The sequence below is a fragment of the Rhipicephalus sanguineus genome, chromosome 8, assembly GCF_013339695.2.
Source record: "Rhipicephalus sanguineus isolate Rsan-2018 chromosome 8, BIME_Rsan_1.4, whole genome shotgun sequence".
Classification (NCBI taxonomy): domain Eukaryota; kingdom Metazoa; phylum Arthropoda; class Arachnida; order Ixodida; family Ixodidae; genus Rhipicephalus; species Rhipicephalus sanguineus.
In genome coordinates, this window is record NC_051183.1 from 87099855 (window position 1) to 87244033 (window position 144179).

Sequence of the window (144179 nt, forward strand, 5' to 3'; positions counted from 1 at the left end):
TCCAAGGCGCGAGGTCTAACCTTGCATGCCCACCGAATTTCTTCCCAGCCCATGACTTTAGGAACAGAGATCAATCCGCCACATACTATGACGTTTCACAGCCATTTACCTATGAAGGAGGGTCTACCCCCTCCTCAGATAAAATTACACAGAGCCCAGGAAATGGCACTTAAGGCTGCTACAGACGGGTTCGTATCCAGATTTGTCATTATTTCACAAAATACACTCGGATAATTGCACTTGCAGCTTGTGCACCTTTTGCGAGGAGGTAGCTAGTTTAGAGCATACGCTCTGGTGATGCCGCTCGTCAACAGGCATGGATCAAGCCAACCAAGCGAAATGGTTCTCCGCAATCAGAAGCCCCAACAACCAGGATCAGCTTAGGGCCGTTGAAAGAGCCCACTATACGGCAGTGAGGTCTAGCCTGCCTGTCAAAAAGTGGGAGGAGCTCACCGCGCGCTACTCGCGACTCTGTGGACTATTATTAAATTTTGGCCAACCCATTAGACATCCTTTAGCATTATAGCGTCCGCTCTGTGACCCTTGTGTAGAGAAAAATTACATAACGCACAGACATATATGATGATAATTTTCTTTGCATTGCACTCTAATTTCCGTGCCAGAGTTACGAAATGACGTTTTCTAATTGGTAATTCATAAAATATTGTTAACGAACAACCTGTAGTTCCCATTACATAATGTTGAGCTGGCGCTTTTCTACGTCTATAACTATCAGATAATTACGCATATTGGCTATACGGCCGTATAACTGCAGGGTTATTTCATCAGAGTGTTACGCTGAAAGCGTCAACGAAAAGCCCATAACGGCATCAGGGTACTTCCATTTGTAGTTCTCCATTCATAAGACAAGTTTCCCGATAAAATGGCTTTATATATTAGCAGTCAAAAGCTAAACCATTTCTCTTTTATACAATATGACATGCAATCTAAAATGAAATATATATGTATACTTATTCACGTCCATAAACCATCACTATAGGTGCATTTGGATACAATCTCGAGGCCCCAGAGTGGACATTCATCTACTGCGATGTAGGTTGCGCTGTTGTACAAGTTATGTTTGAGTCCTCTCATAAAATTGGTGAGTACAAATCAGTGAGCTTTTTGTAGCCTTGTTCTTTGTTGTGGAACTATGCTAACAAATCAGACCACAAACAAAAAATGCAATCCCGGGAACTTTATGCCGCAAAGCGATATTAACGCTGTCTTGCTGCGGCAATGTGAAATTTATTACTTCTCAGCTCCAAACTCTTCTAGTGTCTGCATTCAGGTAGAGATGTAGAGAAACTGCCTCCTGAATTCGGCGAATAAAGCATATGTAGTTTTTGAGTATTTTGCGTCAACTGGAAGACGCAATTGTCTGTTTTCCGTCAATTTTGTGTTTTCCGCACTGCGGTTAAAAAACATGGAGGACGCTTACACTTTGTATTTAGGAATGGAGCGCGACAGTGTGATTGGGCCCCGTTCGCATCGCCTTCTCTTTCGCGTGTCATACTTTCCTTGTGGCGGTACACCTCAACCGTACTGCGAGAAGGAGAGAGATGAAACTTTATTGTTTATTGATGACGGCGCCAACAGTCGTGGGGGAGGGTAGAGATATTAGACCCACCGAAGGCACCCTTCCCTTGGTGAGGAAAGGAACCTCTATGCGCGTGGCATTGCCCGCTGTAAACTTTGTTAGGGTGCCTACTGAAAGCGCACTTGCGAAGTGCCCAATAGCTATAATTCATCATTTCGCGAAGTAGCGAAGTGCCCACTACCCGTCTTGATGCAATACGCGCTCCTTCGCAGCTGCACGCTATGTTGATGATGCGGCTGAAGATGGGAATGATGAATTGTAGCTCAGCTCTCTGTAATGAGCGAGTAGCTTGGAACCGCTGCGAAATTCACATGGTGTGACGCGGGGTGCGATTCAATATTTCTGTCATATTCTCGCCCTCTGTGACAATTTTATAGGGTTTTAAGTGCCAGGCACTTGAGCGACTTGAGCGGCTCGGGCTGCCGTATGCTCTCATCGTATGCTGTCGGCGTTGTCTCAAGTCGTTTAGTGTAATGCAGGCAAAATATATTTGCATAGCCATGTTGAGGAAAGAATTGACGTATTTGCACGACGCAAGATAAACCAGGAGAGATGACACAAAACCGGCGCTGGGTTCAGCTAAAGTTTATTAACGAATACGCTAGAAATATATACACATGCTAACAACGGCACACACCAGCGCAAACGCACAACCTTTTGTATCGCAGCGAAATAAGCAATTTCCTTTTTGGTAAAGGCAGCAGAGATTGTAGAGACTGCGGTTGTCAACCGCACATTGAAAAGTGTACCGCTGTAGGGCAACATCGTGAGCACCTCACTTCTGAAATCATAGAAGCTAATCAAGTGCAAGAGCTGGGTGACCTCTGTGTAAGCATGCCTCCTGTTGCGCTTACCAAAAAAGGAAATTGTTTATCTGGCTGCGACGCAATAGGCTCTGCGTTTGCACTGATGTGTGCTGTTGCTATCATATGTATATATTTTAAGCGACTTTGATAATAAAATTTCGTTGAAATGGGCACCGGTGTTGTGTCCTTTCGTCTGTCCTCGTTCATTTTGCGCTGTGCAAATATGTCGATTCCAAACCACCAACTAGCCCAAGCTACCGTTCTATCAATGTACGACTAAAGCACAACTAAAGGAAGGGAGGCTAATGAGGAGAAGGAGGGGCCGGGTAAAGTATAGCATATTCATCTATGTCATTACGCGGACAAAACTTTGTAAAGCATAGCCATGTAAAGCATGGCATAGTAAGAGTGCGGAATTCGAAGTCAGGGTGAAGAGGGGGAAGGGAGTGGGTAACGCATACCATAGCCATGTATGGCGTCATTCAGGCGAAACCATCTATAGGGCAGCCATCTACAGTATAACCATGTAGAGCAAGAGGTGGGAATGTAGTCAGGGTGAGGAGGAAAAGAAGGAAGTAAGAGGGTGTAGCGAAGCCTAGCCATGCATGGCGTCACGGAGGCGCAGCCATGTATACCATATTCATGTATTGGCCGCGAGATCGACCTATAGGTGGCAGCACCGTCGCCGCGTTAGCGTGGGGAGGCGGTCGGCGGCGCGTATACAAATGCACACAGCGGCGCTTCGTTGTGAACGGTTTGAGCATATTGTCGGCAAATAAAATGCGTTGATTGGAGCTGAATGATAATATATACGCTCTTCATTATTGAATCGACGCACGAAGACCATCCAATGTTAATATTGCTAGTGAGAGAAGCGCAATCTGCCGATGAAAGGGATGTCGCCCTGGTTAACAGTCTGCGCTTACGCGCTATGTGACGTTTTTTATTGCTTTCTCTGTACGTGTTTAGCTTGTGTTCTATGTACTACGCACTGCTGTAGCACGACTGAAATAAAGTATTTACTTTTTGTTCATTTGTATACCAGCCCATATTCCTGTGCAATGAGTTCAATAGCACTGTTCACGCGAATACGCATACGCAGGTAAGAGTTTAGCACAGATCTTTTATCGATTGATTTCGTGCACGACATTGATGCAACAAAGGTGCGGTTATTTTATGAAATAAGTGTCTTTTTTTTTTCCAAAGTAATAATGCCCGCTGCCTTCCATCAATCTATAACCATTCCACACAAATGCTCAAGATAATGTAAAAAAAAGGATGACGTTTTGCGTGAAATTATACGACATAAATATAAGGCAGGCCGTCAGAATTAATTCTAGCGTCTAGGTTCTTCAAAGCGTACCTAAATCTAAGCACACGGGTGGTTCTACTTAAATTTCGCCCAAGTTAAAATTGCGCGCGCCAACTCGGTCTTATCACTGCCGTGTCATTCCACTGTCTGTTTTTTTAGGGGACAGTTTGTGTACCGAAGTGTCAGACTTCACTTAATAGAAATATTTGGCTGTAGCGGGACCACGACCGTCGAATAAAATTACATTTTCAGCACAGGTACAGCTCATCATGAACTACAGTGCCGCCGTTATACACCTAACAACAACGCGAAAGTGCACGAGCCCCGTTTTTGTTTACCACCGAGTCGCTAAAACGCTGCATTCACACACTATTTAATGCTCCTCATCTTTGGGACTATACCAAGCGCACTTTAGGTTGTACTTGAACCAGAAAGAGGCACCAACACTGAAATGATTCTGGCGAACGAAGGGTACGACACCAATACACAGCCCTCTCGAAGGTCGCACTCACTGATGTTATTACAATGCGCATGCAGCTGAGCACGCCCGTTTGATTCGGTACAGCATGTTAGGTATACGTACGAGCAGTTAAACTGGCGCAAACAGAACAGAACATACCGCCCTTTGAGAACGTGCATGACGTACGCGCACATGCAAACACAACGTGGCTAGCAGACGACGCAGGGAGCAATTCACACTAGGCTCGCTACAGCCAGTAGCTGCCAGGCGGCGACTCCGCTCGATCTCGTGGCCAATAGCAAGGAGAGGTAGAGCAAGTGATGTTGAGGAGGAGAAAGGGAGATGGTATAGCATAGCATAGCTATTTAGGGTATCACGCAGGTATAACCATGTACAGCATAGCCATGTATGGTATGGCACAGTAAGGGTGCGGGAAAGGGAAATGAGGAGGAGGGGAGAGGGTAAAGTATAATCATGTATGGCGTTACGTAGGCAAAACTATAGCATAGCCATGTGTAGCAAGAGGGGAAAGGAAATGAGGTTGATCACTGACGTAAAGGAACGGAGGATGAGAATCATGATGCAAGGCGGTTAAGGATAGAATGCCTAGCATAGCATACCATATCCATGTGTTGTATAGTATTGCGAGGGGTGGGTAAAGAAATTGAAGGTGACGAGGCGTGATGTGAGGCTCAGGACGAAAGAAAGAAGGAGGGGAGGGTAAAGCACATTGTCACGTGGTCGTGACGTCGACGAAGACAGCAGGCGACGTGTCCAAGATGGCCGAACTTGTGGCCGAGAAACGGAAGGTAATTTACAGCAACACACACGGTATGCACTGATAGCGGCGAACAGAGCGTCGTCGGTCGATCAACTGAGAAGTGGCGAAGCGCGTCGGCATTTATACACGTGCCGTCGAATATTCCAGCGTTATCGCTGGTTGTCGCGCAAGCTCTAGAATAAGCTCGAGTGCTCGCGTCTTGCGCGCAAACTTAACAAAACGATCTACAATAATCGCGCAGCTTCTCGAACGATGAGGCGCGGTTTGGGCTGAGCGTTGCTGACAGTCATTGTGGGCGAAAACGGACTACAGCAAAAATGATAATAACAAACGCGCGTGGCAATGCTCCCATCTGAAAAAGCATTGTCGCAATGCTTAAAGCAGTACACGGGGGTGATGGCCAATGCATGCAACTATAAATAACAATAATAAAGCAAGAAAGTACAATAAGCAATAAGTACAAGCAAGATAGCACAAAAACAATAAGCACAAGCAAGAAAGTACAGTAATAAACCAAATGTACAGTCCTTAGATTCACTAACGCGCGTAATATGGCTTGAGGCGCACGACATGGACGACCTCAGGTCGCGCACGGCGCCGCTGAGAGTTCGTAATGCCGTCAGGGACAACCTCGTAGTCGAGTGCGCTGAGGCGTCGAAGTACCTTGTACGGTCCGCAGTACCGGTGAAGAAGCTTCTCACTAAGTCCCCGTCGGCTTATTGGCATCCATACCCATACTCGGTCACCGGGTTGGTATTCCACGTGGCGTCGTCGAAGGTTGTAGCGGCGGCTGTCATTTGTCTGCTGGTTCTTGATCCGTAGGCGGGCGACCTGTCGTGCTCCTTCGGCGCGCTGTAGATAGATGGTAACGTCGATGTTTTCCTCGACTGTCACGTTTGGTAACATGGCGTCGAGCGTCGTTGCCCTGCTCCGTCCGTAGACAAAGTTGTATGGCGTCATCAACGCCGTTTTTTGTACGGCCGTGTTGTACGCGAAGGTCACGTACGAAAGGATGGCGTCCCACGTCTTGTGTTTGACGTCGACGTACATGGCCAGCATGTCGGCGATGGTCTTATTTAGACGCTCGGTGAGGCCGTTGATCTGTGGGTGGTACGCGGTGGTCCGGCAGTGGCTTGTGTGGCTGTGTTCCAAGATCGCCTGAGTTAGGACAGCCGTAAACGCGGCACCTCTGTCGGTGATGAGAACCTCTGGGGCGCCGTGTCGAAGGACGATGCTCTCAACGAAGAACTTGGCTAGCTCAGCGACACTGCCTTTGGGCAGGGCTTTGAGGTAGTGGGTAGCCACGACGATCCATTTATTTCCGCAAGTCGACGTTGGGAACGATCCCATGAGGCCCATTCCGATCTGCTGGAATGGTCGCCGAGGAGGCTGCATCAGCTGAAGGAAGCCTGCTGGTCTTGTGGGTGGTGTCTTCCGTCGCTGACAGTCTCGGCACATCCTTACGTCGGCGGCAAGGTGCGGCCAGTAGTACTTTTCCTGTACTCCTGCGAGCGTGCGGGACAGCGCTGGCAGCGTACCTGTACTCCTGCGAGCGTGCGGAACAGCGCTGGCAGCTGTTTTCCGCGGGTCTGGGCGCACTCCAGTCTTGCTGATCACGTGACCCAAAAACAAGAGCTCAAGCGGCGCTTTTCTGGCTTCAGGGTGAGCCCGGAGTTCTTGATTGCTTGATGTACGGGTTCAAGGCGCTGGAGGTGTTCGTCGATATTCTAGGAAAACACAACGACGTCGTCCAAGTAAACAAGGCAAGTTTGCCACTTCAAGCCAGCTAATACTGTATCCATGACTCGTTGGAAAGTCGCAGGTGCCGAGCAAAGACCAAAGGGCATGACCTTGAACTCGAACAGGCCGTCCGGTGTTATGAAGGCAGCCTTTTCTCGGTCTTTCTTGTCGACTTGGATTTGCCAGTAGCCGGTCTTGAGGTCGATCGAAGAGAGGTACTTCGCGTTGTGGTGTCGATCGAGGGCATCCTCTATACGTTGAAGCCTTAACGTGTTTCGCGCCTAAAATGTCATGAGATCTAGGGTTATAACTTTCGTTGGTAAATATGACGAAGTTTCCGACAAAAAGACGGGAGGAAGAGTCGATATTTGCATTTAAAATTTTTAAAGCTTCATTCTGGTATCGCGAGAGTAGCGATTTATTATTGAGGTATTCTAGCGCTAGGGCCGCCTAAAGCGGCGGCTGTAGTTATAGAAAATAAAATACATATATTTTCGCTTAACTTCGACCAGCCGGCTTATTTTACATTGTTTGTAAAAGAACCAAACTACGCATGCGTAGTCGTGAACAGGGCAAATTAATGTTTTCACTAAAGTAGTTTACTAATGTGGGTGTTTTCTGTTAGGTGCACAGCAAATAATCCAATTTTTAGGTCATTCCTGTTTACATTTTCATTGTGGTCAATAACGGTGTTCTGATATAAGGGAGCCTAAATATTTTTATTGTGAATCTCTTTTCAAGTTTGTTGCCTTCTAGAAAATATTCAGAAGAGAAGGAGTTACGCTGTCTGGTAAATTATATCACTACACTTTTATGCAGCTAAAGTTCATTTCCCACGATTTACAGTTTTGATAAAAGATATTTTCACGTGGTCGCGACGTCGATGAAGACAGCAGTCAGCACGTCCGAGATGAAACTGTTTATTTGGCCGAATTTGTGACCGGGAAACTGAAAGTCAAACTACAGCAATACACTGATAGCGTCGAACAGAGCGTCGACCGTCGTTCAACTGACGAGCGGTCAAGTGCGTCGGCTTTTATACAGACGCTATCGAACTTTCCAGCTATATCGCTGGTGGCGGCGTTATCTCTCGATAAAGCTGGCACATACGCGTGCGGCGCGAAATCTTCACAAAACGATCTACTACAATCGAGAAGCTTCTCGAACACTGCTTCGCTGACAGCCTCGAGCGTTGATAACCGTCCTTGCTGGTAAAACCCAAAAAACATAAAATAAAACAAGAAGTGGGCGTGGCATTACCAATGTGTCATTACTAATGTGGGGGTTTTCTCTAAGGTCGCCTAAAGCGGCGGCTGTAGTTATAGAAAATAAAATACATATATTTTCGCTTAACTTCGACCAGCCGGCTTATTTTACATTGTTTGTAAAAGAACCAAACTACGCATGCGTAGTCGTGAACAGGGCAAATTCGTGTTTTCACTAAAGCACTTTACTAATGTGGGGGTTTTCTGTAAGGTGCACAGTAAATAATCCAATTTTTAGGTCATTCCTGCTTACATTTTCATTGTGGTCAAGAACGGTGTTCTGATATAAGGGAGCCTAAATATTTTTATTGTGAATCTCTTCAAGTTTGTTGCCTTCTAGAAAATATTCAGAAGAGAAGGAGTTACGCTGTCTAGTAAATTATATCACTATAGTTTTATGCAGCTAAAGTTCATTTCCCACGATTTACAGTGTTGATAAAAGATATTAAGAAGTGTGCAAGACGTTAATGATCATAACTGGAATATGAATTCATACACAGCGCACTCATCTCCGCGTAACGTATGATTTTACATGACAAGTATGAGGAACACCTGAGGAACACCGTACGTTACTCCGTCGACAAAATACCGGGAGTTGATTTTGTGGAGTTAAGAGAGATACTGCGAACGACAAAGAAAAAAAAAATGGCTGTGGAAGAAGCAGTGCAAGGTTTATTTAGCCAGATGTTTAGTTTTACCAGTAGCATAGAACAAATTACGCAGTCAGAACCTTTTAGAAATCAGTAAATGTAGCATGCGCTTGATTACCTAACCCTACACTATACACCACACAATGCAGATAATCAGTTAATTGTGCGACAGTTCTATAACCATGAATGAAAATATAACTGCGTCAGAAACTGCATAGCACTCGAGCTCCTGAAGTTGCATCGGATGACTGCCCATATGGTCCATGACGGGTGTGCTGTCAGAGCATTTCGTGTGAATCTGGACCTTGTGAAAGGGTAGACGAAGCCGTTGCGACCATTTTCCCTTTACACCCATGCACTACAAAGGTACTAGTTGAAATGCACACGAAAAATTATCTGACGAATCGTGACAGGAATATCTGCAATGGTGAGAATGTAGTGCAAGCATTGTAGCTATGCACCTCTAAGTAGACCAGAAAACGGATAGCTCGCGCACATTGCAACCTAATTGAGATAGTCGTCTGATAGCAATTTAACAATGTCGCAGTGCAATGTTGCGAAGGGCACACGTAGATTGGTATTGTGACCTTGCGCGCCTATCGTGCAAGCAATGGCGGTAGCATTAAAGAGGCGTCCATATATAATTACCTATCATTCGTATTGCATATAAAAATTGTTGTTAAGGTTACAGCCGAAAAAACAACCGTTGGTTTTGTACCTCAAAAGATATAAAAGTTGCCTGCACAAACACTGAAGCCTTGTGTAGTTCCTTGTAAGCCAATTCACACCTTTATCTAATATCTTGTTTTCTGGAGTGCAGCTGCAAATGCGCTCGACGAGCATCAACACAGACCTCACTGTGAAGTATGGGTAAGAGTAACAAACACTACAAGTGGACACGAAGTTGAGACTTCAGTGAACTGGACGAGCTGCTTGAAATTTTTCAAGGAGACTTGCGACATGGGCTGTCCATATTCGGTATATAGTGCTAAATCATGTGAGGTAAATAAAACCGATGTATAACAATTGAATGTGTATATAATAAGTCGATGTTGAAGGTAAACTACCAAAGCATAAAGTGAGCGAACTCGCCGAAAAAAAAGAAACTTACTCGAGAACAAAATGAACTTCGCTGCGCTAACAAAGCTAATGAACAAACAATTCATGGTTGATCCCTCCGTCATAAGAATCCGTATAACACGAAAATGAAACGTGTCCTTACAAAAGTAGTTCAGTGTTCATTGTACATTGATAAATAAGAATTTGAGGAATGTCTACTGGTATATGGCGATTATACGACCGTTTCATATAGACGCCCCTACGTTGACACCTGATGGCACATCTCCATCCCGACGACTAACGTGAATGGTCAAGATTGAACTTCAGTAGTACCTGAAGTAGTTAACATACACCCGGACACAGCGTACATTGAATTCCAGGCAAAGATGACATCAACAAGCACATAATCACTACTATTCGATACGTGCTCATGGAAAGCGTCGTCATTTGTGCAGAGAAACGGCTAGGTGTGCGCCCTCTAGCAAATGGGTAACCCACACTTCTTTTCAGGCATACACTACCCCAAAGTGCTTAGGGAACACGAGAGGCACAGCTTGTAGCTTGAGCCGTGAACACGCGAACGTGTTCCACTGCACGCTGGCGTGTCACGCTGCAACAAAGCAATCACTCAAACTGTATTGAAACGATATGGGGTGGAAATTGTGGAGCCAGCCTCCGCGGCGCTATGTTGGGCAACTCGTTGCAAGCGTTGAAAGTTGGAACGCTGGCATCGAGGCGCCCTAGCAGTGAGTACCGAAGCGCGTCTTGTCGGCGCTCGTTAGTGTCATGTTGCAGTATTTCACATACCCTCTCCAAGACAGCTACACTGCCCTACACAAACAAGGTCACTGTGAAAAAAGAAGATGTGAAAGCAATAAAAGCGCGTTTGTAAAGCTTCATGCATGAGCGTTGATGGCGCAGTGGGGCCATGCTGAGAATAATACACGCTCAGTTCGATAATGCATTTTTGACTCTATATATTCAATTGTGGAAACACAAAATGCCCAACAAGACGCACCTGAAAGGCTTCATCAAGTTGAAAGCCTTCTACAGATGAAGCAGTATTAAGGAGCCTGTAAACTCTGATACTTCTGTAGCATTTCTTTTCTTTTTGTGTTCCTTGTGTGGTACATTTTGATATGTCGTTGCTGTAAGCATGTACATAGGCAAAAAGGTAAATAAGGAAGTCAGTGGCGCAGTTGGTAAATCGCCCGACACCCATCACGACGGACCGAAAGTTCGTGGATTCGATTCCCAGATTATTCAAATCAACGTAATTGTGTTATTTTTGTCAGCGATTGGGGTACATTTTACTAACATCACAACGGGGACGGAAATGATGCCAGCGTAGTCTTAGTAGACCCTGGCATAAAACACTTTCCTGTTTAAAAATATTTGCCGCCACCCCGCCCTGCGAACGCGAATGTCCAGCGAAGCTGTGTCAACCACCACTCCTGCTGATAGGTGGAGGGGGGGGGGTGTTTAATTATTACTGTAGAGTAATGGTAGTCATAACCGCTTTGAGGTCGCTGTCGTAGAGCATGATTTGTACCGCGACCACTTTCGTTACATTCGTGGCCTAGGCCACATCCAAACACGATCTGTTCGGCCTCGTTGGTTGATTTTACCTCGTCCTCGTCGGTGAACTGATCAGACAGATTGCTAATCAGCGTTAGTCAAGGGCATCGTTGACTATCATCGCAGAAGTTGAAGGAATAGGTGGCAGAGAGCATACGGCTGCACGGCGTCATGCACAGAATGTTTCTTCAGCAGACAATGTTTCGCATAGCCTTTCACTCAAATCTGATTTTCATCCCACCTATTTTGCTCAAATCGGTATATAGTGTACAATTTTTCACTCACACGAGAAGGAACCCTCGATTCCAGATACAAAAGATTGTTAAAAACCGTTTTTGGAAGGACATGAAGAGACCAAATTCCATAATAGGGTGAACGCGCGTGCGATAGATCATTGCTAGCGTATATCTTCTCATACCTATGCGGTAGTTGCTTACCCTGCGCAACATGGCAACAGCAGGTCACACACCTTTTCTACTGTTGTCTCTAGCTTGTGCCTTTATCTTCATCGCACATTGTATTCTGTCAACTCGCGGCTCGTGGTGTCAATGATAATGATGGTGTTCCTTCAATACAGAATCATACCAACTCTTGGGTATTGGCCGAGAATCAGGAATCTGAATATTTAGGCAGTATTTGAAGAGCTCATCATGGTAAAAAAGAAAATGTGTAAAAGATAAACCGCAAGTAGTGTGCAATTTCGCAGTTTCATTCATTGTAATTTACCTTTTACGGTGACGTGTACTCACTGTGGTTTATAGACCATAGTAGGTACGTGCGTCAGTTCACACAATGCATCGCAGAAAAGTTGCAGAAAAGAATACATAATCACGCGATCCTTGCGTAACTATGCGAAATTGCAGGTGCGTTGATTGGGCATAGTTGCTAAAGTATTGATAGATACACATTTCTGGGAAATTATCCGACAGCACGTATATCATATTTATAATTGCACTACAAAACCACTATGTGAAAGCAATCGTTCGTTCGCCAACAGCACATGAAATTAGGCAATACTGGCCGAAACCGACATGACTCGTCCTTAAGACATTGCTAGCGTACATTGGCCATCGGTAGCCAAAGTCAAACGGCATTTGTTAATGTTAACAATAATTCAGACGTCGATGAGGAAGCATTAGCGATCATTTCTTTATAATTTACCACACCTTGCACTCAAGTACAAACCCAAGCCATCTACAACAATCATTTGCCAATACTATAATGCACAACCTCTGTCATCTCAATAGCGCTTCCTTACATTAGTCGGAAAGAGGCCTCCGTTATCAGTCATGAGCCTTCCTTTGCCGATCATTAGCCAATGCGAGCTGATGCAAGCGACCCGCATTAGCCGACAATAACCAGTGCTATACACGAAGCAAATTTGTATGTGTATTTCTGAATCATTAATTATTATGCCTAAGGGCAGATTTTAGAAAATAAAAAAAGAACTACTTTTGGTAGTATGAGAGTAAACAGGGTTGGCCAGGTGCTGCAGGTATCTTTGCGTAAAAGGTACGTGAAGATTTCATTAGCAGAGAATATCTACACTGGGCGGCACTAGGAGCGAGTGCCGCTCTTTTAAAATATTAGAATGAGTGACGGAGGATAGACGAGTATACGCTCTTGCTATTTGCATGCACCTAGGCTATCTGCATGACCTAGGCAAAACATGCACCTAGGCTATCCAGCCTAGGTGCATATTTTGACAATTCTATAGTTCTCGTTTGGCTCTTCCCAAATTATTTGTTGTGGGTACTTGTTTCGCTTAATGTAATAGTTTGTTTTAGCTTGGTTTATCCCCGGAAGTCTTTCGCAGAGTAGGGTAGCAAGTTTCATATTTCACTTACCGCTAATCCCTGCCTCTTCCGCCAATCGCTTCTTTCTCCTCTCTGTGTTGTGGATCCTCTCTGGCCACTTCCGAGCACGTTTTCTAGTGGAAGTCTGGGCCCATTTTAGGTTGCCTTATGGACGGATGAAGAACGCACAATTTTTCCACAGGATGCAGCAACGCGTTGCTTATTTAAATAGCTGGTAGATGCGCAGAGGTAAAACGAGGAGAAACGACCTCATGGCACTGGTGAAGCATGCTTTAGAATATTTCATGGCACTGGTGAAGCATGCTTTAGAATGGCAAGCGTGAACTATCTCCTTGTCATACATGCTGAGTACATAGATTACTGTGTTCTTTCACAAGCTTCAGCATAATAAACAAATAACATTAAAGGTTCGTGTCAGCGGATTGCGGAGGCGGTGTTGGTGTCGGCGGCATTGTCTAAAAAATGCCGCTGTCTGTGAGAGAAAATTTGCATGCGCAATTGAATCGAATCATTCCGCATTGTTTTCAAGCATTCTTCAACGTAGCCACGTGAGAGCTTGAAGCTACTTCGGCAAAATGCTAAACAGTTCCAAGCTCCGGCACTAGAGACATCATGTCGGGTGAAGGGTCACATTAGCAGAAGTATGATAGCGTGGCAAAATAGAATCCCACAGGGCGTCAAACCATGTGAACTGTCTGACGTGTGGGTGGTGTAAAGCTGCCTGCCCCATTTTAATGATCTATAAGGTCGACTATTCACGCTTAAGCATTCTGTCCAGGACACTTGTGGCAAGCCATGTTTTGAAATAAATGATGTCCTGTAGATTTTAGAACTCTTTAAAAAGGCCAGTCATGTTTATTTTAAAACATAATTATGCAAGCGTCATATAAAAAAGACGATCATATAACAAACCAAAGATAACCACTAAGACGCTTCTCATTTCCTATTCCTGGATCAGAGGTGATCAATAAGTGACTATTTAGTTAGCACGTTTATTTAGTTTGCTCATAAGCAGGGCACGCACCGCTGTTGCCAATGTAAGTGCGTTAAACTATACATTTTTTTTATTTTTCGCTTACACTGAGTCGTAATGCGTTTTATTTATTAGTTTCCCACAGGTTACACTTTCTTTATGCAAAATTTCTAGTTCGACAAAGCATTCACTGATCATTTCACAATGACATTTATGTCCTACTACCAAGGCCCAACTCGCTGCCTAGACGGTACTGTGACCACGTGCGAAATAAGTGTTTTTGCAATGTACCAGACCATCTGACACTGATTGCGTGGTTTAACTGAACATGTCTGTTCGTAAAAGCTGTAGTATGAGAGAAATGGAAGATCTTTTTAATAGCGGAGCTGGTGATGCCAGCCATTGGTTGTAATCCACGAACATATTACTATCATCACGATGAGCCGGTACGCGCTATATTCATCCTCTTCGTCCTCTTCTTCATCTCCTGCTTCGTTCCCGAAAAGCGTGAGACGATTTGTCTGGCAGTGATACTGAATAACTGCGAAAGGTGAGAAAAGAGTTCGGATAGACAGAAGGGAAGATAGAGAGAAAGAGACAAAAAGAACAAGAAAGAAATCCTTGGCGGAAAAAAATGTTCACGAGGCGGGATTTGTGCCCGCGGACCCACGGTCCGAAGGTGAGCATGGTAACTACTCGGCTATCCAGGCACGTTAGAAGAGCATAAGTCAGGGTGAGGAAGAACTTAGGAGAGGGTGAGCAGGACAGAAAAGAGCAGGGAAAGATTAAACTGTCGAAGGGAAGAGAAATATATAAATAAAAAAGGAAAGAAAAACAAACAATAAAACAGAAAAAGACAGGACGGAAAAAGAAGGATGAAGAATTGCGCCCAGCTCCGCACTTCCTTCAGCCTTGACATCACTAGTGCTAAGCTGACCTACATGTCGTTTTAGCATGGCAGCCTTGCGCAAGCAAAGTCATTATTAACGTCTTTACGTTTGTATTTATATTTGCTCGTTCAGGGCACAAAGTCCGGACACCACAAACACTTCCAAGTGAAAGGGCGCAGAGCGGTGAAAACTGTAGACGGAATAAGGCTATAGTAACGGAGCTTAGTTTACGTAATACGGGCTCATTCATGCATTAACTGTGTAAGAATGTCAAACATTAAAAAGGGACGTTCTCGCATTCGTGGAGTAGTAACCCAAACTGCGAAGTATTCCAACAGGGAAAGCGCTTTACTCCGTCTAAGATTACGCCCCCGTTTCGCGAAAATTTCACTATAAAATCGCTTATCTTACAACATTTATTACAAATAAAAGGAAGGGAGGTCTTTATTGCGTTTCGCATGAAGCGCATTGTAGTAGCCGGAGTTGCGCTACTGTTTAGGTTGGGATGTGGAGGCCGTAGCAGTCGCTTTGGTTGTTGAGGGCGCTGTAGAAGATGAGCGCCGCGGGGTTGCTGTTGGACCGGCAGCATCCCCAATACCCGCCACTGGGGCTGCTTCTTGCGCTTTGGCAAAGTTTAGGAAGATATCCTCCAGGGTATTCTCAGCGACCAGAGCGTACTCCAGTTGGAAGTCCTTCTGGAGGTCCACCACCTTGGTGAAGATCTCACTCCAGGGGACTCTCACCGCGAGGTGATAGCACAGCAGGTTCTGCGTTAAAATAAAACAGGAGATGACGCGCTCTGAATGTAGAACATGTAACGCTAAAATTTTACAAACACCATAGATGAAAAGTGGCACAGAGCTCTTTGAGCTAATTGATAAACGTTTTTCTGAACCCGTCATTACGGAGAACATGAAAGGATAAAAAAAACAGTACACGACCCACACCACCGCCTGACCTCAAGGATGTGTTGGCCAATGCGCAATTCAATGGGATGTCTGTATTCGTTGTGCATCTCTTTCGGTCCACCGTGATTTGGAATAAACGCTGCTAATTATGGTGTCATGTGAATCACAAAGTTTTGCGTAGAAAAAGAAATATGCTCATTTGTTGTATGATGTTACTACAGTTATCTTACGTATGAACGAAAGAAGGAGAACGGCTGGGGGAGCTGGCTTTGGTTTCACAGATTCCCGTGACGCCAACACGTAATGTAGCAAAAGGTAGCATAAGGTGGGGCTATTTGTAGCTTCTAATAGAAGCTCGATTAGGCACAAAAACTAGACAGGCAAAACAATCTTTTAGGCCACCCAAAATCGTACATATAGGCATAATAAATTTTCACATCAATGCAAATAATCTCAAATGAAGCCGTGCGCGACCTGTATCTAAGTAAGGAAAGCAAAAAATGATATAGACGGTTTCGCCAGCGCTTGCCGTTCTCTGGCAACATTGTGCGTTGATCGGAAACTGGCCCTAGAAAACTTCCTGTTTACCTTGTTTTAGCGTGGTTTTAGCCTGCGTTGCTGGCCGCGGCTGCTTGTGTTTCGATGTTTTCTGCTGATAGAATTATCCCGATGAAGCGCTCGCGACTCGGGCACTGTCCTGTAGTGCTAGGATGCAGTCTGCGATACGGAGCTAATTTGCTATCGCAAGTCAAAACATTCTGTTTCCCGAGAGGTGAAGGCAGAAAGAGCGCCTGGATTGCAGCGATCAGGCGAGAAAACTGTATTCCCATGAAAAGCGCGTAGATTTGTTCTGCCCACTTTATCAAAGACAAGTAAAGTTCAAAGCATACTCTAATGGCACAGAGGCGATGCTGAGATGTTAGTCGAAGGTCCCCAAGAAAAAAGAACACGCCGGACGCCGTCGTCTTCCACCCGTGGCCGGTAAGTATACGCTGACGCCTGAAGTGGATAGCAAGAGGTGAAAGCGGGCTAACGCAGAAAATTCACCGTAAAGGTGTTTCCTGTAGTTGGAACCTCATCTGTGGTGTGTACTGTTCGAAGCAACACGCGGAGCACCAAAGCAGCCGCATTCAACATGAATTCCCGCACAGTGTAAGTCGCGGTGCCCGTGTTTTGTTACCGTTGAGTTTGCATTTTATGAGAGCGACGCCTGCGAATGGGTTCGCATCAGTGAGAGCAAATGACTAATCACCTGTCTTGTTGCCGTCAATTGACATCGCCCCACTCTAGCTAAATCATCTTCCGGTGTGAGTGTGGGCAGTAGATGTAGGCGGCTTAACTTGAAAGTTGTATTCATGAATACTGTACTCGTGAGTAAACCATAGTAGTTCGCGTGACTCAGCCACACCTGACATCATCGCATGAGTACATTCATCTATATTATCTCAGTCACACCGAAAACGTCGCATTGCGTGCGATTCCGATCGGCGCCGATCTCTATCAAGAGTGCCCGGTGTGACACAGGCGCAGTAATAAGCGTTGGGAGCGGCCTGCTGCGCGCTAATCGCGCGTACCGAAGGACTAAAATAAAATTGTTCATCCATCCATCCATCGTGAGGCTGTGTGCCTAGACGAATATACATAAATGTGTCCGCGGCTGTGATAAAAGGCAGGTTTTTGGCTCCTGTCGAAAAGCCGATTTGCACGACTTCTCTATCCAGCGGATCAGGCAATTCTCCTCGCGGCTGCAGTTTCTGCTTGTACCTCTCCCGTGCGATGTCGTCGAGCCCCTTCATGCAGACGCTAGACATCGCTCTAAACACATCTGAAGGAATGCGCCAGAAATAATAGAGCAACAAACTCAAACACACCAGGAAATACGGCCGGGACCATTGAAAAAGTATTACCGGAAGTGGCGCACCGGAAGTCTTCTTGGGCAGGCCGTTCGGTGCACGCCAGTTTGTTTACAAACAGCGAAACCGTCTATTGTTTATGATGGCACAAGCGAGCCAACTGTTGAACATCGCCGTGCAATTGTCCTTTCCCACACGGTTCGCGGAATAGGGTATCTTCTTTTATTAATACGATAGCGTGAAATGTTCATTGCGAAGAAATTCCGGGTCGGCGTCGTTGGTTGTGAGCTAGAAATCGGCGCTGTCCGTGAGCGAAAAATTGAGATGGATGCAAATGAGAATCGAACCCAGGGCTCCTGCGCGGCAAGCAGGTGCTCTAGCACGGAGCGACGCCAGTGGTTGAAGGTGGTTTGTAAAAGAACGCTAAAAGAATGTGATGCAGTGGGTGGAGTCTGCTTGACGAATGCTATATCGCGTGGCCAGAATCGCAGAATCGCACCAGGTGTCAAAATAAGTCAATTGCTCAACGAGTCGGTGGTTTGAATTTGCCAACCCATTACAGTGTGTGCAGCTGCGCAGGCGCACGTGGCACCTCATGGACGTGTAGGGGGCAGTTCACCAAATGCAAAAAGAAGAATTATGGCGTAGTGGGCCCTTCGCGCGTGTACATACACTAGACATACTAGGGATATTTTGAAACGGAGATTGTTACGCGCACAAACATTCCTTTTCTTGCGGCACGGTTCCCGATTACGCTCTCGCTTTTTACACTTGCAGGCGATGCTCAACCGTCCCCCAAGTTTTTTCTGTAGCTATAGGTGAGTCAAGTGTCCACTGTCGAATCACCACACTCCTGCGTCTCTTTCTTCTCGGTATGGCTGAGAAGGGAAGCAAAGGAGCAAATAGCCAGACTTCTAAAACACCAGAAGGGAGGAATGCCTCGTATAGGCCTGGTATAATCCCGTGGAGTAAATTTCTCCGCTATAGCAACAATAATTGCTGAGGTTTAACATCCGAAAACCACTGTATGACTATGAGGGACGCCGTATAGTGGAGGGCTACGGGAATTTTGACCATCTGTGGTTCTTTAACGTGTCCCTAAATCTAAGTACATGGACCTGAAGCATTTTCGCCTCCATCGAAAATGAGGCCGCCGCGGCCGGAATTCGATCCCGCGTCCTGCGGGCCAGCAGTCGAGCACAATAACCACTCTACCACCGGGGTAGGTTGAAATTCCTCCCCTGTCGGTGAACACCGTAAGAAATAAATCACGGGAAAACAAAAGCCGCGTGCACAGTACAATTTTCTTCCTCTTGCTCTTCACTCTCTTTTCCCCTCCCGTCTTTCCACGGTTTCGCATTGGCCAACAGCTCGCCCCATGCCAGCGCGGCGGCGTATGGTGGCCGGTGCGTGCTACTTCACTGGTGCTAGCGGTTGTTTTACGGAAGTTGTTTTTGCTAGAGGGCTAGGTTGAACCACACAGAGTTCTTCCGAACAGTAAATGTTGCCCGCCAACATAAGGGTCTCAAACTGCCCACTAAAGCGAAATTATCATGTAGCTGCCGATTTTGACAATAGGCATTTATCGGTACTTATCCGCATTAGGCAAAAAGACCAAAAATGGGCATTTTTAGGCACCATAAAAACACTATAAAGCCTTTCTTAACCTCTAATTCATGCTCATTATCAAATAGGGGTGATATGACTGCAAGGATAGAAACAAGATTCTGCCTAAAATCCGGTGTGAAGCTATAAGAAAACAGATTCGTTAACCCGTTTATTGCAAAATATTTTGTTGCAATATCACTTCATTCATTTAATCATTTCATTGCAAAACGCTGTGCGGAGGTTTGACAAAAAGAACGCTCAGCATTCGCCGCGTATCTGTTGCTTTACACACACAAAAATATCGAAGAAATTTGATTGGCACAGACAACTCTCTCGTTGTTAGAGTACAGATTTACCGAAAAAACCGATTGAGTATCGTTCGTCGCTGAAGTGGGTTTGGTAGAACATTGTCGACATTATACGAAAGTCGTGAGTTCAGTTTCCATCGGCAGGCGATTTGTGTTTGAGTTTTTCTTTTTCTTGCATGGTTTGGAGCGTGTGGTTGCAGTTTAACGTTCACGGTAAGCACATTTGCATACCACCTTTCTTTAACTATCCCAATTATGAACCTTATGCGTTGATAATTGTTGTTTAACAGTGATAGATTTTGTCACAAATGTTTCATCAACATAACGGTTGCCTTGTGATGTATATTTCAACCATTACAGAGTGACAAGTGTTTGTGTTGATACGTAGACCGAACAGGAGAAAGTGCCTCCGACAGGGTGGCCAACGTTTTGGTAGGGGCACTTATCTTTCCGAAAAGGCGCTTTGTCATTCTTGGCGTGTTGGTATTGAGGGGGTTAGTGTTGACGTCATATTAAGTGGTGGCACATGTTGCTGTTGGGAATCACCGTCTGGCAAGAATAAAACAACTATAAACCAGATGTGTATAACCCTTGGCCCTTTTAAATAAGGTTGCAACAGGGCTCAGCAATCGCCTCGCGGAGATGAGAGGAGCTAGAAAGGGGGGAACAAAAAAAATTGGACGCGTATCTTCGTTCTTCGCTACAAATGTCGTCGAGAGACGATAGCCCTCTGCCGGCCGTACTACATGCGTCCTCCTCCTCCTTTGTGTTGAATCGCCGCATCTGGCTCATATCGTCACATTTTCAGCGCAGCCCAAGAAACACTAGCATTTTCAGCGAAGCCTATGAAACACTAGGGTATTTAAAGTACGTATCTATGTATTTTCTACTAAAGGAACACACCACCTAATACTTTCGTACTGATGTTGCGCCTGAGATATGCGCAATATTTGCTTTTTGATCGACAATGTTCACACGTATGAACGCCGCTACCAGTTCATGATGGCTGGGCGTTCAGCGAGTGGTTAAACTTTGGCCGGGTGGCTGAATCGGGTCACAGACAGACAAAGAGACAGACAGGCATACAAAAATTTCGGCGTTCGTGTTGATACATCGTGCCTCAGTTAGGCTGGCCGAGTTTTTAATAGGAGGACCTATCTTCCTTAAAGGGCGCCTTATGATTCTTGGCGTGGTAGTATTGAGGGGCTTAGTGTTGACGTGATATCCAGTGGTGGCGCGTGTCGCTGTTGGTAATCGCCGCCTGGCAAGACGAAAGCTGCAAAGGAGATGAGTATGACATTTGCCCTTTTTAAAAAGGTTGCAGGGGCTCAGTAATCATGTCGCAGATTAAGGGGAGCTAAAAAAGGACACAAGAAAGGAGGGGTGGTACAGCAAAACGAGAGCTACAAAAGGGACGACGAAAGAAAGAGCGGGTCACGAGACGAACTTTCGAGAAATTTTCAAGACCCGGGCAACAAGGTTACGCCGGATATACGTAGAAAACGAGGATTAGGTAAACAAACTTTCCACTCTAAAAGGAACACTATCAAAATTCACTAGTACTATTCTTTTTTATTTTTTTTATTTCGCGTATATAGGCTATGTATGTTATTTATGTATGTATGCATGCATGCATGCTATGTATGTATGTATGTATGTATGTATGTATGTATGTATGCATGTATGTATGTATGTATGTATGTATGTATGCATTACTATTCTTTTTATTTTTTAAATCTTACATACAAACAAAGGAGTGAGCATGTGTGTATGTATTCATTCGCACACTACTATTACGTAGTCTGTATCTCTTTTTACCTTCGAACAACTATTCGCTTTACTCTTCCCGCGCATCTAAGACAACTTCTACCAATACATTGTCAAAGCACGCGCCTCCCCAGGAATTTCTTCCCCACTTCTTATTCCGGGTGTTTCTTTTGCTTCTTTTTTTTCCTCAGTTGACATGCCACTTAAAGCCTGTTTCACATGCGATCGGCCGAGAGGCGGCACTCGAGGCGGTGAGCGGCACGAGGATGCGCGAACGTGGCTTCGTTTCACATGCACCGCTTTTGCTCGGCACGTGCCTCTGCGATGCTCAGTGATGGTTGTGGAAAGCGCCCATTATCGGCTGATGTCCTTTCTCAGAGTTTGCTTGTCATGGTGCACTCGAGTTTTGTGTTTCATCAGCCTTCTACTTCAGTGCTCAATTTTCATGCGTCTCAGCCTTACATGATGTAAATGTACAGTGTATCAGGGTACAATTAAACATCTTCAGTAGTCACGTTTATTTCTGTTCCAGCTTCCTTTTTACCACAAACGTCTTGCTGTGCGCTCAAGCACTTGGCCATGGAAAAGCAAAAGAAAGTTGTGGTTTTAAGCTCGCACGGGGCTTTCAGTGGTTTTTGTTCTCGAGTGCCGCAAGGCGTTAGTGCACCGTCTGGGCCGGCAAGCGGATGTAAGCATACCAGTCGACGATATTGTGGGTTCGTGAAGGAGCTCGTCGCTCTCTTTGCCAACGGGCATTCCAGTGAATAGGCAGGCGGCAATTGTCGTCGGGGTACGCGACTATTCATAAGAAGGAAAGAGCAAACTAGTCGAGAGCACTGGGTCATAGTAGTAAACAAGATAAAACAGCAGCATGGGCTGCGAACTACAAGGGCGGAAAGCCGTAGGGTGCCCCTGTCCGAACCCCCCTATGTTGGTGCCACAATTCGACAAAAATGCAAACTTTCAAAATAACACGCGCAACCGATTTGTTTGCTTTGATTAAAGCACCGTCGAGAACAAAGAAATGGAAAATAACGACACTTCTACGCCCAATCCTCGACTCTACCCCTGCAGTGACGTGCTCCCTACGTCACTGCTCCCCCATTGGTTCACCTTGGCACACGCTCTACCGCGAGCGAATTTTTCCAACTGTACCGATATTCATCGCCGCGGCGCGCGGACGCTCTAAAAACCGGTTTCGGGCTCGTGCGACGGCTGCCGCTCCGCTCATGGGGTAAAATTGCTGTCATGTGAAACAGGCTTAACTTTTGAGGCCATTCCCCTTGGCTACGGTGACCTACGGCGACGCTCCAGTGCATGTCTGCCAGTGACTTTACCCATTAAACACGTGTCCTTCAGACACCCTCCTAGTATCACTTAGTGTGCACATCTTGTTTTCAAAAGTGAGCCGCCCGTTTCCCCCGATTTTTAACCGCCTACATCTGGTCCTTCCTATTCAGAGGCTCAATTCAGAGACAAGCAACACCATTTTCTGTAGCCTTTACGGGAGCGGAGCTCTGCACCCCCATGCCGGTTTTTCAAGTCTGTTTCGTGCTCCGCTCTTTCCCTCGTCATGCCCTTCGCGACTCTCGTTTTGCTGTATCGCCTCTACCTTCTAACTTTCCTCTTTTTTTATTTTTAGCTCTCCTAATCTCCGCAATGTCATTCCTAAGCCCGTTGCAATCTTTTTTCAAAAGGGGCAAGGGCTGCATTCATCTGCTTTATTATGGATTTTTCTTTCCAGACGGCGATTACCAACAGCGACACGCGAACGCAGGGGACGTGAAGACATCAGTAGCCCCTTAACACACCATGAATGAGAAGGCGCCTTTAACAAAGATAGGTCCTCCTGTCGAAACGTCGGCCAGCCTGTCTGAGACACGTTCCCCGGCTCGTTCTACGTATCTTATCTTTGTGTTCCCATCTGTCGGCGTCCCATCTTGACATTTAAGTGTTTTGTTTGTAACAAGTGCTTGTGACAAGGCAATGAAGGCAATAGTCGTATTTTGAAATAACGCATCATAACCAATAGAGAAGCTACAAGTCTGGCTTAAAAATTGAACTGTAAAGTGCTCCAATAGCGAAACATGCAAGTGGTAGTCTGCAGTAGAACTACTAGGCATTAGTTTTTAAAATATCTGCGCTGCACTAGAAAATGTCAGCAATGGGCTAAACGAATCCTGAATTATTGGTCATTAGGGAGTTTATTGCTTTAAACTCCGCAGTGATGACAGCCCAGATACAACTTGGACTGCGCGCGTCAGTTCTCTTATTCTCTACTCGTAATGTGCGACGGACGCTGCACTTTCCACAGTGCTTCGTTTGCTGAGATTTTGAGGATAAGAGTGGACATTTCAAACTGCTGCAGCATGCTACCAAGCGGCAAAAATGCCGGTGCAGGATCCACTGTTATTTAACTAGGCAACTTCTATCACACAGAAAAATGTCGTACTAAACAATACTGTCATATTTGTTGTACCAAATGTTTACGAAGCGAATTCAAGCTTAGAGTCTGTAAATACATTTGCGTGTTGCATGTAATGTGAGAAACGGATAACTACCAGCTACGTAATCATTGGTAGTCGCAACACATGCGCAGTTAATAAGCTTTTGTGATGTGCCTTAATTGATAAATATTCAATCATAAGTACCTGGAGGCATTGCTTTAGTTCGATTCCTTTGAAGAGCCGTTGCACAGCTGCGTTCAGCTTGGGCGCGTCTGCTGCAGCAGTGTGCTTGAGCAGGAACTCCAGTCGGAAGCCCTTGCCAAATTTCTCCCGTAGATGCTGGAGCGTGCCCAGGCACATCATGTGGCCCGCGACCATGATCGTAATGCGGTCGCAGGAAAACTCGCATTCGTCCATGCTGTGGGCAGACAGTCATGCGGTGCGCACTGTTACACTAAACGATTTTTTTTGGAATTAGACAATGATCATTTCATGCCTGCTGATTACGGTACCCGCTATAGCCACCATATCAAGCTCATTTAGTGGCAGGGCCTGTATATCCGTTTATTCATCATGTGTAGTCGCGTTGCACCTTAGAAATCTGTAGACCATTATACTCTGAAGTTGGAAGCCCAGTAGTGCTGACGGGCGCACTGCCATCTATGCTCTCGTCGGCGGGCCTCATCAGCGGCTTCTCTCAATTTGCGTCCGGCCCTATATACGTGCTACGACCGTGCCAACGCAGCGCCTCGGCTCTGCTGACGTGGACAAAGCAGTTCTGTGTGTGTCGAAAGCGTGACGAGAACACTGCTGAGGCAGGGACGTATTTGTATTTTTGCACATACGTTGGGAAGTACCCTTGTCGAATTTGTACTAAGAAATAGCGTAGTAACTCTTGAGATATATGTTTAGGTACTCTTTTTGGTCATGAAACTATTAAGTGCGTTAACACCTACCGCCAAAACGCACGGGTTTTAGAGAACACTGTCGGGCAAGCCGTCATCGCGAAGGCTCACTGGCCCAATAGCCCAAAATAGCACTTACAGCGCACGAAAGGAACAACACACAGAGGTACGACGCGGACGGAGCGCTTTGTCTGCATCGTACCTCTGTGATTGTTCATTTTGTGCGTCATAGGTGTGAAGATAGAATCTCAGCATGCCCAAGCTCCCGCTCTATCAAGAACGGCCCAACTCATTAGACCAATATCGCTGTTTTAATAGTGTTGTATACCCTACGACTCAATGCCTTCTTCAATATATGGATGCGAGAGCACTCACTTGTGGGACGTGAGCACGAAAGTCGTCTTCGAGCGCTTCTTGATCTCGGCGATGGCTCGAAATATCTTGTTTCGAGACACGACGTCCACGCCAGCGTACGGCTCGTCGAGAAAGACGAACGGCGGAAGGCCCAACAGCGCAGCGCCTATGGACAACTTCCTCCGGTTGCCGCCACTGGGATGTAAAGGGCGGGAAAACAATCATTTATTAATTAGAATGGTTTCTTCGTGGCAGACTAGATCAGGCGACGCGTTATGCAGCGATACGATTACCCAAGGAGGTAGTAAGGTCATTTCCCGCGTAGTTTAAGTGCGTATCAACTTCAGGACCTGGCTTCTCAACGTCGGCTTGTTTGTTTCATGAGCACGCTCAAAACGAAGTTGCAAAAGAGGCCTAAAACAAGGCTCACGTTGCTCAGAACCAGTCAGAAATAAATTAAGGTTATATAGAATAGCTAAAAATACAGGAATACCGAAGGTTCTTCGAAATTATTAACAAAAAATAGTTAACAATGCTTCCTAAATTTCAAGTTGACACCTGAGCCGCGCAAGAGAGGGCGCCACCGCCTTATCTAGCGTGCGATTTATCCGCCCACCGCCTGCCCTATGGGCGCCTCTCCGGCATCCAATCATGCTGTCCTACGCGCTGTCTTAAGTTTCACGTTAGTGGAGATGCATTCAGCGCAGCTGGCTTAGAATACATCAAGATCAAAAGTAAGAATTTATTAGAAGTGTTCCGTCGGTGCAGCGAAAGACGTTCCAGCCTTCGCGCGTTCATGGCTCAAGCTACGAACTGTGGCTCTCACGTTCCTGAGGCGTCCCACGTTCCTGGAGCGCTGTGTGGTATATGGATCAGCACAGGCTGAGCTTTTTATACTATATCTCAAATTTTGTGGTAATTGACACCGACGTACGGATGCCGAAAGCAAACCATTGTCTTTCAGAAACGAAGGATTTACTCATATGTTTTACATTGCATACTGTTCATTCGATTTTCACGTCAAATAACTCTTAAACTCAAATCGCAAAAATTTTTTGTCACCATTCCACTAACACTAAGTTCATTGTTTTTTTAGAATACTTGCACTAGAGTATATTCACATCGTCCGCCGCGGTGGTACACTAGTGGCGGTTCTCGGCTGCTGACCCGCATGATGTGGGTGGCCACAAGTCAATGGTGGCGAAATGTTTGAGGCCGGTATAGAGTCAGACATCTATGCGCGCTAAGGAAGACTCGATGGTCACAATTTCCGGAGCTCTCCAATAAGGCGTGCCCCATAACTATATCGGAGTTTTCGCACGTAACACGCCAGGTATCCTTACAACACTATATTCAATTTCATTCCCTTGGAAATATTATTCAGCTTGGAAATATAGGTATAAAATAAAAAGTGCAGGTGCTAACAAAAAATTACACCATCTCCCGCTAAAGGGGACCGTGAGGCGATGTGAAGCCGGGGCACTTGCACGATCGCGTTCCGTTGGCGTTCGTTGGGCATGCTACCGACCTCGCGTCGTGGAACGCGAAGAGGAACACTACGCGCGTCGTGTCATCCCTCTAGCCTGGCCGTTAATTCTCACAGGGTGAGCGGAGAACGCGCTCGACAGGCGCGCGAGAGGGAAGCAACGTGGGAGAGGAGAGAGGGGGGGGGATGCGCATGCGCGGGCGCTCATCGTGGCGCTGCGCAGGAGAGAATTTCGGCATGTCGAGCCCGCATTTCAGAGGAGTCAACCGAAGCAAGCGCTGGACAAAGCGCGCAGCGCTCTACCGGCTTGAAGGAGAGGAGACTAGAGGAGGAGAGTAGCGCATGTGCCGCGAGAGCAGAAGCGAGAACGCGGGAGAAGCGTAAGCAGCTGCTGGGAGAGAAGTGGGGAGAGGAACGCGCAGCTGTTGGAGAGAGGGAAAGAGTTGCGCATGCGTAGTGTGAGCGCCGACAAGCAGGCCGCGCATGCATAGTGTGAGTGCGGACAAGCTGGCCGCGGGACACCCCCGAGCAAGAGATGCTTCGCATCTAAAACACGAAACATACATGTGAGAACAAAAGTATGGCAACAACATAATGTGACAACAAGGGCAGTAAGTTTAAAGAACTAGGAGCACAGCAAAAACGGCAGACATACAATCCATGACGGCCTGATTCAAGAAAATATACAACGCGAACGTTGTGTGTATATATCAAAATATAAAAAAAATATTCCTTCTAGAACAAAGCAGGATGAAGAAGTTGCTAAAAGTTACTTTATCAACAAGCTTGCCGAAAGTGTCTGTTCCTGCATTAAGGCAACAATAAGAACGGCAGGAACACCGTGCAGTTACAGTGCGGACACAGTACATAATTTCTATCGATGCCATAGGGTCTAACAAAAAGTTGTATTTATTACTGTAAAATAGAAAGACGAACGGTAAAAGTGATGAAAAAAGCGCTGAAGTAAGAAGGTGATTATGGCAGGCAGGTAAAAATATACACTATAAATGGTGAGCGGGTACAGGCTGTTAAGACTTTTCGAAGAGTATCATGCATATGGTTTCTATCGACGAACCTGTAAACTCCGCATTGTTTTGAAGCATGTTCCGTGAGGTCGACGACTGTTATGACGCTGTCGACCATGGGCTTCAAGTCGCTCTCGGCGATGCCTCGCAGCCGACCGACCAGGTATAGGTACTCGTACGCGTTTAGCCTGTCCAACAGGCCACCCAGTTGGAAGCAGTAACTGATCTGCGACTGCCACTGCAATGCACGAGACGTGGTTCGCCGTCACTGTGCCGATCGTTATCCGTCAATAAGGGCAGGTCTCGTTTTGATTTTGAAGTCGAAAGATGTTGGAGCTGCATAGCACTTTCTAAGAATGTGACGGCCAAAGCCAACTCGCCATGCAGCATTTGAGGCTCAGACAGGTTCGCCAAAGAATTCTTGAAGTTATCGCAAGACAGAAGCTAGGATAGCACTCAGTGGTACTTTGTGGAAAACATATTGATATGAACGAGTCCAAAATAACAGCCTGCGCAAGTTCATTGACAGACGTCCATGCCTTAATGCACCAGAGAAGGTGACGTAGGTGGTGTAAGGCAGTAGTTTTATGCCGATCCTCTATAAGGCGCCGTAAACCACCAAAGGCACCGTAAACCGAACCTCTATAAGGCGCCGTGTGAGAGCATACCGCTGTATACCCAATAGGTGTACGATGAAGATGGGTCTCACGGACAAGATAATGCATGAATGTTTCAGAAGATGCCCACGGACTGCAATAAACTGTTTTGTGTCATTTTATACAAACTTTTTGAAGCATCACGCAATATTCAGGTTTGGAGCAATTTACTGGAGTGGCCCATGACACCTGCATACATATGGTAGAACAAACACAACAAACAACATACACGAAGACACAAGCACAAAACACATACATATGGAACAACAGGTACAACAGTTGTACGCCATTTCGGGTGCACTACTCAACGCTGCGAGCGGCTGTGATATAGGATCCTATCACAATATATATGAAAGGCGAAATTCGAACGTGTTTTGATTTGAAATGCGCAACACGCAGAGAAATGTTATTCTGTCAGAAACGCCAGCTCACCCTTCGGGCGTTCGCGCTGAGCTTGGCCACCGCAGTGCTCGCGTCGCCGTACGACGCACTGATGAGCGCGGCCAACATCTGGAACGTAGTGGTCTTGCCCGCGCCGTTGACGCCGAGGAGGCCGAAGCACTCGGACGGCTGAAGTGTCATGCAGATTCCCCTGACAGCATGCAAGTCGCCGAAATGTTTGTGCAATCTCCATACTAGCATGGAGTTACTGACGTAGTCTCCTTTTTGAATCGCAGCTTCCACTTTCTTCCTCTCCTCGGCGACGTCCTCGTCGGCGGCCTCCTCCTGTCCCGGGGAGTTGTCTCCGGCACTCAAGTAGCCCGACGTCTTGAAGATCATAAAAGCCAGGAACAGCAGGCCTTCCGCGAGAAGGAACGCAAACTCGAAGCCTACTCCGTCCGTACTGAACTCCAGTAAACCTTCCTCGCAATTTGGCCCGATACCTGAAGTAGTAAAGAATGGCGCCGAACTTCATACAGGGGAGAAGTATCTTCTTGCAACGTACGTCTAGTACGAAACGTTATTAGCTCTTGGAGGCAATCTAAAACCCGGCTCAGGCGACGACGAATGCTTGGGCCGCGAGCTGCGCGTTTGGTGCTGTAAGGCCTCGCCACCGAAAGATCACACGCACGTTGTCATGTCTTGCCACAGATTGGCATTTGTCAACCGGTAGAAAGACGATTTCTAACGTGTTGGAACTAAGCCCCCAATGTTTCTAGAACAGTAAACATTTAAAATCAGCCATTTCGTTGGCTACTGACTTGTAATTCGGCCCACCCGTTTCCCGTCAGCATGTCCTGCGTTCGTGTAGTGGAACGGTCGCCCTAACTTAAGCTGTGATTTGAGTTTTGTTTGAAGGCCCCCCTCGCAAGGTCGTGGTATGACTGTTTTGCATGCGTTAGGATATATGCATAACCCCGACGAGCCACACAGGTTCCCTTCAAAAGTTTACACTGCACCTTGTGGTAACTTGATACCCTCCTTGTGCAGTTCCTGACACTGCAGGCTCTTGTCCTCGTTATTCCAGATCTTGTTAAGCAGGGACAGAAGAGCGTATGGAGGCACGGCGTACAGAAGCTCTTGCGTGTATACTGGCGTGTCAAAGATAGCCAAGAATGCGCTTGCTGCAGTGACGATGGCACCTGCAATGGAGAAAAGGCGCCACGGACATGCGATGAACTTAATCAAGAAAAAACAATTCACGTGAATTGAACTTCAGTGCAGCTTTCACGGTATCTCCAGATATAAAAGACGATGCAAGCCAAACTCCCAACTTGAATAAAATTTGAACAATGGAGTACCTCTGAGTGATTCGACCATCGTGATGATGAAAGAAAAAGTATGCACCAGAGACTACGCGAGGAGATTCAGCACACTAACGACGCGCTATACGTTTTGTGAATAACACCTTACATGGCTCAGTAGTAAAAAAAACTATACATTCACGAAAATGCATGCCCTAGTTGCATCATAGGTAGGCGCTTTAACAGGTCGGCTCGTTTTGATTGTGTTTGCTGTAAGCACTGCGGGGACCCAATTCCCCCCAATGGTAGCGCAGAGATGGTTGCACTTCTAAAACAATGCGTTCACAAAAGCTTAGGTTCATCACGCAACATGTAAAGAAGGTGAAGAGATCGATCTCCTGCAAGGTAAGACAGTCGGTGGTTCGAGCTGCGTTCTTTCTGTTTACTAGACCTGTTCTGGACTAGTCCAGCGTAAAATGTATTTCAGAACGGCGTGACTTGCGGAAGTGTAAAACAGAGCTCAGAATCAGGAATCTTTTTTTTTGACAGAGTTCACACTTTTTTTCAAGTGTGTCATAATGACGCTGATGGTTAGTTACACATAAACGAGGTGCAACTCAAGTTTTCTAAAATTTTTCACTTACACTGTATACGTTCTATGTGGTTGTTGCTTAGTTCTTTACACCGAAACAGCAAGGATGCCCACTGCGGCAGCTTCGCGGCTTCAGGTAGCACGCCAGGGCTTATTCAACTCCTTGTTCTTCAACTTCACGCCCACGGTGATACACATGATTTTGTCCTCGATGTTAATGAGCTCCCCGCTAGGCTTGATTTTTATTATTGGGCAGTCTCCACGAGTTTGTCATCTGGGGGCCTTTTTATCGATCCACTTCTTCATATCGGTTGATCATTGCGAATTGTGCGCAGCTATTTTCACATGCGACGGCAGTGTCAGAACGCACAGTGTAGCGAGCGGAAGAAAAATTCAGCCCTTTCGGTTCCTCCTGCACGTAACTTCACGAATTAAGCGGTCCCGTCACCGTCCATCCAGGATACAAGGTTCACTTCAGAGCATACACTCTCCCCTTTTTCTTCGCTTAGTATCCGCATATGGCGCAGATCCCATGCGTTACCTCGAGTGCAGGAAAAATTCATTCTCCAAACAAGGCGCGCGCAAGTGGAATAATGTGCTCCAGTTAGGACCATTTTCTCGTTAAGTAGGCGTTTAGTTACTTGTGGAGACGCTCCCTGCAAAGGGACCTTTGCGGTGCTATTTCGTTTCAATGTGAGCACTTTGGGAGGAGCCCTATAAGTGAAACTTGCCAGGATCCCTCGGGGACGGGGCACCAGTCATCACTGAATCACTGTTACAAGAATAGAGCACACGTAATGCCGGTTTTTTAACTTACATACAAGGCAAAGTTCCTGTCTGCTGGCCTCAAAAAGTTTTGAGTAAACTAATACGGATCCTCCGACTTGCCATATTAACACGGACGTGTTTTATGCCGGAGTCCACCAAGCTTTCACTGACGTATTTCCGTCACATATAAGACGTAAAATTTACACTAACAGGTGACACAGAAAAGAAACAAAAAAGAAAAGTTATTTGTCGGGAATCGAGCCCACCACCCCTCGCTCTGCAGCGCGCGGCGCGAAGCGTCTAGGCCACAAAGCATACGTTCTTCAGCGTATTAACGGCGACATATTAATATACACCAATTACCGCTGGTGGTGCGCGGAGCTCGGAGGCACTTGTTTTCGCTATCACCAACAAGATGGCGCGAAGGGCGCGATGGGTGTGCTTTAAAGGTCGTCGCACCGCTTCCTGCGATGCGCGCGCGCCCCCACCTGTACTTTGCCCTACAGGTTGTGGTCACCCGTGCGCGCACGCTTATCTCGTGATGGGGATTGTTTGTACGTCTTGTGCATTCGCCGCAGATTTTCGTTGAAGTTACAGAGTGCACGAAGGTCACTTCGCTTGTTGCAGCGGCCGCGTTTGCCAAATGAGTACACTGCTGAAATACAAAGAAGTAACCACTGTGACAGTATATCGCGCTCGTCCTGTGTGTGCGCTTTTTATGCATACTTTGCGCTTTAGCAGCACGCTAGAAGTTTCGAGCTGCGTGCCGTTCTTCGCGTGACATTCCAATTTGTTGCTATCACGTTCATTGCTTTGCCGTTGCGGCGAAACAATGCACAATGAACGCTCAACTACCTCTGTGAAGACACGTTTAACTTTCGTGTTATACCGATTCCGATGACGGATGGACCAGCCATGTCTTTTCTCATTCATATGTGACTTTGAATGCCCTAACTCATAGAATTGGCTCTAAGTATTTGCCATGAATAGGCGTACACTGGGTTCACCATTAAAGGGGGTTAGTTGCCCGTAAATCGCGTTTTGGTTTACCTCCAATGTAGAACAATAGGAAAACCGTAGCCACTGCAGAGCCTGACGCACTCGAGTACTCCGCCATCACGTAGCAAGCGCCAATAGCAACTGGCCCAAACGACAAAAGGGCACTGAAGAGCAAAGCTGTAAGAGAAAGAAGAAAGACATACATAACCTATGTTATTTCTGCAACACTGTCGCTGAATAACCGCCGCAGTAGTGTAGTGGCCATGGTGCCCGAGTTCTGGCCCAAAGGACGGGGGATTGAATTCCGTCAGCGGCGCCGCCATTTCGATAGTGACAACATGCTAGAGTACCGCTTAGATTTAGGTGCACGTTAAAAGGACCTGTCGTGGTCGAAAGTTCCAGAGCCCTCCACTGTGGCATATCCGATTACCATATTGTGTATTTGGGACGTAAAAGCCTAACATTATTATTATCTGCCGTAGAAATCGCCATCCTGTCTGACTGCGACCACTTTTTCTGACGAAGCGGTCAGTATAAATTAACACTGATAACATGAAATCAAACTGAATGAATAAAAGCTGCGATAGCAAGCGCAGCTAGCTTGTCGACAACTTTGCAGCATCAAATGCGTTGAAATTATGTTAATTTTCAAATTATCTATGCACACATGGCTTCCTCATTGATAGTGCGCATTCTGCCTATGTCTAATTGAACAGAAATATGCTTGCTCAAGTGCTCAACGGTTAAACGTAGCCCCTGCGCAGTTTGATCCATATTGTTGACCCCATTTTTAAGCACCTGTAGAGTAATACCCCTACGCAGGATTCACCGTGTGAATAATAATTACTTCTGCGCACTGTAGCGTTACAGTGCCTCAATATCACGCCGTTTGGTCCATATTTTCACTAGTGGTTAACCAGTAAATATTGAAGCACTCAACAACACTGCTACAACAGCAAATAATCATAGCGTACTTGCTTACCCAGTCTATACTTCAGCGCTTACGCATCATTCAGGTGCTCGTCCCAGCACTCGTATCCTGCCATGCATTCTAGGCTTTAATTTCGGAGTCTTAATAAGGTTTTTTATTGAAGCCATTTTTATACCAGCACACATTATACACCACGATGATGATTTCATTTCACTAATTTTCTTCTTGTTGATCATCATTAAAGCCTGCTAATCAGGTAAAAAAGCTCGGCGTAGCTTCACTAGTGGCTTAAGGCTAAAACACAGCGGAGCGTAGTTGGCATTATCGAGCGGGCGCGTGCAGTGTCGAGGCGAGGGGGGAGGGGGGAGGTTTGAGCTGAGTGGAGCGCGCGACGGCCGTGCGCATGCGCAGCAGTAATCAGCATGTGGCGGAGTAGTGGTGAAGCGGGCGCGGGCAGTGTACAGGTGGCAAGCGAGTCGGGCGCAGCTGCGTCATGACGACGTCACGGCGCACGCACAGTACCGCACCGCTGGTCGGAGACGTGTGTCTGTCGGGCGGAGCGACTGTGAAGCCACGCGCACCTGTGTGGTGGTTGCTAGGCAACGCGGGGTTAGGTCTTCAACTGACATAGAGTGTTAATGCATGCTTGTTTGTAGATCCTGAAGTACTGAAGAAAAAAGCGTTCAGACGGGACATAGAAAGAAACGACAAGACCAGGCGCTGTTTTTCAGAAGTCCACTTGCGTCATCAATTCGCGTAGTTTTTTGTCCGCGATGGAAAGCTTGCGGCAGGCTTAATTAGCTGCGCTGTTAATGAACGTCGTGGGTTACTGTTGTGCACATAGGCGTGCGCAGGGTTCCCCATCAGGGGGGGGGGGCAAAGGTTCATCGCAGCGCCCCCCACCCTACTAAGTCAATGTACGGGGCAGACTTTTGCGCCCCCCTCTGCCCCCTCTGCGCGCACGCCTATGGTTGTGTACCTGTTGTAATCTCTGTACTCCCTAAATGTGAAAAGGTCTGGTTACCGGCTGTGCCTAAAGAGTAGAAGCTGAAGATGTAGTGAATGAAGCACCATGCCACGCAGTAGATGAAGTGGCAAACGAAGTCGAAGACGAAGTGGGCAAAGATGAACTCGGTGCCCGAGATGCCCGTCATGAGTTGCACATCCCGAGCGCCGCTCAGTCGCTCGTCCACCGGAAACGAGGCGTACGCGGCGAACGACATCGTGTAGGTCAGGGCCGCCAAAATCACCCAGTACAACCAGCCCTGTACTCTGGACATGAAAACGAGTAATATGGGCTCGAACGGAATGGCGACCAGGTAAGTAACCGTGATGTTGTTCTGCAGCGTCGGCTGCGCCGCGAGTACTCGCAGCCAGGCGGTGTACACAAGGTTCATGACAATTGGAGATGTGGCAGCTACTCGTCGGGTTGGGCATCATGCGTATGCTGCGTGGAAGGGAGTTGATATCGCCATGTCAGAGTTCACGGTTGCAAGGAAATGCATCGCACAGTGAACTTGTAAGTAACATGAAAGTTCCAAATATTCAGGTCCCTTCGCAATTTCTAGCACTTCCAATATACCTCTTGCCTGCGTGGTCTGAACATGTAGCGTATAAAGTGACGCGAGCATTGATGGCCGAGAAGAAGCCACAACCGACTAAATTATATGGGCCAAGCAAGGCCGGAAGCACTAAAAAGCTCGTTTTAGGCGCAAAAATAGGCAGGCAAAACAAGTATATTTGGAATAAATTTTCACATAAAGAGATAATTTCAAAGATGACCTCTATCCACAGGAAAACCGTTATTGCTCATCATCATCATCATCATCATAGTCTGCAGGCAAAGGCCTCTCCCATCCGCCAATATTTGCTTTCTGTCCCGTTATACCTGCAAACTTCTTAATCTCATCTACCCACCTAAGTCTCCCCATCACGCTCAGGCTCATTACTAGAGGCCGGATTTGCCCGGCCCATTATTTCTTCTTCTTGCACTAAACTCCCGTTTGTTCCCTGAACTCTGCTCTCTTCCTGCTCGTTACACCTATCATTTTTTTATCGCTCGCTGCGGCAATTTAAGTTGCCTTTGTAAGTCTCCAGGTTTCTGCTCCGTAAATAGGAAGGTTATATACCTTCCTCTTGAGGGATAGTGGTAGAAACAATGTTTTAGGTTATTTCTTCCAATGGTTCGGCTCCGCGGTTAATCGTAAATATAGGCACAAGTGCTGTTCTCTAAATTTTCTTTAGTTTTACATATTAATAACTCTTCTATGCAGATAATTTCAAACGAATACGTGCGCGATACTCTCCATTAACTCTTACCTCTATAGGGCCCTACGACAGGAAAACAAAATCGTGTCTCCCTGCCGTACGCCCTTCTTTATTATTCTGTCGCTTTCTTTTGGAGGCTATAGTCTGTGGATCCGCTGTAGATGGGACAAAGGCGCCAACATTCGAACATAGCCTGCTTTGTCCCGCACGGTTAGCCCTCCCTGTTCTGCAGAGTGAGCGAAGTGTCCACTGTCGAGTCAACACACTCCTGAGTGTTTTTCCGGCATGACTGAAGAGTGCAGAGCAGGAGCAGACAGCCAGATTGCTAAAACACCATGAGGGAGGTATTCCTCCTATTGGCCGGGTCGAATTGCGTAGAGCCAACTTCTTCCCTGGCAGTGAACCACTGGCGTAATCAGGCGAGGGGGAGCGGTAATTTTTTCACTTTTGCGTGTGTGTACATACGCGCACACGTACAAATGCATGCATGAACATAAAAAAGTATGGTTGTCCGCCCACCCCCCTCCCTTGAAAACGATTTCTGGCTACGCTACTGCAGTGAAAACCTTAAAAAGTACATTACAAACAAAACAAAAGCTGCGTACACATCATATTTTTCTTTGTTTTTTTCGCTCTTCACTCTCCTTTCCGCTGACCTCTCTCCGCGGTTTTGCATTCGCCAACCGCTCGAGCCATGTCAGCGCGGCGGCGAATGCTCGCCAGCGTTCCCGCTTCACTGTTGTAGCGGTTTTTCGTTGGTTGAACTAGAAGACTAAGCTGAACCTTATATTTCCCAACAGTCAATCTTACGCGGTAACATGAATAACGGTCTCAAACAGCACCCGGGAGCGAAACTTGAGACTAAAAAGCGTTTATATAAGCGCCGATTTTGAAAATAGGCATTTATAGGCATTTGTAAGCATTTAGGCGCGAACGCCAAAAATAGGCATTTATAGGCACTACAAGAACACTATAAAAGCCCTTCTAAACCTCTAATTCATGCTCATATATGAAAATGGCTCGATAGTAGCGCAGTGAACAAAATAGGCATTTGCCTAAAATCCGGTCTCTACTCATTACATATGGCAGTGGTAAACGGCAAATGAGGTACATCAGTTAGACGAGTGTCTACCACACATGATACAGTAGTGTACTAATGTACCGCGTCTGAACTACCTGGCTATGCATTGTTTTCTAATGGTTAGCTCAAAAGACTGCAAGTGTGAATGTTAATAATCACGGTATTAGCGCGCTGCTTAAGCAAGGTACCAACTTGCTAGTAACCACGTTCTAACACACTCGGAAGTTTTCTCCAGTATTCATCCTGTTTTTTAAGAGGTCCAGGACGTTCACTGACAGTTCCATGCACGGAACAGCAGTTTTCACCATTCATTTTGTTTTCCTAAAAGGAATACTGGAAGTATTAGACTCTCTCAAACGGAGCTTGACTTTTCGTTTGAGAAACCGTCTCCAACTTCACACCCAGCAGAATTAGAAGCTCTTCGTAAAACTTCCTTGCTGAAAGCTACTCAGCAATGTGCATCAGCCGCGTCAGAGGCTGTTAGGGCTAACACACTACTAGTGTCGGCTCCTTCAAGGCAGACCACCGCTGTGGTCACAACATTTAGAAATGCTGCCCTCCCGGCTCGACGAATTTCGGCCTACACACTTACGTCTCGCCCTTGGACAGCATCTGTCTTACTTTTACAGCAGTAGACACAGCCGCGCACGTTTATTTGCTGCTCTATTAAGGCACCAAGGCCCCATTGAATTAGTTTCACGCTCAGCAAATCTTTGAACATTGACGTTCGCGGAAGACAGAAGCCCTGTCTTGCGAACGTATAGCGAGAGGCTATCTTGAATAAAACTCATACGTTCCTTCCTCTTTCAGTAACGTACTCTACTGCTGGGGCCCCTTGTAACGAGACATCGCACACACCACTTTTCTACGCTCTCCCCTGGAATCTCCGTGGTGAATTTCACCAGTACTTTGGCAGCCCCGCATATTTCTAGCAATTTACGACCACTTCCGCCCCCCTTTTTGCTCCATTAGCTGTGCCTGGCCGCAGTGCGATGCCACCGCCGCTAGTCAGCGGACCCGTTACTCATTGTAAACATACAAAGGCCAACACCCGGCCGTCAATCTGTAGGACACATTTTTCGAAACCTGCTGAAGCGAATTCACGACTGATCCTATTTACCAGCCCACACCAAGCAAAACCTTTGTGGGCGATGTCGGCATCGAATTTCAATGCCGCAGTTGTACCGGGCAATTTAGGTTAAACTCAAGGCAGGGTAAAGCGTGCATATCGCAATAGCTTCCAAATAAGGTAGCATTGCACTAAATGCGTCGTTTTCGGCACTTCTTACTTCACAAAAAAATACAGGCTATCATCTTCTAGGTATTCAATTGTAAACGAGTCCAGTCAATAGTGAGTGGCTCCACGGTTTCTCCTGCTGTAATGTGATCACGAATACTATCGTTCTAATCAGCTTTGTTTACCATCTCAAGTTTATAACCCAATTTTACGGTACTAGCATCACCATGGGATGAGTCGATTCACTCACGTGCTAGACTGAAATGCCACGGCCATTGGATAGGTCATGATGTACCCTGCGAAGTCATCTTCCATAATGTCGCTGAGCTCCTTCTTGACGTCTTTGGTGGTGCGCACGGTGCAGCCCTGGGACTCAATGAGTACCCTTAGTGCATTGCTCACATTGGTGGCCGGTGCCTCGCCGAGCACGACTGTTGAGTCCGGGAATTGGGTGCTCAGTCCGATCGGAACGTCCAGGGTCTCCTTCTGCTTCTCAAAAGTCTTCAATAGGCTCTGCTGTGGCGCAAGCCACGTACCCATCGCTAAAATTGCAAGTGGCCCCAGGAAGAAGAAGAGGTAGAGATCCCAGCTGCGCACGAGGCTTAGTAGTCGCTTGTAAAACAGGGCGCCAAACGATCGTGCCATTGTGCGGTGCTTGTTGATGGGCCTAGAAACAGCTTCGATGTCTTTTGCTGCAAGGCGGATAAGGGGCGTAGCCGTGTTACCACTTAGAGGCAGCTCACACTAAAATGCTAGGAAAAGTAACGTCTAAAAGGGAAGTTAATTTCTATGTTCACTTATTGCTACAAACTCCCCATACCGTACAAAACCACTGGGGCACGACTCAGTCAAAGGTCGCTTATCATGGTATGTCAGCCTCTTGAGATAAAAAAGAATGACTTTCGATGGAACTGCACAAGTACATCCTCGCGTTAGTACCACCAGAATATGTGGTTGTATCCTCTTAATGTCTAAAATGCCCCGATATCATTTGAACCTTGTTACCCGTGTATATATTCGCACCCCACCAGATCAGTTCAGATGATTTTCCGTATTTGACAGTCACAACTATGAAAGTTGTTGTCCAGGGAGGCGGACGCAAGCCACGTAGGGGCTATCCTTGAGGAATATTGATAATGTGTCCTAGTACCCACAATGGGACGGAAAAAAGCCACGGACCTCTCGAGCGTTGAATTTCAAGTGATACCAACGTTGTAAATAACGTGCCTCTTTAGTTGTTGCAGAGGTTGAACAAAATTACAGAACAAAGGCTTGAAGCAGCAGCTGTTTTTCATCGTGAGCTAACCACCACTACTTAATTTGGTGTAAGCCTAACGCTGTGCCATTTCACTTTACTTGTAGTATACTCATCAGGACCACCCATATGTAGCATGTGCGTGCATATATTCAATATGCGACTCAATATACTGTTGAGTAGATAGATTTATGCCATTCCTGAAATGCTGTTGCCACGGCTTAATTCAGCAGAAGATACACTGAATATTTTTTCAGCGCTTGAATGCTAACTCGTGGTACTATCCGTTATACGCTAATGGATCGCGGATTACGGTCAGGGTTGCCAGATTTCACTACGTCGCGAAAAAATTGCTAGAAAATTGCCTTGGCTACTTGGATACTTTTCTGACTGCTTTTGAAATAGCTTGGCTGTTATAAGAACGCGATAGAGATATGTGGATCTCATACAGTAGCGCACGCTTATAAAAGATTTACGCCTCCGCACGACTAGATCAGTTCAAATCTTATCATGGTCTCCCGTCATCATTGCCTATTGGATGCAATCAATGTCACAATAATTTCATCTAAAATATCCAAAACTTTGGATGTCTACAGCCCCTCCTGGAAAAGGGGCTGCGTTATATTCGAATGGAAGTTAAAGGCGCGTGAAAAGCAGTCGTCGATTTCTAGCCACGTTGTTTTTGTAAACGCTAGATTTCTGAGAGAAGAGTAAGTGTGCTCATGCATAATAACCTTGTCATCAAGATACTAGAGAAAAAAATGACAAACGGAAGATAATTTCATTACCTATATGTTGTGCTTTAAGAGGAATTGTTCGGAACATACCGTCCACAGGATCTTCTCGGCCCTTTCCTCCAGGTGCCCAGTCCATGTTGATCCTAGCAAAATACAAAAAATACGCGCAACGTCAATGGACTTAACGTTGTGAAAGCTTATACACTGCGGCTGTTGGCATCAGCGCACCTTTGTCCGCTTTCGCCAACGCTCAGCGCGCTCTTCCTTCTCTCTCGCCAGCGCCACCTGTGATCGAGCGCGCGCTACCACTGGTGGGCTCCTTTCACCGGCGCAGCCAATCGCGCTCCTGCTATTTCCTTTTCCCCACACGACCTGATTCCCTACCACCATAGCCTCGCTTTTGCTTTCCTCCTCTATACTCAGCTTCACCCTCTCCACGTCGCTAGCTTTCTCTTCCAGGCTCAACTAGCTACACTACTCCTCCCATTCACCCACGTTATCTTTACGCATGCTCTACCTCTCATCAGGCTTCAATCTCGCAGACGGGGTAAAGTGCGGGCGACGATCCCCAGGAATTTACCTAGACATTACACAGCCCCGCTCTTAAAACAGAACGCAACGATGTGCAAACACTCCTGGTTCGACAAATTTTCAAAATACAGTACATTGATATATGCACTTGCGGGAGAGTACTGGGCATTGCTTTAACTCATTTTGTTAAGGAAGCTACTCATGCACGCGCTCGAAAGCTTGCCTACATATCCATCGGCATTCATACACTGATGCGTTTTCATTCGCAGATGATTTAAGCTCTTTCAACATACTTCAAGTAGACGTCTTTCATTGAGGCGACGCTGACTCCTATGCTCGATATGCCAAGTCTTCCCATGGAACTTTCCAGAGTCTTGAACATCCCTGGGAACTGCTTGTTTTCCATGGTACCTAAGGCGATGCACACTTCTTCGTGCTTGTCGTCGTCCACTACTGCATGGGGTATGGTCTTCTGGACAACACCCATGACATCTTTAGGTTGAACGCTCGTGGCAATTTGGTAAACGTCACCTTATATCCAACACCTGCGTGGATGCATGACACAGATTATCAGCCTTCGTAACAATCAGTGACCTCAATGACACACTGCTGATCACGGGGTCAAAGACTCAACTCTCGGTTGACGAATACACAAAGTTTGTTTCACCGTCGTGATAGGGATCAGGTGGGCATTGTAGCGGCAATAAATGAAACTGATTAATCGACTACAGTCATGTGGCTCATTTCTGGGATGCGCAACGCATGTGATCACGTCGGGGGAGAGGATTTCATGTTGTATTTTCTTAGCACATTCCGACACATTCCCGATGATTTTTTTTAAAAAAGACGCAACAACACGTGCCTGCACCCTCCAGAGTCTAAGATGGGTCTTTGACAATTTAACCGGACACAGAAAAACGCAGAAAAACATCGGGATGCCTAGTACTCTACTGATCTCAACTGTGGAACAAAAATAACAAACTTTATTTAAACGTCAGTTTGCATAAGCTGTTATTGCGTAACTTTCGTGTACATGCAAGTCACATCACATGCTGCCTTGACTCATTCGATTGTTTATCTGAAGCGGTCGAACTGTCATGCTGAACTGTCGCTTTCCGTCATCAATGCTATGTTAGTCGTTGCTTCTCATTTGCCTTTGCCCGAAGAACTAGTGGGTAGGTTCAGGAACATGATCTAGGCAACTGAGCTTGCTCAAATTGTTATCGCATGTCTAAAGCGAATTTCGCGTCCTTCAGTGAGGCAACAGACAGTAGCGAAGGGCGAATGATAAATTTGGTAGGCCTTGCAACATGTTCGTTCCATAACCGATTGTCGAATGACGTAAAATGTTGCTTACTAGGGTAATGTCAAAAGCACATCAATAGAAGGTAGGATAGTGCACCCATGAGTACACATTCCGTCAAATATATCCACCCTAATCGGATGGCGTCAATTAATTTAGAACAGGTATACCAGAGTCACACGGCCACCATCGATCTCTGTTAGGCTCCATAGATGTAATACTCAACTAGGAAGTTCGATGGAGATGGAGTAGTGGCCGTGTCGCACGGCAATTTTACGACCTCGGTCGACCGAGGTCTCACTTACTGGTCGACCCCCGGAACCTCCAGAAATTACAAAGGTAAGAGAGGTTATGCCCGCATACCACGAAATCATCGCACAGTACAGACTAAATCGGCAAAGATACCCGGGAGCAGACAGATCACTCAGTAAGGAAGAGGAGCTTATGCGGCGAAAATTACAGACGGGGGGTTTTCCGGACCCCGTACACTACTGCAAGTGGTGCCCGGAAGTATTCAGGTCGCAGTGTAAATTTTGTGACGAGGCAGCAAATTCGGTCCACAGTGCGTGGACATGTTCGACACAATATGATAGTTCGCACACTCTAGAATCCTGGGAGGCCCTTCTCCGAAGCTCAGACCCCAACGTCCAGGAGGAAATCAGTCAAGCCCTTGCTGCTACCGTGCTTAAGGAATTCCGGCCTACGGCTAGGAGTGACGGTGGGAGTACACATTCTTCTGACGTGCATTGGCTGACTTTCTAATAAAGTCTTCTCTATCTCTCTGCAGAAGAAACCCCAAGGGGTCTAACAGAAGCTGCTACGCCTAAGTCCGCATGCTAACGCGTGTTGTCCCGCTGAAAACACTCTTCATTGTAAGCATGATTGTAAAAGCAATAATTTATTTAAATTGAAATGAATTCATTTGGTGCTTCTCACAGAAACGTGTTCCTGCAAGCATGTTGCCCGTAATGTTGGCAGCAGTACTGCCAACTGTGCACAATTTTTTTTGACATGCATTTTTTCTGCGCGCGCTGATTGTCAAACACGCTGGAAGCTGTCATTCATTTCTGCGAAGTTGCGCTACCACCTAGATGAGTCTGTCTTTTCCAATATAGGATGAGCACTGGTCTCACGTGAAGTCCATGAAACCCCCGCTGCGGATAGGTACTAACAGGCACTCAGGCCAAGGGAAGTTTGGGGGAAGTTACTTGTATTAATTGTGATGTAAATAGGAAGAAATTAAAGTGGACGTAATGATTACAAGCCGCCGGCAAGGACAATAGTATGCACGAAAAGAATGTTCCACACTCGCCGCCATGGCTACGAGTGGCGCTGATTAACACTCCCGAGTTTAAATGCACACATGTGCCCAAAAAAATCGATGGGAGGATGACCGCTGCCGTAGCTCAACTGGTAGAGTATCCGCCGCGTTATTCGAAGGTTGCACGTTCGGTCCTTGACGGCTGCAAGCTATCTTTTGTCCCACTTTAATTTCTTCACGTTTTTATCACAATACAAATACCATTCCCTCTACTTTCATTGGCTCGATTGTATGTGAGTACTCTCTAATTTCGTGTCCAATAAAGGAAAAAGGAGACCTCAAAATTATTCTTTCTTTCGTTGCTGCGCACGGGTCGCACGACAGTTCGCATGGGCTGCCGGCATGACTGCTGGCATCGACAAATGAGGAAGAATCCACGTCACTCACTGCTATGACGTTTGGTAATGTTGACGTAGAATAAGGACCAGCTCATTAAAAACAGAACTATATACAAGGACGTAAACGCAAAGCTGCGCACGGACTCGGAGACACTTATTCGAAATGGCGGCCCAACGGTTTTTCGCAAGGCGTGGTGCGGAGAATATGTGCGCTTATGCGCGTATATTTTTTTTCGTTAAACGCACATTAGGAATGGATTATCCAGTGAAAGAAGATTTATTATTGATAAAGTTTAATATTCCGTTGACTGCGGTTGTTTTCAAATTGCAGTTTTTTTCGGAACTACAGGACTGCCTTTACGAAACGCTCCGTTTAACTTCCTTGGCGTAAGAGAGACCGTGTGACACCGACCGCATCTCCCATGACGTAAAGACGAGGGAGTCAAACAAAGTTCGTGGATTGAGGTGTGACAAGGGTATTAGGTTTTCGTGTCTGCTTTGAAAGGCCATGTTTCAAGCTATGAAATATAGAGCAGTAGACACCAAATAGTTGGCAGTAATTAAATATACTCTCTTATATTTTGGATACAGGCGTTCGCGTAAAATAGGAGAATTCAAATCCCTGCTGCGAAGAACCCACTGCCGCTTTGGTATTTCGAAAGAAGGGGCCTCTTGTAATGACTGCGGTGTACTTAAATTTTACCTTATGCATCGGAAAAGCCGAAACCGAAGCGAAGATTAGCGCAACTAGTATACGACAAGAATGACGCCAATGGTTCCAACGATTTCATTGGTGTTGGGAATTCTGTTAACCTACGTATGCCTTCTATGCTATAATGGCAAGCACTGCCGGCATAGCCACGAAGTCGATTGTTTTTTATGTAGCTAATCTCCTCCATTCTAGACATCTCGGAAGAGTGTGTGAGTAGCGCCCTTCTGCGTTTCGGTTTTGGTTTCGCCGAGGAAATTGGTGAGACCTGGAAATCTCAAGCGATAATAGACCCTGCGCAGGAAGAGCTCCACACCGCTTGTCTGGAGCTCTTTCTGCGAAGGCAACGAGAAAATATTGCATTTCCCTTATTTCTGAGGATTTTCGGGTACAAGCTTTGAAACGCCATTTATTTTGCGGACAGTTCTTCCGACAATGTTGCACTTTACAATAGTTTTCCGCATATTATTTTCAGACCTACCGTTCTTTCCTCGTCCAATTCAGTAATGATGAGTTGCAAATCGTCTCCTGAGTTACTCATTAATGCAATGTCATCGCCCCGCTGTCGTGGTCTAGTGGTCATGGCGCTCGACTGCTAACCCGCAGGTCGCGGGATCGTATCCCGACCGCGGCGGCTGCATTTTCGATGGAGGTGAAAATGTTTAAGGACCGTATACTTAGATTTAGGCGCACGTTGAAGCACCTAAAATTGGTTGAAATTTCCGACACCCTCCACTAAGCGTCTCTCATAATCGTATCGTGGTTTTGGGACGGTAAACCCCAGATAATATTGTTAATGCAACGTCATCAGCGAATGGCAGGTTACTAAGTTATCCTCCACTTACTCGTCTCCTGAACTCTTTCCAATCTAGGGCCCTGAAAACGTCCTGTAAGCACGCGGTGAAGAGCATTGGGGAGATTGTGTCTCCCTGTCTTACACCCTTGTTTATTCGGACCAAGCATGAATTACTTGAGAAAGAAATAAACGATTGTTTATAAGCTTACCACATGCTTTCTTGAGGAACGTTGTCGATCCAGTGCACACGACACTGCCGGCAGCCATGATGACTATCTGGTCGGCAATGGCGTCAGCCTCCTCCATGTCGTGGGAGGAGAGAAGAAGTGTCCTCTGCTTTGCCACTTTCTGCAAGACGTCCCACACGATCCGCCTGGTTTCCGGATCCATGCCCGCCGTAGGCTCATCGAGAATCAGGAGCTGGAGATGAGATGATTGTGTTTGATTTCGTAGACTTGTTCGAATAACTAGCATGCAGTAGAAAAAGGAACCAAATGGTCTCTAGCAAAAAAAGCTGGGGGCCATGTGATTATTCATTTAAAATGATTCCAAGGACTGCGAACGACTGGAACGATTTCCAAGCGGCCACCACACCATCTGTGAGGCTGCTACGGTAGGAACTGTTGATATCACTTACACTTATACTTCTTTAATGGCTACATAGCTTTAGAACAGGAAAATACGTAAAAAATAAATGAGTCACGTTGGTAACCCCGAGCCTTTTACGTGCACGCTTTAATATACCTGTGCAATCATGCGCGCGCTGTATTGATATTGAAGATGGAGCCCGATGCGTTGTATAAACTTTATGAACATCACTGGGGTCGCGACAACGTGCCGCGTGCATAGACTCTTGAGAAGAAAATTGCCGCACAATAAATGTGTGGTAAGTACGAGTATGGTTAATTGATTACACGCTAGTGATGCATAACTATCGGTAAATTGGCTATCGATAGCATCGATAGTTTCTTTGAAACAATCGATAGTGTAAACAAACTATCGATAGTCGAATCGGTAGTACCATCGGTAACATTACTAGCGATATTACTGCCGGGCGTATTTATTACATTGTGTTGATGTATTCGGTTTTCACCCACAGACTGTTAGCAGCGTTTGACGCAGATCGCGCCGCAATGTTTGAGAAGCTTCGCGATTGTTTGAGGTCATTTTGTTAAGATTACGCGCCGGACTCGAATATTCAAGTTTATTCGATAGCTTGCGCGAGCCCCAGCGATAACCCTGGAAGGTTTGATGACTGATGTATAAAAGATGACGAGTTCCACCCATTATCAGATTACTCGACGGCCAGCGACTGTTCTCGCCGCAGTCAGTGCGCAGCGTGTATCGCTTGTATTCTGAGTTTTGATTTTCTGGGCACAAGTTCGACCAAATGAAGGTCTTCCTATTTCCCAGTCTTGCTGCAGCATTCTTAACCGTCACATCCACGTGACAAACTGTCCATAGTGGTGCGAATAACGCTGCTGTTGATGGCTGGCCAAACTGCCAAAATATTCGCGATAACCTACTATCAGCTTCGCTTAATTTATGAACAAAATTTTTGGCTGGAGGAATTATTTGCGCAGCTAAAATGGCGGCATATGTCCATCAATAAATTCATATTTAAAAGCAAGCAGTTACATCTAACAGTTAACAAACTTAGTTCTTGATAATGTTTTATTTTGAAATCATAAAATGCAATATAAACTTGAAGCCGCGCAGTTCCACCACATGTAACGGCTTCCTTTCCGCTACAGCTGAACAGTTTGACTTTATGATCCAGTGTCAGGAAGCACTCTGGTGAAGAACACAAGCATGTACTCTTTCTTGCCCTTCAGCCTGCTCCTCCGGCTCCACTATGTACCACGCACGCGGGGAGCCGAGTTTATTCTGCAATGAGTTCCCGCTGTTGATTTTGAACTATAGATAGCATCTTTCACCATCGATGGTTCGATAGCGACTCAGCTACCGATAGTATCGATAGTACCATCCATAGCTCTGCATCACTATTACGAGCACACATCTGTGTACTATGCAGTCAATCAGAAAAAAAAATTGAAAATTTGAGCCGTATCTGCGGGAAGTACATTCAGATAACATAGCAAAAAATACATTGAAATTGTGCTGTAAGAATTTTTTATTTTTTTATTTATCGAAAATACTTTACAGGCCCGAAGGCATTGAGTAAAGGGGTTACAGTGAAATCCGATAATGAACAAAATATCAAAATGAACAAAGCTACAGTGCAGGTTATTAACAATAACAAAAAAATACTTCGTAATAAAATTAACAATGCCATGAGTCATCGTAATTCAATAGTACACGAATAGCAGATTACAGCACGTTAATCAAAACAGAGCGCAACACTTGACAATTTAAAAGTTTGAATGAAATAATAAATAAGTGTTTGAGTACATATAGGATGCTTTACTCTGTATGTAAACTCTGGAAGGTTAGCAGTGTCTTCACAACACAAATTTGCCGGATTGTTTTTTTTTTCAGTGCTATACTTTTATTAGGCTAGAAAGAGCTGTACACACACTCACCTAACCGCTAAATGCGTAATGGGATTCAGTACAATAAATATAAGGTTAGAGATAATGGACATCGATTTAATTGGAGGGCAGAGACAGGTAATATTTTTTTGCACGGTTATGAGGAAGCAGAAGCTGGAGAGCACGAGGGTAATCAGTGCGACAGGTGCCCCTAAAAGTTAACTATCAAATAATTTACAAAGTATAGGCACAACTCCAGTGGTGGTAGTAAACGGTGAGATGCAATACAAACGAATATATAAATTCCAGGCATACAAGGCTCTCAACGTTCGCAAGGAAAGGGTAGTGAAAATGGGGTGATTATGATCGAAAATGTCCGAATTAGGAAACGGAAAGTCGCAGATGTGTTCAAAACAACGATTGCTCTCTTCTAAATATTCCAAGGACTTACATCTGGCTCTGAAACGAGGGTCATGGCCATGCTTAGCCTCCTCTTCATTCCGCCAGAGAGCTCTTTGGGCATGCTGTAAGCCTTGTCTCCAATACCGACTAAGCGCAGTGTGTCCGTGGCGGATTGGTAAAGACGGCTTCTTCGTGCTCCCTTGAGCTGCAAAGAAGGAATGTTTACACCTGTCTAGGCATTCAACCGGAATGGTGCTGAGAAGGGCGTGAAAATCGTTTACACTTCCAACAATCTTGACTCGCTGTGAAAGGTCGCTACAGTTGGCAACTTATCACGGAAAATGAAAATTGTGAGTGCATGGGCGTGATGTTCTTCGGACAGCACCTTAGACTCAATATTAGACTTGCATCTATTTATATTGTATAGTGCTCAAAGAAAGAGGACATTCATTCAATTTAGCCGTATATTCTTTCCAGCAAAGTCCCGCTCTATCGCGTCAAAACGCGCTGACACGAGAAACTGTATTGCAACCTGAAGCAAACATCATTGCTTACCAGCACACTTATTTTATCGTGAAATACAGCCTTCACAGATTAAAGAAACAGTCACTATTTCCTGTTACATGGAGCTTCCAAAATGGGTTTCTGCAGCGTATATGGTGCAATAAAAGTTACTTGTATTCTTTACTTTATCTGCTGTTCGGCCCTCTCTCGTGCAGGCGGGTAATTGATCTGACGTGATTAAAGATAGTTGGACATGTTTCCTTAACTACCTTTACTTTATCTGCTGTTCGGCCCTCTCTAGTGCAGGCGGGTAATTGATCTGACCTGATTAAAGATAGTTGGACATGTTCCGTTCACTACCGTTACTTTATCTGCTGTTCGGCCCTCTCTAGTGCAGGCGGGTAATTGATCTGACCTGATTAAAGATAGTTGGACATGTTCCGTTCACTACCTTTACTTTATCTGCTGTTCGGCCCTCTCTCGTGTGGGCGGGTAATTGATCTGACCTGATTAAATGTTCCAGCCTTTGAGAAGACAAGTGCACTTGTCACGTTGGCTCGTGCACCCACCCCCTGTTTACGGATTTTTTCATTGCAAGCTTCCACCTTTCACTTCCTGCTGTTTTTCCGATTAAATGTAGTTACACAAGTTCCTCTGTCTCGCACCTCGAGCCACACGGCTCCCCTTATGCCAAGCCGCCCGGACGCACTTGGGTTGCGCTCATGCTTGCGCGACACCATGCTTGCCAGGTAATGGGCGAGCAGGATTTACACACGTAGCTCTGCGGCAGTCGCTAATTCCACGCGCAGTGGGGGGGGGGGGGGGGGCGCAGTGGGAATGAGGAGGACCCTGCTATGGTAACCCAGATTTCCCACGCTCGCTCCTTACGAGAGAAGAAGGATTTCAGCTGCTCGCACACAGGTGGCCGACATGTATTGCTTAACGAGCTAAGCTCGTTAAGCAAAACATGTCAGAGCGAACGTGCCAGCAATAAGTGTTGGTGTTTAGCGTCCCAAAAGCACAATATCATTATGAGAGACACGGTAGTGGAGGGCCCCGGAAATTATGACCAGCTGGCATTGCTTAACGTGCACATAAATCACTTACACGGGATTCATGCATTGCGAAGGGTGTAGGATGCGAATGGTCCGGCAGTGAAGCTCAGCTGATTTTTTCTAGTTCTAGTTCTAGTGACGCTTTTCTTTATATTTTTGAAAACTAGACCCAGCTATATAAATCGTTACTTGAATGTTTATGACCATACTGCACACGCTTAATCTAATTTTGGACTCTCTTCACTAAGCCTGAGCAAGCTTAATCTACTTTAAATGGGGGGAGGGGTTGCGTCGTTGTCTGTTCTGAAGGCCAACTCTCAATTTATGTTCACAACGAGAATAGATGACCTCATCCTCCAATCCACAGTAGCCGCGCTCCAAACATAGCGCTTCTGTTGCAAATGTACTTGGAGACTATAGGGAACTAGAATATACTCTAGTGGCACCGGTCGGCAGGCCACGCCACCTCTCTCGGCGGTCCGAAACACCATGGACCGCCGCTAGGGTTACTGGTTGCGCCACTGCGACTTTCCGAGAAAACAGAAATTTCATCTGTGGTTGCCATGGCCGATCCCCTTCGCCAGGTTCAGATTGTTTGTTTCTCGCGACGAATAAATCTATATGGCAAGGTTATCTTCAGAAAATAAAAAAAAGATATATTATTGGTGGTATACATAAATACAAAATGCACTCATCCCTGAACTCTGAGTTATTCATCTTGTTTAATTAGTTTTAGTTGCGAATGTCTCATTAATGTCCCTGCTTCCTCAATTCTTCACGGCTCCAGCACTGTAATCGATGATACATTGTCTAATCGTTTGTTGTCCCTCTCACGAAGGAGTCTTTACAAATTGACATTACTGACCACTTCCTCATCTTTGCGCGCACTACATACCTGTCGACTATTCCTATTACAACGCTTACACCACGACTGGTTTCTTCAAATCATTCTTAGAAGCTGTATCTAATGCTGACTAGTTTGTTGTCCTTGACACCAATGATCCGCAGGTATGCTAGCTTCTCGCGATTTTTAATAAAGTTGCTATCGCATTATCACTCCTGGTCGCATCCGTCCATTTCTCGTCACCTTATTTCATTTCTGTTCAGCGCGCCCTTTTCTCATCTCTCGCTTTCTGGAATACATATCTGGTTGACATGAAAATATTGCAAATTCACGAATTCCATAAATACCTAAAAGCAAAGACGTCCGTCGCAAGGTTTTTGTCTTTTGTCTTGGGGGGGGGGGGGCGTATTGCGTTGCTTTGGGGTAGGGGAAGTGCTGGTATGGCTTGAAGGGTGGGGTTTGGGGGGCAAGAGCCCATTTTGCACCCACTGCAACGCCACTGCGCAAAACAATCTCTTTTGTCCAATACTGTGTCGCCCATAAATATGACTACTTACAGGGTCCCAACACTTATTCTAGTTTGACTTAGACTGTTTGTTTTGTAACACTTTATATTGACACAAGATGATTTCAAACTACGCGCGCTGGCCGATCCCTACGCTCTCCGAAGTGTTTGCGGCTACGTGCGAGCCAAAGCAAAAGTGTGGCGGAGAGCACGTGCCTGCGACCCAGGAAATAGCCGCTGCGCGCTAACCACGCGGACCACAAGAAAAGAAGGAGTAGAAGAAGAGGACTGTTCTTGGGACTGCTAAGAGACTCTCTTTTTGTTTATTCCTTCTCGGGCACAAGTTCGCCCCAACTAGTTTGGTTTATTAAAAGTGTATTCCTGAACTGTGCGTTACAATATTGTTGTATAACATCCTGGTCCCGAAATGTCCTTTCGAGTACATGTATGGCACATGATTTACACCGTTACTTTATGCTTCATGCGTCACTTGGCCGCAACCCTTACCGTATCTTTAATATTTGCAGGTTTTATATACCTTAATTATAGTATTCATGCTAAAAACCAGCTATTGTGTTTTGTACTCGACGTGTATGAACTTCTGTAACATATCTTTTACGTGCAGTTTGAAAAGCAGGTCCCATTCCGGTCCTTTACTTCGGGAGCTCCGTCTGTATAATAACATCCTAGCTGTTATCCTTTCAGTGATCTCAAAATCATCACAATTGAAAAAGAGGTGTTTTCGACCTCTTCACTTTTCACCTGAGTAATGTGTCATCTACCATGAGCACCTGTATAACAGGCCCACAGCCCTACACCACAACTATAATGAAATAGGGCCATGAGTACCTGCACATAATGAGCAATCGCTATGTAGCGAATATTGTGAGCGCGTGCGGTAGTATGAAAAATTCTGCATACTTCGCCACGTAAAACCGCTGAGTCACAGTGAGCAAGCTAGTGTTTGACGTTTGCAAGAACCAGGAAGCAAAAAGACACGTTAGAATTAATCGCAGCTGCAACTTTCAAGGAGCCCGCGAAGCCCGACAACGCAGCCAAAGCTACTAAAAAATTTACCAGTGGCGCCATCTCACGGCATGCATGTAAAAGTAGGACGCGGAAGCTGCGCCGGTCGCGCCTCTATATTATAATCTAGCCCACTCTAGTTGAGACTAATCCGGTGTTTCCACTTGCTGGCCTTGCGGGGAAATGTAATATTGTAACGACGTGGGATCGACGAGGACACGGAGAACGATAGGCAAACACGCGCTTTATCATTTAGAGAAACTGCCACGTCTTCTTCGTCCCCGCGATGGGCCAAAAACACTCGCGCTGCTTCGTTGCCATCGCCACTGGCACATACGCGCGGCATTATTCCCCCTTTAAAAATAAACATCGCCCCGATGTTCAACGTTCAGAAAGTGGCGATGGCAATATTATGCATGCGTAATACACAAGGGGGGGAGACACCAAAATATCGCGTGCGCATAATTACTTTTCCTCCTAAAACCAACTTTTGCACCTAGTTCCTCTCCTACTTGCCTTGCCGTATGATTTTCTTTAAGTGCAGAGCGCTTAAATGGCCCATGTTGTCGTCTCATTTCGTCGCTTGGCGTCCCGCTTGAATGCCAAAATAGGTGAAGAGAGGGGGCTACTGGTCAAGTCAGTACCCAAATAGGTCCAAAGAGAACGCTACAGGTTAAGTAAGTAGTTCCCAAGAGAGCGCTGCTGGTTGTCAATGCAACCTTTTTTTAATATTTTTATTTATTTATAGATGATGCGATCAAATACAAGATCTGGGCAGCGTGGTACATATGTAGGTGCATAACACCGAAAAATAACACAGGGGAAAGCAATGAGTTTCTTCACACACGTGCTTTGAAGAGGAAAACAAAAAGGCAAATGACGTTATACCAACACGTTTCATATCAAACAGACAATCAGTTAGCAGAAAGGAAAAGAGACACACGAACAATCTCAGCCAGACAAGAAAATGCTTCTACTGCAAGTGCTATTCAGATTTTGATAGGGACTCTTGTGTCAGTTTTATCTGGCGTTCACAAAAATAGGTCGAAACAGGGTGCTGCAGGTCAAGTCATTATCAAAAGAGGTGAAAAGTGGGCTGTACTTGTGAAGGCAGTACGAAGATATGTCAAGACAGGATGCTACAGGTCAAGTCATTACGATAATAGATCAAGAGAGGGAGCCACTGCATCACAAAGGAAGGTTTCCTTTCGCTCTTTAGGCGCCGAGTGGTCCGCACGTTCAGAAATCCAGCGCTTGTTTTCCCGTGAACGCCAGCACCGCCAAAGGCCTAATTCTTCTGTCCGAGCCAGCGAGCGATAGCGAAGCGCAAACGCCCGGACTTAGACGCAAATCTACAGAAGAGAGGCGGAGGCGAAACGCCGGCGAGTGTGAGGTAACCCTCCGCTTGGGAAGACTCAGACGCAAGCCGAGTGCCAAAAAAGACGGGCGAACCCGCAACACAAGAGGCAGGGGAATCCTCAGCTGTTCTCCACAATTTGTGCAGTCTTCACAGAGCGGAACTGTCTCCATTTTTTTTTCCCGAAACACATCCCTTTGCCCGTAACCCAAGCTGCGGGGTGTTGGCCAGCAGACGCGTCGTACAACCGCTTATAAGTTATACTTTCACAGGTAACTGAGGCTATCCCTGGTAAACTGCGTCGCCACTGTCTCGTATCTGCGTTGCCAGATTCCAAATGTCTGAATTTGGAACCATTACATTCCTTGCTGCTCGATTTTTTACGTCGTATTTCAGCATATTCGACAAGTAATCCGAGATTTCTCCTGGTCATAACTAGTTGTTCAAAGAAATATTTTCGGTACGTAGGCTCATACCAGCTAACCAAAAAGTATTTCGTCGAATCCTGAAGTGCGGCAATGCACAAATTCACAGACGTGCAATGTACTTCCGCTTATCGCTACCTAGATATATTCATACTAAATGTATCTCGTGCCTTTTATATAAACCTAATGAATGCCTATGAAGTTTGAAATCTTTTAACGCCTGAACCGAATATAGACGATTGCGGTGCTTACCGATCCAAAGTAGAGGACGTTCTCGAAGCAAGTCATGTCGTCGAAGAAGATGTCTGTCTGCTGACAGAAGCTGACCTTCTCGCGCACTTTCTGACGTTGCGCAGAGACGTCGTAACCGCAGACTGTGGCTGTGCCACTCTGTAGGGGACAGCATTACCTGTGTGATACAGTGAAATGATTTCGGTGAATGAACAGGCTGCAGTGAAGGCGTGTGCGTTGGTAGAGAAAAATAAGACGTAATCGACTCTTACTAGCGAAATCGCAAACACTTTCTTAAAGGGACACTGAAGTCAAACAATTAATCGGTTAAGATTGATAAATTTTCTCTGAAGGCTCTAACATCTTTAACTTTACAATCATAGGTTTATTAACACAGGTCAAAATCAAGGGAAAGTTCGAATTTTTAAATTTGTTGCCGTATTCTCCCCGCTTGACGTTGCGGATGTTTGCCGACGTTGGCACGACGAAATTTCCTGAAATTTAGTATGTTAACGGGCACATGACGCTTAACTTTCTTTTTTACATTTCTTGATCGATTCTGAGGAAACCTCGTGAGTGTATCTATTTTGCTTTCTGATTTCAAAGATGCATTTTTTTGTAAAATGCATAGGTATAAAAATACAATATATTTCATGTGCCGTTTGGGGAGCAAGAGATTTTCTAAAGTGAGAGAATCACAAAGGGAATCAGCATATTAAAATAGTCTGGAATCAGAACTGTGAGGAGCGCAAAAAAACTTAATCTCATGAACCCATTAGAACAAAAGTTATGGTATGTTAAACCTTTACGAGTGAAATTCCTGCTCGAAATTGACTCACTCGTGAATGTTCAATGCTTTCGACTGCTTTCAATGACAAGCTTTGCAATTTCATAGTGATCATTTGTTTCCTCTTACCTGTCAAAATGCTCATCATTGTCGTCTTCCCTGCTCCATTGTGGCCGAGAAGCACTGTGATTCTGGACGAGTACACTTTCAAGTCAAGGCCGCTTAACGCTGGCTTGTAACCAAAAACCTGTGCAAACGACGGTGCATAAATCAATGTTGATAATTGTTGCGTGCTAAGCTAATTAGGCGGCACAGCATTGTTCTTTGCCACACCGAAGACGTAATGATATTTTTTTTCCAATCCGCAAAGCCAAGTAAATAACAAAGACTGCCTAATTAGCTGTTTAAATCGTAAGTCTATCACAAGTTCCTTGTTACAACAGACGTCGGGCTTAATAAAAAGATTGGATTATTTCGTGCATGCTAATATAAATGATCTGTTTGTTATCTTTCCAGCATTTCTTTAAAGTGCAAAACAATTTTTAAATATAACTGGTAACTCAGCACAACGCGCCATTCTTTTGCTGCCCTCAGTGCAAGCCGAAGGAAAGTGAAAATGCTTCTGCGCGCATAGAGGTCATTTGAACGTGCTATCGGTGCCTGGAATGAACGTTAGGTGAATGTAGGGGCATGCTGGTTTAAAAAGTAATATTCGAGGAAAGAGCGGCCACCACGTGCGAATCCAGAGCTGGACCATAGGGAGCATTTTACGCAGCACCGGGATTTGTTTCTGCCCACTGCACTGTCTTTTCGGACCAATGAAGAAAGACAATGGAGGGGCTGTGGGGGACAGTTTGACAGAAGACAGAAACAATTGAAAAGTTACCACGAGCTAGGGTAACTCTTTCATTTTGTCGAAAGATGTACATTTCACGTACATCTTTCGACAAAATTTTTACCAAAACTCGTGAAGGGTAACATTGCGCGCATGATTTTCGGACCGCTCACTTGTCGTCAGTGCCTGCTACTATATAAAACAATAAAAGCATTGTAACGGCTGTATCGTAATACGAGGTACCAATGAGCGCGTTGTAGTGCAGTTGGCTTCCTCATAATGTCGGCTGCCGTTGTCCGTGGTGTTTGAACCCTTTCGCAAAAGAGCTATTTCCGCGAACAACGGTATGCCACGACATGAATTTTATGGGCTGTTGCGGGTTCAACTCGCCGGCAAAGAAATGGCTGGCTCTGCTGGATCTCTTCCTGCACTGTGGTATTAATTGCACTGCTGAAAATTGCTGCTAGGTCATGGCCATTCCCTCATGATTCTCGTACGGAGCACGCGCAGATTCTCTAGGGAAATGCAGGTGTTTCGCAACTACTGCACGTCATCCCACTTCTTAAAGCCAGCAACCGAGTCGAAGTCGTCTAAATAATCTTCAGCGTATTCAAAAAGGCTATGGTGGAAAAATTCAAGGACGCGCGATCTCGTGAGAACTAATAGGTGAACAGTTCCTGCGGCGCGAGTCTGGCATCCATGGCGTTTTCCCCTTGGTGCGCAAGCTTTTCCGTGACAAGCAGTGTAATTCTTCTGATAGTTCTTAACCCTCTGCAACACGCAATGTGATCTAATGTCTGTAAATTGGTGAAATTCATGTAATTCGATGTCACGTCTCTGGAGACCAAATTTAAAGCAAACGGAAGCGTTAGAATAAGTTATACTGTATTTAGAGGAAAAAACTATAATTACAACGCGAATAATTATCTCTTTTCCATATTTATTCCATATTTCATATTCCATATTTCCATATTTTTTCCGTATTTATTATGCCATATTTATTCATAAATCGAACACAACAGCCCACTCAAATTACACGCAATGTTTATCTACTGGTAGCGAGCATATTTCAAGCACAAGTGGTATAAAATAACTTTAGGTGACAAGAATGCTTAATTTGATAATAGCTCGATTTCTTTCGTCTCTTCCTTGACAATAGCGCACAGAAATGACCAAAGTAAGTTTTGTCTCCAAATGAGAACGCCGTGTCGCAAAGGGTTAACATTGAAACTGTCTATGTTTACTGAGGCTCTCTCGGTGTAACGCCAGTAACTACAGATTCCGAGAGTTTACACCCTCAATAGAGTATGGGACAGCTGTCGACTTCTACTGCATCGAAAACATCTACTATAAAAGAGGAATGCATTGGGTCAATTGATGCCTGTCCAGACTACATCCTCGCTGTGCTTTGCTCTCAAATGCCACGGGAACGGAACCCTGACACCGGGCGAGCATTGCGCGCAATTTGTTCTGGTATCTGTAACTCTTTTTCCGCATATTTCATGTATGCATCGCCCGATGGAAGTACGAAGGCCAGTACCAGCTTCAGAAGTGCATTCCTTACCGAGCGGCAACTCTTCTCGAGTAAAGGATGCCCTGCGGCAGCATTTGCTTGATAACATAAATGAATTTGCCAGCGTTTTATACTGCTCATACACGTGCAACACATCTGCGCCAATGACAATTCGCGCATTTTCTAGCGAACACACAAATACAGCAGATGTGCTAAAAGTCAAAGCAAGCACGCGATGCCGCTAATCACAAAACAATTATCTCGAAATATTCAATTCTTCTATGTACACATAAGTGCACCCATTTTCTTTTGGGCTTCAGAAACGAAGTTTCAAATGCGAGGATGAACCTAGTAAAATGCTCGTAGAACGCGTCCCAACACTGCCTTCAGTGGCGTAGCCGGGGAGGGGGGGGGGGCATGTGCCCATGTGTCCCCCCCCCCGAAATTTTTTCCACATGAGATACAGTGCACAAAATGACACTCGACCCCACTTATCTGCCCGGACCCCATGTCGGATCAAGGAGGTGCTGCCCCGAAAAAAAATTCTGCATACGCCACTGACTGCCTTGAGTATACTACTTGTCACTTCGAGGTATTTCCTTCGTGCTCAACGAAGTACGTTAAGCTCATAATCTCTGTGAATACGTTTCTGAGAACCTCTACATGTTGGACGTAAAGGTAATCCCAATAGCACACGTCAGCGATACTTATGAATAGCGCCTCTAGGTGCTTTGTCCTATAGGCATAAATCGAGAGAACGTTTCCCACGATAATTTGTAGATTCTTATGGTAATCACGGCTGATATTATTCGCTAATTATTATTCAGTATCGCAAATGGCACATGCACAACTCCAAATGCGAGTTACCTTCCACCGGAAAGCATTCCTTGTGATCAAGAATTGAACATAGTATTAACCACCTCGAACTTAAACATGGCATTATGTAAGTGTTATGCTTTTCTCACCTTGGTGAGGCCATTGATATCAATGATAACCTTGCTGTCTGGTGGAAGTTCCTCAAATCGGGCCGGGTCCTTGTTTGTTTTGACCTCTCCTGCAGTGCTTGCGTTGACTTCGGGGTTCCAGTAAGAAGACTGCAAGCATTGAGCCAACATACACACTCAGAGGCAGTACTCCAGCGCAGATATTTTGTTTACATTTCAACGGGCAAAGCGGAGTGCCTTGATTCGAAAATTCCGGCAGGTCCTTTGGAGGCATTAAGTTTTTAACTGCGTTGCTTATACAGGCGTATATTTGCTTCGGTCTCCTTTGTTTTATTGCTTTTAGGGATGCAATGTGATAAAGAAACACCTTCATAGAATTTCATTTCGTCTTCAAGTAACATTGTGTGTCAACTGCTTTTGGGTAGTTCCAAATGAACTTGAAAGGTGTCACCTCCAAGGCATGAGCACTGTAGTACGTTTAATGACGAGAGAACCAGAGGTATATTGGGATATGTTGAAAACCTAAATAAAACGTTGCGTACTTATAAAATTATTAAGAATCTTTATGGCACTTCTAAGATTGGTATATTCAGACAGGTAGCCTGTTTTAAATTTCAACAAAACTTAGAACGCAATCCTAATATTGTTTAGCGTCCTATGCTTACAATGATGAAAATGAAGCAGTAAAAAGCAATAAAGATATTTGAAATATTTTCGAAGAAGCATACTTCCGGTATCATTAAAATGATCTTCTGATATAGAACATTCAACGATCATTAAGAAAACATTCAAAGACGTGGCTTTGGCTCCTTGTGGAATTACAAGCTGTACAAACAAAAGTTTGCTTCCGTAAGCAGATAATTTGCACTTGATATTCAAAAGACTCACGTAAAGGCAATACATAATGCATTGCCAAATTGAGGGCATGACACCAATCTTATTCCTTGTGGTCTCTGGTAGCAGTTGAAGAGCGCCTAAATTTCACAATTCATTACAGAGACAGTGGGCCAATAGTTAAATAGAAAATAAGGGAATGTGTACGTTTCAATGAATACGAAAATTCACCGAAATAAAAAAAATTCGGAAGACTGGCGCTACTCTTTCGGCAGCGCCTATAGAAGAATGTTGTGGTCCTTACGGAAAGAAAGAAAAGTGGAGGCTGTCGGTTATTGGTGCTCCAAGGAAGAACCTTGGAAAGGTACCAGGCCAGGATTGCCATGAGAACATCAGTCACAAGCATCATTGTCCATATTTCAACAATTGTTATGTTGTCCTTGTGGAGTACTTTCCTGGTTACAAGTGACCATGACGCACTTCCTGCAATGACAAATATATTCAGCTATATGGAAAACCCTTCGCAGAAATTACACACATGCACTTAGCATGTTCATACTTGCTGTTTGTAGCGTTTTTTCTTAAAGGAGCAGTGAAAAAATTTCAAGTTCGAGATGAGGCCTTCACTCGATAGCTTGGTACGCGCAAGTCTTTTAAGCGAACTACGAATTGTGTGGGTTACGTACAAGTTCTCTTATTTCGAGAGCAAACAGCGTGCGAAGGCTCAACAGAGCATGCAGCACACTGCGACATCGACAGTATTATGACGTGTTGATTGGGCCCCTAGTCCACGCCCCAGTCGCTGAGTGACGATACGCTAGTAACGATAACGTCCACGATTTCAGTGTCGTCAATGTGGTTCCAGCTGGCGGCAACGTCTGGCAGCGGCTTCACTTCGATCGTCTGCGTTGGTTCGTCTCAAATTCTGCGTCGTCGCCGCGTCACTCCGGATGGTGTATCGTGTGCTCGTCAGCGTGTGATAATTCGGAACGACCATATCAATAGCATTACGTACCAGCATGTCGTGAAGCAACTCTGCGTGACTTAAACCAGTGGCGTTTAGAGTACCGAAAGAAGGAATTTATTTGTCGCAGAGAGTTCCAAAAGTCGTTTATAAAAGCTTCCAGGTTGGACTGCGCAAGCAATTTACGTATCTCCACGCGTATCCGCAAAGCATTCAATGTTGGCCTTACGCCCAGAGAATGTTTCTCGGAATGGTCAATGCACACCAGCACGAACGCCTGGCTGGGAACGAGACCCGCAGGGCGTCGACAGCATGCGTGGGTGGGTGGGTGTGTGGTGAAAGAAGGCGATCCCGGCATAATAGAAGAATCGGCAGACGCAAATGGAATTCTATTCTGAGCAGTGTGGACGTATTTCACCTTTAAGACGTAAACCATTTGCGTTGAACAAATCGTTTGTTTATGTTAGCCACCGGACTGCTTATTTCTGTGGACAGATTAGAAGCGCCTGTCCTGTCGACAACGTTTCTTCCTGTTCAGTGCTCTTGCCAGCCAGTATGGCCCAAAGATGCGTCTCCAGGTGCCTACTCGCCGCTGCTCGAACTGGTGTCGATTTGAGAATGACTGATTTGCAAAGGATCGAAGCGAAAATGATTCGCGACGTCGCGAATCGCAGCAATTTCCAAAACCTTACTATTTTCTTCACCACTTGTAGACACTGATGACACGCGGCTACGACGACGGTTGTGACGAAGACATGACTACACGTGCGCGCTTACCAGACGAAAGGTTGGCTGTAACTCGCGCCACCGTTTTGCGTCGCCCAGCGATCAAAGAGGCACTTTCGTGGTGTAACCCCGGGGGTGACCGTGGCGGTGACCGTGCGGCAGCGCTGCCAACGCTACAAAGTGGTGGGCTTCGCACCCGTTCTGAACGGCGCTCGTTACTGGTCGTACTAATCAATACTACGTATATTTATTCATCGCCTCATGGCATTATCGGTGGTGAATCGTTACCAGGGAGTCGATAACTATACATGGACGCGAAAAACGCGGCATGTGTAAAGTTGATGCCACTGCTCCTCTAAACACTACTGTCGCTGGTAGTTAGATCATATGTGCTGCAGTATATGTTGTATGAAAAGGTTTGCTGGATTTCATGTTCTTATCGAAGTCTTGTTGGAAGACCGTTTGTAACCACATTCTATAAACAGTTATGATGCGCAATTTGTGACGTCGACTTTTGAGCCAAATAAACACCATAAAAAGCAAAAAAATATCAAGAAACAAAGCGTCAGGAGTAAAGTGTTGCAAAATTAAAATTAAAGTAATAAAAAAATAATTGAGTATATAGGCCGCAAGAACACATAAGCTAAGCGAAAAACTATAAATACAACTCAAGACGCAGCCGTAAATACATGCAAGAGGCTGAAAATCCAAAACCCGTGTCCATACGATGCGAATGAAATAATTGAACTTCGTGTTCTTCATTATTTTAACTGCTGTATATTGCAAAAGCATTTGCAGAGGAATTTAACTCCGTAAAAATGGAGTCGATAGAATATGCTGTAGACTGTAAATCATGTATTACGCAAGCACGGCCCCGGTATCAGAAACACAGCCCCATTGTCGTTCATTGGAACCCGCGTGTATTCCCACTACATCGGCCGACAATGTTAACCGTTGGGCTTTTACACCGAATACAGAAGCTATGATTATGAAATGTGCCGTAACGGAAGGCTCTGAAAATTTCGACAACCTCGGTATTTTTAGCGTGTACCTAAGTATAAGCAACTGGCCTCAAGCGTTTTGCCTCCATCGAAATGCAGCCGCCGTGGCCGGCATAAACAAAAGTTGTCTTGGGTAAGTACGCTACTGTCGCTGAGAGTGCCGACTGGTTGGGAAGAAGGTACAAGGAAGAAAGGATTTCAGGCTGTTGTAAGCAGTCTCTCTTTAGAGCTGTGATATATTATACAACACTGTACAGGGCGTCCGCAAATGGAGAAGTCAATCTATATCAATTCTGGAGGGTAAGCGATAGAAAGTGATAATGTAAGCTGTTCTTCCTCGAAACCTTCTCTATATTCATACTTGCAATAAAGGTGATGTAATGTCACCTCTATAGAACAGTAAACCAAATGTAGTAATAAAAACATTTCTACAACCGTCATAGACGGTCCGTTACCAGTTAAATATGCGACAGTAACATAACATATACTACAACAACAACAACGTTGCGGTTGCGTTCGTTGCGGTTAGGCATAAGCGTACGAAAACAATAACAATATAGCTCTTCGCCTATAGCTGATCAGAATAAATAGACATCTGCCATGCAACCTAGGCGTAAGGCAACTGATCTCGTAGCAGAAATTTTTTTATTGGGAATCGTGCAAAGAACAGTGGAAGTACGAACCTTCGTAGTCTCTAGCGATGAGCATGATCCTCATGACACAAAACAAAGCGCTGTGGGGTATTATGCTGGCTATCAACTTGCTCCCCTTTGTTTGCAACAAGTAAGCGGGCAGTGTTACGGGTCCCGTCGATTTTGAGATCATCCCAGGCACGTAAAGAGTCAGCAGGAGCGCAGCAATAAATGCAAACCAACCTGCAAAAATTACAGAAATCCATAACTCGTTTACTCAAGTGACACGCGTTTGCTTTTCGTTTTCTTGTTTCTTTTTCTATTTATGCATAAAAATGTAAATAAAACCTGTTGTTGGCTTTTGAGGAACCCTCGCCCACTTATCACTACATGACAACAAGTGGTATTTTTATGAAACGCGAACCCAAATGACAAAAATACACTCACTACGTAAGTGTAGCAAATTTTACGCCGCAGGAAGATCCATTTGTTGAGTGCCAATGTTATAATGCAGACTCTACAGATTGATTTAGCTGATGATTGGGTAAGAAGTGACAGACACAAAAATACAAACGGTTGATAGCAAGGAAATTGACACTATTGAAAATCTAACATATGAGAACTGCGTAATAAAGGGTGCAGTGTAACAAGGCAGTAGACTGATACACATGCTCCCATTCTTGCTGAATATGCAAGCGCGTCAAGGGGCAATTCATTTATGGCATGAAATGCGCGAATTGAAAGGTTCAATTCTTCCGAGCTTTTCAATCGTTTCTTTTATCGGCGAACGTTGGTTTATGTGGTTGCATTTGCATGGCAAAATGAAGTTCTCTTTGATATGAAGCATGTAGTCCCTACTTGAACCCTCTGAACGAACCCTTCGAACCAAGTTGTCGCTTTTCACGGCGGTATTTGCCTATCGACTGCTGTGTTGGCGAGCAGTAACAAGAAAAACAAGATTATCAGGTTGCGAGATACAGTTCGGGCATTAATGAAGCACGTAAAAACGTAACAAACATTTCACCATTATATTCTCTTGTAGAAACATTCAGTGTATGCACGCTTATGCCTGAGCCGTTGTTGGTGCCTAGCGCATCTTAGCAAGGTGTACAGTGGTGAAGCAGCTTTGAGCCACTGAAGATAACTAAAATAGTAGTTAAGACATGGCTTTTTCGACAGTATACGTAATATGTAGCAATTTTTAGGGTCAGACGAGTACCATAACCACGACCTTCATCACGGGTTGATCGCACTATTGATATTACATCTACGCACAAACGGTGCCTTAAGTAGCGCTATCCTACCTGACATTGATCACAGCATTGGCTTTATTTAAAGATGCTCAAACGTAGACGACTTAGCCGCAGTTCATGGCGAAATCGCCAGATATCTTTGGAAAATATATATTGCAGATATCGGTTCTGTCGATAGCCGCATGAGAAAAGGGTGTTAATGAAAAGAAAAAAAAAGTAATGTATTCTAGACATTTCTAGCAGAAAGCTTGAAGAAAGCTTACACATATTTTTTCTAACGCAGATCTACAAGCATGTGGCTAATCATGTACTTTTTTTTATTCTGGCACAATGGAAACAACATGGACATTGAGACAGTTTGCCGTGTTTTGTTTTCATGACGAAAACCGTCTTCTGTCGTTGATCCAAACATAGAAGCAAGCTCCTTCACAGGTTACGTTTTGGAAACTTCCTACAGTCGACCAGTAGGCCATGCGAGCGCGATCAGACCACAAGTAGAGACAGGGTACGACTTCACGCAGGCGTTGAATGTTCGCTAATTACAAATAGCTCCGTATATATACCCTGGAAATCATTACTGCTAGTCATGTTGTGCCGTCTCTCGCTCAAAGATGCAACCAAAACACAATGTAAAAACAACAGAACGTGTCTCTCGTGAAAGCATACGATTTTGCCTGTGCGCTCCTTAGTGTTTACGGAATCAACAGTCAAGATTTTTTTATTTATTTAATATATTTCACACAAAATTTTACCATCGCGTCGAAAAATCCTAAAAATCTAGGAAAGCAATGTTTGCTCAGCTAAATGCCGCTACGATTTGATTGAAATGAGAACGAAATATTTAATAATGCAATGTCTTCCTCTCTTTTTTGTCGCTCCGCGTTGATTGCAAGAGGACAGGCAGCAGGGTTCCCGCATTGTAAGCAGTGAAAACGTAATAAAAATATTAGAACCTTTCGAACCGTTTGCGAAGACGGAAGGCGACGGAAGCTTGTGAAGTGTTCTGACGGTGAGGTGTCGCGCGTATGATTGGCGTATTGTTTCTCGCCATAGCAGCAACCACTGCGGAAAGCATGACGCAGCGGTGTCTCGTGCGTCGGCGACACCGCGCGGCAAGCAGCGACATGCCGTCCATATTTCTCTTCGCACTGCCGGCGCGAGAGTCCCGTCCCGCCAGGAAGGTTTCGCGGCGCGCGTGCGCGCCGACGATCGGCACTCGCTGACCGACGACGACGGGTGCACGGTAGAGGAGAACAAACTGACACTGTGCATGTCTGTTGCTATGACGACGCCCGTGCGAGGAGGGAGAGCAATAAATAGACGTTGTCGTTCTTTAATGTCAAAAGCTAATGGAAGATCGTTTGCTGGGTGTGTAGCGGGTAGAGTACAGCTTTAGCTCCAAAATTGGCGATGGATAGTTCCCAGTACATTCGCGAAGTACACAGACAAGTGAATACGGGCCTGCGCGTCAGTCGTCCAGGGTCGTCTGCTCCAGCTGACATCACCAATAGAGTTAGGTTTGCAAAGACACCTACGAGATGGCGCTACGCATTTCGCACGTTAACGACAGCGTAGATGTGAGACAAACATGGCGCTCACCTTTGGGGAACACCCACGTGAGAAGTATGGGAAGCATACTGAAGCCAATCTGGAACATGATGAAGGAAACGGTTATCAAGCTCGCATCTAATCCATGGGCGAATGTCGATCCCTGGTATTTCACCAGAGTCATCATTAGGATTGCGATGAAACATTCCACGAGGCCTGTGATAAAACAAGTGAGGTAGTGGCCCCAGAAGAATTCGGCATCGGATAATCCCATCACACCTTGGTGATCCTAAAAAAGAAGGGTAACACAAATGATTAGAGTTCTATTTGAAGGACCCTACCTAAGGCGTACTCTTCCTGAAAGTTATTTAATGTTAAAAGGCTATTGCTGATTATAATGATCTGCGTTCTAGCTTTTTAAACAGTCGGGAATGAATTTTCATAACAATCGTTTACTATTATATCGGTGCGTGTTGCTGAACACCGGGCGGCCAACAGAAATCATGGGTCCCCCGTTACTGCGTGTTTCATGATAATAGCCCAGTTTTGGCAAGGAAAACCCCAGAGATCATGAAATTTAAAGGGTACACACACAACACCTTAAGGACTACAACATGATCAAGAAGAAATAAATGAACTTGGTACAAGTTCACCAGAAAAGAGTGTCCACCTATTTCAAGGTTTCTTCCATTTTTTCCCTTTTTAGCCCAAATAAATTCTGTGAATACGAGTTCTTGCGTAGTTCAATCGATATAGGGACCAACTCGATAAGAAAAGGTTTGAAGGACGTATTTGAAGGGACATTGAAGTACTTCATCGACGCCTGAAAAACGCTTTCGAACAAATGAAATGCCTTCGAGAAATACGTAGCCGAAATACTTTTTTCACTAAACTTGCACGACCGAAACGTGAGGACTTCTATGTGTCCCTTTTCCATGAGCTTTCAGTTATTCTTTTACGAAGAAGCGAGACGGCGCCAGTTGCGGCACCCCGTCTACGGCATTTCCTATGATTTTCACTGCGCGACGGAGAGCAAGCGACACTCGTTCTCTCGTCCACATGCACACTTCTGTTAAAAATGGGAAACACGCACTCAACACTGCTACAGCCAGATTAGTTAGCTTAGCCAAATTGTACTGGATACGAAGTGCACTGATTTTGACGTGGTGCAGCCAGTAGGCTTCATGTCTGATCAGCCAATGACAACGTTGTATGGGAACCTGCCCTGCTGGCGTAATGAAACTGCTGCTGGAGGACGGCTTTGAGAGCCGGCAGCAGCTGTGCTCTGTAGTTCACAGCGCAAGCTGTTATGCTGAATAGAAGTGGGCAAGTTTAGAAGTGGGCAAGTTTGTAAGAATTCATAGCAACTATAAGCAATATAAGAGCATTCCTTCGTCCTCATTCTCGTTGCGTTGTTTTGCTTATATTCGCTATGGATATCTTTCAGATCACAAAAGCCGATTTTACTGGCGTAGCTTTCCTCGGCCCCGGCCTGTGCCCGTCGAATCTATCGGGCACATTCAGGAAAAAAAAGGTTCCACGCGGATTCGAACCTAGGCTTTCTGCGTGACAAGATAGCCTTCTACCACAAGGCGACGCAAGGGCTCAAAAACTCTTTTTTTCGGAAATAGAACATATACAAGCCACATGTATGACGAGGACACGCGTTAACAAATCTACTCTAGTCCAGACTCCAAAGCGTAGATCGCAACATGCATCATACCAGGCGAATTTCCTAACCAGTAGTTGGTTTAAGGCTTCCCGCCCAATAAAGAGCACTCGGCCACAACTTTTCATTATCCTTACCAACCTCCACCACAGCAACCAGAGTGTATAGGTACGCAGGGCGCGCATATTACCTTTGAAAGGTGTAGACGGTGCTTCGCTACTTCGTAAAATGGTTTCAATATTGCGCAGTGAATACTCAGGAACTATACCAGCACTAGGCGTATAAAGCGAGTTTACAAAGGCATCTATGGACACAGCTCCGCCAACTTACACTGCGACGATACTGCGCGTTTTACGCAGGCCTTTGTGTTTTAGTAACCGCTGCGAATTATTAACGCGATAGCGTTAGAGAGCTCGTGTCGCAGAAATTCCGGTGTCGGTGTCGGCACCGTTGGTTGTGAGCGAAAAATCGTCCGTGAGCGAAAAATCAAGAAGCAAATAAAATAAAGAATAAAATGTTCGGTCCCATTGAGGATCGAACCCGGGCCGTTCGCGCGGCAAGCAGGTGTCATACCGCAAAGCCACGATGTTACTTGCAGCTGCTTCAGAAAAAAACACTACCTAAATGTCATGTAGTGAAGGAGTCTCCTTAACGCATTTTGTTCGGCAGGTGTCACGACAAAAACGAGCCCACTCGACGATTTGTAGGCGCGTTGGCGAGACCATCAAACTACTTCGAAAAAGGCCGGGATAGTGCAGTCATCGCCGCTAAAAACACACAGGAACTTTCAAACAGCTCTAAAAATGGACAGCTATGTCCATCTATCGGAAAACATATCAAGCCAACGCTGGCTTTCTAGAGGAGGTGTTGATCAAGCAAACAGCAAACGCTAGATAATGTGCTGCTATCTATGAGGCATTGTGATAAACATGTACTCAATAAATGGAAACCCCCACTGACGGTATCGTGTGCAAAACATGCCGATGTCAATACTGATGGGACAAAAAAATTCACAGCATATCTACGGGTTAATGATGAAGAGCTTGGGCGAAGCTCCTGAAGCAATCATGGTTACACCGTGAAATCAGTGGTTTCGCTCAGCAGTAATCAAAGCGATAGCCCAGTACATCATCAAAGACGTGACAAACACTGTATATATTTACACAAGACATTTTATTAATCGTAAGTGGTAGCTAGACGTGGTTTCCGTTCCCCCTTCATTATAACGGCTTTATGGTCGGTGAAGTGATGGATCGGTGATGGGTCGTAGTGGGATGTTTGCAAAGATGAAGGAGTGGGCAGTTTGCAAAGGTGGCTACGCCGGACAACGGAGACGTGACAAGGTTAGACTAAGAGGAGCTTCGCCCCTAATATATGGCGGAAATTTCGGGGTTGTTTGTATACTTACCGCAGTTCCTGTGGAAAATTCATACTGTATTGTATTGATTCGCCGGATCAAGGGAATGAGGAACCCAAGCATAAGTATCGTTTGTAGTAGCTGTGCGTAATGGCTTGAGAATCCATCGAACACCCAGCCAGGCATTTTGCCTATGGTAACCTGGACAATAAAGATGCATTCATCGGTTAGTGGGATTGTGAAACCGCAAAGGACTTCATGCATGGTACGCCACCGGCTTGTTTTGATGCCACTCAGACAGAAAAAAAAAAGACAGGCGGGCAGAGCTTTTTCTTTTGCTTGGCACCATGTGGGGCAGCGTGAAACGGTACAGTAAAGACAGAATGGTGAATTTGTTTGCGTGGTTTTTTTACATCAATTATTTTATATCGACAAAAGCAGATTCTGAGCCAAGAACACGAGACCTTCCACGAAATGCTACTATTGGCTGCCTTCAGTGATGTAATTCCTAAGGAACTTGAACCCCTTCATTGCAGCGGACTACTCATGTTTGTTTGCATGAGCAAATACTTGATCATGTATTTATTGTAGATACACCTTGCAGAAATCAATAAAATTGCAATGTCCATTATCGTGGCAATTATTCATTGAATTTTTCCGTAACATTCTTACCAAATATGAGGGTTCACAATTTATGTTCATTGTAATCTAGGACTACTAGCACGGGCAACTAGAATCATTGAAGTGATACAGGGAATAAATCAGTACGCATATAAATATGTTAGGGGTTTGTTCAGCTTCTATTTGTATTAACGCTTTCTGACGAGAAAAAGATTACACCATCTCCCGCTAAAGGGAAGTATGTGTGGATGCGAAGCAGCGGGGAGATAGTTCGCTTGAGCGGGAGTTGGTGTAATTTTTTTTTTCCTTGCGTTCTCGAGCCTGTGCCTTCCTCTGGCATAAAATCAGCACTGTCTTCAAGTCTCCATCCAGCTCCCGATGCGAGGAACTGCCGGCGTCCGAGGTATTCGACTCCCGCAAAGTCGCAAGATCATGTGCGTCTGCCTCTCTGCAGTCCATGCCATTGGTGTCGTCGTGGGATGCTTCAGCGAGGGAAGGAGAGCACGAGCGCCCCGCGTCTAGAGACACAGAAGCAGAGGCGTCTAGTTAACTACTCCGAACCGTGGCTGAAAGGGGGCACTTATTTACGTCAACGGATGCATACGGTAGCTAGCGTCTCCTCCGGTCAAGACAAGACGCTTAGCGTCTACAGCTGCTGCTATGAACTCCCGCTCTCTTTCGATCCTCGTTCAGGGTGGACAAGTAGACGCACACGAATGTTTACCATATGCTCAGAGGACAGGGGAGGGGTGTCTTAGGCCGGAATATTTCTGCATTTATTAGGCACACACTAACACCCGCCTTGTCTTCTCCACATCCACTCAATACGCACCATTACGATGGAATATGTTCCATCGTATTGGCGCATTGCGCAAATGGGTGATTGGCCCTCTTTCAAATGGGCATTAGGATATCGTATGCTGTTTATAGTTAGTAGATTATAACGATTATATTCAATGTTTTGTTTAAACATCTTATGTGATCATACTAGTGATGCAGAAATTTGGATGGTACTATCGATGCTATCGATAGCTGAGTCACTCTAGAACTATCGACGGTAAACAATACTATCGATAGCGCTATCCATAGTAGATTTGACGGCGTATTATCGATAGTATAAAATCAACAGCGCGAACTCATTGCAGCATAAAGTTGGTTCCCCACGCGCGTGGCACATAGCGGAGCCGGTGTAGCAGGCAGAAAGTTAAGAAAGTTGATATGCTTTTGTTCTTCACCAGAGTGCTTCGCTGACAAATGATCATAAAGTCAGACTGTTCAGCTGTATCGGAAAGGAAGCCGTTGCATGTGGTGGACCTGCACGGCTTCAAATGTAAATTGCCTTTAATGATTTCAAAATAAAAAAATATCAAGAACTAAGTTTGTTAATTGTAAGGTGTAACTGGTTGCTTTTGGATATGAATTTATTGATGGACATTTTCCGCCATTTTTACTGCTAAAATAATTTATTTCTCTCACCGAAAACTGCTCATAAATTAAGCGAAGCTGATAGTATGCTATCGCAAATATTTTGGCAACATGGCCGGCCAGCAACATCATCATTATTAACGACAATATCGCTAGTATTGTGACGTGATTGTGACGGTTAAGAATGCTATAGCAAGACTGGCATATACGGAGCTCTTTTTTTGGTAGAATTTGTGCCTAGAAAATGAAAACTACAAATGCAAGCGATACATGCTGCGCACGGACAGCGGCGAGAACAGTCATCGGCCGTCGAGTGCATCAGTCATCAACTTCCAGCGTCGGATACATCAGTCATCGAAATTTCAAGCGTTATCGCTGGTGCTCGCGTAAGCTCTCGAATAAACTTGACTATTCGCGTGCGGCGCGTACTCTTAACAGTGTGATCTCAAACAATCGTGAAGCGTCATTTCGGCGCGGTCTGTGTCAAACGTTTCTGACAGCCTTTGTGGGTGAAACCCGAATACATCAAAAGAAAGGAATAAACACGCGTGGCAGTAATATCTCTAGCAATAGTTACAATAATTTCTCCCAATTGCGCTATCGGTAGTTTGGGGATAGCACTATCGATAGTCTGTTTACACTATCGATAGTTTCAAAAAAACTATCGATGCTATTGATAGTCAGTTTACCGATATTTCTGCATCACTAGATCATACTCGATCAAAATTATTCAAAAGAATCTGGCCTCCTATTTGGAGACGTAGTAGCTCAAATTGATCTGACGAACTAACACCGCTGACGTTGTCAAAGGATGCTCAAGAAATGATTCTGCTTTTTGAATTGTCCTATTCTAATAATGGGCTGGGCCCGGAGCTAACTCCCTTACAACTTCATCTCTGCAGCTTCTTGTACCAGATTATCAAGCTCAACTTACGGACGATGCGCCCATCGTAATGCAGACACAAAGCATACACTTATGTGGTGAACAAAACGGCTGAAATGTCGCCCATAATTTGTAACACGTGAATATGCATGCGCGTAATTATTGACCCAGGTTTTGTAGCTCATCTGAGAAAAAACTCTTAAACGGGGCTAGGCTAGAAATAATGTCACTTTAATTCCTAATAGGCTTGAACTTTCTGCTCTGCAGATTTAGTTAAAGTAACACTACATATTACGTGCACTAGCAAGTGCATTCACTTGATCGGAATTTCTCGGCCACGTATGTCGTCTAATATGAAGCCGCTTGGGGCTCAGCGGCTTCTCTGCGAGTATGTAACACCCAATAAGTGAAATGCCATTTCGTGCCAACTCACGGAAACACGTCGTTCATGTCGCAATGAGAAGCTAGAGGCTTAAAAGACAAAATACGACTGAACACTTCTATTGGAGCACTCACATTGTAATCCATTTTCACATCTGGAAATTCCATGCTTTGTAGTTTTAAGTGTTCCTGCTGTATCACATGTTGGAAAGTCGTGGCTTGTACTGAAAGAAGAAACAATATTTCGAGACTATTGCGTATATAATAATAACAGAAGTTCTAAGACAACATAGCAAATTAGGAAGCGTAATGTAGCATTTGAATGATGCATATCAACAGTCCACTTAACAGGATATCAGTTCATTTGTTAGTCGATGGCCAGTTTCCTATGTTTGGCTCAGTAAAACGGAACTTGTTGCGGCTCTTCAGAGCCTCACAAATGACGCCAGTAGATTCTAAGTCTTTCTTGTTTGTAAGCTTTATATCCAAGACCTAACTGTAAGGTTTATATCCAAGCGCATACGAAAAAACAAGGAGTCCTTTCGCGGAGTTTCCTGACCGGCGAAGCGAATCTGTCATTTTAAAGATATCGAGCGCAGATGGTGAACACGCTGACCACTAAGCCATAATTTCAAATAGTTCTCAAGTGCGAACGCGTCATTTATGCTTGCCGTATCTGACGGGAATGGTACCGTCATCTAGGTAGAGTGCAGCGAAACACAACGCCGAAGCGCGGTGCGTAGCGTAGCGACACGGCAGCCGAAATTACCGTATTGGACAATGGACACGCGAGAGCGGAAAGCACATCGCTTTAAAGCGTACGAAACGCACACTACAAATTTTGCGCTTCGTATACGGAGCTCTGGGCGCGTCGCAGCATAACCGCTTCTTAGAGATGCTGTGGAGTGAGACCAAATTCTCGTCGGGAAGGTTGCATTGGGGTGAAATGCTGGACGACTTAATTGTGGACTGAGTGATTCACCTTGGCTTACAGCCTGACCAGTGCGGACGAAGAAGAGAACACGCGACACAGCATTCCATCTCAATGTGTCATGTGTTCCCTTCTTTTTTTCTTTTGTGTTGGTCGCGTTGTTAGCCACGATGGCAGTGTGACTGAACGTGGGTGTACCCTCGTCAAAAATTTTCATGTCGGGCGACGGTAACAAACATTTGTGAATAGTATTTTCAACGTGCCACATAGCTGCAACTAATTCTAAGCAGATCAGTTTCACCTTCGTGTCATGGACGACTCTTATGAAAGCGGGATCAACCATCACGCTTTTCTATAACCTAATACAGCGTAAGCGACTAACCAGTGGTGAAGTGTGCGATTTCGAGGTCGTATCATCGCTACCTTCGTATTTAATAAGACAGCAACCACAAAACATCATCCGTCAAGCAGTCGCATATGTATACAATGGTCGCATGTCTAGTATTCCAACCAAATTTCTGTAGCGTTGCTCATTATATGAGCCGTTTAAGCCTCTGTTTAGTTACAAGCTTGTAACAAACACATGAGGGCCTTCCGCTAACGGCGCCGCTCACTTACCCAAAGCGTCATCTGCTTTCGAAGAACCGAGGGGAAAGTCATTTTTCTCCTCGAACATCATGGCGACGGGAGCGAACAGGCGCAATACGATGCCAGCCGATTCACTCGTTTTGTTCAGTGCCAGGCAGAGTGGCTCCCGTCTATCCCCGAATGTTTTGGTATTGTTCAGTATGCGCTTGCATTCTTGTACGACAGCGTCCGTGTCATTCAAGGGGACCAGTTTAGCCTTTCTTGTATATATTCGCAAAAATGTCGGGACCCTTGGGTTTTTCATCGGGCTCGGCAGCATTGAATGTTTCTTCGTCAAGACGTCCTGCTGGGTTTTATACAAGTGCGAACGTAACTGCTTGCGTTCGCGCCCTGCAAGGAACGGGAAAGATAGGAATGAATCAACTTTTACTAAAGAATTGCCACAGATGCAACACGCTTTTTCAAATCCTGTCCGACGTAATTATGACGTTAAACGGTTGCGCTCATTGGTTCATACTCTTAAGAGAGTGCGTATTTGGGACACAACGAGCCCTTCCGGTTAAGCAAGCCAGATGCTGGGGCCCCCAGTACAGGGCACGCATGAGCTAGTTAGAAATACTGCGGCCATTTCAGACCGACCAAGACGTGGAAAAGTTACCTTATACTTTTGGAGATGAAAAATTCGTGAGCACGAGGTGTCTCCGGAGCCGACGTTCCGACAAACCGAACTTGTCTTCATCAAGGCTGCAAATTGCAGCGGTGAAGAAGTTGCAGCCTTGAACAAGACAAGTACGCTTGTCGAAACGTCGGTACCAGCGACACCCGGTGTTCACGAATTTTTCGTCTCTACAAGCTGCCTTCTTCCCCTGACTTCTGCATTATACTTTTTGGACACATCATGCAAATAAAATACCAGTCGTGGTAGAATGACGGAGAAAGTGGTATTCTGCTCTGCATCGGCGAAGACAATCCGATTATTCGCCAAGGGAGCTGCGTTTTAATTGCTGCGACCTGCAAAAACACCTGCACAAGTGGGAAGCAAAACGCCGCTTGGAAAAATTCTGGAAAGGTCAAAAGCATAACCGGCATCTACGAGAGAGAATCGTCGCGCTTGACAGAGACATGCAAGACCACACAAATAGGCTGTCACAACATCAGTGCGCAGGCATGTGCACCTTATGTCAGGGGCGTAGCCACAAATTGTTTTTTCGAGGAGGAGGGGTGCCTGATTGATCTGAAATGGAGGTCGGGCAGGCAGATGTGACTGACTGTCATTTTGTGCTCTCTATGCCATGGCGAAATAGAAAAAGGTAAGGCACTACGTAGCCAGTGCCTTATGTTACAGGCAGTTCGGAATGTCCAAAATTTCGAACGTACTGCCAGGCCTCCTCGAGCCAGAAGGCACCAAAGCAACACATACACAAAACCTGCAACGGATACTGCAAAGCTGCGCATGTAGATAGAGAGAGCTCCTATGCAAACGCTACGCCAGACATACTTAGGAGATGCAACAAAGATAATATCGACATTGACGTATCCATAGCGGAGGCAGAGATTTGATACGAACTCGGACGACTCAATCCGAAGTCCGCCTCGTGTCCCAACATACTATAGAGCACCATAAAATAAAATAGAAATGATTCGCATGAAATGTGAATTTGATAGCGTTATCTGTCGCTGAGTATCACCTGAAGTGCTTTGCCTGCCGGAGAGTACAAAAGCGAGTGCAAGCGGCTAAAGAGCGACCACGGCAAGCTGCCCTGGTCACAGCGCCGTCTGTAGCGAAATCCACCACAAGGCAAAGCCAAATCCCGTGGACTGCCATTCATCACAGTGGCCTGTTGCAGTGGTGGTGCGCTGGTGAACGCGCCTCGCCTGCGGAGTACAAGGTCCGGTGACGAAGCAAGGGTTCCAATCCTAAACATTTCCATAAGAAGGGGGGACGTAATTTTTGGTACGCTTTTCTGCTACAGCTTCCGATCGATGTAATCAACGTTGTACAACAAGCCAAACAATATGTTCTTGCATAAAAATCCAGCGCCACTTACCCATCACTTGAGAAGTCACGAGACGAAAGATCTCGTCGGCCACAGCATCCATGAGCTTCTCGTTGTAGTCACTTTTAGGTGCATACACAATATCCGTCACCTTAGACGGGGCCGTCAAGGCGGAACTTGCGTCCTTCTCATCAGAATCCTTGCTGAGCGGTTCAGGCTTTTCTTGAACATAAGTCAATGCGTAGAAAAAGCCAGCGATGATCACCATCTCCATTAGTGTGCTGATCCCGTGGCGGCGCATGCCCTGCACGTACAGCGTGCGCCACAGAAGGTCACCACGTTGCCAATCATTGGAAACGTCTGTTTCTGGACCGAGCACGGGTTTCCACAGTCGCTGGTGATCAGGATCGCTTACAGGGTCTCACAGTTCGGTTCTCTGGAAGGCACACAAAAGGTTGTTCGTAACCACATCCACACGCACAGATATCAGCACATCGTCGGATAACAGTGGAAGGTGTGTCTCTTAAAATGCGTCTGTTGTGTCTATAAATAGAAACCGTCATCTGGGTTTGTTACTATTCCTTTCATAAAAAGCGTGCTCACTTTCTTATAATCATGATGATGTCGCACTCACAGCACGCAATCTTTTTGTTTCCTTGAAGTGCCCGATGGGCACCGTTACAGCATGGAAAGACACGCTAGACAGGTGGCCATTATTGCGGTTTGACTAAAGTGCGCCGCAAGTCTCACAACGGTGTTTATCATGGAAGTGCATGTCCAAAATTTTCTGATGTCATTTCCGTCAAGGAAATGACTCAAGTAGCCGGACGTGCCACCAGGCTACGCAACAAAAGCTAGCGAGAAAAACATTTCTTGTGGGGCACCTAATACGAGGGTATCGAGACTCGAGCAGCTCTGTCCTCGAGCATTGACGCAGCATATCCTAACCGCTAAGCCACGAACGCTGTCTCACCAGGCAAGCGACTACCGTGCTCGCCCTTTCCATGTAAAGCCCCTTAATCTGGGAAACCAGTGAAATTCTCCTCCCACCGTGCGTTTATCTCCTCGACTCTCCTCGGATTGCGCTGCGCACGACATGTTGAACCTTCCAGTGGCGAAGCGCAAGTGACACAGCTGGGGTGAAGGAGCGATGCGTTCGTTCCTCGGTTTCGCACGCTACGCATCTTCCCTTTAACCCGGCTGTGGTAATGGCAGCGTCAATAACACCTGGAAAGTTCATGGCGGCAGGAAAAAAAGTAAGAATATAGCCAAAACAAGTTTGCTGACGTTTTCGCGACGTCGGGGTCATCTGACGAGGCGTTATCGGGAGGCGAAAGAAGGGACCAAGCAGTGGGAGCAAATCTCATGCAGGAAACTGACGTGACAAACTTTGAAAAAAGCCACGCCGCAGCAGAATATGGTCCGGAAACACTTGTAAGCCGCCTCAAGTACCCTCTTTGCACGCTTATTCTTTGCGTTTGTTGAGTAGTGCTATTCCGTTTCTTTCTTAAACTCAAAAGAAGTGCAACAAACTGGTTCGCTTGTCGTCGAGAAGCAACGCCTGAGTGACTATAGTTTTAAGCTGTACAGTGCAAGAAAAAAATTGCAGTGCCTTAGCTCGGCTATGCCAGGATATACGCAGCGTTAGCAAAGGTTCAGCTGATTATTCTTAGCTTTCCAGATTGTGTAGGATTATTAGCTTTCTTCTGTTCATTCTTCGTACGCTGAACCGCTAAGTGCAAGGCAAATGCTTCGGGATCCGATGAGATAAGCTTCTCGGCTCTTCTGCGCCGTTGAGCAGCATTTGCGCTCTTTCTCCATGGCGTTACCCACCTGAAAACGCCAGTCAGAGGCGCTATCAAGCGGCTCCAACACAGTGTCACACGGCGACTGCACAGCGAAGGCGAATATCTGCGCGCGCGGTGGCGCCAATACGTCTGCCAAGGCTACGACGTCACTCCTCTGGAAAGCGCAGACCGGCGGCGGCGAGTCGCGCGCGGCGGTGGCGGAGTCTACGCGCTGCCGACGCCAGTTTGTATGCCGCGGCTACGACGCCATTCCTCCCGAACGCGCAGACGAGCAGCGGCAAGCCGCGCGCGGCGGTGGCGGAGAGCGCGTGAGATGCCGGATCCGGTGAGCCAGCTGTGTGACATCACTGATCCTCGCGCATGCGCAGGACGGCTCAGGACGATCTACGTGAAGTCGGCTCTTGCTAGGCAAGTGTAGCTAACGTTACAAAAGTGGAAATTATGGTTTCCTTGGATACAGCGCGACAGAAACAGGTCAGAACTACACACCAGGCGCAAATAATAAGCGGTCCATTCGGTTATTACTCACGACTGGCCGCCTTTCCTGACCTTATTCATCTGCGACGCGCCTTTTTTTTCAAAAATCGTAAGCGTGAGCTTCTGGTGTGACGAAGATGGACTTCCTGCGCACCCGGCCTGCTCAGTTTCGGTTTGGCCTAGATCGGGGCCTCGAATTTCCATTATTATTTTCTCAAATTTCATGAAACTACGGCATTTATTAAAAGGCATTTCATAAGTTGTCACGTCCTGCAACAATTCCATAGAAACAGCGGCCCTCAAGCTAAGACCTAAAAAGCCAATGATCTTTTGTAATTGTTCTGTTGACTGTAACGTGAGGTGCGACAAAATTTCTCCGCCTAGGCGTACAGTTAATTTCCGAAGACAACAGCGACCTGACTGTCGAAGCATTGTATAAAAACATTGTGTAATAAAACACCCGGTATATACTCTTTAGGTGTGTACACTTGTCGGCTTCTCCGCAAGGCGCGTTCAAACAGAAAACTTGGACCATCTCCCCGAAGGGAACCCTGACGGGATGCGAAGCAGCAGCGGTGCGCACGGCGTTGACCCGGTTGAAACGGGCGTCGACGCGGGTTCTGGAAGAACCGTTTGAAGCGAAACTCGGTGTAGCGTTTACTCGAATAAACGTTTGTTTGAAACGCAAAAACACGGGAGGCGGGTTGGGTTTCGTGTAAGTTTCATTAAAGCGTTTGGCAAGGCTTCGTAGTCGTTGTTTCTTCAGAGTCGAGACACGGGCGCTGGACCGGAGCAGGCGCGCGTTTCGCCTTGACTACCACGGGTGAAGCGAGAGAGAAGTGACAGGTATAGAGGTGTTGCGAGCGGGCGGAGAAGCCGGCAGCTGCGGGCGCTACGGCGAGCATGCTGCGGGTGAGGGAGATAGTGACGTCAGCGCGCAGCTGCGAGGGGAGCGTGCGAGGGGAGCGTGACGTGAACTGTGGCGTGAAAGCTGTGGCGTGACCTACTTGGCAACGCTAAAACACCTACGGCGAGGAGAACGCGTTGCGGCGCATTCGTACGGACGCACGTAACGTACGGCGTTACACACGTGAGTCAAAGAGCTGCTCCGCATCTAATAAAGTGACAAGGCGCATCTGTTGGTCCGGTGACAGCTGCAGATATCTTTTGGCGGGACGACGCACATAAAAACACAATGCTGTCTGCGCCGGTGTTAGAGCAGCGCCTCCTCTCTTTTTTCAATGCCAGCCAGATGAGCCCCCTCCACACGCTCACCACCCTTTCCTCTGGCCTTCTCTACTCTCCCCCGTCGGCTAGCCTTAGCGCGTGATTTGCGTTCATGGTAAACAGACAGACAGACAAACAGAGAGAGAACTTCATTCAGGTCCTGAGGAACTGCGTTGTAACGCCCCTTTCAGGGGGAATCAGTAGCAGTCGCCGGCCGCTCCCACGTAGGGACTGGAAGACCGTGGCCCTGCGCCCTCCCGCAGGCCCTCTGGACAGCCTGAAGTTGAACCAAGAGGTCGCCGCTGTTAAGGGCTTCCTCCCAGTCCTTCTGAGAGCACCCTTTATGTGGTGCCTCTCAACGGGAGGCAAATGGCGTAATTTTTGTTCAGTTGTGTTCAGATCCGTAGGGCGGTGTCCTGGATCTCTGTTCGTCTCTGTTCATGGCGGTATGCGGGTTACCAACGGGAACGCGTCCCTGCAACGCTGCTGCATGCGCTGCCTTTAGGTGGTGCCATACGAGCGCCGTAAGGCGGTGGCAGCGGCATTCCTTTTAGCCAAACAGGAAGGAGCACGAAGGAACAAATCTGACATACGCATGATATTGGAGAGGGACAGCAGGGCTATCGAATCTGCATGGCAACGTTCTCAGACGCATGTATAACGCAAGCATTCATACCATTTAGGTGGCGTCGCACCGCGATTACTCCCTGAACTAAGGCGGTCCAACGGTTCCCGTTGAGCAGCGAGCACTTGCACTGGCATTGAAAAAAAAGGCGGCATTGGTTAGAGCAACCGACGTGGTCGGCGACAACGGCGACGTACACCGCACGATGCATTTCTGCTTATTTGCTTACTACAAACGCGGCAGGCGATTTCAAGTTTAGTTGGCGCGTTCGCTGACTATGAAAATCAGATTCATTGCGAAACGTCGCTTGTTGCTGGAACGCGTTCATGTCTTTGCGTCATCCCGCCGACTGGCATCCGCTGCCGTCAGCGGCCAGATAAAGATCGACGTGGCGTTGCGTATTCCAGTGTCTCGACGCGAATAGAAAGCCACCCAAGCGCAACAGCAAAAAAATGAAGGACACTTTGTAAATTCCGAAGTATATTCGCGAAAACCTGTGGCCATTCGACTGACTATGCCATGGTATAGGGGGAATCCACAATATTGGGGCGCTTCTCCAAACCACTTGCCGTGAAATACTCACCGGGACACTTGCGAGCCATCCGACTAACTGAACTGCTGCAACGAGACGTCTAAGGAAGGAGCGTTGCCGCGTTCTTCGCTGGCCATGACGAGATTGCTGAGAGAGTATGAGAAGGCACGGACGGACACCGCCTCTGGACACCGCCGCGGCGTTGCGCAAGAGTTGCGCAACGCGCGTTGGATGGAGCAATGCGCTATTGTTGCTATGTGCCGCTGTGTCATCACTTGATTGCTTAAAGAGCGTTACTTTCAGAGGTCACAGCTGGCACCATGCCAAGGCACGGACTGGATACTGGATACCGGCGATTATGAGATATTAAACGTTCTCGCCTTAAAATGTCCTCGCGTAATGTTTCGGCAGACAGTAATAACGTCACATGATACAGTCTCTTCGAAATGTCAGCTGATGAGCGCGAGCGCTTTGCGGCAACACCGTAAATGCGCAAAGCGTCTGCTAGTTCGGCCATGCGTAGTGGGAGACACGGTCGACAGAAGAGAGCGAACGTCGGCGCAGAACGAGGAGACAGGAGTTGGCGTTTCTTTTATTTCATTCAGGAGATTTAGGTCGCTGTAGTTGCAGGGCCACGAACACCTGAAGGGGTCATACCGATTCGATACATAGGAATCGGTATAACACGAAAGTGAAACATGTATTCACAGGGGCAGTTGAACGTTTATTCCACATTGTTTCGCCACAAGGGTGAAGGAATAAATGCTGTAGCAACCAATTGTAATGTCACGCGAAAACAGCAAGCAGCTCGAAACTTGCAGCGCACTCTAAGGCAGGAAAGACGCACGAAAAGAACATACACACGACGAGCGCTCGATCTAACAACTGTCACAATTGTTACTTCTCTGTTAGCAGCGTGCTGCTTTCGGGAGTGCGGCCGCTGTACCGAGCGAAGCGACCTTCGTGCTCTGTGTAACGTCAACGAAAAGTTGCGGTGAAAGCACTAGACGTATAAAGCGCCCCGATCACGAGATAAGCGCGAGCGCACGAGACACACCCCCTGTAGAGGCGCGCTGGCATGGCAGCACAAGCGCGCCCTGCGCGCTCTTCGCGACATCGCTAGTGATAACAAGAAAACGCTGAAGTCACCGAGCTCTGAGGACCGCCAATGGTAAATGGTGTATATAAATAGCTCTATTAACTTGAGGAGCGTCCGCTATGTATGTACGTAGGCAATAGAAAACAAAAAGCTCTGTGGCCAAGTGGTTTCGCGCTGCGCGCTTCGGAGCGAAGGGTCGTAGGTTCGGTACCCGGCAACGGAACTTTTCGTTCTAGTTTTTTTTTCTTTGCCATCTTTTAGTGTATAATTTACAATGGCATATCCGCCACGGAAATACGTCAGTGGAGCCGTGGTGGAACTCGGCATAAAACTATTTCGTCCTAAAAAAAGTAAAAGTACAGCAAAAACAAGTTTCATGGTGTTTTCGTGACATCGGGGTCACGTCACGTGGTGTTTGCGCAAGCCGCAGGCCAATCAGTGGCCTGGTGGCGCCGGCGCGGCGAAAGAGGGGAGCAAACAGAGGAGGTTGGCGGCGCTTGAGGATGTCGCGGCCCCCAGGTAGTCGAGATCTCCGGAGTCCTCCACTACGGCGTCTCTCATAATCATATCGTGGCTTTGGGACGTTAAACCCCAACAATTATTATTATATTATTAGAGAGCTTGAGAATTGGAGCCCCAGGAAGCTTGCGAGCCGCCAGAGCGCATGCGCAGAACCCAAGCCACTCTTGGGCTCTTGCGCTTGCGTTGACCCAAGACGCAAAAGTGGAAAACTAGCGTGGGGCCCCAAGGCGTCTTGGGTCACCCGCGAGAAGACGCAGACGCAGCGCGGGCGACGGCGCAGTATGGCCCGCGTCTCGCATGATTTTAAATTGCGTCACGCGTGGCAACCCGTGCGCTTGAGCCAACGCAGCCTGCGTTGGCCCAATTCTCAAACTCTGCTGATCATCGGACCGCAAGAGCAGGCTGCCCAACGCAGCTTGGGGGCCCAGCGTCTTGGGTCCCCAATTCTCAAACTCTCTATTAAAGAGTTTGAGAATTGGGGCCCCAAGAAGCTTGGTAACCCAAGAATTTTGCGAGCCGGCAGGGCGCATGCGCACAACCCAAGCCACTCTTGGGCTCTTGCGCTTGCGTTGTCCCCACGCCCCAAAACCGAAAATTAACGTGGGTCCCCGAGGCGTCTTGGGTCGCCAGCGAGACGAAGTGTACGCAGCGCGAGCTACGACGCAGTATGGCCTGTGGCCTGCGTCTCGAGTAATATTAATTTCGCCACGTGTGGCACCCCGACCGTTTGTCCCAGAGCAGCCTGCGTTTGACCCAAGTCTCAAACTCTGCTCATCCTGAGAACGCAAGAGCAGCCTACAAACGCAGCTTGGGGACCCAGTGTCTTGTGTCCCCAATTCTCAGACTGTCTATTAGAGAGTTTGAGAATTGGAGAACCAAGACGATGGGCCCCCAAGCTGCTTTGGGCAGCCTGCTCTTGCGTTCGGATGATCAGCAGAGTTTGAGAATTGGGCCAACGCAGGCTGCGTTGGGTCAAGTGCACGAGGCGCTACGCGTGACGAAATTTAAAGTCATGCGAGACGTGGGCCATACTGCGCCGTTGCCCGCGCTGCGTCTGTGTGTGTTCTCGCTGGGGACCCAAGACGCCTTGGGGCCCCACGCTAGTTTTCCACTTTTGCGTCTTGGGTCAACGCAAACGCAAGAGCCCAAGAGTGGCTTGGGTTCTGCGCATGCGCCCTCGCTGTTCGCAAGCTTTTTGGGTCCCCAAACTCCTTGGGGCCTCAATTCTCAAACTCTCTATTATGTCGCCTCATGGATACGAGCGTTTCGGTGCTTTTTTATTCGCCTCGTGTGCCACAGATGGCGGCTCTACAAACGGCATTCCGCTGACGCGAAGGCGGTGATTCGGCTTTTGCCGTCAGCTAGGTACTGCCAAGAACACCAGCACTTTCGTTATGGTTCGCTCGCGTCACACGGCGTTCCTAGATTACTAGCTGTATTTCCTCCTAATGATAGTTCTTAACAGAAAGTTAAGGAACGTCAATATTTAACGTATATTCTATATTCCTACAGCTATCGCGGTAAGGATCACACCCCTAGTTCGTAACAGTGCTCTCTGGGCAGGATGGCGTTGGAATAGCTTAAAAAAAAGCGCGAACCTACCGGCAATCGAAGTAAAGATAGTCTACGCTTCTTTGAAAGCGAAGCGCGATCAATAAAAGTTAGCCTTGTGTAAACAGACTTGAGTTGAACGAAAATTCATACTCCAACCAATCGTAGTAATGTGGACCTATCTGTGTACACAAAACGTTTGACGACAAAATAAGATTGATAACTTCATTGACCAGCGTGTTATTACGGACAAGAAGTGTAGATTGGGCGAGTTAGATGCACATTAAAACTTATTACATGTACCATCGGCTCCGAATGAAACGCCAGCAGTGGTACGCGTGGTACAGTTTGCACACTTATGATTAGACATACGCTCATGTGGTTTGCCTCTAGTGAGCCATACTCATGATTTCGATCAGGCAGTGCTGTCTAATCGGGTGTGTGGTCCTGTCAATGGTGATAACAGGATAGCGCGCTATACAGTTCCTAATGCTTGGGGAATGCGCCCCACTGTTCGTGCTTCATTTGACACCAATAGTACAGCTTGGTAAATAGTAAGAAAAATCGGAGAATATGTCCAGGAAGTGGAGAAAGAGAGGTCTTTGCCACCATTCTTTTGGCCCCTTTGGCTGGTTATTGCCATTTTTTACCGCGCTGAAACAAGACTGAATATTTTAGGTGAAAGCCTTAGATTCCTCACCAAACGCGAAAATTGACCGTCGGCGTCCCGCGTCGGCAGCGTCAACACGAGTGATGCAAGAAATAATCATATGGTGACGTCAACTTATGACGTCATCATGATATCACAGACTGCAAAAATTCTGATGTCATAACGTCACGTCACATGATGACGTCATCCGATATCGTCGCTTTGCACCGCGTCCGTGATCGGTGGGCCGATCACGGAGGTAATGCGAAATCAGGTGATGTGCATACAGCTTGCAATGGCTCCTATTTTTGAGGCAGTGCAAAACCACGTTACGTCCAGCAAGCATTCTGAGGGGTGCGGTGAATGAACAATGCATCGACTGAAGAAAAATAAGAAGATGGCCTTCGCCTTCGACTCATCTTAGGCAATTGCATCAGGGACCGTGTGAGTCTTTAGTTGAATGATCGCGCCACGCCCTTTCAAGAGTCGACCGTTGAGAGTGATTTACACTATTTCATTGCAAATACGTCTTATTACGACTTTCCGATGCGAAAGCTTTTGTATTTATCTCAGTATCTTTTCACTAATTATTTTATGATACTTTCTGAAGACCATGAACGCACCATAAATCGTCGATTTATTACCGCAGGGATTAAAACATTATGCATAAAAAAACTCCGCACAATCTACCAATATTTCATATCACCGTCTTGCATCCCCTTTTGACTCGTGCTCTCAAACTTATTAAATGCAAGGCATTTCTTAGCGAAACTTTGGCACTTTGAGCGCTTCTATCTATCTATCTATCTATCTATCTATCTATCTATCTATCTATCTATCTATCTATCTATCTATCTATCTATCTATCTATCTATCTATCTATCTATCTATCTATCTATCTATCTATCTATCTACAGCAAGGTGTGCGACCCCTGCTAGCCTCCTCTCATGGTTGCCTCCTTATTTGGTGTACACCAAAATTGGCGTGGGAGGGTTACAGTATTTGACGAACATGACTGTCGGGTTGTGACATGAATAACGTGAAAATCCTGTCGAGTACTTCATCAAAACCTTTTCTCAAGACATGTGTGGCAGGTACCCGTTTACCACGAGCCGTGGCGCATGGATATGCGCCACTGGTTATTGGCAGTTTATATAGCTACTCAGCCATGGCGAGGACAGACATCGGTAATTTAAATGCGAGAGCGTTAAGCAAAACCGATATCGGCGGCGTTGACCCGAACAATGGAAAGAATAAAAATGGGGATCTCCAGCAGGAATCGAGCCTAAGCCTTCAGCGTGACAATCAGGTATTCTACTACAGTGCCACGCCAGGTCTATAAAGTGGTTTGGAAAAACAGCCTATGTAGGTGTAATGTCGGTGCAACGTCAATTGTGGTTCTGGTGCTGGCTATGTAGTTTTACAGGAAAGCATTAAACACTACATAGGTACTCCTACGATACAGGCGTCATATCAGATTACCGTCTGTGAATCCAGTGTTCGCTCAGCTTTTATAGCAGTCTAATAAGCATTACATTTGTATTCCTATGGTTCAGCAAGCTATATTGAAGCATTGCTCGACCACGGAGGAATACATTAACGAAAGTTACGTATGATATTCACATGACTGCACCATGAAGTGCACTTAGTTTCGATAATACTGACGTATGTACTCTAACGTGAGGGCTGACGTTACGTCGCACCAGAAGTTACCCTTAAAACGCCGGTGTTGTCGACGTGCCTAGTAAGCCTACGATGTGCGTAAAGCTATTATGCTTACAAAAATGCGTTGATTCACATCGTAACGCTTGGCTCAAAGCCATAAAATACAGCATAGATATTATCGCTGACGGCGTCGCATGAAACCGATTCCCACAATGCATGGGATCTGCCTGTAAAGATTATTTCATTTACCTGAATGGCATCACATGTCGTTTATCATGGCCTCAAAACTCAGAACAAGGGAACTGAACCGAAGGAACAGGCTTGGCAACCGAAAACGCGCAGCACGCGGTGTACATATGTTACGCTTTAACGAAGGCACGGAAGCCGAAACCCGAACGCTAAAGTCAGTGATCGAACATCGGCCGGAAAGCCATTTTGAGTGCACCACGCCCATAGAACAATCGCGAAAAGAAACCGTCGCCATACATGCAGATGTACACATTGATAGCTAGCAGACGACCCCTGGAGCAATCGACGTTGAACGTGACGGCAACTCCGCTCGATTTCGCTTGGCATTTTGCTTGAACGTTCAGTGCAAATTGCTTTATGAACTTGCCCACTAATGTTTTGATAACTCGAGCAGGACAGACTGGCGGGCAGCGTCGAGCAGCGCTCACGTAGCGAGTTAGCACGCGCGCGAAGCGCGGCACCCGAGTCCTCTCTGACGTCACACGCGAGAGGGCGCCACTCAAAGACCTCGAGGCGTATACCAAGGCCTTTGATTTAATGCGGATCGTGCCACCATCTACTTCTTGTGAAACGATGTAATGCATCATGGCCGTGCCCTCTGCGTTTGACTTCGGCAGCGCGCGCTGCCTGAGCTGATCGCCTAGGCCACGTTATGATATTCCCGAGAGCCAACATATAGCGCAGGTGGTGCGTCTTAGTCGCGTGGATGACCTTCAACTCGATTTTTGTTTTCCGCTTCCGCGTCGGACTAGTGCGGGCCCACACCATACCATGGAATGAGAAATACTGTTTCGGGTTGCTCCTCCCTGATTGGTGAATTCCATGAAATATATTAATTATCAGGTCTGGCGTGCCTAAACACCGGGACACTTGACGGGCAACTACACCTACGCGCACACCATAGCCATCTGCTGTCATTAAAATGCAGCTCCCGCTGTGCCATAGCTGCCGCCGTTACAGAGCTCTGCACAGACACGTACCAGTACGCTGATCTTCGCTCTGATTTCCAATCTGGACATGACCGGGAAAACCTAGAGAGAAATTTTGATGGTCTCACCTCGCAATGCAGAAGGTGCAGCTTGTGTCGAGTCCGTCAACAAAGTGCACATAATGCCTTACGAACGTAGCTTGTGCCTCGCTTCTCCTGCAGAATGACGAACTTAACGGGCTCTCCTTCCAGCTGGCGGTTTCAGCGCAGGCCTGGCGTTTTTTTTTTGTTTTTCGCTTCCGCGTCGGACAGTGCGGGCCCACACCACGGAATGAGAACTGTTTCGGGTTGCTCCTCTTAGATCGCTTCTCACTGTGGGGAACGTAGATCGGTTCTCCTGGGACGTTATGGCGTAGCGGTCTCGCGCTTCTGCCTTTGTCGTCTTCGCACTTTCTGTTCCGTGCGCTCGCAGCTCGTGCTGTGAATGACGATGATGATGCTGTTTCGACGCAGAATCATACCCGCTATTGGGGATTGGCTGAGAAGCGGGCATCTGAACATTTAGGCTGCAAATGAAGTGTTCGTAATGACAAAAAAAAAAGAAAATATGCAAAGGATTAACTGCAAGCACTGTTCGATTGCACGGATTTAATAATTCTAATTTGCTTTTCTCGGTGACACGTACACACTATGATGTAGAGACCGCGAGCTGGACGGTGGCCTTGAAAAAGTGTCACTGTGAGTATTAACATAGATGATAACGACATGTAAATGTCACTGATAAAAAATCTTTTAAATAGGCGGCAATACTATCTGATAATAATTAGTATGTCTTCCTTAGAGCTGTTGAACACTGATTAGATAAGAATTACTGCTGCGGGAATACCACACTTCGGCGTCTAAAGGCGCCAGAAGAAGAGACGCAAAACGGAGAATACATTTCAAGAGCGTGTTGTTGACGTTGTTGTTCCTAAGACACTTGGCGCAACCGACTCCGGAGGATAGGTCATGCGTCGTATGGTGCCTTGCTTAAGAAACTAGTTGCCTTGCTGAAGGCAAGAGTTTACAAACGAATCCCTATTTCAACCAACCTTCTCTTTTTCGTCGTTGCCGAAGTCATTCAATCCACGAGAACTGGCCGCGGTGGTTTAAACAATTGACAACTGCAAGAGAAGTGATACATAACTGCCGTGTTAGAATAAACAATATCCTGATGCAATCATATTTAAAATATAGTTTCAGTTGAGTTACCTTTTCCTAGCTTCAAATACTCTACGCTTTTTTCCATTGAACTGCGAGCCCTAAATAACCTGTTATTCCACTGCACCTTTCCTATTACGTAGACATAGAACCGAATGGTGACAATAAAAGTAATTCTTGTATCAAATATTCTGGTCACTTCGTATAAATGTCGCCACCGTTAACCTTCATTCCCCAATTGGGTTACTAAACTATTTTATTTTTTGTAGGCTAGTAGTAAAAATACCCTAATATCCTATCAACCTGGATTTCGCCTACGTCTCTATGATGCCTCTTAAGGCTCGTTCGCACTGGGGAATCCGCCGTCCACAGCGACCGAAATTCTCCTGCCGCCGAGATTCCGTATCGTACACACTGCTTACCAACAAGCCGGAGAAAGGCGATTCAACGCCATCTGCCGTGTAAAGCGCCAAGCAAAAAGCATGCGCCAGATATCCCGCATGCTCCAGCTGCTCTCTGTTCACTTTGGTCCGCGTGTCTTTATGGCGAATCACAAACAGGAGCAGTTATCGTACCGCTAGTCGTGCTGGGAAGCAATTTTCTGACGATTCATGACGAAGGGAAACATCGATTCGCGGAAAAAAAATATTAAAGCACACTTTGTAAGCAGCGTGAAGAGTTGGGCGAGTTGGTACGAGGCAATTCTGGTCGAAACTGCGCCATGGGACGGGACACGAAGAAAGGGAAGACAAACGAGGGCTCGTTTGGCTTGCCTTTCTTCGTGTCCTCTTCCATTGCGCATTTTCGACCAGAATGAACACTTTGTAAATTCCAAAGTGTGTTCGACGAAAGCCTGCGGCCATTCGACCCCGCCGATGGATGCCGCCGCCGCGTTGCGCAGTTGGAAGGAGAAACGCGCTATTTATGCGCCGCTGTGTCTTCATGTCATTGCTGAGAGAGTGTTAGGGGAAGAGGCGACAGCTGGCAACCTGCCAGGGCACGGAAGGCCGGACGCCATTATGAGACATTAAATGATTTCGCCTTAAAAGACGTCACAGCTTGCACTCGGCGGTGCAAATCTAGAAATTAGCAAAGCTGGTGATCGTAGGGTATTTACGTGGCGTTAATTTGCCGCGCTTCTTCCCACACCGCACCGAGCTGAGTGAAGACAAGTTCGATTTGAACCATAGTCGGTCACACACTCGATACGAATGCCCAAACTCGAGAGAAAGGAAATGACGCTGGAAAAGTGCTTCGGCACCTCCGGTTTAAAGACGGCCTCGGCGTTCCCGGTGGTATGCTACGTCCCGCTGGCGTACTGGTTTGGCATATTCGAGGTCTTCACCGCGTCGCCGCCTCTTGTTCTCGACCATCTTTACAGCACGTGCAGGGTCTGCTGAGCCTTGCCGCTGCCTCTCCCGCGTAGCAGCAAGCTTTGCGTCGCGAAGCGCGGCCTCCTCTTCGGTAGTACCAACTAACCTAGGCCGGGCCATGGTAACTACTGAACGAGCGGGGCGGCACGCTCGCAAGTCTATGGGTTGCCCGCTGTCGGCACATGCGCATGCGCGGCGGTTGATCCTGCTCATGCGCGGCTTGGCGTGACGTTCTCGCAGATGTGGCGACGGAGCAGCGGGGTATTGTGACAGGCTCGAAATTACGAATAGCCAGAAGAGTTTCGCTCTCAAAAACGACTCAAACAGAGGTGGTTCGTTCTGCTCTGCAAAAGCAGAAGCTAGGTCGCGCCCACATAAAAATACCCCTTCTGCGAGATCGCGACATGGTGCATTGCAAATCGAGGTATATTGCTACTCGTGACGAAGGTAAATTTGCTTCACTTGACGCTCGTCGGAGAGAACGCGAAGATCACGAAGGTCATCGCTGTCGCTTCGTGTTTCGATGACTGCAACATGACAACACGCCGCCATCTATCAGATTTTTCACTCGCAATCCGATTGGTTTGTCGCGATGAAATCCGGCGGCCGCTGCCGCAAACGCCGGTCTGGGACAAATCGGCGCCCGGATTCAGGCTTGGCACCACTTGTGCCTCATCAAACAAATTATCTGTCAAAACAATGTGCCGAATTACCTCGGACCCCAGGTTACACGTTAGGGGAGCTGAAACACCTTTCGCTACATGCTTCGCCCCTCCTCAATTTTTTTAATGAAGATGACACTAGAGAGAAGTTCATTTTCTATTTCATTTTTACACTAGAGGGTTCAGATGCTACCACATGCTTTCGAAATGCCACTTTGGTGCACGCATGGCGCAAAAATACCCCAAAATGACCATTTGGACCAGCGTCGAGCAGCATTTCCGTCTTGGAGCAGTCTGGCGCAAATGGAGGAACATGTTCATCGCTACACTAGTGCGAAGCTCACTGATTTTAGCATGGTAAGCTTACGCAAGCAAAGCCTTTCCTAAGGTCTTTACGTTTCCATTTCTATTTGCTCGATCTGCGCGCTGTGCTACTTATGAGAAATACGGACACCACAAACACCTGCTAACAACTGAAAGGGCGCACAGCGTCGGAAAAGAAGGAAGACGATAGAAGAAAGCTATACCTACGGAGTGCAGTTTATATAATACGCGCACAGTCATGCATTTACTGCATGAATATCACATTTCAAAGGGGGAGATTCTCGCATTCGTCTAGTAGTAATCCTTACTGCGAAATATTGCAACAAAAGAAGCGCCTAGCTCACTCTGGTATGTCGTCCCTTTTCACGAAGAATTGATTGTGAAATGGCTTGCTTTGCAGCATTTAATACAAATTAAAAAACATCTATTTATTGCGTCCCGTTTGTTGTGCATTGCCGTAGCTAGAGTTTTGCTACGTTTTACGTGGGGACTGCGGAGGCGGTAGCGGTCGGTGAGGCTGCTGTGGCGGCCGACTGCTTCGAGGTCGCTGTTGAAGCGGTAGCATCCCCAGTAGCCGACTCTGGGGCTGCTTCTTGAGCTTTGGCAAAGTTCAAGAATATGTCCTCCAGTGTGTTCTCCGCGACCAGAGCGTGCTCCAGTTGGAAGTTTTTCTCGAGGCCCACCACCTTGGTGAAGATCTCGCTCCAGGGCACTCTCACCGCAAGGTGATAGGAGAGCAGGTTCTGTAAAAAAACAAACGAGCGCACATGCACTCCGAGGAAGTCTTGCATGTAAAACATGTAACGCGTAAATTGTATTAGCCGCATAGAAAAAAATTGTCGACTTTGTTTTTTTTTTTCAGGCGGTAGATAAAGGTTTTTCTGACTACATCGCAACACAAAACGATGAAGGATAAAAAAATTCTGCTGTTAATATAGCACTTCTGTAGTTCTTGTGTATGTATTGGTGCAGTTTATAACCTACACCTAATGCAGCTCCGCTACCATAAACGGAGGGAAGTGCGTATCACGGGCAACCCAGCGATTACCTTCGCAATCGCGCTCTTGCCGAGGCGTTGGCGCCCTCTGTTGCGCGGCGCGGGTATCAGCAGGATGCTTCAGAACGATTTTTCGCGATTTTAGGTAGATATGGTGAATAAGTCATGGCTACTTCTTAGTTTGTATTCTTTCAGACTTTATTGGTTTGTTTTGCACGAGTTTTGAGCATTGTTAGCCTTGGTTGAGGCCTGTATTGAATGTATTGGCCACTGCAGGACCATGCGACATGAGACAGTGGATGGACGACACGACGGGCCCTTAAAGGGCTACGCACTTAAAAAAAGAACTCCGACAGAAGCGGCAGAGCTCATATTTACGGTCAATATACACTTCAACTACAAGTCAGATGAACTGTAATAATACGGAAAAGCGGGCTAGTTGGTTTTGCTGCATATTGGAACTTTAGCGCACACACACGAGGACACACAAGAAAGAACACACGGACCAGCGCAGACTATCAACTGGTTGATAGTCTGCGCTGGTCCGTGTGTTCTTTCTTGTGTGTCCTCGTGTGTGTGCGCTAAAGTTCCAATATACAAGTCAGAGTTCGTTGTACATCTGTTTCTGTCCACCGTGATTCGGAATGAACGCTGCATAATATAGTGTCATATGAAATATATAGAAAAACATATGCGCTGATTTTTGATTGTATGTTACCTTATTTATCTGAAATATGAGCGAAGGAAGGAGAATGGCTTGAAGAGCCGGCTTTTCATTCCACACAGTAATGTGAAGCGAACATATAATAAGGTCAAGGATAGCACAGGGTGGCGTTATTAGGTCAGAGAGGCGGAGAAGACTTATTGGATGACAGCGATGGAAAAGAAGCCGGCTCTGAGTAACTACCGAAAAGGAAAAAACGAAATAAGGAGCGAAAGGTTTTATGATAATTCAAGGGGAAGCGCTTTACTGTTTGAAGCAAGGTCGGCTGCCTGAGAACGCGTAGTTATAAAGCGAGATTCAGTAACGAAGAAGAACTATGTACATGCTGCGGGGGAACTAAGGAAACGATGGAACATGTACTGATTGAATGTGCGATATTCACCCAGGTATACGTGTGGGCACGAGTCTACATGAAGCCTTGGGTTTTAGGGACAACAATGGAAAGCTGAACACGTCCGCGATAGAAATAAGTAAGAGACGGTTAGAGTATTGGTGGCAGAAAAGTAGAGATAAAGTACAAAAATAAATAATTGGGGGAAAAAAGGTTATTCTGCCTTAAGAGGCAGAGAGATGGACTGTGAATTTATATTTTTTGTTATAATAACATAGATTTAATCAATGTAGATAAGGCATTAGGACAACATGAAACAAGGAAGTTTTTTTTTTCTTTTTTTTTATCCTTCGAGCCTGGTGGCAGACATGTCACCGCCCCGTTATAAAGGGGACGCTCATAGCATCCATCCATCCAATAGATGTGTGGTATTACGAGTTAAATGGAAGTAATGCGGATAAAAAGTAAGCTCGCTGCCGGTTGGCGTGACCATTATGTCCAACAACGATGGCTTGAATGCTATAATACCGCTTCCTTAATCAATATTTTCCTTGTTTCGTTCTCTTCGTTGCGCGTGTCTTTTTTGCGAGACCGTGCGCGAGGGTTTTCCAAAAACGAACGCTCAGCAATGGCTGCCGTGGCCACGAGTGGTGTTTGATAACTGTCTCTGCGTTACACGTACAGAAATAACGAAGAGAGTTGATGGGCATGAACTGCCGCTATAGTTAGCTAGAGCACCGCACGAGTATTGTGAAGGTCGTGGGTTCGGTCCCCGCAGGCAGCGAGTAGTTTATTTTTGTTCATGCATAGTTTGGTGGGTATGATTACTGTTTTTCGATGATGTAAACAAATTTGAATAGTAGCTTTCTATTTCTCGCTTAGTTAACCTTTTACATTGATGAGTGCTGTCTATTAATGGCAGATTGTTTTAGAAACGTGTGATCAACGTAACAGTTGGCTTGTGTTGCACAATCAAAACGTTTTGGCGTGAGAAGTGGTTGTATTGGAAGGTCCTGAAAACATTAGCGGCATGCTGAAATAACGAAGCATGACCAATAGAAATGCTATTGGTCTCGCGTAAACACTTAACTGCAAGGTGTATCGAACAGCAAAATTAGGAGGTGGAAGTCTGCAGTAAAAACTCGGCTTTCATTTCCTTCAGTAACCATCTGCGCTGCACTAGAAAATGCAACAGAGGGCTAAACAATTTCTGAGGCATTATCCAATAAGGATGTTATTGTTTTAAAATCTGCGTAACGACAGCCTGAGGACAATCACGACTGCACGGGCCAGTTTTTTTCTGTACTCATAACGTATGAGTGACGCTGCAAGTTTCGTGTGCTGAGATTTTCAGGATTAGAGTGAACTTTTCAAACTACGGCAGCATACTACCAAGCGGCTGAGGCACTTGAGCAGGATCCAATGTTCTCTATCCAAACAACTTCTATGACGCCTAGAAATGTTGACCTGAAGTTAAGAATAATCTCATGGTAATTGCACCGAATGGCAAGGAAGCAAATTCTAGCTTGGAGCCTGTACACATATTTGCGTGTTGCATGGCAAGTGAGAAAGGATAATTTCGAGCCACTTAGTCCGTAATTTGTAGCCTGAATACATACGTAGCCGCGAGGCTTATGTTACCTGTTTTAAAGAACAAATAATGAATTGTAAGTACCTGGAGACATTGTTTTAATTCTATTCCTTTGAAGAGCTGTTGCACTGCTGCATTAAGCTTTGGCGCATCGGCTGCGGCAGTGTGCTTGAGTAGGAACTCCAGCCGGAAGCCCTTGCCGAATTTCTCCCGCAGGTGCTGGAGTGTGCCCAGGCACATCATGTGGCCCGCGACCATGATCGTAATGCGGTCGCAGGAAAACTCGCACTCGTCCATGCTGTGGGCAGACAGATATGTGGTGTACACACTGCTCAGCTAAATGTTTTCGCTGGAATAAGCAATTATACTTTTATTCATCTGAATTTCGGTAGCCGAAAGCGGTACCATAAAAGCGGATGAACTGATAACGCCTGTATATCTTTTTATAGATCTTCTGTAATCATTTTGCACACTAGAGAACTTCGTACTATTCATTTCAGGAAAGGTGCATGGCCTGCGGAGTTGACGGGCGCACTCTCGTCTCCGCTCTCAATCCACGGTCTTCGTAATCGCGTTGCTCCTCGGGCGCTCTCACAACGCGTGGCCGCCCCATACCAGCTAGAGAGAACTGCACCAACTGCACCTTGGCTCAACGGACGTGGCGAAGCCGGTTATCTTAGTGTGGAGAAAACAAGACGAGAAAACTACTGACACAGGAACTTGCCTGTACTGTCGGCGTCAGTTTCAATTGCAACGCGAGCAGCGGCAAGCATTAGCAATGGAATAGTGCGCGCCCTCAAGTCACCACAATGGACAGGCGCGCACATCCGGTTTGGTAGCACTGCGCATATACGCACCTGCAAATTGAGACGACTGGATGGCGCACACTATACTACTGCAAACGCTTGCCGGCTGTTCGCGTTTCGTTTCACGCCGATACTACTTGTGCGCATACGCTTACAGGTACCTTTGTTGAATATGTACTAAGAAACAGCCCAGTAGCTCATGAGATACATGTATAGGGACCCTTCTTGGTTAACAGCTGTATTAGGCGCGTTAACGGCTATCGTCTAATACTTGTCTTTGAGAGCACCATCAGGCAACGCGTGAGCACGAAGGCTTACTGATGTGTAGCCCCGTGATTAGATGAATAATGATGTTGCAATAATGTTACATACCCCAAGATCTCAAATCAAGGGGAAATATATGACGGGTTGTTTCTTTGTTAGAGCATCGAACCATAATTCGATGATTGCGGGTACGCATTCCACCGACGGAAAAGGTTTTTTTTTTCGTCTACACGAATTGATTTCAATTTACTCCACAATTTCTGCACTACAGTTAACGAAAACCATCAAACCTCTCCTACGCATTCCATTTCCTAATTCAGCTGGATGTGTCTAGTATATCAATGTTTCATTATCTTGGATGCGAGAGAACTCACTTATGGGACGTCAGCACGAAAGTGGTCTTCGAGCGCTTCTTGACCTCGGCGATGGCTCGAAAAATCTTGTTTCGAGAAACGACGTCCACACCAGCGTACGGCTCGTCCAGAAAGACGAACGGCTGGAGGCCCAACAGCGCAGCGCCTATGGACAACTTCCTCCGGTTGCCTCCACTGCGAAAGAAAGGGCGGCAAAACACTGATTTATAAATTCGAATGATTTCACGCTTATTTTAATTTTATATAAAATTTCTATTTTATATTTGCTAAATTGTATTCTTTATATTTTATATAAAGCACATGGTGAATGATGCCGACTAACGCATGCCGAAAGCAAGCCAGTGTCTCTCAGAACCGAAGGGTTGCAATTTTAACGCGATTTTAACCCGACAGCTCTAAGGAGGTCGTTTCACAAAAATTCCGGTGTCGGCATCGGTATCGGCGTCGTTGGTTGTGAGCGAAAAATCAGCGTTGTCCGTGAGCAAAATTTCGAAATAGGTGCAAATGAATAAATAATAATACATTCAGTTCCGGTGGGAATAGAACCCAGGACTTCTGCGTGGCAAGCATGCGTTCTACCAATGAGCGACGCCTCCACTCGAAACTATTAAAAAAAAACACCTCTATACCAATGGCATGAATTGCGAGGAGTCTCCTTAACGCATGTAATATTTATAACAGAAGCGTTGAATCACACCAAGCGTCATAAAATATGAATTGTTCAGCGAGTGGTTGTTTTAAAGGTCCAATATTTGCAAAGCGCACGCCCATATAATTACCATCATCATAGTAACAAGCAAGCGCGCAGCTGCACGGGTGCGCGTGTTGTTTTAAGGGTACTTCGCCAATCTGGAAAAGGAAGAATTGCGGCGTAGCGGGGCCCTTCGCAACTGTATTTGCAGTAGGCATTGTGGAATAGCTTGTAACGTGCAATTTTACGTGCAGAGACGCTCCTTTCCTTGCAGCGCGGTCTCCAACGAGAAGCGACGCCAGGCTTAGCAATTGAGAAGGTGACGCGAACGGAGCCTGATTACGCCGTCGAGTCCTACACATATAGGTGAAGCTCATTGAAGTCATATGTTATCCATTATATTTTTAAATAAAGTACCTAACTCAAAAAGCAAAAATTTTGAACTGTCACTACTTCCACTAGCAGTTACACTGTTTGTCTTCAGCTTCAGTTTTCAATAGTTACTCTATAACCACTTCGCTTCGGGCATTAGTTCCGCATGAACACTATTATATCCATAAAAAAAACAAGGTACAGGCGCTTACAAAATACGGGACATCGAAAGAACAAGAAAGGCAACACTGCATTTTATAAAGAACAGCACCTGGCTTTCGGAAAGCTAACACAGAAAGAAGGGCTTAAAAAATAATGATGCGTTTATCCAAGAAAGCATTCAACAAGAACGTTGTGAACACACATAAAAATATAAATACTTTCAAATTTTTCTACAAAAATGAAGCAGTTGCTAAAAGTTACTTTATCAACAGGCTTGTCGGATAAGCTATTCCTACACTATCAAAACCAATAACCAAACAACATTACACAATACGAACATTAGGAACACAAATGAACACAATATGAACACAATACACAAATGAACATTACACAATACGAGTGCGTATAAAATTTAAAATCCGTATGGATTTCATGAAGTCCAACAACAACTGCATTTAAACGCTGTGAAATAGGGACACCGACGAAAGGTGTAGTGAAAAAATGTTGCAGTCGCTTAGTTCGGCTATTCCACGATATACGTAGCGTTAGCAAAGGTTCAACTGATTATTCTTTGCTTTTCGTGTCTCCGCAGCACGTTGAGCCTTCTTCTGTGCATTCTTCTTACGCGCAATCGCTAAACGCCAGGCGACTTCTTTGGGATCCTATGAGTTAAGCTTCTGCGCTCATCTACGCCGTTGAGCAGCATTTGCGCTCTCCTTCTCCATGGCTGTACCACACTGGCAAAAGCCAGTCAGAGGCGCTATCAAGCGGTTCCAGCGCAGTGTCAGACGGCGACTGCACAGCGAAGGCGAATAGCTGCGCGCGCGCCGGCACCAGTGTGTCTGGCTAAGACGTCAATGTCTCTGGAATGCGCAGACCGGCAGCGGCGAGTCGCGCGCGGCGACGGCGGATTGCGCGGGAGGTGCCGGCTCCGGTGCGCCAGCTGCGTGACATCACTGAACATCGCGCATGCGCAACACGGCTCCTGAGGAGGCGCGCGAAACTGGCTCCGCTAGGCCAGTGTAGTTAACGCTACAAAAGTACTCAGATAAGAACGGTAAGAATGGGAAGTAAGTAAATATATGAAGATTGTAAGTGGCGAGTGAGTACGAGCTATTTAGACTTTTATAAAATTTAGGGTATATAGTTTGGAGAGACGAACCTGTAGACTCCGCATTGCTTCAAAGCATGTTCCCTGAGATCTACGACTGATATAACGTTCTCCACCATGGGTATCAAGTCGCTCTCTGCGATGCCTCGAAGCCGACCGACCAGGTACAGGTACTCGTAGGCGTTCAGTCTGTCCAGCAGTCCGCCAAGCTGGAAGCAGTAACTGACCTGCGACTGCCACTGCGATGCACGTGGGGAGAAGTTAGGCTGATATTTTATATTTAGCAGATACGTCGCCATCAATACTGATGAATTAAGCGTTTTTTAAAGCATTCAAAAATGAGTAATAGTAATTCCGCACCTTTGGGCCATCTACGCAGTATGTGGCATGGTGCTCTCGAACTATTAAATATTACCAATCCCGGATGCGACTCTGCACACTGTACCCACAGGTTGGTGTCATGCTAGGGTGTCATCCCTGATTTTGTCTATTTAAAGATTATTATAACCGAAAATTTTTACATTTCTGCAAACGTGCTTCATCATTTTATTCTTTTCTTTATTTTATTCATGTTCTTAAACGTCCCGAAGCAACTCTGCCTATACAAGAAGGCGTTGATACAATCTTATCAATACAGTTTTGAGCACCTATATTTTTAAGATGCACAACGTCTTTACAGAGAACAGTAGTCTATATTTACACTTAATCCCGTTTTTTAACGGTTCAATATACGCTGCGATCTGACTGTGGTAATTATGACGAGACACGTTTTTGTATGTCCACTTCGTTTTTCGCTAGTAATGCTTGTGTTTAAATGTTTCATTTTCTAATGTTATCAAAACGACATTGGAGTGTTCTTGGCGTGGTCCGGAAAAGTTTGAATGCATTTAAACATTACAGAAGTGGGTTTTCGCGCATTTTATCTTCAACGAAAACCCGTCTTCTAACAATCATAGTTCCAAGATGATACTTTCATAAAAGGATTATTTACGATTGGCAGCACTGCTCTTAATATTGTACCCTCTTTTGCAGTCTATCATTTGCGCTCCTTAAGAACTAATGTAAAATAACCTTCAACGTTCACTCAGTGCTTCACCTCCACCCTATAAAGCTGCACGAATTACACCCCGCATTCGAACACATTTTCTTCCGCTTATCATATTCCTTGCTGCCGTGATTCTCCGACCAAATAGAGACAGCGCGTTCTTACACCATATCTTTATATGCTTAGCGTTATGTTTGTTCAGTGGACAGCGGCTGTGCTCACATCATCGAGTAGATGATCGTTTCAAAATATGTGAAGAAGCGAAATTACAGCGTGTGTCGATGAGAAATGTACTTGACACCGAGAAACGCTACTCTCCGTTAGAGACGCCAACTCACTCTGCGGGCGTTGGCGCTGAGCTTGGCCACCGCAGTGCTAGCGTCGCCGTACGACGCACTGATAAGCGCGGCCAGCATCTGGAACGTGGTGGTCTTGCCGGCGCCGTTGACTCCGAGGAGGCCGAAGCACTCGGACGGCTGCAGTGCCACGTAGATTCCCCGGACGGCGTGCAAGTCCCCGAAGTGTTTGTGCAACCTCCATACTAGCATGGAGTTGGTGATGTAGTCTCCTTTCTGAATCGCAGCCTCCACTTTCTTCCTCTCATCAGCGACGTCCTTGTCGGCGGCTTCCTCCTTGCCCGGGAAGTTGTCTCCGGCACTCAAGTAACCCGACGTCTTGAATATCATAAACGCCAAGAACAGCAGGCCTTCAGCAAGTAGGAAGGAAAACTCGAAGCCCACTCCGTCGGTGTTGAACTCGAGCAAGCCTTCCTCGCAGTTTGGTCCGATACCTGAAGCAGTAGAGTATGGCGCTGAACATCATATAGCGCCACAAGGCCTCAACGAAATCTGTATAGATTTCCTTGTGGCTTCGTGCTACAAACCGGCGGTTGTCTATTTTACTTTTCTGAACATCATATAGTGGCGAAGTATCATATGGAGCATACGCTTAATGCGAAGCGTTATTTGCTCTCGGAGGCAATCTCAAATGCTGTTCACGGAGGCACAAATGCTGGATCGCCGGCTGCGCGTGCCGTCCTGCCGTTTGATTGGACGGCGGAAGGCCCCGCGACCGAACAAACACGCGCACGCCGTCACGCCTTGCCGCGGATTGGCATTGGTAAACAGGCGGTAAGGCTATTCTTAACGTGTAGGAACCAAGTAACAGATGTTTCGTGCTCCGTGACCACTTCATTCGTCCATATCAGTCACCATCGACATTTGAATAGGCCCCACCCTCTGCCGGTCAGGCATGTCCCTCATTTTGCTAGCAGAAAACGTCATCCTAACTTTAGCTGTCATTTCAGTTTAGTATGACGGCCGCAGATGCAAGATCGCGGTATCAGTGTTTTCCTTGAACAGCTGCCCTTCAAATGTTTATACCGCACCTTGTGGCAACTGGGATTGCTTCCTTCTGCAGTGCCTTACACTGGAGGCTCTTGTCCTCATTGTTCCATATCTTGTTAAGCAGGGACAGAAGAGCGTATGGAGGCACGGCGTACAGAAGGACTTGCGTATATTCGGGCAGCTCCATGATGGTAAAGAATGTGCTTGCTGCGGTGACGATGGCACCTGGAATAGCAGTAAAGGTACCACAAGCATTCCATGGTCTTAATCAAGAAAAACTATTCACGCCAATTGAACAGCACAGTATCTACCACGGGATCAACGCAGATAAAAGACGATGCCAGCCAAACTCTCAACTTTAACAAAATTTTAACATGTGAGTAGATCAGCGTCAAAGGTCAACCGTGGTGATAGAACAGAAACATATGTACCAGAGACTCAGCAAGTAGTTTCATTACCCTCTTGACGCGCTCACGTTTTATGACTAACACCTTAGATGGCACATGAATAAACAAATAATTCAGAAAAATGTATGCCCTACTTAAGTGATAGGTATGCGCTACAATTAGCTAGGCTTCTTTTGGCTGCGTCTGCTTGGGACACTTCGGGGCTCCAATCCTTCCTAGAGGCAGCGCGTCCTGACCTCGGAGAGCAAGAGGGCCGTTTTTAGAGTAGGTTAGCTTGCCGATGCTAGGAAAATCACGTGAAGTTCCCACAGTGTTTTAGGGGCGAAGCACGTTAGGGCCTCGGCTTGTCGGCGTGTCATGTCATCGTCCCGGTCCAATTATAAACTGGTATATGCCAAAAAATGTTGGGTAAATCCCACTACTCGCCACCGGTCTTCTAAAAGTGAAGAAGGAAACAGGTAGCCCAACAAATAGCCGACGACGTATCAGGATTTCATTGCATCGATTAACCGAAGTTTGTTAAATTCCGTCTCAAAATTAGGTTTCAAATGTCATGTTTTCTTCGGTAACGCATACTTCGTAGCATGTTGCGGCTTCTAACCACACAACTTACGGCGAAATCGCTGCTAATGGGCAACTGAGAGATAAAAGAAGAAGAAGCACCTTATGGTAATCTGCATTCCGACGCTGTTTTTCGACGAAATTAGTGGAGATGAAACACTCTTCCCTACATGTCCGATTTCAGGTTTGGCTCCAGTATAGTGCCTCATTATATAAATCTCACTCAAAACAATGTGAAAAATTACCTCGGCCAGGCAATTCTGTCTCTTCTTGTTCTGTTTCTCATCGCCCATTAGCAGCGATTTTGCTGTGGGAAACACTGGCACACACTGCATGCTTCCCCCCTCCCCAGGTTTCGCGTTTGCTGAGCATAAACACGCTTTCCTAAATGCTTCGCCCTTCCCCAGTTTTTATTGCAATAGCAATAGAAGAAGAAGCACCTTATGGTAATCTGCATTCCGACGCTGTTTTTCGACGACATTAGTGGAGATGAAACACTCTTCCCTACATGCCCGATTTCAGGCTTGGCTCTAGTATAGTGCCTCATTATATAAATCGCACTCAAAAAAATGTGAAAAATTACCTCGGCCAGGCAATCTGTCTCTTCTTGTTCTGTTTCTCATCGCCCATTAGCAGCGATTTTGCTGTGGGAAACACTGGCACACACTGCATGCTTCCCCCCTCCCCAGGTTTCGCGTTTGCTGAGCATAAACACGCTTTCCTACATGCTTCGCCCTTCCCCAGATTTTATTGCAATAGCAAATATATGGACAGTCTCGACGGAATTTTGCCGTCGCCACCGCCGTCATGTCCTTCTGGTATGAAGCCCAAATTGATAAGATCCCCCCGCGCATTGTATGTTCTACCGCGGGTAAAAGCGTTCGAGCGGGGGCGACGAACGCGGCCGAAGCAGAGATCAAACGAGCCGGGCCATTTCCGTCGCTCGGAGGGTGCATGCGATAACATAACCCCGCTCTGGAGGCCTGCCGTCGAAGCAGACAGGAAATGTCACGCCCGTCTCTAACGACCATGAAAAGACGCATGCACCCTCCGTCGCTCGGAGGGTGCATGCGCTCGGAGGAGGGGGGGGGGGGGGGGTTCGCGCGAGCAGCAACTCTGAACTTTAAATCTAAGGGCGCGATTGCGATCGCTGTCGCGCGCGCTATCTGGACAGCCATCACAGTACACCCTCCTACGTGCTGTGCTCTCAACGCGAAGTGACTATGCGGAGAGCATCTCTCTCCCTGAAGCGGCCGTATTCTCTTAATCAGCATTTTCTAGTTACGCGAGATCGGACGCAAAACAGTTAGCTGCCAGACTCACTTCGTATAACACTATATTTGTTGCTATCGCATTCATTGCTTCGCCCTTGCGGTGAAACTGTGACTTTTTTTCGTTCCTCTATGCTAGCGAACCTCCACTGGTTTTTCGCGGCAGATTGAAAACGGATGGAAACTCAAGTCCGCTTATTTAAGGGTGTGCTGGTAAAGAACGCTTATAGGCAGCGGTGGTTGCAATTCCAACAATAGGCTCATAAAAGTGCAGCTTCCTTACCCGACATCTCAAGATGGTCAAGGGTTCAATCCTCTTTGAGCTACGACAGCACGTGGTTCGTGTCCTCCTCTTTCAAAAGGCCGTTAGTTTAACTTGAGGATAACAAGATGGGGTTTTCTGTGGCTTCATTATTCGACGGCCCGGAGTTCCACTCCATACATAAACATACTCTCGAGGGTTCGAGTCCCTACATGATCCGAACGTCCAGGGTTCGACGCGTTAGATTTTTAGGAGCTTGATGACTCCACTTCAAAATAGGTGGAATCGGAGTCCATTTACAAGGAGCTCATGTGTCACGCGCTGATTGACCAAAAAAATTACGCTATGCTAGCTGCGTTCTTGCTCTTTGCTAGACCTGTTCTGGTGTAATGCAGAATAAAATGCATTTGAGAACGACTTAATTTCATAAGTGTCAAACAGAGCGCAGAATCAGTTATCTTTTAGGCGAGAGGGAACATGACTTTATTTGACAGTGTTTACACATTATTTCCAGAGTGTAGTAATAACGTTGATGATTATTTGCACCAAATGCAACTGATGTTTTCTGCAATTTATCATTTTGGTCTACGTCGGGTGGTGTCTTTGGTCTACGTGGTTGTTGGTAAGATATTCACACCAATGGTCTGTCGGTCTCGTGTCGGTCGAACAGCCAGGATGCCCACTGCGGCACCTTGATTCGTTCATGTAGCACTTCAGGGTTTTACTATTAACTGCCTGTTTTTAATAAAAGATAATGCACATGAGGATAGAAAGGAATTTGCCCTTGAGGTTAAGGAGCTCCCCGCCAGGATCAATTTTCAATATTGCTCAATCGCCAAAAGGTTGTCATCTGGGGGGCTTTTTACCGATCCAGTTCTTCAAATCGGTTGTTTGCAAGGATTCATACGCTGCAGTTTTCACATATGACCGCAGTGTTAGACCCATAGCGTGGCGAGCGGAAGAAGCGAAATTGAACCATTTCCGTTCCTACTGGACGTAACCTAACGAACTAAGCTGTCCTCACACTATGGAACAAGGATGCCAGCTTCACTTCGGGACATACACTCTCCCCTTTTACTTCGGTTAGCCACCGCACGTGGCGCAGCTCCTATGCGTTACCTCATGTGCAGGAGACAATCGATGTCTCCTTAGCGGATTCTCTAAGGGATGGCGTGCTCAATATACGACCATTTTCCCACTACGCACTCGTTTAGTTATTCGTATAGATGCTCCTTACAATGGGTCCTATGCGATGTGATGCTTTGCTTCCAAAGTTGGCACTTTGCGTGCAGCCCTTTAGTGGCACTGGCTAGGGCTCCTCTGCGACGGGACGACTGTCACCACTGAATCACTATTAGTGATTCAGTGGTGACAGCACATGTATTTCTGATATTAGACTAACGTCTACGCGAAATGTCATATCAGCTGGCCTCAAAAGGTGTTGATTAAAATAATTCGGTCCCTACGTCTACCCATATTCTGATTCATTCGTGCGTTTGAAAGCGTTAACTCTCGCAATTGGCTCAACATACTTGACATACAAGCATAGGCGTGCACTGCGTTCTCAATTAAAGGCGGCCAAGATTTACCGCACCGCTGCCTCCCCTGAATGGTAAAGTACGACAATAAATAATTGCTACTATGTATGAAAAAATGAAAATGAGGCGATGACACGCTTATCACAGCGACCTCACCTCGATCCCCTGCTTTCCAGCTTTAAAATGGAAGTAAACATTCCTTGTAGTGCGACACCAGCAATCGTCGGCCGGCATTATCTTCCAAGAACCTGAATTATCCTAAACCTGTACTTTAGACAATAACGGGAGAGGTCCGGCTTTGTAAACGTATCAGACAGACTTGGCGCCGCCCTGATATGGTTGTACACGCCTCTGTTTATCAATCAATTGATTCCAGCAATTAACACGGTCTCTCAACGTCCCCTGTTTAAACTATATCAGTTGCCAGTAAATCACGTGGCTGCTTACCTCCGATATAGAACAGTAGGAAAACCGTGGCCACTGCAGAACCTGAAGCACTCGAGTACTCCGCCATCACGTAGCAAATGCCAATAGCCACTGGCCCAAATGACAAAAGGGCACTGAACAGAAGAGCTAAAGGAGAAAGAATGAAGGCATACATAAGGTATTTAATTTGTGCAACTCTGTCGTAAAAGTAACCGCCGCGGTGGTGTAGTGGTTATGGTGCTTGACTGCTGGCCTTTGACACGCGGGATGGCATTTCGGCAGCTGCGTCCCCATTTAGATGGAGGCAGTATGCTAGATCCCGAGCGTTAGATTTAATAGTGCGTTAAAGGACTCCACGTGGTCGAAAATTCTAAAGCCCTCCACAATAGCGTCTCTCATAATCATAATCATATTGAAAGCCCAACAAACATTTGCTATATAAATTGTCATGATTTCTTACTGGGAACACTTTTTCTGACAAGTGGTTAGTATAAAAATATTAATGGGAATATGAAATCACACTGAATCAATAAAAGGCGCTACAGCAAGATCATCTAGCTCGCATCCACCTTTAGAGCAGCTGGTCGCGGACTCGCGGTGAAGCGGACGCGACAATAATATCTGGGGTTTAACGTCCTTAAACCACGATATGATTATGAGGGACGCCGCAGTGGACAGCTCCTATAATTTCGACCACCTGGAGTTCTTTACGTTCACCTAAATCTGAGTACACGGGCCTTAAACGTCTTAGCCTCCATCGAAAACGCAGCCGCCGCGGCCAGGATTCGACCCCGCGACCTTCGGGATCAGAAGTCGAGCTCCAGAAGCACTACACCACCGTGGTGGGGCAAGCAGACGCAAGGAGGTTATGGGCGGCGAGGGAGGTCGGGTGCAGCTTCGTCGTGGACGATGTCACGGCGCACGCGCAATACCGAACAAATGGTGTGGAGCCGTGTGTCTTTCGGGTGGACGGACTGCAAAGCTACGCGCACCTGCGTTTGCGGTTGCTAGGCAACGCGACGTTGCACATCGCTCCGCGGAGTTTTCTGTTCACGATGGACAGATGCCGGCCGCCTTTATAGCTGCACTGTTAATGAATGTTGCATGTTACTGTAGTTTGCCAGTTCTTATATCTGTACTGAAGAATTGTGAAAAAAGTTTCTTACCGGCTGTGCCTAACGAGTAGAAGCTGAAGATGTAGTGAATGAAGCACCATGACACACAGTAGATGAAGTGGCAAAGGAAGTCAAACACGAAGTGGGCAAAGATGAACTCTGTGCCAAAGATGCCCGTCATGAGTTGCACGTCCCGAGCGCCGCTCAGTCGCTCGTCCACAGGAAACGAGGCGTACGCGGCGAAGGACATCGTGTAGGTCAGCGCCGCCTCGATCACCCAGTACAACCAGCCCTTTAATCTCGATATAAAAACGAGGGCTAGGGGCTGGTACGGAATGGCGACCAGGTAAGTGACCGTGATGTTGTTCTGCAGCGTCGGCTGCGCCGCGAGTACTCGCAACCAGGCGGTGTACACAAGGTTCATGATGATCGGAGATGTGGCGGCGCTCGTCGGGTTGGGCATCATGCGTATGCTGCGTCGAAGAGAGTTTATAGCACGTTGTCAGAGCTCACGGTTGAAAGGAAATGCTTCGCGCGCGTACTGAGCGTATGCTATATTTAACGTTTTCAAAATACTGAATCCTTCGCATTTTCCAACAGCTCCGTCATTTTTTAGCCGCGTGGTCTGAACATGGACGTAAAAAGTCAGTGATGACACCGAGCCGCAGATAAAACAGGTATTTTTGCCTGAGCAGAAGCCACGGCCGACAGCAAAATTTATTTATGGTACCCTCAAGGTCCAATGACATTACAAATGGCAGTGGTAAACGGCAAGTCATGTAGAACAGTTAGGTAAGAATGCACTACAATCAGACATAATACAGCATTGTACCAATACACCACATATGTATGCACTGTTGTTAGCAAAGTACTGTAAATAAAAATATGAATAAGCAAGATATTCGCTTGCTAAATCCACATACCGCACAACAGTTTTATCAATCCAGCTTCTTTTCCTAAAATGTTCACTTCAATTATTTCCCTCTCTCAGACGTAGCTTGACATTTGGTTGTGGGAATTGCTCCATACTTTACAGCGAGCAGAATCTCAAGCGTTCGCATAAAACTGCCTTGATGCAAGCCCCTAAGCAACGTGCATCAGCCGCGTCATCTGGTGCGCGGCCTGACACACTACTATTGTCGGCTCGCAACGAGACACCCCACCGGTGGGTTTCACGAATTACGAGAGGCTACATTCGCGGCTCAAACAGCTTCTACCTACACACGTATCGCCCGTGGGCAGCTTCTGTTTTGGTTTTGCGACAGTAGACACCAGTCACGCACATTTCTCTGCGACTCTATCAAAGCGCCAAGGAATCTTACCTGTCAAGGCCGTGTTGGGGTACTTTCAGGTTCAGAAAAAAGACACAGTTTCGCCTCAAGGGCGAAGCAATGAATGCAATAGCAAGAATTGGAATGTCATAAGAAGAACAGCAAGCAGCTAGGAACTTGCTGAACGCTGCTAAAGCACAAAGGACGCAGGAAAAGAAAACACAAAAGCGGAGTGCGAACCAACAACTGTCACAGCAGGACACTTGCAACGCACCGCTCAAACACAAAGAAGGATGCACGAAAAGAACGCACAGGTATACACAGGACGAGCGCGGACTATTATAGTTGTTACATCAGCTAGCTCCTAATTCGGCTCTTTTAGCTAGCAGCTTACTCCTTTCGCAAACTCCTTTCGCAACCTTCGTGCACTCCACAGCTTCAACGCAAACTTTGCGGTTAAAGGACAAGACGTGCAAAGCTCCCGCTCAACAGATAAGCGTGCGAGCACGGTCGACCACGCCCTGTATCTCGAAGTACAAGCCGAAGGCGCACATCGCAATTCTGGCGAAACATTAGACAGTTTTACACTTAGGGACCCAAGAAATTTGCGAGCAGCCAGGGCGCATGCGCAGAACGCAAGCCGCTCTGGAGCTCTTGCGCTCGCGTTTTGTCAAGACCTTGTGTAGTCCTCATTTGGGCGGCGAACAAAACCGGAGAGCGCGCGACCTCAAGAGAAGAAAATAACGACGACGCTTGACAGCGGCACGTGAAGCCACAGCTCGCATTCCCTGCTGGCGTCGATTCTGTTCACTAAAATAAAGGTTCATTTGGGTCTTGTTGGCACATATTCCTGAGGCTAAATTACAGTGCAGACGTTTTTTTTTGTCCTTCTTACTTCCTATTTACTTCTTTGTCCCTGCCCCCATCTGAATATGATTTCATGTGTTCGTGTATCTAATACAGTATCATCCTAGTTACACGTTTTGGTTTCGAGCTATTGTTCTCTGCGTATGTGCGGTAGAGTTGCCTTGGGCTTACAAATGCGTTGGCGTTTGAAAGAATAAAGCAGTTCTTAGCGCTTGTGTCGCACGTTTGCTTTCTTCGTGGGTGTCTTGTGCGTTTGCGCTGTAATTCTAGTCTCAGGTTTTTGGTCAGGGTAGAAGATATACACCATGATGCTGGTTCAGCCGTCTCGTTTCTTCCCTCCAGTGGCATAAGCTTACAAGAGCGAAAGCGTTACCACTAGCTCGTGCCACCACGAGCCACGGGACGTTCTTTTTTTTCAGGCCGACTGGCCTGGAGTAGCGCGGCACTACAACCCCAAAATGGAACACTAGCGTGGCTCGCCAGCAATACGACGCAAACGCAGCGTGGCAACGATGCAGCATGGCCCGCGTCTCGCATAATTTTAATTTCGTCACGTGTGGCATCCTCTGCGTTTCACCGAAAGCCGCGTCCGTTTGTATTCTACCGTTAGTGTCCCGGAGAACGAACGGCGCATGACGTAATTGTCTAGGGCAACACGCTGCGGAGTGAGGGGTCCGCACGTTCGAATTTTCGGTCACGCGCTACGGAATTTTCTTGCTTCTGAATTATTTTTTACTTGTGGCTTTTATGTATATATACATACATATACATATCCGGGACATGACGACGACGGCGACGGAAAAAATACGCCGACAGTGTCCATATATTTGCTATTGCAATAAAATATTCAACAATGACGTTCGCTTACAGACAGATACCACAACTTGCGACCGTGTAAAGTCAACCTATTTTGATCAATAGCTATTCCAGTCCTTCGTCCATCATGGAACGTACTGTAGTGGGAAAGCTTTCAGTGACGAGACATAGACACATTCCTTTTGTTCGCTCTTCCCTGGAATTACAGTGGGGTGCTTTTCAGCAGCACTTTGGTGGCCCTGCATTCCCGTAGGAATTTACGCCGACATTTGCCACACTTTTCGGCGGACTAGGTTTCCCTAGCCTCACAGAGATGCCACCACCGCCACTCCGCAGACAGGTTAACATTAATGAATACGCAACAGCCACGCTCGGTCTTTAACCTCTAAAACGCTTTTTCATCCCCGGTTTAGACGAATACAGGGAAGATCCAATTTAAGGCAGCATAGAAGCATACACCAAACAAGATAATTTCACGACATTAGTATCGAATTTCATTGCCGGAGATGTACCGAATATTTGCAATTTCCAACGCCGAACATAGCGTAGTACATAGCTGAATAGATGCCCATTGAGGTAGCAATTGGACTAAATGCGTTGTTGCCGGCACTTTTTAGGTCACACAAAATCAAGGCCAGAATTTCATAGGTATTACTTTCTAAACAATCCCACTCATTACTGAATGACTGCACGCTTTCTCATTTTGTATTGTGATTTCGTGGAATGTTAAAGAATACTTTTGTTCAAACATACTCCGTTTACCTACTCAAGTGTATGATCCACCTAAACGGTACTAGGACGACCACGAGATGAGTCGATCCACTTACGTGTTAGACTGAAAAGCCACGGCCATTGGATACGTCATGATGTAGCCTGCGAAGTCATCTTCAATAATGTCGCTGAGCTCCTTCATGACATCTTTAGTGGTGCGCACGGTGCAGCCTTGGGACTCAATGAGCACCCCTAGTGCTTTGCTCACATCTGTTGCCGGTGACTCGCCGAGTACGACTGTGGAGTCCGGGAAGTGGGTGCTCAGTCTGATCGGGATGTCCAGGGTCTGCTCCTGCTGCTTAAGAGTCTTCAATAGGCTCTCTTGTGGTGCGAGCCACGTAGCCAGCGCTAAAATCGCAAGAGGCCCCAGGAAGAAAACGAGATAGAGGTCCCAGCTGCGCACGAAGCTTAGCCGCCGCTTGTGGAAGAGGGCGCTGAACGATCGTGTCATTGTGCGTTGTTTTTCGATGGGCTTGGAAACACCTTCGATGTCTTTGACTGCAAGGTAGATAAGGGCGCCATTTAGTTGAACACTGCAGCACAAAAAAATCTAATGTGTAAATGTAAATTTATTTATTGTGTTCAGTGAGAGCTACGTATTCCTCATGAGCTGGAAAACCACTGGGACACGATTTACTCAAAGGCCACCTATCACGGTCTCTCAGCCTCTAGAGGCTCCAGATAAAAAAAAAACTTTCTTGATGCAATTGCAGAGGTAAATCCTCGCGTTAGCACGGTGAGATGATGTGGTTGTAGTCTCTTATTCTGTAAATTGCCCCGATATGGTTTTAATCCTTGATACGTGCATATTGTTGTTGTTTATCAGGTGATGAGCACCTGATCACCATCTACAGGTCGATAGCCCTCACCTGCACATGCTGCAAACTATTGGAGCGCGTATTTACACGTATGCTATGAGATTCTTGGAAGCCAACTCAGTTTTATCACCGGCGCAACATGGCTTCAGGCATAGGTTTTCCACGTTCACACCGGTGGTTGAGGCAATTGACGACTTTCTTTCAGCGATAAATAATCGCACTCAAATAGACACGATTTTTTAAAATTTCACAAAGGCGTTCGATAAAACCGTCGCACACGAAAATACTACTCTCGCGCATCCTAAAGAATGGTATAATCTGTAATTGGATACAATCTGATTTCACTTCTAGAAAACAGTGTGTCACATTTCATTAGGTCACTTAAATTACGCTTCCGACTCCTCAGGAGTAACTCAAGGATAATTGTGAGGACCGTTATTATTCATACTTACATAAATGACATTACCGACGCACGTAATGTTAAAATAACAGTGTACTAGCACGGCTGCGTGAAATACTTTGGTGTTAACTCCACTAACGGTCAACTGCAACTGAAAAATGAGCTTCATGGATATTTTCAATGGTGCAATACATACCAAGTGTGAGTAAACGTCAAAAAAAGTGTTGTCACGTCTATAACCAATAGAACACAAACTCATCTGACTACGCAATTGATGGTAACATCATATCTTGCGTCGAGCGTTATAAGTACCTCGGTCTTCACAATCGCAGTGATCTGCGCTGCCATTCTCACATAACAGAAATCATTAACAAAGCAATGTCTAAACTGCATTACTTGAAACGATCCCTTCGCCATACCTCAGGTTACACAAAGCTTATATCTAGAGCTCTGTGTTTTCGGAGTTTTTTTTTTTTTGAAATTTGGAGGGTTTGTTTCGGAGTTCATTCTTTTGGCGAGAAGTCGGCGCACCGCCTTGGGACCATATATCATGGTTTCGTCTAGCGCTCCCCGCTGCTCTACATGCGTTAACGTATCTCACTTTGTGCGCGACAAGCCCTTTGTTAGATGTGCAAAGGGTGTGGTCTATGTGATACTGCTGACGTGAGGTAAAGCTTGTATCGGCCACACCAGCCGGTGTATGAACGACCACTTTGAAAATGCCTTTTCGATAAAGGAACAGGGTCATGTTGGCAGTTAAAATTGATGTTTATCGAATAAATCTGAACTGTCAAACATTTTACCGGCGGGTGTGTATCGGATTTAATCAGATTTATCCGAAAACAAGGAGCCCTACTTATAGCATACAAACCTCTCCTAGTACCTATTTTTGAATACGCTAACATTGCTGTGGGACCCCTTTACTCAAGTTAATAATATTAAGTTAGAAAGGCTTCAAAACAAAGCAGTCAGGTTTATCTTTTAATCGCTACGACAGGGTCTCATGTCTGGTTTGGCGGCGAAAGGTAATCTAAAGCACACCTCGGAGAGGAATAAAATTGCACATTACGCCTTATGTTCAAATAATTTAGGGACACCTCAACTGGCAGTAAATCCTAATTATGCGAATATTTCAACAGGTTAAAATACTAGAGGACGACATAACCTTTCAATCCCTTCATATCAGCTGACTAAAAATACTTTAAGTAATTCTTTCTTTCCGCGAGCAATCGTAGAGTGGAATTTCTTAGAAACAGTATAGAAACGTTTGAATCATTGCTTGCCAGTTGAACATCTAAACTTACTTGCCTGTGTATTTTGTGTCTTTTCTCCTATGTTTTTTCCTTAAGCGAACTTGTGTATGTGTTCTGTGTTTGATCTTGTTTCATACACTTTATGCTACTGTTTCTGCTTAGGATATTTCAAGTTTTATTAAGCATTGTAACTCACTCAGCAACGACTCCACTAGGAGTCAGTAGTATTATCCAATAAATAAATCAATACATATATTCACACCGCTCCAGATAAGCTTTAGAATAATTTCCGTGCTTGACAGTGACAAGAACGAAAGCTGTTGTCTATGGAGGCGAACGCAAGGCACGAAGGAACAATCACTGAGGAATCTTGGTAACGTGGCCGAGTACCCACAAGGGAGCGGAACCAAAGTCGTTGACCTCGCAAGCTTTGAATTCAAGCGTTACAAAATTTGTCAATTGCCTGCCTCTTAAATTGTTAGAAATGATGAAGAAATATCGCTTAACAAAGGCTTAAGAGCACCGGATGCTCTTCAGTTCCCATTACGTATGTTTTCCTAAGCAAGAAAGTAAATATGTAGGTCGTCAGCGCATATATTCGATACGTGACCCTAATTTACTGTATAACAAATGAGTAGGGATATTGTGAGCACAATATTCACAACATTGTTCCTTCATCATCTTCAACTTGTATTAATCATCATCACTGGGAGCGTCACCTTCGTTTTGAGTGTCGGTCAGGCTGCTCTGTTGAATAAAAGGCGTCGAGACCACGACTGTGCTGCTGTCTTTCAGAGTGGTAGAGGTGCGGAGTATCGATCCCCGTACCTCTCGCATGTTATTCCGAAAATATTATTCGCTATTCCGGAAATGCTGTTGTTAGGGCGTGTTCAGCAGCAAAATACAGTGCGTATTTTTACCAGATCATGAACGCTAACTCTCAGCGTACCATTCAAGATACGCTGAGACGATGAATTACTGCCAGGGTTGCGAGATTTCGTAATATCGCGCCATGTGTGCTCATTTTCCCGGCTGTTGAGGGTAACACTTTTTAGGCAGTAAAAATTTTCTTGGCTACTGAATACATTTCTGGGTACTTTCGAAAAGCTTGGCTGTCTTAAAGGTCGATATAAATATGTGTAGCTTCTATCGTGGAGCAAGAGAAGCCAATATTTAGTCCACAGCACTACCGGGGCACATCAAACCTTATCTTCCTAGCCCATCATCAGTGCCAATCGAATGTGAGCGTTTTCATAATAATTTTCTTCAGAGCATCCAAAAGCTATGTCAACAGCTCCAACTGGAAATGGAGCTTCTCCAAATAGAAATCGATGGTACATTCATTTGTAAAACAGTCGTCGATTTCTATACGCATTGCTTTGTAAGCGCTGAACTTTCGGAGAGAAAAAAGCATAAGAGTGTGCATGAATGATAATTTTATGATAATGATATTAGAGAAAAATGGCAAGCAAAAGATAAGTTCTGTAGCTAAATGTTGTGCTTTAGGAATAATTGTGCGCAGCATACCGTCAACAGGGTCTTCTCGGCCTTTTCCACCAGGTGCCCAGTCCATGTTGATCCTAGAAAAAAGGAAGAAAGAAAGAAACGCAGCTTCAACTGGCTTAAAATTGTTAGGGCTGATTAAACAGTGACACTGGCGGCATCAGCGCGCCTTTCCCCCACTTTGGTCAACGCTTGGCGCGTCCTTTCATCTTCTCTTGCCAGCAATAACTGTGCTTGAGCGCACACTTCCACTCGTCCACTCCTTTCACCGGCACGGCCAATCGCACCCTTGCTCGCCTTTTCTCTCCACCTTTCTACTAAGCTTCACCCTCTCCACGTCACTACCCTGCTCTCCCTAGGCTCAACTGGCTACACTAGTCTTCCCGTTCACCAACGTATCTTCACCCACGCTCTCCCTCTCGTCAGGCATTACTCTCGCAGCTGAGCTAAACTGCGGCTGACGATCCCCAGGAATTTACCTCAGCATTACACAGCTCCTGTATTAAACCAGCGTGCAACGATGAGAAAATGCGCTGGGGTATAAAAGTTTTCAATATACAGTACAGTAATGTGCGAACTTGCCGAAGAATACTGCGCATTGCAATTAACTCCCTTTGGTGTAAAAGACTACACAGACATGGGCTCCAAAGCTTGCCTAAATATCAGTTGCCATTCGTACGCTTTCTTTCTTAGATAATTTGAGTCACTGATAAAATCTTTCCAACTTACTTCAAGTAGACGTCTTTCATTGAAGCCACGCTGACTCCTATACCCGATATACCAAGCCTTCCCATGGAACTTTCGAGCACCTTGAACATTCCTGGGAACTGCTTGTTTTCCATGGTATCTAAAGCGATGCAGACTTCGTCGTGCTTGTCGTCGTCCACCACCGCATGGGGTATACTCTTCTGGACAACAGCCATGACATCGTGGAGTTTGAAGGTTTTCGGAACTTTGGTAAACGTCAGCTTGTAACCAACCCCTGCGTGGATGTATGACGCAGTTTATCAGCATTCGCAAAGATGAGCTACTCCAATGAGACTTGCTAAGGTTGAAGACTGGGCGCGTTGGTAAAGCATGACGGTACACTGTATAGCGGAACAGATCGACGGGACACAAGAAAGATACACACACAAAACAGCGCTACATAACGCTATGTTATCTGTGTATCTTTCTTTTGTACCATAAATCAGTTGCGCTATACAATCTAGACATCCAATGATACACTGCAAATCATTGTGTCAGAGATTCAACACTCGGCTGAAGTATGCATAAAGTGTTTCACCGGCGTGCTGGGAACCAGGGGGGCACTGTACGCGGAATTAAACGAAGGTGAATAATCGACTCATTTTTGGAATGCGCGAGGCATGCGGTAAATTCTTTGGGAGGGGGGATTTCAGGTCGTACTTCCTTAGCAGATTGCGACGAATTCCCTTTGCTTTTTTCAGGAGAGACGCAACAATACAAACCTGCACCTTTTGCGGTCTCAGTTGGGTCTTTTGCATTACGAACTGACACCGCAAACAGTCCGCATGCCTAGTACTGTGCTGGCATCCAAACTGTGGAACAAATAGGCACCATTTAAACGTCATTTTGCACGAGTTCTTTGTTCCATCACTTTGGTCTACATCAAGCCAGTTCAGAAGGCTCCATGGCTCATTATATTGTTTCTCTATCTTAAGAGGCCGAACAGCCATGATTAGGTGTCGCTATCCGTCATCGTCAGTATGTTATTCGTTGCTTTTGATATGCCTTTGATCGAAGCATTGGTGGGGGTAAGTTTAGAAACATTGTCTGGGCAAAGCAGTTTGTGCAAACTGCTGTGCTGTGTCTTAAGCGGATGTCATAACCTTCAGCGGCTCAAGAAAAAGTAGCAGCAAGAGAATGATAAATTTGGTAGACCTTGCGACATGTTCGTTACACTATCGCCTCTCGACTGAAACACAATTTTCCTTACAAAGCTGATGGCAAAAAATATTCTTTAGAGGGTGCCATAACGCACACCGGAGTGCATATTTCTTCACATATATACAAAATTTTCGGACAGCGTCAAATACCTTAGCCCAATTAGCTTACTGTGTATTTTTGGACCTATATCTTGTGTCAAGACATAGGTTTTTGCAATGGTAGTCACAAATAACTGCCCTTGTTTTACAAAGGACCACAACCTAGTGAAAGTATCGTGGATAACAGCAAATGGTAAAACGGAGCCAGTATATACGAAATTGGTTTGCAGAACCATGAAGCTAATAAATGCTACGAATAGCATACTAATTTCTTTTGCGTGGTTTTAACTGTACATTTCGAACTTTTTAGTGCTAGTGTTTCAACAAATCTGTCCGAAAAAATCTCCAAAGTAAGGAAAATTTATCATTATCCTCCGTACCTGTACACTTGCTTTTTTCATATGCCGTAGAGATCTTACGATACTAGACACATCAATTACGCCAGCATTTGGAGAAATTAAATGAAACTTTTTTTAGCAGGAACTGGCGGTAGGGTCAAATGGAGCATTCGAAGTGCCTTCCTACAAAGAACCGATTGCTGTTTTGAGATATTGAGAAAGCGGCCTCTGATATTTTAGTAGTGAAATGCTATGAAATTCATCGAGAAAACCGAAACCGAAACGAAGATGAGTGCAAATTGTGGACGACCGGAATGGCGTCGCTGCTTTCAACAGTTGCATTGGTGTTAGTGTTTCTACATATGTTAACCTACGTACGCCTTCCATGAATAATGGCAAGCACAGCCGGCATAGGCACGAAGCAAAGTTGATTTCGTATGTGCCTACTCTCATTCATTGTGTACATCTCGGAAGACTATGGCAGTAGCGCTTTCCGCGCTTTGGTGGTGGTTCCGCCGAGGAAATTCGTCAGATTTAATCACTATTCTAAAATTACGGGACTCCAAATTTGGAAATGTCAAAGCAATAATGTACTTTTCGCAGAAACAGCTGCAGTTCTCCCATTGGGCACGACCGCCTGTATGCAATAATGTAAAAATATTGGATTGTCTTAATTACGGCACGAATTTGTGTCCCTAGTCATCCTACGATTTCTGCTGCCAGAGCAAATGTAATTATGAAGGCAGTGAGCAAATATTCCATTTCCCCAATTTCCTGAAGGAAATCGGCACGCATGTTTCAAAACACCTTGTATTTAGTGGACGTATCTTCTGCCATCTGAGCCAAGAAATAAAACACAGGCGCCCAAGTATGAATGTACGGAGAGAGAAGTGGGCGAGTGAATTATAACCTTACCACATGCTTTCTTCAGGAACGTTGTCGATCCAGTGCACACGACAGCTCCGGCAGCCATGATGACTATCTGGTCGGCAATCGCGTCGGCCTCCTCCATGTCATGGGAAGAAAGAAGAATGGACCTTTGCTTCGCCACTTTCTGCAAGACGTCCCACACGGTCCGCCTGGTTTCCGGATCCATTCCTGCCGTCGGCTCATCCAGAATCAGGAGCTGGCAACGATATAAGTGCATAAGATGTTGTAGGCTCGTCAAAATGGACTCACATAGAGAAGTAAAAGGCTCAGGGTCAATGGTACCGAGAATACGAAGGACAGTCGAACCAGTGCACCCACTTCCCAGCCTCCACCGCTACCGCCTGTGAGGCTGCTACAATCGGAATGGTTGGTACCGATTAGGCTTATGCCTCTTTAATCATCCCGGGCTCTTAGAATTGGAAAATACGTAAAAATAAATTAGTCATGTTGGTTACCCCGAGTCTTTTAGGCGTACACTTTAATATGCCTGTGCACTCGTTTCCGGGCTGTACTAAAATTTAAGACATGGCCGGACGCGTTGTGTAAAATGTATAAATATCATGGCCTTTGCGACAGCGCAACGCGTGCATGGACTCTTCAGAAGAAAACTGTCGCGTAATAAACCTGCGCTTCAAGAAAAGTTAAATTTTGCTAAATGTTCACCCGTACCCCTTTGCGTACTAGGCTATCAACCCAGGAAAACGTTTTCGAAAGTATATGAAGGAAGTACATTCGGTTAATCTAGCACAAATGTCTTCCCAATTGTGTTCTCAGAAATGAATAGTAAATAGGTGCTTGAGTGCATATAGAATACTTTAGGAAGTCGCAGTTTGTAGGTTAGCACTGTCTACACTGCCGAAATTTGCAGGATTTTTCTTCCTCTGGTGTACTTTTAGAGGGGTAGAAACACAATGGCACACAGGAGATCCTATCCGCTCATAGCGGGATGGGATTCCATATGATGTGTGTAACGTTAGAGAAAGAGACGTTGATATGATTAGAGTACTGGATGGGCGATATTCATTGCAGTGTTATGAAGATTACAGAAGGTGGGTCGTTCGAGCGATCAGTACAACAAGTAACAGCGTCTCATGCTTAAGTATGAAATAGCTAGCAAATTACGCGCAAAAACTTCATTTGCGGTAGTAAGCGGTGGGATTTAAGATAAACAAATATATAAATTCTAGGCATACAATCGTCTCAACTGATGCAATGGCGGGGTAGCAAGAATGAGGGGATTATGAACAAAATATCCTAATTACGAGCGGGAAAGTCGCGTATGTGTTTAAAAGAAACAATGCATTTTCTTTTAAATACTGCGAGGACTTACCTCTGGCTCTGAAACGAGGGTCATGGCCATGCTTAGCCTCCTCTTCATTCCGCCAGAGAGCATTTTGGGCATGCTGTAGGCCTTGTCTCCAATACCGACTAAGTTCAGTGTCTCCGTAACGGATTGAGAAAGCGTGCTTCGTTGTGCTCCCTTCAGCTGCAAAGAAACAGCGTTTACAGCTGTCTAGACATTGACGCTCTGTATAGCGACGAACAGGAATAGGGCTTAGAAAGGCGTGCAAATCTTTTACACTTCCAACAATCTCGCCTTGCCGTCAAAGGTCGCTACAGATCGCAACAAATCACTTAAATGAGAGTTGTGGGTGCTTGCGTGTGCTCATCTTCGGGTAGCAGCTTTGACCAATGCTAGACTTGGATCTACCAATATTATATAATACTTAAGGAACGAGGAAATTCAGTTCTGAATTAGCCGTATATTCTATCCAGCAAAGTCCCGCTGTAATGCGTCAACACGGGCTGATTTTGAGAAACTGTAGTGAAACCTGCGGCGACCTTATTAAGGTACCAGGACTGTCATTTCGACGCCTTTCCAATGTTAAGAAAAGTCCGATGTTTGCTGACCACATGCAGTGGCGCCAAAACGCACTTCTACAGCGTATAGGTTCAACGTCAATTGCGTTTTCTTTTTATTTTATCTCCTCCTCGTCCTTTTCTCGCGCGACTAAATAGCCGGTTATCGATCTGACCTTAGTAAATGTAACTAGCACATCTACCGGTGATGACAAATCGAAGAGAGGGAATGTCGCCGGAGCCAACGTGTTCATAAATCGACTTGTGTTCTTCAATCTCACTTGCTGCCCTGTTGCCCTGTTAAAAGACTTGCCTTAATAATATAATATCTGGGGTTTAACGTCCCAAAACCACGATATGATTATGAGAGACGCCGTAGTGGAGGGCTCCGGAGATTTCGACCACCTGGGGTTTTTTAACGTGCACCTAAATGTAAGTACACGGGCATCAAACATTTTCGCCTCCATCGAAAATGCAGCCGCCGCGGCCGGGATTCGATCCCGCGACCTTCGGGTCAGCAGTCGAGCGCCATAACCACTAGACCACCGTGGCGGGGCGACTTGCCTTCCCGCCAAGCCTCCATCTTTCTCCGAGTTCCTGTCCATATGTCGGTAGTAATATTTAAGGTCCCAAAATAGCTTCTTTTTCATTACAACAAAGGAACAAGCACCACTGATTGTTTCTCAGGTGAACTGATGAAGACACGTAAGCAAAACAAAGGTGTAATAATTTTCTAGTTCACGGGTTCCCGCAATTTCACGCTACAAAAATCCATGAGCCATTCCACTCTCTGAAACCGGATGGCCAGGGAAGCTTCAGGTTACACAAGGCTATCCGCACCTTCGTCGCTGCTACAATAACTTGGAGCCAGAAAGACAGGGAAGAAAGAGCAGCAGCTGCGCCAGCCGCGTTTAGAACCTTCTCTATTCCAATGGCTCGGACCTCGAGCCACCCGGATCCTGTCTCCCAAGGAAGGCTGGACGCGCCTTGCTTTGCGCTCAAGGTTGCGCTACAGCCTGCTTGCCACGTCCAATACAGGGTGCGCTGACCACGTAATGGGCGAGCAGAATTTTCACACGTAGCTTTTCTGAGGACTTCACCGCTGTGACCGCGCTGTAATCGCTCATGCCGCTCGCAGTGTGAGGGGGAGTTGGGATGAGGTGAGACAGTAAGCGTTTATTAGCAGTGCAGCGGCTCGCCTGGCCTGGTCCATGGTTTCCGCTTGGCTTTCCAAGGCGTGATCCGAGAGTCCCGCTTCCCAGGATCAGTGTTCTAAGGTGTGTGTCTTTATGAGCGCGGAGTTTGCCGCAACAGGCCATGAGGGAGAGCTGCATGTACCGTGTGTTAGTGTTGGCATCACTCCGCACCAGGGGCACTCATCGCGGTGTTCAGAGGGGTGCATTATTGAAAGTTTGCGTAGTTTGCGGTGTGTGTTCGTCTGCAGTCAGCGTCAATGTCTAGGTTGCTCTCTGTTCGGTTTTGGGTGAAGTGGCGCCAAGGTGCGTCGCTCCAGCCTTTGAGATTCGAGGATGTCGCCTCGACCGCTTGGTCGCCTCGTCGTCTTCAGGTACAATGGTTTTGTCGACAAGCGCGCCCGTCGCTCGTTATGTACTTGCGCGGGAGAGTTGGTCGGGCCGTTCATTCCCGAGAACACACGTATATGCCGGGCACCAAATGGTGCCGTGGTCAGATGCGATGCGATGGCCTAGGATTCTTAGAACACTGCGTGGTAGTGTACCATGCATCTGAAGTCGACGCGCTCTTTGTGAATCCATGAGGATGGTGGATGTGTGTACGTCGTTTGTCCGAATATGTGATGGCAAGGTCACCTGTAGCGACCTTCGCACTTACCACGGAAGATGTGTGTGACGTCGCTGCTGCCACCAGTTGTCCTGTATTCCTTGCCATTACCATGTACGTGCGCGACCCACTTAAAATGGTGCCAGAGGGGCACCTGTCCGTATAGTACGCGACAAGATCAGTGCCATGATAGCGAAGCTTTCGTGCACGAGCTTGGCGTCGTGCGCTGGGGAAGTCCGAATGCATGTTACGCGTTACTGGTGCCACGTGGACCTGTGAGCGTTTAGTCGGAGGGAATATTTCTGTACTATCGGTGCTGCACTGCGGGGCGATGGGAAAGCCAAGCTTTGTCACTTTGGCTCGTCCTAGTGGTGTAGTGTTTAGCCGTTCCCGCTGCGCAAGGAGGATGGATATTGGATGTCTTTGATACGTGTTGAGCATCCGGAGCTGAGAAAGAGCTGTGGTGCAGGTGTTTTGCGGCTGCCCTAGGGCTGCCTTGTAGGCGATTCGTAGAGTCCGTCCGCTTGTTCGATGTCTTTCCTACGCGTTTGCTTTATGTGGCATTGCATATGTAATACGTCTGACAACGAATGCGTGCACTGTCCGTAAGGTGTCAGCTTCGCGCATCCCTTTTATACTGCGAGCGATGCTGCCCAAGAGGCTGGCGATGCCCCTCACTGTGCGCTTGAGATTCGCAAGGCTGTGCGCAATATTCCCCGTTTCCTGGACGTGCATTCACAAAATTCGAAGCTGCGCTACTCTCCTCATCATCTTGACTGCTAGTATTCATTGGAGCTCTGCGGTTCTGTCAGCCCGGGTGTCGTTTGGTTTGACATAGATGTATGCCAATTTCCCGGTAAACAAGTCATGTTCATTCTCTTCATGTGACTGCATATAAGGTCAATTGCCCTTTGCAGTACCTCCTACCTAATTCTGTACGAGCCCTTACTTGCCCAACATCTAAGGCCATCTGCGTAAAGAGACAAGCCCAAGTCGGGATCCTCCGAATAGTCAAGGACCATTCTTCTCCTGGCGAGATTAAACAAAGTGGCGACAGGATGGAGCCTTACGGGGCTTCCCTATATGGAAGAGTGTATAGTGTGGTTCCGTCAGAAATAATGCCCCGCATGTATTTGTAAATGCGTTCGCCGCATCCAATATCTCGAATGTCTTGCTAGACTGCTTCATGAGAGTCTTTGAAAGCCGTATAATGTCTAGCACTAGTAGGTTCCTGTCCAGACTACGCACTGGGGGATGGAGGGCGTTCTCTCGAAGCGTGAGAAAGGGATCTTGAGTGGAGATGCCTTACCGAAACCCACCATATAGTCTGGAAGGAGGCCGTGTCGCTCTATGTGGTATTCCAGGCGCGTGAGGAAGGCTCTCTCGAATAGCTTTCCTAGACATGAGATAAGAGACTTCGGCCTTAGATTACTCAAGTCCCGTGGCTTGCTTGGTTTTTGAATGAGAACCATAGTTCCCTTCTTCCAGCGATGCGGTATTCTTCCTTCCGGTGACCCGACTTCTTTCTTAAAGAAGTATGTGAGCTGCTAGCTTCTTTGATCGTTTAAATTTCGCTACATTGCGTATGTTATCCCGTCCAGTCCTGGTGCTGTGTTTTTGCGAAAAGCTTATGCTGCGGCATAAATTTCCCAAATACTAATTTTCGGCGTCCAAAGGCATAGTCGGCAGAGCCTCCATATTGATCACCGCATTTGATCGCGACGTGTGCCGCGTCGCTGGTACCAGAGCCTCGTTTATCTGCGTAAACAACTCCTCCGACGAACCGTCGTACTCTCCCACCAGTTTGGCGAGGGTATTTGCCGTTGCTGTGCGCGTTCCCGCGGGGTATAACATGACCGGTTCCGTATTCCATTTTTTCTGGTGGCTAGCGTACCCCTCAGCGAGTCGCAAAAAGTATGCCAGCTAATCGCATGCAGTGTACTCGCTTATACGTTTGCCGCATCCGTTAAATGTGTTACGAGATTCTAAACGTATGAATTTGCAACCATTTATTTCCCGGTGCTTGTTTTTTTACGTCATATTTTGGCGGATTCGCCAAGTACTGCGGAATTTCTCCGGCCTATTTGCTAGGTATTTTCACAAAACTTTCTGTATGTTGGCTCATACTAGCTACTACAAAACATATTCTTGAGCTCTGAAATGCGGCAATATACAAATTCAAACGCGTACAGTTCCGCTTCCGCTTACCGCTACCTACATATATCCAGAGTGAATGTATGTAATGATTGTAAAACGCAGATTGATATTCGTAAAACTTGGTGATTTTTTTTTAGTATTCAGTAAATAAATAAGCACGGCTTTACATTAAGGCTAATCGACGAACATGTATGGTTGAAAGACACTCGTGCTTTTATATAAGCCGGAGAACCTCCTTAGAGTTGGAATTGTTTTAACGTCTGACCCCAAGATAGAACAGTGCGGTGCTTACCGATCCAAAGTAGAGGACGTTCTCAGCGCAAGTCATGTCGTCGAAGAAGATGTCTGTCTGCTGACAGAAGCTGACCCTCTGGCGCACGTTGCGACGCTGCGAAGCAACGTCATAACCGCAGACTGTGGCCGTGCCACTTGTAGGGGACAGCATTCCTGCGTGAATGAACAGATGTAGTGTATGAGTGCGCGAACAGATGTAGTGAGTGAGACGTATTCAATTATTCCAAGCAAAATCGTCGAAACTCTCCTAAAAGTAGGATATACCTCAAGAATTGTTGACTTTTTTGGTGTTACTTCAAATGCGTTTGTGACATACGCATTTAGTACCTTCAATAACAAAGTTTATTTTCCTTAAGGGAAGAGTTTAAAAACTGATTACTGTTAGCATAAACGTGACGCGAAATATCTGCTTAACTCTGTACTGATTATGTATTAGTATGTTTGTTGCCAGAAAGAACCTGTTTCAAGTATGAGTGACATGGATGTTCCAAAATGATCATGTCGCTGAAGGACTACAAAGATAGATGTGGTCCTGTTAGCGTGCTTTGATCGACAATCATTCATAATTCTTCAGTCATGTGCTTTTGAGCTATAGATTTTTTACACCCATTTCAGCTTGTTCTGCTTCGTGATAAATATAACATTTCGATACCACATGAACTTGCGTTGACGCGGAAGTGTATATTCATGGGCAGGTGAGCGTCAGAGGCCATAAAATGCCGCCATTGAGGTTTGAAAGCACCATAAAAACATGACTGTCAACAACGGTGTTGAAGTACAGAAATTTCATGAGTGCCATTGTTTCTTTTTCTTGTTACTACGATCGTGCTGTCTTTTATATTGTCATGCAACGTATACTAGGTGCCTGTGAGTGCAACAGTTCTCTATGTTGACAGCTTTTGCTTCGCGTTCTCGGTTTACTTTATGGGAAAATATTACGCTTAGGAGATCTCTATTCGAAGCTTTACGGCAACCCTACCTTTTCCTCAAACGAACAAATTAGGCGAGTCGCTAGGTTACATTTATGAAACCTTTATCATGATTGAGTTGGTAGGTTAAAACTTAAAAAAACATGCTTGATCTTTCCGTCATAGGAATCGGTATCACACGAAAGTGAACCATGTCATCACAGTAGCAGTTGATTGTTTATTGTACAGTGATGTATGACAGCTTACGCAATGTTTATTGGTGTTTGGCAGCTATAGCACCGTTTGACGTCGATGCACTCACGTTTACGCCTAGTGGCACATCTACATCTCTTCGACTAATGTCCATGATCCCGAGTTAACGATCGTTGTAACAGAATTAACATACACAAAGACAGAGCATATGCTGAATCCGGCGCAAAGGTGGCATCAACAAGCGCATAAACGCTGGCACTCGATACGCACTTATTATTGCGATAGCAACTATATGGACAGTCTCAGCGGGTTTTTGCAGTCGCCGTGGCCGTCATGTCGCGTACGAAATCCAAATTGATAAGATCCCCCGCGGATCGTATGTTCTACCGCAGGTAAAAACGCGCGAGCAGGGGCGGCGAACGCGGCCGAAGCAGATATCAAACGAGGCGGCCGATTTCCGTCGCTTGGATGGTGCATGCGATAACATCTCCCCGCTCGGGAGGTCTGCCGTCGAAGCAGACAGGAAACGCCCCGCCCGTCTTTAACGAGCATGAAAAGGTGCGAGGGGGGGGGGGGTGTCGCGCGAACAGCAACTTTGAATTTAGAATCTAAGAGCGCGGTCGCGATCGCTGGCGCGCACGCTATCTCGACAGCCATCATAGCGGGCGGCTCGTATACCCTTCTACTTGCTGCGCACTCAATGCGAAGCGACTATGCGGACAGAGCATCTCTCCCTGGAGCGGCCGTATTCTTTTACACCAGCCTTTTGTAGTTACGCGAGATTGGATACAAAACAGTTAGCTGCCAGCCTCACTTCGTATAACACTACAATTTGTTGCTATCGCATTCATTGCTTCGCCCTTGCGGTTAAACTGACTTTTTCAAAGCGTCATCATTTGGCGAGATAAACGCCAATGCGTCAGCTCCCTAGTAATATGATAACCTTATCTTGTGCTACCACACAGCGCTTCAGGAATGCGGGAGGCTTAGTTCGTAGCTTGAACCGCGAACGCTGGGAGTCCGTTCCGCGTTCCTGTGGCGTCTCTCTCTGCACCAAAGGCTCCACTGCGCGACATTTCCCCTTCGACGTCATTGCCTCTCTGTGCCGCTAATTCAGTAGCTTTATGAATCGGTCCTCGAATGCGTAGGTGGCAGAGAAACACATTTGGTGCATGTGGAAGCACCACTACACAGGCGACAGGGCGTCACATGCTAACACGACGCGAAAGGTAAATGCGTACTGCAACGTCGCCGAACAGAATTACCACGGCGCATTGCACCGACCGTAGAGTTTCCTACAATACTGCACCGAAAGCCACCGTTCCGCTTAAACTACCGAAGCGCTTCCTGCTTGCTTTCGTTAGTGTCATGATGCAATGCTTCACCGCTCCCAGACGGCGTTACCGCCCCCCGCCAACCAAGAGTACCGTGTGAGGGAGGTGTGGGTGATATCAGGCGCGTTTGTGAAACGTCGTGCATGTGGGCCTGTAGCGCAGTGCGCAGGGCGCCCGGCACCTATTGTCGCGGACTGACATATTGTGGGTTCGACTTCCATGTCATCCGAATCACAAATGTTTTTTGTGTTTCTTTTTTATTTGGGATCTGTTCGTGTACGTCTGACCCCGTCCTTTCCTATTACGGAAATGACATCGATGAAGTATTGGTTGAACCGGCATGAACACTTTCGTCTTAAAAAACGATTGGCACCTATTCGGGCAACGCGAGCTCCGACATGCTAGGTAAATATGCTTTCGAATACAATAATAATGACTTAGTTTTTGCCTTACCTGTCAAAATGCTCATCATTGTCGTCTTCCCTGCTCCCATTGTGCCAAGAAGCACTGTGATTCTGGACGAGTACACCTTTAAGTCAACGCCGCTTAAGGCTGGCTTGTAACCAAAAACCTGTTGAAAAGGAGAGTGTCAATAAGTGAGCATTATAAATGTTGCATGCTACGTTAATAATTCAGAAGCGCATAGAGGGCGCTAACTTGGCCCCGTCATTAATAATATAACAATTGTCGCTACACCTGTCGAGGTGGACGCAGTAATGTTCCGAGTCATATAGAGCATATCATAATACGTTTTGCCATCTGCAAAAACGAGTAATTAAAAAGAAAGTGCCTAATTACCTGTTCAAATGGCAAGTCTAGCGAAACGCTCTCATTATAGAAGACGTAGCGGTTATGGAAAGAGTGGAGTATTCCGTGTATGCTAAGGTAAAGGCTGTGTTTAATGTGCGGTACTTTTCGTTTTCAGAATACCTCGTTACTGCCGCATAACGCGTCCAGCTTATACTGTCCTCTATGCAAGTTGAAAAAAACTCGAAAATGCTTTTCCGCTTAATGAGGTCCATTGAACGGGCCATCGTTAAGTCATGATAGGCGCGTGCCGTTTTATGAAAAAAAAATCGCCGGAAAACTGGCCTCCAAGAGGAAATCCAGTACGGAACCGCGGGTAGCATTCGACGCAGTGCTGGGATTTTTTCTTTCTTTTCGGACGACTGAAGAAACACAGTGGTGGGGTCGTAGAAGACAGGGTGTTGCAGGACGGAGATAAAAACTGCAAAGGTACTACGAGGCTGTACGTTTTGTTTTTTGGACCCCAAGCGCATGAAAATATTTTAGATGTCTTCCTACAAACAGAAGGTACCACAACTCGTCAAGTGTAACACTGTGCGCATGATTTGCAACAGCTCCCTTTTTCCATCAATTTCGGGTACTAAGAGAGCACTGAAATTCATGGTTTGTATTGCAACGACCGGTGCCAGTGGGAGGACCCTAAGGTTGTTTGCTTCCTCCCGAAGACGGTCTCCGCTGTCCATGGTTTTTGCACTGTTTTGGTGAAATCCATCTTCCCCAACACATGGTGTGTAGTACTTAAATTTCCTAGGCTGTTTCCGGTGCAACTCGCCGGCAAAGAAGCTGCCCTCAGCAAACACAAGAGTCCTCGGTTGTGAGCGAAAAATCAGCGTTGTCTGTGAGTGAAAACTCGAGATAGACACGCATAAATAAATCTAAAAAATTTTCGGTTTAGAGTGGGAAGCGAACCCGGGACTTCCAACTGACAAGCAGGTATTCCACCATAGAGACGCGCCGGTGCTTGAAGCTGTCTAGGATGAAAACTGTGCACGAGTTTAATGTTGTGCGAGGAGTCTCCTAACCTATCTAATGTTGCGTGCCAGAAGCGCAGAATCAGATCAGGCATCACAACATCTACATGGCGCAATGAGTGGGTGTCCTTTAAGTCCTTTAACTCCTTTAAGTGTATATTGTTGGTAAATATAGCTCGGAAAACAACTACATGAGATATACGTAAAGATAATACCAATATAATTTGTCTGTTAAATTCAATACGTTAGCGATACTTATTAATAAAGTATTTAGGGTCATGCATTATGTAAGCATAAACGAATCGAATATGTCTACCATAATAATTTATAGGTGTTATTTTAATCGCTGATACTATTCTTCACAAAATATTTTCTAGCATGGCAAATGACACATGACCCCAAATGTATGTTTCCTTCGTCCGGAAAGTATCTCTTCAAATGAGGAATGTCAGTATTTTCTCGCTTAAACGTGGTAATATATAATTATCATGCTCCCCTCACCTTGGTGAGGCCATTGATATCAATGATAACTTTGCTGTCTGGTGGAAGTTGTTCAAACCGGGCGGGGTCCCTGCTTACTTCGACCACTCCTGCTGCAGTGGTTGCATTGACTTCGGGGTTCCAGTAAGAGCGCTGCGAGCATGGAGCCAACATACACACTCGAAGATGGACCTCCGATGCAGAAATGCCGTTATGCACTTTAACAAGCACGGCAGATTAACATGGTTGTAAAAATTGCAGCATGCCCATTGGATCCAAAATGTTTCAACTGCGTTGTTTTCACAGGCGTATATTTGCTTTGATCTCATTTGTTATTTTGCATTTAGGGCTGAATTGTGAAAAAAAAAATCACATAATCTAAGATTATCTTCAAGTAAGATCATGTGTCGACTCCGTTAGGCAGCTTCGAAGTGATGAATAAGTAAAGGTCAGGTTGAGTGCTCAATGACCCTCGGAGGCATCACCTCATTGCACTTTTAACAGCACTTCTACAAGGCATTCACCTCGCAACACAATTAACGACGAGCGTATCAAAAATATATGAGGATATGTTGGAAACTTCATGAAAGGAATTGCTAACTTTAAAAAATAAATACGATTTTTTTAGCACTTCTTCCCCAATTGATCTCTTCACATTGGTCTGCTTAGTATCTTTGCATTGCAACAAAACTTACGACGTCATCCTAAATATAGGATGGCGTCCTATAGTTTGCATTACGAAAAATCAGCAAGAAAAAGCAATAAAGACGTTCGTACTATTCTTCAACAGAGAGATTTGTAGTACCCTTATAAACATTTTGTGCTATTGTATATCCAATACAATTTAAGAAAACATTCAAGGACGTGGCTCTGGCCCTTTTTGGCATTGCAGGCTACACAAATGAAAGAGTAGCATGCCGTGAACACACAATTCTCAGTTAATATTGGAAAATCTTTATGAAGAGAAATAAATATTACATTGCAAAACATTGCACAAGTTTATTTCTTATGCCTTATTTCTTATGTCTCCGGTAACCGTTTAAGAGCGCCTAACTTGAACACTTCATTACGGAGTGTGCAATCACTTGAAATGAAAAGGGACGAAAGGTACTTTCGTACTAATTTGTAAGAAGAAATCCACGCGAGCAAAATGATTCAGAAGACTGGCGTTATTGTTTTGGCAGCGTATAAGAAGAATGCTGTGGTCCTTACGTTCAGAAAGAAAAGCGGAGGCTGTCGGTTATTTGTGCTCCAAGGAAGAACCTTCGAAAGGTACCAGGCCAGGAATGCCATTGCAGCATCGGACACAAACATCATTGTCCAGATTTCTGCAATTTTTATGCTGTCCTTGTGGAGTACTCTCCTGGTCACAAGTGACCATGACGATGATCCTGCAATGCCCAAATATTCATCGCCAAATGGAAAACCATTCGTTAAATTACACCTGTGTTTAGTACATTCACACTTATTGTGTAAGGTGCTGATTTTTTTAAACACTACTGTCGCCGGTAGATAGCTCATACCGCTCATTAAGCTCAAACGATAGCTCATCGTTTTGTTGTTCTGCGCTGCCACATGCCGTTAAACTTTGGAACGATCTCCCTGGCGATATCGCTTCGATCACTAATCGCAAAGCCTTCCACGACCGCCTACTCGAACATTTCATGCTTACATAGCTTTCTCATTTAAATTTTTCCAGACGTGTTACATCGTACGTTTATCTCCTTTTTTTTCTTTTCTTTAAATATTGTGTAACGCTGTATAATATCACATTGTGTAGTATTGTAAACGTTGCCAAAATTTGCTTCGTTCTTCAATCACTGACTGTCAATCTTAATTAAGTTCGCATTTTTCCCGCTTCGCGCATGCTCCTCCCTTATTTATTTTTTCTACCTGGTTGTTACTCTTTCTTTTCTGGCACTCGATTACGTCGCAGTATCTCAGTGCACCTTTCAGAATGTATAGTTTAGATTTTGAACTTTTTCTGTATTTATCACATGTTATATTTAACCATGTATCGCCCCCCTTACACAATGCTCCGATAAGGAGCCTGTAAGGTATTGTAAATAAATGAATATGTCGTTCACCATGTGTTGCGTAGGAATATGTTTGCTGCAACTGCTGTTTACATCGAACACTGCTCAGTTCAAGACCGCTTGCAAACAGATTGCAATAAATGGTTGTCATGCGCAATGCCTGCTGTCGACTTTTGGCCGAAATAAACAACCAAAGGGGGTAAACAAGTCGACAGACTAAGCGTCAGGAGAAAAGAAAAAATTGCGCAGCTAGCACTGAGTCACGCAGCGCTGCGCCACAGCAAAGCTGGCCGATATTTCGCTGGTCCTGGCTTCACTAGGTACACGAGTATCCACACCCCAACTCGAGAAGTGTTCACGTAATCACACTGTAAATTATGAATGTGGACAATGTATCGATGAGGTTCGATTCGGAGTCTTTGTTTCTTCTATTTCTTTATTTCTGTCTATATCTATTTCTTTCTCTCTTTCTCGCTATTTCCATCTTTTTTTTTCTATTCTTCCCTTTTTCTTCTATCTCTCTCTTTGCTCGCTTCCACCATTTATAACTGTTTCTATCTCGCTATTTCTTTTTCTTTCTGAGGTATTGCAGCCCAAGAAAGACAAATCAGTGCAGCGGGAGAGCAAGCACCGGGCGCACTTGTTCAGGGAGCGAAGAAGAAGCTGACGAAGCTAGCGAGCGCCATCACGATGATGATAGTTTCTTTTCTACATCGCGAACTGGGCAAAAGGCTGGTGTAACAGCTCTGCTGCAGAGCGTGGCAAAATTAAACATAAAGTACTCGAAAAATGAAGTACCAAAACATAGGCGTCTGTGCCGCCACCGCTCGAGAAAGACGCCAAATGTGAAATTGAAAGGTAGCATATAGGCGCAGCGTACAAAATGCACGTGGAATAGCAGGCTATTATAGATTATGTTCCGAGAAACAAAGGTTGCCTTGGGTAGATCGTGTCCTGTCGCTGAGAGTGCCAAGTGATCGGGCGGAAGGTAAGCGGATGAAAGGAGCTCCCTCTATTGTATCTAGTCTCATCTGACAGCTGTGATTTAGTATATAACACTGTACAATAAAAAAAATGGCATGAAGGGAAAGATGGAAGCTTACGGTGAAAAAGCCCAAATTTACCTCTCATCACTGAAATCAGTCCTGACGTTTATTTATTTTGAATTTGTTTCGTTCTGCTACCCGAAAACCTTCGGCACTAGTATATGAACCCATCTTGCGCCAACATACGCCAACATTTTTATGTAATGGTTAGAATCGGAACTGTTTATCTCATGTCCAGTAAAGCCTTCCACCTGTCTCAGCTGCACGAACGGCATATTTATTATATGGGGACATGGTGTAAGCGCACTAAACGGTAACCACGGTAACAAGTGGCCACGGTAACAACTTGACCATGGTAACAAGTTTCGCTCTCGTATTAACTTTACCATGCACCATTCTTCCAGTGAAATTAACTTTCTAGACACGATGGTGCCTGTTGAAACATGAAAATTAAAGACGACGCTTAACATAAAATCAACAGACAGCCAAGAATATATCGATTACACAGTCATCCCCCGCGGCCCAGCAAACAACGAATATTTGTCGGACAGGCGAGGCTTGCAACAAGGACCTGGAGCGACGACGGTCACTACGTTCACCACATAGGCAGCCTAAAGGAAACATTAGTTGAAAGAAATAACCCGCTAGACGCTCTAAATAAAATCTACTGCGAAGCATGTCAACTAGATAGGAAATCAACACTAGCTAAAAGAGCACCCTTAGCACTGCCCAACCAGCCGCTAGCATTTATTACCAAATACTCAAATACGCTCCCAAACATAATATCCTCCGTAAGTATTATCCAATACTGGCAAGCAACGAGCGATTAAAAAAGCGTTTGCCGAAGTACCGAAGCTCGCGCATCGCCACAACAGGAACATTAAGAACATATTAGAGCACACAAAAGTAAACTCTTATTCTGCTGCCTACATAACACATTGCTCTCGTCCAGGACGTAAAATCATAGAAAATCTAGTTTTACCTGCACTAGTTCAAACGTTATCTGCATGATCAAATGTTCATTTTGTCACAAATGATACATTGGCGAACGGGACAGCCTGTTAATTTAAACAGGAATCGCGAGGACACAGCGAAGAAATTACCGAAAGCAGTGGCACAGCATTTTAATGCAGCAAGTCACAACTCTGACGATCTCAAACTTCGCATGCTTCAGTCAATCTTCCTGTCCCCAACAGAGAGAACATATACAGCGTTCGTACCTTATTCACAAGTGCATTATACTCCAGGCAGCAGGTAATAACGTTTCTGAGGGGGTTCTTGAATCCAACCGATATGGTACGTACACTACGGAAACCAATTAAGGTTAGGCCCTTGTCCTAGGAATATCTTACCTACTATTGTTAAGTGGTGCGCGTTCTCTGGCAATCATAATTCGGCGAAACGTCTAAACCGCTCCCCCCCCTCCCCGTTGTTTTTCCACGTAACACCTCTTTCATTCTGACTCACCGAATTCGTCACAGCGGCCTCCCCCCCCCCAACCTCTACCCCCGCTTTCACAGTTGCCCTATCCTCTTCTGCGATTGGAGGAGAGGTTACGAAGCATATACACACAAGCGCTAAGGAAATCAGTTCCAGCCTTGAAGAAGCAAGCCCACTTCTCGAACATCGGCTCGAGCACCCACCCCCTTTTTACAGATTTTTTCAACTCTGCGCAATGACATATGCGGAGCTTCGCGGCCAGGAAAAGCTGAAACAGTGCCCGCAAATGGAGCACTCAATTCTTATATCAGTTACGAAGGGTAAGCTACAGGAAATGATAATGTCCCCACTGCTTTCTCCTGACCCTCCCTATATTCCTAGTTGCATTAGAGGTGATGTTAGATCAACTCTAAATAACAGAAACAAAATGTTGTAACAAAAAATATTTTTACTAGCGGCAGAGATATCGACTACCAGTTTAATTTGCGACAGTTGCAAAAAAAAAACGGTGATGTGATGAAACATGAGTGGATAAAACCGATCACAGTAGAGCTGTTTGCCTACAGCTGATTAGAGTACAGTGGAATGCCGATAGTAAAATTCTCCATAATGCGTTTTTTGGCCTAATACGTTTTTCTCTTTATTCCTGGCCAACGTCCATCGGAAATATAGAATTTCCATGCGGTTATCACGGTCCACATTTTTGCCCAGAATTGTATAATACGGCCGCGAAAGAGGATCTTGAGTAATATATCTCAAAACTTTACGTTTGTCCTTCGGAATACTAGCTTTTATTTTTTTGCTTTTCAAGAATTCACTCCTAGACTTTGAAAAGAAGAATGTGCAGCGTAAATGGACCAGACACTTTATTATTGCTCAATAAAAGTGAGTTGCTGTTGAAGTATGCATGTCTTCCTCCCGTTTTGAACCTGTTCGGTTAATACGATTTTTTAATAATACGTCTTATCTTTCTGTTTCCATGAAACCGTGTCAACAGTATTCGGCGGTATGTAGACAACTGTGATGCAACCTGACCGTAAGCATCTGATCTCGTAGCAAGAACTTTTTTTATTGGGAATCGTGCAAAGAACAGAGGAAATACGAACCTTCGTAGTCTCTAGCGATGAGCATGATCCTCATGACACAGAACAAAGCGCTGTGTGGAATGATGCTGGCTACGAGCTTGCTGCCCTTTGTTTGTAACAAGTAAGCGGGCAGTGTTACGGCTCCCGCCGAATTTGAGATCATCCCAGGAACGGAAAGAGTCAGCAGTAGCGCAGCAATAAATGCAAACCAACCTGTGGACAATAAAGAAATCCATAATTCGTTTACTCAAGTGACAAGCATTTGCTGTTTGTTTTCTTGTTTCTTTTTCTATTTATAGAATGAAAAGTAAATAAAACCTGTAGTTGCCTTTGAGGAACTCTCGCCCACTTATCAACGCATGACAACAAGTTGTCTCTTAAGGAAACGCGAACCCAAGCGAAAAAGTTAATGTCACTACGTAACTGTAGCAAATTTTCCGCCGCAGATAGATCCATTTGTTGAATGCCGATGTTATAATAGATACTCTACAGATTGATTTAGCTGATGCTTGGGTGAGAAGTGAAAAGACGCAAAAACACGAACACTTTGTAGCAAGGAAATTCGCCCTTATTCAAAATGTAGCATACGAGAACTGCGTAATAAAGGATGAAGCCTAACAAGGCAGTAGACTCATAAAGAGAGCGTCCCAACTGTAACGCAGCACGTTTAAAAAAAATAAAAAGAGGAACGACGTTACGCTATTCAAACCTAGTTTATATTGCTCCTAGTACACTCGATCATCCACTACTATCTGAAGAAGGTTAGTTAATTAGTGATAATTAAACTTCCACATCGACAAGTACTAACCGAATCACTAAAATATCAATCGGGCATATGTAGACATGTTCAAATGTCATCATGCTGCGCTATTTTCATCAACGTACTAATTGTGCGCTCATTTTTACCTGTTGATAAAGAATGCCCGCGAAATCTGAAAAGTGGCACGTGCCTACAGTGTTGCGCACATCAGACAGTTGCGTCCTCAAACAGGCTCAATGTGAGGTAGCCAGTATCAAGGAAAAAAACGCAGAAACAAAAAAAATGATAATAGCTCTTTCTGCCACTCTCAGGCCGAAGAAACGCGCCGCTTTGAGCGCAGAGAGGGAGGCCGTAATCAGAATTGTGCTCCAGCCGCGTTATCATTGAGAACAAGTGTCCGCGACATCTGGATAATGATAGTGGAATACCGTCGAATGAAATGAATCTCTGCAAGATTGCGATGCATGTTGGCGCCCGAACTGTAAACTTCCCAAGGTGCGAAACGCTGTCCCTGACAACGGACAACAGGCAAAGCGGTTGTTTGCTGTAAGCTTACTTGAGGATCCTTCTTTCTTTTGCGGGTGGGAGCGTAGTCGCGTCTTATTTTTCATATCTCGCGGGCTGTCTTTATAAACCGACAAAAAAATAGGAACGCAATTAGTACGTTGTTGAAAATAGCGCAGTAAAATGTCATTTGAGCATGCCTACATATGCCTCATTGACATTTTGGTAATCACGTAAGTACTTGTCGAGTTATCACTGCAAATATTACTAATTATTTAAATCTCATCAACTAAAAAATAGTTGTCGCTACTCCAGTCTACTGGTAACGATATGTTCGAGGTTTGGTTCGCGTAACGCCGTTCCTTTTCCTTTATTAAATCATTCAGCGTGATAGTAAGGGCGCCCTATATATGCTCCTATTCCTATTGAATATGCAGGCGCGCCAAGGTGGGATTTATTTTCTGTAGGAGATACGCAAATTTAAAATTCAGTCCTGCCGAGATATTTAATACTTTTTTTTTTATCGGCGACATTTGCTTTATGTGATTGGGCTCACTTGGCAACACCAAATTTAATTTGGCTATCTGGAATATGCAGTTCTTGTCTGAACTAGTCTCAACAAAGCTCTCAGCCAAAGCTGTCACTTTTCTCAGGCCGGTATTTGCCTGCCAACTACTGTGTTGGCGGGCATTAGCAATAAAAACAAGATATCAGGTTGCCACATAAAGTGCAGGCGTAAATGGAGCCCGTAGAAACATAACCGTTTTACCAATAATCACTCCTTTAGAAACATTCAGTGTACACATGCTGATGTGTGAGACGCCATTTTGGTGCTGTCGTATCTTCTCAGGTGTGCTCTGGTGAAGCAGCTTTGAGCCAGTGAAGATAAATAAACAGTAGTTAAAGCATTGCCGTTTTGGTCGTAATATTAGTATATAGTAATTGTTGGGGTTTTAGTTCCGAAACCACGATATGCTTATGGAAGATCGCCGTAGTGGAGGAGTTCTGAAATTTCGACCACCTGGGGTTTTTAACGTGCAACTACATACGAGTGCACGGGCCTCTAGCATTTTGGTGTCCGTCGAAATGCGACCGCCATGGCTGGAATTCGATCCCGTGAGCTTCGCGTCAACAGTCGAGCGCCATGACCATTACCACCGGGGCGGGTTGATCGTATTACTGATATTACAACTATGCAGGAACTATGGCTTTAGTGCCACTATTCCACCTGATGACATTAATTAACCACATTGGCTTGATTCCATGATCCTTAAACGTGGACGGCTGAACCTCAGTTCACGCGGAAATCCCCAGATATCTTTTGAAAATAGATTACCGCGGATAACAGTTGTGCGGATAACCGCAGCACAAAGGAAGCGTTTTACAATCATTCATAATATATTGCTTCAAGGAGGCCAACACGGATTTTCTGTAGCAGAAGGCTACAAACATGTAGCTAATGATGCACTTCTTTCAATTTGAAGAAAATGCCAAATATATAGATACTGAGACAGTTTGCACTTTTTTTTCGTGAGAAAACAGCCATTGATTCAAACATTAGAAGCAAGCAGCTTCACAGGTTACGTTTTCTGTAGCTTGCACACCCGACCAATAGGTCGTCGAGCGCGATCAAACCGAAACTATCAAAAGGCAACGACTTCCAATGGGAACTATCAAAAGGCAATGTTCGCTATTTCCAAATAGCGCCTTGCTTATGCACTAGAAATTATTTCTTCTATTGATCTTGTGAGATTTCCCGTTCAACAGTGCTTTTAACTGAGACTGTCAAAATACTTTAACATGTTTCTCATAAAATTCTACGCTTCTGCCTGTCCTCTCCTTAGAGCTAACGAAAGCAACCGGCAAGACGGCAGCCCAGCGAAGCTGGTGAAGCGTTCTGACGGTTAGATGTCGCACATGCGATTGGAGTGGTTGTTCGCCATAGCAGAAACTACCGTGGAAAACATCACGCAGCGGTGTCTCCTGCGTAGGCACCCCCGCGCGGCAAGCAGCGACACGCTGTCCACATTTCTCTGAGAACTGCCCGCGCGGGAGTGCCGTGACTCCAGAAGTTTAGGTCTCGACGCGCGCCGACTCTCGGCACACGCCGACCGACAGCGACGGGTGCGCGTGGAAAGGAAAAAAAACTTACACTGCGCATGTCTGTTGCTATGACGAAGCCCGTGCGAGGAAGAACAGGAGTAAACTTGAGGTTCGCTTTTTTTTTCATAGTCAAAAGCTAAAGCAAACTCGTTTTCTGTATTTGTAGCGGGCAGAGTAGAGCTGTAGCTCCAAAACTGGCGATAATATATATCCCTACTGAATTTGCGAAGTACATTGGTCACACGTGAAGTACTGGGTATGCGCGTCAGTCGTCCAGCGTCGTCGGCTCCTCCTGACAGTCGCCAACGGCGTTTCGTTTGCAATGGCACCTACCAGAGGGCGCTACGCAATTCGCATGTTAGCCTATAGCGTAGCAAGCAGTAATACAAAATCGGCACTCACCTTTGGGGAACACCCACGTGAGAAGTATAGGAAGCAGGCTGAAGCCAATCTGGAAGATGATGAAGGAAACAGTCATCAAGCTGGGATTTAATCCATGGGCGAACGTCGATCCCTGGTATTTCACCAGAGTCATCATTAGGATTGCGATGAAGCATTCCACGAGGCCTGTGATAAAACACGTGAGGTAGTGGCCCCAGAAGAATTCGGCATCGGATAATCCCATCACACCTTGGTGATCCTAAAAAGAAGGGTAACACAAATGATTAGAGTTCTATTTGAAGTACCTTACCTAAAGTGGACTCTTCCTCAAGGCTCTTTACTGTTTAAAAAGGCCGTTTCTGACGATAATGTAATGCGTTCAGTTTTCTAAACACTGGGGGACGAACTTGCATAACACTCGTTTACTATTATAGCGGCGCGGGTCAATGAACCCCAGGAGGCCAACATAAAACATGAGTTCCCTAATACGGCGTGCTTTATACAATAGCGTGATTTTGGCACTAAGGCAAGGGTACACGCACAACAAATTAAGGACTACAACATGGTACAAGTTCACTAGAATTATGTCTGCCTCTTTCAAGGATTCCGCGAAGTGTTTTTTTTTTTTTTTTACCTGCATTAAATTTCTGCTAACATGCGTTTTTGTCAAGGTCAATGAACGGAGCGACCAGCTCCTTAGCAAGCAATTTGATGCACGTTTTCGACATAATATTGCAATAATTTATAGAAGACTAAAGATACTTTACGAGCAAATTAAATCTCTACGGGAAATGCATAGCTCAAATACCTTTTTTAACAACCTTGCACGATCCGAAACGTGACGACTTCCATTTGTCTCTTTCCCATCCGCATTTAAGTTACTCTGTTCAGAAGAAGCGAGACGGCGCCATTTGCGTCGCACCGCTTACGCAGTGTGGCCGGATTGGGCAATTTTTAGCCAAATTGAACGACTTAAATTTTAGTTTGGCGACGTTTTATCTGAGTTGGCTATGTTGCTATTTTTGGGCTACTTTTTGCGTAAATCAGGAACAGTAAAAAAGTGAGCTTTGGAAGTTGTATTGCATGTGTGCTGTGTGTTGAAAGAGCACTTTGGGTGTTGCAACGACTTCAGACTAAGCCTGTGGTTATTGGATAAAATAATAGTGCGTTTATGTACTGAACCAAATATTGTTTTTGCTAATCCCTAATGAGTTAAGTGCACTCGCTTGGTCAGAACTGAATTATGTGAATTTGTTATGTACTTATTGGTCTTTTATATGATGTTTTCATGGGTGATGATGGATGAGGCTTACGATGCCCAACACTGGCAATGTGATATAAGACAGTGCATTGTAGAGCTCCGGGCAATAGTATATCTCAGCCATTAGGAAACCATGGGTAATGATTCGTATTAGACATTTTTTTCTTCGTGTGGTTTACCACTTCTAGTCAATCATTTTGCTAGGGACATATGCTTGAAGCCTGCATATGTGATATTTTTTGTGTTGTTCTAACCTAGTCAGATAGGAGGTGTAGCCACGTGTTTAGTGTTCTGAGTTGACACCTTTACTCGCACATAAAGCAAAAACGTTACTGTTATTTTTGTTTCATTTCACACTAGCTGAAATGATGGCTACAATTTGGATACAAGCTACCGAGGCGCGTCTGGATGGTTGGTTACTCTTGCGCTATAATATCACTCTGTTTTGGCTATGTCACTCTGAACTATCTGGCAACCTTGAGCCTGCGGCATTTCCTTTGATTTTGGTTGGGGGATTGTGAGCAGGCGGCACTCGTTTTCTCGGCGACAAGCGCACTCATGTTCAAAATAGGAAACACGCACTTTACACTACTGCAGCCTCCTTAGTTAGCTTAGCGAAATATAGATAGGAAGAATGGTAAGTGCACACCTTCTGACTTGCTGCAGCCAGCAGGCTCCATGTATTATTATCCAATGACAGCGTTGTATGTGAACCTGTCCCGCTTAAACAGGTGAAACAGCTGCTGGAAGGCGGCTTTGAGAAATAGCAGCAGCTGTGCTCCTTATTTCACAGCGCAAGCTCCTATACTGAATAGGATTGCGAATTTGGCAAGTTGGTAAGGATTCATAGCGACTATAAGCAATAGAAGAATCTTCCTTAGTCATCATTCTCGCTGCGTTGTTTCGCTTATATTCGCTATGAAGGTTTTTCAACTCACAACAGCCGATTTCGGTGGCCTAGTTTTCCGCCGCCCCTGCCCGTGTCCGTCGCTGCTTTCGGGCACATTGTGAAAAAAAAAAGAGAACAGGGTTTGACGAGGATCCCAACCCAGGCTTTCTCTGCGTGGCAGGAAAGCCTTCTACCACAGAGCCACGCCAGAGCTGAGAAACAAAAGCCTCATGTATGACGAGGGCACGCGTTAACAAATATAATTTATTCAACGGAGTAGAATCGCACGATACGTCATACCAGGCGAATTTCGTAACCAGTGGGTGGTTCAAGGCTTCCCACCCATTATAGAGCGCTGGGCCACAATCCTCATCATGCACCCCAGCAACCACAGTGTATAGGTACGTAGGCGCGCATATCGCCTTTGAAGCACACCCTAGATGGTGCTTCGCTACTTCGCAAAATGGTTTGATCAACTGCGCAGTGGATACAAAAAATTATGCTTGCACTAGGCACCCAAAGAGCGTTTACAAAGGCATCTGTGAAGACCGCTGCGCCAACTTACGCTACAACTATTGTGCGTGTTCAACGCAGGGTTTTGTGTCTCGTTTTTGTAGCGTTAGCTACACTTGCCTAGCCGGAGCCGATTTCGCGTGGATCCTCATGAGTTGTGCTGCGCATGCGCGAGGATCAGTGATGTCACACAGCTAGCTCACCGGAGCCGGCGTCTCACGCGCTCTCCGCCACCAACGCGCGCGGCTGGCCACTGCTTGTCTGCATGTTCGGGAGGAGTGGCGTCGTAGCCGCGGCAGACACACTGGCCCCGGCGCGCGCCCAAACTCCGCCGCGCACGACTCGCCGCCGCCAGTCTGCGCTTTCCAGAGGAGTGACGTCGTAGCCTTGGCAGACGTATTGGCGCCAGCGCGCGCGCAGCTATTCGCCTTCGCTCTGCAGTCGCCGTCTGACACTCTGCTCGAGGCGCTTGATAGCACCTCTGACTGGCGTTTGCAAGTGGGTAACGCCATAGAGAAGGAGAGCGCAAATGCTGCTCAACGGCGCAGAAGAGCCGAGAAGCTTATCTCATGCGATCCCGATGTAGTTGCCTGGCAATTAGTGGTTCAGCGTACGAAGAATGAACAGAAGAAGGTTAATAATCCTAAACGATCTGGAAAGCTAAGATTAATCAGCTGACCCTTTGCTAACGCTACGTATATCCTGGCATAGCCGAGCTAAGCCGCTGCAATTTTTTTTTCTCCAGTCGTCTCGTACGACGAAGAAATTTCTAAATGTTCGCTTGTCTTTTATATCCTTATCGAGCGCGAGAAGTCGTACCTTGGCGACTACTTTAAGCAATTGTTATTAATCATTACGGGTAGAAATATTCTAAAGCAATCAAAGTAAAACATTCAGCATCGTGTTATGCTCTCTACCACACTTGAGGGCGGAAGCCTGCTGCAGACTAGGTTATGTATACAATCGAGAACCACACTTCCTGCAAGACATAACGGGATGCCCTGTGAGCTGTACGCAATAAATTACTTTCAATTTATCACTGAATTGCATTATTCTTCCGCCCGACCCTGAAGTTTTGTCCACGTTACATGCTACTACACTGCCTCCGGGATCGGCACACCTTTGTACATGAGACACGTCAAATGATGATGGGCTCATCTGATGTCACATGATGAAGTCACGTTGACGCGAACACGTGTAGCCCTTAGTGACGTATGCGACGTGCGCTTATTCGTCCGCAGTGCTTCACTCGACGGGCTACGTAAATGAGACACTTACGTATATCACCTTAAAACGGCCGCTGCAAACGCGTGACTATACACGTCATTGCGCACACATTTAGAAGCATGTAAATAATGTCATGAAACAGAACTTACGCCGGAGCCGCCGTGGTTTCGGCCCATGAAGCCTTGGAATATAAATTTACGCTAAGAGCGCTGCCTGCAGCGGTGACTTGCTTTATTCATCACTGTGAATTATTATTTAATAAATGGAACCCCCCCCCCCTGAAAGTACCGTGTGCGCAACATACCGATGTCAGTACTGATGGGACAGCATATGATGAAAACTTTGTGGTCGTTTGTATACTTACCGCAGTTCCTGTTGAAAATTCATATTGTATTGTATTGATCCGCCGGATCAAGGGAATGAGGAACGCAAGCATCAGTATCATTTGTAGTTTTTGTGCGTAACGGCTTGTGAATCCATCGAACACCCAGCCAGGCATTCTACCGATGGTGAGCTGGACAATAAAGATGCAATCATCGGTTAGTGGGGTGTAAAACCGCAAGGGACTTCATGCATGGTACGCCGCCCGGCTTGTTGTGATGCAACTCAGTCAGAAAAGAAGACTGGCGGGAAAGCTTTTTTTTCTTTCGTATGGCCACCGTGGCGTAGCGTGAAACGGCACAGTTAAGCCAGAATGCTCAATTCGAGTGAGTAGCGCTTTAACATCGCAGTCTTTTATATCGACAAACGCAGATCGTGAGCAAAGAACACAAGACCTTACACGAAATGCCACTTTTTTCTGGCTTCAGTGATGTAATGCCTAAGGAAGTTGAACCCCTTCATTGCAACGGACTAATCAGGTATGTTTGCCTGAGTCAATAATTGATGATGATGCATTTTATTGCAGATACACCTTGCAGAACGCAATAAACCTAGAATGTCACCTATATCGTTCCAAACATTTCAGAAGCTTCTCCGTAACATTCTTAAAGAATATATGAGGGTTCCGTACTATGTCCATTGTAACCAAGGACTACTAGCACTGCGAAAATTGAATCATTCAAATGACACAGGGAACGATTCAGTAGTGATAGGTATTTCTTAGCTATGTACGCAGCTGCTATTTATATTAGAGCTTTCTGAAGAGAAAACAAAATACAAAAAACAGGTGATTACACACCCGCATCCCCATAGCCCACTGAGATATTTAGAGGAACACGTTAAACTGCCATTAAATGGAATAGTGCACCTGATCAACAACGTATTTGCGCCACGTTCTACATTATCTACTGAGAATTTGTTCACCATCCTTTACCATAGTCCACCACAATGATGGAATGTGTTACATAATAACGGTGTATAATGTAGCGGAAATGGAGAAGGTATGGTGGGTGGTGGCGTTTCCCTTCCAAGAGTGATAAACATTTGTCTCTGCGTCTGGTTAACTACCCTGAACCCTGGCTTAAACGGGGGCAGTTATTTATCAGCCGATGCATATGGTAGGCGTCGCATCCGGCAGAGATAAGACGCTTACCGTATACAGCTGCTGCTATGAACTGCCGCCCTCTTTCGATCCTGATTCAGGGTGACTAAATAGATGCACAGGCATATGTTTCCCATTTCCTCAGGGGGTAGGGCGGATGGCCTAAGCCGGACTACTTGTGCATTCATTGAGGCACACACGTGCACTGCAATATGCACCATTACGATGAATACATTCCATCATATTGACGGATTGGAGTAAGGAGTGATAGACTTTCTTTCAATAAGGTATTAAAGCATCGCATGCTTTTTGTAGTTAGCACATTATGACGATTACGGTCAATGTGTTGTTTAGACGTCGCATATGATCATACTCGATAAAAAATAATCAGAAGAACATGGCTTTCTCATTGGAGACGGGAGTTATTTAAAATGATCAGGCAAACTATCATCGCTGACGTTGCCAAGGGAGAGCAAGGAAATAATTCTGCTTTTCGAATTGTAGCGTTGTAATAATGGGCTGGGCCCGGAGTTAACATCGTAACAACTTCAAGTATGCAACTTCTTGCACAGGATTATCAAGCTGAAGTTACGAACCATGTGCCGGTCCTAATGCAAACAGGAAGCAAACACTTGAACTGTACGGCTGAATTTGTCACCGCAATTAATAACACGTGAATACACACGCGCATAACTAATGGACTACGGTTTCGTAACGCTGCATAGAAAACGGCGTAAAACGGGTTAGGCTATGAAGAACATCTCGATTCCCAATGGGCGTAAGCTAAGTTCTGCTCTTCGTAGTCAAAGCAACACTACATAATAGATACATTGGCAAATGCATACATGAGGCCAGATAATATAAACCTTCCTGCGAGTCAGCGGCTTCTCTGAAGGGGTGTAACACCCATTAAGTGATTTCCTACTTAGTTTTAGCTCACCGAAACACGTCGCGTATTGTCCAATGAGAAGCTACAGGGTTAAAAGACGAAATACGACTGAACAGTTCTATTGCGGCACTCACATTGTAGTCAATTTTCACATTTGGAAATTCCATGCTTTGAAGTTTCAGATGCTCCTGCTGTATTATATGTTGAAAGGTCGTGGCTTCCACTGAAAGAACAAGCGACATTTTAAAGGTGTTATCTATATCGCAGTAACCGAAGCTTTATAGTGGCATAAGAAAATGTGAACCATAATACAGCATTGAAATGTGGCATCGCAACAGTCCTGTTAATAAAAAGATCACTTCGTCTCCATTTATCAGTCAATGGTAGTTTCCTATGTGCAGTTATGTGGAACTTAGTACGACTCTAGAGAGCCTCACAAATGATGCCATTAAATACGGAGTCTTTCTCCTAGGTAAGGTTTTATATCAAAGACAGAAACCACCACGCAGGAGCTGGCAGCTCAGAAACAAATTCATCGGGAAAACACTTTCGCGTAGCTTCCTGACGGTGGAGTCGAATCTCCGATTCCACGGCTTTCGAATGCAGAAGCCGAGAACGCTGACCAATACGCCGTCAAAGCAAACGGGTTTCTTGGCGCGAATGCGTCACATATGCTTCCTGTTCATGACGGGGATGGTGCCGCCATCTGGGAACAGTGCAGTGATGTACATTGCCGAAGCGATACGGGTAGCGCATCGGCGTGGCACCGAAATGACTGCATTAGACTAGCGACACAGGCGCGAGCGGGAAACAAACCCTTTCACGCGCATCACGCGCACAAAACGCACAATACAAACTTTGAACCTCGCATTCGTAGCTGCGAGCGCGTCGCAACATACCGGTTTTTCAGAGACACTGCGGAGTCATACCGAAATTCCCGTCGGTGTTGCAGACCGATGGAATACTGGGCGAGATGGCGTTGATTCGCCGTGGCTAACAGCCCGACAGACGGGACGATGGAAAGAATTGAATAATTGGACAAACGACAAAGTATTGCATCTCAAACTGTCGTGTGTCCCCTTTTCAGCGTCTGCATTAGTCGCGCTGTTAGCGTCGGTGACTGCGAGTGAACATGGTGGCACCCTCGTCAAAAAGTTTCATGTCGGGCGACAGTAACACAGACTTTGTGAACGGTATTTGTCAATATGCCACCTAGCTGCAACTACTTTTACGCAGCTTCGTTTCAGTTTCGTGTCACGAACGACTCTTATGAAAGGGCGATCAACCACGTTTCCTTTAACCTGGCGAAGCATAAGGAACCGACCAGTGGTGAAGAGGTCGATTTCAAGCCCGTATCATCGCTACCTCGCTAAAGGTAAACAAGCAAACACAACACATCTTCCGTGAAGCCTTCAGGTATCATATTTACGGCAATCACTTGTCTGGTATTCCTACCACATTGCTTTAGCTTGTGCGTTGCACTTAAAGATGGGGCGCTCAGTGTATTAGAGTTTAGGTCACTGTATGTCACACGCTTTGCAACACATGCGGGGCCGCCGCTAAGGCCGCCGCACACTTACCGAAAGCGTCATCTGCTTTCGAAGAACCGAGGCGGAAGTCATCCTTCTCCTCGAACATCATAGCCACGGGAGCGTACAGGCGCAATACGATGCCAGCCGATTCACTCGTTTTGTTCAGTGCCAGGCAGAGTGGCTGCCGTTTATCCCCGGGTGTTTTGGTATCGTTTAGCATCCGCTTACATTCTTTAACGACGGCGTCCGTGTCATTCAAGGGGACCAGCTTAGCCTTCTTGTATGTCTTCGCAAATATGTCCGGACCCTTCGGTTTTTCATTGGGCTCGACAGCGTTGAACGTATCGACGTCAATGACGTCCTCCTGCGTTCTATATAAATGTGAACGTAATTGTTTGCGTCCAGTGCCTGAAGAGAA

General features: G+C 45.9%; 2 protein-coding genes across 2 annotated transcripts; both read right to left on the reverse strand.

Annotated features, from left to right (window-relative positions):
* Positions 1 to 15419: 15419 nt before the first annotated feature.
* Positions 15420 to 88555, reverse strand: LOC119403365 (phospholipid-transporting ATPase ABCA1). The gene is made up of 18 exons (XM_049418296.1): positions 88382 to 88555; positions 74588 to 74833; positions 57741 to 57869; positions 54480 to 54674; positions 53662 to 53799; positions 47743 to 47898; positions 45009 to 45219; positions 40626 to 40785; positions 39892 to 39944; positions 38064 to 38501; positions 34248 to 34640; positions 32344 to 32469; positions 29649 to 29831; positions 28681 to 29132; positions 27643 to 27830; positions 25103 to 25276; positions 24027 to 24240; positions 15420 to 15698 (listed from the first exon to the last, which is right to left on the reverse strand). The coding sequence occupies exons 1-18, from the start codon at positions 88553 to 88555 to the stop codon at positions 15420 to 15422; spliced, it is 3909 nt and encodes a 1302-aa protein (XP_049274253.1).
* Positions 88556 to 89900: 1345 nt separating this feature from the next.
* LOC125759466 (phospholipid-transporting ATPase ABCA3-like) lies at positions 89901 to 108991 on the reverse strand. Its single transcript, XM_049418297.1, has 9 exons — positions 108597 to 108991; positions 104867 to 105288; positions 103722 to 103847; positions 99317 to 99460; positions 98228 to 98679; positions 96896 to 97083; positions 94509 to 94682; positions 93149 to 93392; positions 89901 to 90164 (listed from the first exon to the last, which is right to left on the reverse strand). Exons 1-9 carry the CDS (start codon positions 108989 to 108991, stop codon positions 89901 to 89903), a joined length of 2409 nt encoding a protein of 802 aa, XP_049274254.1.
* Between the last annotated feature and the right edge of the window lie 35188 nt (positions 108992 to 144179).

Coding starts and splice junctions, on each gene's coding strand:
- LOC119403365 (XM_049418296.1), bottom strand. CDS start 88,555: ATGGCCCGGCCTAGGTTAGTTGGTACTACCGAAGAGGAGGCCGCGCTT. Junction 39,945..40,625: donor ATGAAAGACGTCTACTTGAA/GTATGTTGAAAG, acceptor GTATTTTGCTAG/GATCAACATGGACTGGGCAC. Junction 27,831..28,680: donor TCAGCGCGAACGCCCGAAGG/GTGAGCTGGCGT, acceptor CGTGCATTGCAG/TGGCAGTCGCAGATCAGTTA.
- LOC125759466 (XM_049418297.1), bottom strand. CDS start 108,991: ATGACACGATCGTTCAGCGCCCTCTTCCACAAGCGGCGGCTAAGCTTC. Junction 103,848..104,866: donor CTACTCGTTAGGCACAGCCG/GTAAGAAACTTT, acceptor TTTCTCCTTTAG/CTCTTCTGTTCAGTGCCCTT. Junction 90,165..93,148: donor AATTAAAACAATGTCTCCAG/GTACTTACAATT, acceptor GTTTTTTTACAG/AACCTGCTCTCCTATCACCT.